Source organism: Enhydra lutris, unplaced genomic scaffold (genome assembly GCF_002288905.1).
Source record: "Enhydra lutris kenyoni isolate GAN:26980312 unplaced genomic scaffold, ASM228890v2 scaffoldscaffold23, whole genome shotgun sequence".
Classification (NCBI taxonomy): Eukaryota; Metazoa; Chordata; class Mammalia; order Carnivora; family Mustelidae; genus Enhydra; species Enhydra lutris.
In genome coordinates this window covers 1012675-1134570 of record NW_019154107.1, presented here as the reverse complement: position 1 = coordinate 1134570, position 121896 = coordinate 1012675, and the positions used below count along the sequence as shown (strand labels likewise).

Genomic DNA, 121896 nt, shown 5'->3' with positions numbered 1-121896 from the left:
CGGCCAGATAAGATAATTATGATCCAGCCCAGGTGGCCGCGGTGGGCGGGCCTACTTCTCCGGCCTTCTGTGAGGTTGGCTGCCCATTCCCCGGGCCTCTCGGCAACTCGGGGAGGAACCCTGGAACCCGTCTTTCATCTCCCTGATTGCGCGGGCTCCGCTCCGCTGCGGGGGCCGGACTGGAAGGCGGGGTCGCAGATGCGGCTGCGAGCTCATCCCAGGACGGGGCGGGACCACAAGCGACCGTATTAGGGGCGTTCTGCGCCTCCGGCGAAGCGTCCCCCTTACCCTGTTCCTCAGGCCCGGCTCCGCACGTTCCGCTTCGCGGCGGGGCGGAGCCGGAGGCGGGCCCAGAGGTGGGGCCTGGGGCGGGCCCAGGGCGTCCAGGTGGTCACCGCGGAAGGGCCTGTTTCCCCAGCCTCCCCTGGGGTAGACGGCCGGCGGGGAGGTAAGGGGCTCAGGGAGGCAATTTGGTTCCCGCCCGGAACATAGTAGTCCGGTACTCCTGTGGGCTACCCCCTTTCCTTTCCCCCCTTGAACCGCGACTCGGAGGGTTGGGTTCCGCGGCGGGGGCGGGGCGGAAAGTGGGCTGCGGCCGGCGGGTAGGCTAGCGCTGGCTGCCCGCCCCGGGGCCCCTCCAGACCGCTCGAAGACGTAAAAGGCCCGTCGGGGTCTTCGTTGTTTCACGTCCAGAACCCAGTTCCTCGCGTCTTCCGCGGGGCTGTCCGGGACCAGCGGGTGTGGAGAGTAAGGCCGGCCTGGTCCGGGGAGGGTCCGCCTTAGCGCCAGCCTTCATTACCGCCCCCGCGCTTTGCAGAGGAGTGAAACTCTGGTTGGCTAGCTTTCCAATCATACTTTGGCTCTTTCATTTTAAAAAGTCTCGACCGCCCACTGCCGGGCACTGTCCCGAGAACTAACCTAGGCTGTAGTGTTTGGGAACCAGGCCCGCTCGGCGGCCACAGTTTCGGGCGTCCCACCTCTGCACGGCCCGTCGGGCGCTGCGGCCCCGGCAGCACGCGGAGATGAGGAGCAGGAGCAATTCCGGGGTCCGCTTGGATGGCTACGCGCGGCTGGTCCAGCAAACCATCCTGTGCTACCAGGTAAGGAAGGACCACCCGAGCAGCCCTCTCGTGGCACTCGTTCCCCTACCCAATCCCCTCCCGCTCCTGAGACTTCGCATTTAGGAGGTTTTCTTTCTTAAATCCGTTGCTTGCCGGCCAGTGATTACTCCCACCCCCCTTCCACCCCATTCTCTTTCGGGGGACCGAAGGGCTGTGCGGCCGCTCTTCACACAATTCTCTGACCTTTGTTGGGGTTCTAAGAGGCCCCCCCCGCCCGGTGTCCTGGATACAAAAATGCGTCTTTTTGCGTTGACTGTTTTTTGGGGCGGGTTGAGAGAGGTGTGTGTATAGGATGGACAGAAGGACGGGGATGGTGAACTTAGGACTGCCAGGGTGGTAGACAGGAGTGAAGAACCTCCTGAGGTTTGCATCCTGCTCCTCCAGAGTGTGTGGGGCAACTGTTCTTGCCCCTCCCGTGAGTTACCTGTTAGAGACCCACATGCGAGGGCCGTTAGGGATTACTCTGGTTGATACTTTACAGATGAGGAAACTACAGGCCAAAAAGGTTAGGACATGTAGCAGGGTCAGAACCAAATGCAGGTCTTCTGCCCCCAAGTTCAAGGGGGACCTGTGAGACTGCCCATGTGGTCTGAGGTACGGATATGCCTGCTGTTCTGTATTACTGGGCTAAAGTTCTATGTGGGCCCATCATGTAAGACAACTGGACTATTTTTATTCCTAATGAAGACAGCAGCTCTGTCCCTTTCCTCAGTCAGCAGCAACTATTAATAGGACCTCCCTGTCTGAGAAAGAGTGGCATTCCATAGTTAGAGGCTCAGCCTACACGTCGAGAACCATTGTCATTCCCAGGCCACTGACCATTTTCCCTTCTTAGCCAATTTCTCAGTCTTATTTCCTCATTCATGAAATATTTATTGTGTACCTATTATATGCAAGACACTCTGTCAGGAGCTGGGCTTACAAAGAAGAATAAATGCTTGTAATGCAGTGAGATTTATGCGTAGGGTATAGTTCCGGAGTCTTTTGTCTGAGCTCTTTGGGGCCAGGTGTTGTTTGCAAGGCAGAAATGTTTGAATTTTAGAAAGGTGTAATAAACATGTATTCTGTAATAACTGCAGTAGGCAGCATCCCTTAATCAAACACATTTTTTTTCACATCCGAATGTGAATATTCACACCGACTAGGAAAAGTAAAGACTTACAATAGCCTCACGTCAGTTCAGGTCACCCTTTTGTCACCAAGCTTGCTGCAAACTTACGAAAACACTTTAGATTTTCAGAACTTGCTGGCTTTTAAAATTGCACATGAAGGACTGTGGTCCTTACTAGGGGAGCTTAACCCAGTTTGGGGAGCAGGGATGGAGTCCTGGAAGAGATGACATTAAGTTGAGAATTAAAGAGTTAGGCGGGCAAATGGTGGTTAATTTTTGCCTTCCTGATTGGAGTATGTATTATAATCACATCTACAGACTGTTTTAAAATTGAAGTTGGAAGGTTTTTCCCTGCCTTACTGTGAGGGAAGTATCTGTGAGGAGAGCTGATGAAGCTTGGTTCTTGTGTCACACCTGTGTTTGTGTACCCAGCTCTGCCTTGAATGACCTATTAGCATTTACTCAACCTCTCTTAAGTTCATGGCCTCATCTGTAAAATGGGGACAGTAACACCTACCTCCACGGAGGTACTGTGAAGAAAAAATTAGTGCCTAGTACGTTGCCTGGCATCCAGTAGGCAATCAGTAAACAGCGCTATTGGTGGTGCTATGACTTTAATATAGGCCACAAATACCTAGGCCACGTGTCCTCACCTCACCACCGTGGGCCATGTTACTCCCTTTCCTGAAGGCTTTGGTACAACTACTAATTGCTTTCCGGTCTATAAGCGTAATTCTGTCTCCGCATCGATGCAGTGAGATCCTTAAGCACAGAGGCCTCATCACTTTTGTTCCTTTTGTGTTAAGCGGTGTTCCTGGCACATGAAAGGTACCGTGAAGTCCTTGTTGATGAAATACCTCCAGCAGGCTCTGAGCCATCCGAATGACCCAGCCATTGATCCAGGCTTGCCTTCTCTCAGGAGCAAAAGAACAGTCTTATTAAAGCAAATTTGCAGTGTTGGACTTTCCTCTCCAACATTTTAATGATTAAAAAAGAAAAAAAAGGTGTTTCAGCCTTTAGTGGTATTTATTTTGGGGGTAGTTGGTGAGAAGCTCTGGTATTTGTCCTCTTTATGCTTGTGGCTAACCAGAGTCCTCCAGGTAGAATTCTGCTGGGAAATCCCGTGAGTCTGCTTTCACAGGCGGGCGCTCCTAGCCCCCACCCCCCCATCCTGCCCCAAGAGCTAGTCTTCACAGTTGTAGATCATTAATCTATTTAGCATCTCGTCTTTCTGAGGTCACCTAACCACTCTAAAAACAAGCCACTTAATGCATATTTTACCATAAAAAATGAACGAGCTGGACTAGTGGTTTCTAAAATTGATGCTCTATCTCCCCATTTCCCGTAGATATATGCGGATGTTTAAGAGGCATTTTTCAGTGTCAGCTGGTACAAGCTCTGAACTGTTTCTGATTTGCTTTTTATTTTTATTTTTTAAAGATTATTTATTTGAGAGAGATGGGGAGCATGAGCATGACTGGGGAGAAGGGTAGAGGGAGAGGGACAAACAGACTCCCCGCTGCTGAGCAGGGAGCCAGCAGAGCACAAGGGGCTCCATCCCAGGACCCTGAGATCATGACCTGAGCGCAAGTCAGACGCTTAACTGACTGAGCCGCCCAGGTGCCCCTGATTTGCTTTTTAAATTGATTTCACTTGTTAGAAATCATTCAGTGTTAAATATGTCAAACTCCTAATTATTCTTCAGTTTGAGGCAATAGGGTGTCAAACTAATTCCTTTTCCTGTATCTGTGCAAGGGAACAATTTTTTCATTAGTCATTTGTCAAATATATTTGCTACTAAATATTAATTAAATCTTAAAGGCAAAGAAGAAAAGAGCTATTTTTATGAAAGGGTCCTTTTGCAGGTATGATTTTGTATATACAGAGAATATAATTGTACATTCCAGGGATTATCTTCAAATAATTATTTACTGAAAAAAAAATTCCTAGATATACTTTGGTCCAGATAATACTAATTTTATACATTTTTTGAATGTCAGTTCTGTTTGAAAGCTCATAACCAAAAGTGTTAGGTACAAAGTAGTGATAAGAGAATATGGATCAGAAATGGTGATCAAGGCAGTAATTATAACTGCAGATTATTTGGTATAAAAAGCAGATAATTAAGGGAGCAGAAAAGTAAATATTGCTTATTCAGTACCAATGGAATTTAAAATGAAAAGAATGGGATAATTAAAAGATGGAGTAGGCAACAAATAGTATTAATAATAAAGACTAATTTGGGACAAGTTTAAAAAAGATTAAATTAAATACTGTGAAATAACACAGCAGAAGAATGGAAACCGGGTTAAAGCAATCTTAGGCCTTTATCACGTTAAGAAAGAGAGAGGTATTACATATTTAAATCAAGAATTTCTTTGTAATGCTTGAACGTGAAGGGAATATATAACCTTAAAAAATTTTTTTGCAAGTGTAACTTTTTTTTTTTTTTAAACAGTATTAGTTTCGGTGTATAATACAGTGGTACAACACTTCCGTACATCACCTGGTGCTCACCATGACAGGTGCCCTCCCTAATCCCCATCACCTACATCACCCTCCCCCTACCCAGGAATATATAATTTTTCAAACACTGGAGGAATAAAGAAAATTTGATCACTGCAAGAGAAGGAAGGAAAAGAGTGCTTAGGGAGAGAGGGAAGTTTAAAAAAAAAAAAAAAGACGATACAAATAAGTACAATTATATTAGTGATCACAATAAATGTAAATGCTTAAATTAGCCAGGTAATAGAAATTATTTTTTTTAAGATTTTATTTATTTATTTGACAGATCACAAGTAGGCAGAGAGGCGGGTGGCAGGTGGGGGGGGGTCAGGGAGGGGGACAGGCTACCCGCCAAGCAGAGAGCCTGATGCAATGCGGGGCTGGATCACAGAACCCTGGGATCATGACCTGAGCCGAAGGTACAGGCTTTAACCCACTGAGCCACCCAGGCGCCCCGGTAATAGAAATTATTAAAAAAAATCTTAAAGATCTATGTGGTTTTTATAAATGTGATTTTATTTGAGAGAGAGAAAGCTTGTATACAAGCGGGGCAGATGGGGAGGGAGAAGCCAACTCTCCACTGAGCAGGGAGCCAGACCTGGGACTCCTTCCCAGGACCCTGGCATCATGACCTGAGCAGAAGGCAGACACTTAACCAACTGAGCCACCCAGGTGCCCCAAGATATATGTGGTTTATAAGAGATAAAACAGTTAAGCAGTTGGTTCTTGGTTTCGGCTCAGGTCATGATCTCTGGGTCATGAGATTGAGCCCTGTGTTAGACTCAACCTTTTTATTTATTTATTTATTTTTTTTTAAGGCGAGAGATACAACCTTAAACAGGATACTCAAAGGTTGAAAGTAGTTTCGGGTTTTTTTTTTTTTAAGATTTAAATAGTTTATTTATTTAGAGGAAGAAAGAAAGTGAGCAAGAGGGGTTTAGGAAGAGGGAGAGAATCCCAGGCAGACTCCCCACTGAGTGTGGACACTTTGGTGAGGCTCAATCTCACCACCCTGAGATCATTACCTAAACCAAAATCAAGAGTCGGACGCTTAACTGAGCCACTCATGTGCCCTCAAAGGTTGATTGTAGTTTAGTTAGACAAGATATATAGGCAGATGTTAAAGAAGAAATTGGTGTGATCATACTAATGTCAAACAGTAGATCTTGAAATTTTAAAAAATTTCATTATTAGGGATAAAAAAATATTATTAAGTGATAAAAGGATAATTCACCAAGAAAATAAAGCAATTTTAAATCAGCAGAGTATAACTGCTTCAAAATGATTGAAGCAAAACTTGACCCAACTGTAGAAGTTAATAAATCCATAATCATATTAAGAACTTTTATACTCCCCTAAGACACTAATAGATCAAGCAGAGAAATAATTAGGACATAGAAAATTGGAGCATCATGAGAAACTCAGTCAAGTATACATACATAGAACTCTGCACCCCACCAATAGAAAATACATATTTGTTTCAAACTTGCAAAGGTTTTTAAAAATTCATGACAAATTAGGGTATGAGAAAGTCTCAAAAATATTTGAAGAATCAACTTCACAAACACCACAGTTTTTGCCAAAATGCAAGAAAGTTAGCAATAGCAAGCAGCTGCTTAATCTCCAAGTATGTTTGGAATCTTACTAAGCCCACTTCTAAATATATCTCTATGGATCATGGATAGATATGTCATGGGGGGGTGTGTATCTCTAAGAAGAAATTATAATGGAAATTATGAAACACCTAGAACTGAGTGACAGCAGAAGCATTCCCAATACAAATGAGTTACAGCTAACATGGGATTTTAAATTTATGTTTTGAAATAAATATCAGAAAAGAAGAAAGACTTGAAAGTTAAGGAACTCATTGAGAATAGGATAACAGTACAGCCAAGAAAACAGAAGAAAGGAAATAATACAGGAGCAAAAGTTAGTGTAAGATAACATAATAAGGGGGCACCTGGATGGCTCCATGGGTTAAAGCTTCTGCCTTCAGCTCAGGTCATGATCCCAGGGTCCTGGGATCGAGCCCCGCATCGGGCTCTCTGCTTGGCAGGGAGCCTGCTTCCCCGCCTCCCTCTCTGCCTACTTGTGATCTCTGTCTGTCAAATAAATAAATAAAATCTTAAAAAACACACACACAATAAGGATTGGGCAAACCAAAAGCTGTTTTTTAGTTTTTATTTTTTAAAAGATTTTATTTATTTATTAGAGAGCAAGAGAGCATGAGCAGGGGGAGGGGCAGAGGGAGAAGCAGACTCCCAGCTGAGCAGGGAGCCAGATGTGGGCCTTGATCCTGGGACTCTGGGGTCATGACCAGAGCCAAAGGCAGACACCCAACCAACTGAGCCACCTGGGTGCCCCAAAATTTCTTTTTTAGAAAAGACTAATAAATACATAAACTTCTGGCAGGACTGATGGGAGCCAGGGAGGAGGGACAAATGAACAATATTAGGAGAAAATGGAAAAATGCTATAAATACTTTTTGACAGCATATTTGGAGATGTTAAATGGACAGTTTTCTAGATCCATGTTAACAATGTTAAGAAAAAATGAAATCCTAATTCAACCTGTAACTATTAAAGAAATGTGTTGAGTCAGGAAAAAATCCTAGTCCAGGGTGGGTTTACAAGACAAGGAATGAGGAACATCCAGAAGCTTATTTATTCATTCATCTTCGAAGGTGAAGGAATTTGGCTTTTATTCTAAGTGGGAAGGGAAGCCTTGAGAGGGTTTTGAGCAAATGAGTGACCTCTGAATAACGCTGGAAAAGAATCACTCCATCACCTGCATAGAATATGGTCTGTAAGGGGTCACGAGGCAAAGCAGGGTGGCCAGTGAGGAAGCTTCTGCAGCTGGAGCATGATCGCTCAGACAAGGGTGGTAGCAGTAGAGCCCGCTGGGAGTGGTGGAATCCGGGGGAAATTTTGCAGAGACAGAATTGCATGGATTGCATCTAAGGTGTGTGGAAAAAAGAGAAGTCAAGAATGACTCCAGGGTTTTGGGTTAAGCAACTGGTGGGATGGAATTGACGTTTGCTGAGATGGGGAAGGTTGCGGAAGAGGAAATTTGGGGAGAACGATAAGGAGTTTTTATCAAGTTTGAGGTGCCCATGAGGCATCCAGGTAGAAACAGTACGTGGGCAATTGAATATTTGAATCTTGAAGTAAGGGAGAGGACTGAGCTGGAGAGAAAAATCCGGGAGTTATATTGGTATCTATGTGGTGTTTAAAAGGTCATGAGGCTGCATGAGATCACAGGAGTGAGCGTAGACAGAGAAAAGATGATGTTCAAAGAGGAGCTTTACACAAATGGAAAGATCCCAAAGGTCCAGAGCAGCTGCTAAGGAAGACTGAGCAGAGGCAGAGTGAGAACCACTGGAGCAAAGTCCTAGAGTGAGCGAGAGGGCTGGAGTGTAGCATGCACGTGTGCGGTGGGCGACCTTAAAGAGGAACACAGAAAGCTCATCCATCAAAACAAGAAGGAAGGTGGGGTACATGGGCACCATATTCTCTTTTGATTGTTTCCACTTTTTCAGTGAAACACAGGCACAGTCATCAGCTGAGAGTACAGATAGGAGTTATTGGAGGTTTGAAGAGTGAGGAGCGAGTATAAAATAGTCCTCCCTTCTGAAGGAAACCAAAGATTTTTAATAGGATTATTGGACAGCACTGCGGGCCATTCATTTCCAGTGAGTTCCATTGGCATGGTTGTGTTTTCCTCCAGCCCCAGTTAGCTGCACAGGTGCACCCCCAGAGTAAGGCAAAGAGTCGGATTTAACCAGAGCTGGGGCTTTGCCCGTGACTGCAGTGGGGTGAGAAGGAGAGAAGGATTAACAGATAACCCTGATCTTCAACTGTTTCAGATAAAAGTTAAAGAGGGATAACTCTTAACTCCAAGATATAATGAGAAATAATATTTGTGGAGGAAATTCATCTATGAATATTGATGTGAAATACAAAGTAAAATACTAATAAAATAAATCCAGCAAGGTATTAAAAAAATGCATCATAATCAAGTGGAGTTTACCCAGGAATACAAGGAAATTTACTATAAGAAAATCTAATGCAATTTACCACATTAATAAATTAAAGGAAAATATAGTGTGATCATCTCAATAGGTATAGAAAAGCATTTGATAAGATTCAGCATCTAGGATGATTTTTTAAAAACACCTCTTGGCAAACTAGGCATTCTAGGAAGTTGTATTATCTTGATAAAGCATAATGTTTAAAAAAATCTACAAACGGGTGCCTGGGTGGTGCATTTGGTTAAGCGTCCAGCTCTTGGTTTCAGCTCTAGTCATGATCTCAGAGTTGGGAGATTGAGTCCCTTGTCCGTTCTGTGCTCAGCTCGGGGTCTACCTGGGACTCTCTCTCCCTCCCTTTGTCCCTACCTATTTCCCTCTCCCATATAAATCAATAAATCTTTTTTTAAATATCTACAAACATAACTAATGTATTGGCAAAAGATCAGAAACCATATCTTTAAAGTCAGGGATCTCAAGGGCCGCCACTCTCACTCCTTCTATTCTGCATTGTAATTATGACCCACATAACAGACCTTTAAAAAAAAATGAGCAGGATAGAGATGAGATTTGCAGATATAAATACCATAGAGAACCCGAAAGTACTGAAACTTGGTTCTCAATTTTTAGAGAAGGTTTTGGGGTGATTAATAAATAACAAATACAGAGGCTTAATCCTAAGAGTCTTTGGAGAACCAGCCACTTAGAGTTGATTGGATTTAAGTTTCAATTTGACTTGAGAGCTTGTTTCTATTTGATTAGATAGCAGGTGACATCACTCTTTAGCTTCTGGGTTTGTAAATAATCTCTTTTCATTACTTCTCTTAATAGCAAAGAGAAGTGCCAGGATAACCAAAAGATTATTTTCAGTCCAAGTGTCCTACTTTATTATTTCCCTTTAATCAAGTTGACTCCCTTTCTCATTTATAGTAACTTTATATATTATATTTCTATGATTGTATTCTACAATATAGAGGAAATTAACAAACATGTGAAATGATGGCTTAACCTCACTATAGTAACCTGAGAAAGTAAAGCAGATCAAAACAATAAATTCAGACTGACAATTGGGGAGCAGTTTCAAAGCAGAATTCTCTAAGTGTTGATAAGGTTGTGGAAAAGGATCAAATCTCATAAACTATTCATGGGAAGAGGTATTAGTTAGCATAGGCTAACTGCTCGAAGTCCAAAATCTCACTGAATAAACACAGAAGTTTATTTCTGATTCCTACAACAGCCGGGTGTGTGTCCAGGTCAATAAGGGTGTCATCTAGAGATCTGGGCTACCAGTGGCTCTGCCATCTTCAACATGCAGCTCTGAAGGAAGGTCACCCTGGATGTAGACATCTAGCTGGGGGATCAGGAAAGAGTATAGGAGATTGTTTATGGGAGAGTTTTATGGCCAAGGCACGGAAATTGGGTACTTCACTTTCATTCACATTCTTTTGGCTAGAACTCAAACACATGGTCACATCTAACTGCAAGCGGGGATGGGAAATGTAGTATAGCTGAAGGCCTAAGAAGAAAAGGAAATTCAGTTAGTGATTAGCTAATAGTCTATGCCATAGAATGTAAGTTACCGACTGTTAACTGGTACAGTCACCTTGGAAAACAATTGGGAGATATTGGTGAAATTGAAGCTATGTGTACCATATGACCTAGGAGGTCCCTGTGTAGTTATATATACTAATGATGTGCTCTGGAGACATGTACATTACCCAAGGAGACACATACAAGGACATTTGTTGAAGCGTTGTTCATAAAAGAGAAAAATTCAAAACACTCTAAATGTTCATCACTTTCGGAATGGACAAACAGAGATCTAACACGATGAAATACTATATAGCAGTTAAAATGAGTGACCTAGACTTACATGCATCAAATTGGATAGCACTCAGAGATTTAAAGTTGAGTGAAAAAAGCAAGTTCTAGAAGACTAAGTACAGTATGCTAAGTGTGTAGAACTTTAAAAACACCCCAGATAATATTCTTCCTTGCTTAGGGACATATACTTGTAAGAATTTCTAACACGTGGACAGGAAAAATACACTCCAGCTTTTTTTTTTTTTTTTTTAATTTGACAGAGAGAGATCACAAGCAGGCAGAGGGGCAGGCAGAGAGAGAGGGGGAAGCAGAGAGAGAGGGGGAAGCAGGCTCCCTGCCGAGCAGAGAGCCCCATGCGGGGCTTGATCCCAGGACCCTGAGATCATGACCTGAGCCAAAGGCAGAGGCTTAACCCACTAAGCCACCCAGGTGCCCCACACTCCAGCTTTTGAAGTAGTATAGCAGTTCTCAGGAGTGTGGTCCCCAGATCCCTTAGGATCCTGAAGGCCTTTCAGGGCTAAGAGATGGTTGCCTGCTCTGTGCGTTGATTGGAGAAAACAACCACTGAATGGGTAACATTTTTTCCTTCCTGATAAAATTCAGTGCCCTGCCTTTTGCTACCACCTACTTCAACTCTTTTGGTTGCCAGGACAACCTTTTCAGGACAGCTTTTAAAAATTTGAGTGCCAGATAGAAACATTAGAGTAATTGAATGAAAAAGTCCTTGAATCTTCTATTTACAAATAGAGGACTGTAATAATGCATACAAGGGAGAGATTTAGAATTCAGGTTTGGCAGGGATCCAAAAGATCATCTGATTCGATCACCTCGTTTCCTTTTACAGCTGAAGACTTCAGCCAAGAGAGTTGAGGGGACCTTTTTCAAGGTCATCCTTCTGGTGCGCTGACAGCCCTGTGATAAGCATGGTGTCTTGTTGGAAACAGGCCAGAGGAATGGAGAGAAATACATAAGATACATCAGATTGCTGTGAAACACTAAATAAAGTTGTATTCTCCTGATTTTTGCTGTTCAGTGAGATTTTAAATAGGCCCTTTCTTTAAATACTGTGATGCAGACGTGCTATTTATTTCACTCTATTAGTAAAAGTCACAGAGTGAAGTAAAGATCACGTCTGCCTCACAGTAGGTGGGGAGAACGTAATTTATGTTTATAACATAACATGTGAAGTAGTGGCTCCTAATCAAATGAGTTACAGACCCATTTGAGAATTTGATGAAAGCTAAGTGTTTTATTGTCTCCTGAGAAAAATGCTCTCACAGAAATTCCAGGAGTCTCATGGATCTCCTCCTCCCTCCTCCCCACCCCCACCCTCACCAAAGCCCATCGGTGGCCTCCTAGTAGATCCTCTAGTGAAAGTCCGGATTCAGAGTGACATGTGTGGTCCTTTGGTGTTCTGAACCCAACAGAGTAAAAGTCAGTCTTAGAGTTGAAAATAGTGAGGCCCACAGCTCTCCTGTTTGGGGGAGACATTACTAGCATGGCAGCCAGTTACCCCTTGACACCTCAGACTTGAGGTGTTGGCCAGGAGGATCCTAGCAACCCCACCGAGTTTGTGTTCTGTCGGTTTTCACCACACCAGGCTAAGGACTAACATCTCAGTAATCCTCCACCTCACAACTGGGATTGGCAAGTGAGGCAAAGAAATAAAATGTCTTCCAACAGTGGTCAAGGGGTTTGTATAGTTGATGGTACCTAAGGGGCCCACACGGTTTCTGTTAAGTTTCAGAAGTTTTAAGGTGAGTGCTGGGATCTGGGATGAAACTGGAAACAACTGCATTGAAGCAGATGCCCGCAGTACTTGGTTTCCCTGTAAGCCATCCTTCAGTCCTATGAGATGGTGCAAAGGCCCAGGCCCAGGGCACCTTGTAATTTGTGCATTATTTGTAAATGCAGAGGGGGGAAATCAGATAAGCAGGAGTTTAGCAAAAGACATCATTTGGAAGTTGCACACCTGTGGTCTCCTTAGGTTAAAAGCATATGGCCGTTGCATGTCAGAGCTTAAGTCTTAGCACTACTCTGAATGCCCAAGGTTTACATAACAAACTATACAAAACCTATCTTTTAATCTAATGGAAAAAGAAAGTGAGACACAGCCCATTGTCTCAACTGCAGATATAATCATTTGATTTTATTTTTTTAACTTTTAAAAAATACTTTTTTTTATTAACATATAATGTATAATTAGCCCCAGGGGTACAGGTCTGTGAATTGCCAGGTTTACACTCTTCACAGTATTTTTTTTTTTAACATTTAAAACAAAATTTAATTTTAACTAGGTTCCATGCCTGATGTGGGACTTGAACTCATGACCAGGAGATTAAGAGTCACATGCTCTGCTGACTGAGCCAGCCAGCCACCCCAGGTATAATCATTTTAAAACAAAGGTTATTGGAATTCCCACTGTACAAAAACCTCTCAAGTCCAAGGCATTGCCCTTCCCTATCCTCTTTAATATTTTAAGTGGTAGTAGCCAGAATAAAATTTCAGCACAAAAAATGAATTTAACTGGTTTTTGGAGTTTTTATAACAGAATTTTCCACTTTCTGTTTTTTGCTTTACCAACATGGGGGTGGAAGAGGGGTGATGGCGAGTAATCCTCTATTTTCAGCATTTGTCCTAGTCTCTTCTAGGTATTTCATTTGAATGATTGAGTTGTACTTTCCTCTCTTGGAGCTGAGCAAGGCAGTGACATGTACTTAGCCATTCTTAATCTAAAGGAAAAAGGACTGAGGGTATGGGTCAGCTGGACGCCTCTGACCTCTGTCTCCTGAAGTATAGGAGTATAGGGGAAGCCTCACAGAGGAGCAAACAGGTGGAGAGGTATTTGTCATGAGGGCACTATGGGCACCCAGGCCAAAAGTGTGAGAGCAGAGCCTGTGCAGGAAACTTGAATTCAGGTTTTGGGGCAGGGGCTAAGGAGGGCGTGTGTGTGAGGTGGTGAGGCTGGTTGTGAGAGGAAGAGCCCGCACCTGCTGAGCCTTGTAGGGCAATCTAAGAGACTCAGATTCTGTTTTATAGGATTGGAGCATTCTGAGCAGGGCAGTGAAGTCTTGAGATTCTAGTTCTTTCTGTGACCTTCCTTTGTGGAGGATGGATTGGAAGGAACCAGTATTTTTTTTTAAGATCTTATTTATTTATTTGACAGAGAGCATGGGTGGGGGGAAGCAGAAGGAGAGGGAGAAGCCCACTCCCTACTGATCAGAAAGCCCCACGCGGGGCCCGTTCCCAGGACCCTGAATCTCACAACCATAACACTGAGCAAAAGCCAGACGTGAAAGAATATAGTTGTGATGTGATTTATATTAAGAAATATATATATATTTGGGGCACCTGGGTGGCTAGGTCAGTTAAGCATCCGCCTTCAGCTCAGGTCATGATCCCAGCGTCCTGGGATCAAGCCCGGCATCCGGCTCCTGGCTCAGCGGGAAGCCTGCTTCTCCCACTCCCCCTGCTTGTGTTCCCTCTCTCACTGTCTCTCTCTGTCAAATAAATAAAATTTTTGTGGGCGGGGGAAGCTAACAGTAATGAAGAAGGTGCTGGCCTAAGGTTATAGACATACAGTTCAATGAAACAAAAGGGGACCGAATTGGGGATTCCGAAATAAACCACCACATTTATGGTCAGGTGATTCTCTACAAGGGTGTCAAGTCAGTTACATGGAGAAGGAATACTCTTCAGTAAACAGTACTGGGGCAATTAGATATCCACATGCAAAGCAATGAAGGGACCTCTTCCTTGTACCATATACAAAAATTAATTCAAAATGGATCATAGACCTAAATGTAAGAGCTAAAACTATAAAACCCTTAGAAGAAAACACAGGAATAGTCTTCCTGACTTTAGGGAAAGCAAAGACTCCTTAATACAATAACAAGAGCACAAGTGACAAAAGGAAAAAAATAGATAAATTGGACTTTATTAAAAAATGACTTGAGCCGCAAACCATACCATTAAAGTGAAAAGACAACCTACAGAATGGGAGAAAATTGTAAAGTGCGTGTATGTTAAGAGACTTGATTCAAGAATACATAAATTTAGAGCTCTTAAAAATTCAATATTAAAAGATGAATAACAATTTAGAAATTGGAAAAGTGTCTGAATAGACATTTCTCCAAAAGTGATATATGAATGACCAATAAGCACATGAAAAGATGCTCTTATCACAAACTGTGCTAAGGAAATGCAAATCAGGACCACAATTGAGATACCATTTCACACTACTAGGATCGATGCAATGAGAAAGATAAATTTTTTATTATTCTTAACCAATAATATATTTGTTTCAGGGGTACAGGTCTATGATTCATCAGTTTTTTTTTTTTAAAGATTTTATTTATTTATTTAATAGACAGAGATTACAAGTAGGCAGAGAGGCAGGCAGAGAGAGAGAGAGGAGGAAGCAGGCTCCCTGCCGAGCAGAGAGCCCGATGTGGGGCTCGATTCCAGGACCCTGAGATCATGACCTGAGCCAAAGGCAGAGGCCTTAACCCACTGAGCCACCCAGGCGCCTCTGATTCATCAGTCTTAAACAGTACACGGCGCTCACCACAACACATATCCTCCCCAATGTCCATCACCCAGCGCCCCCTATCCCTCCCACCCTCCTCTCCCCTCCAGCAGCCCTCAGTTTGTTTCCTGAGATTGAGTCTCTTACGGTTTGTCTCCCGGTCCGGTCTTGTCTTGTTTCATTTAACAGATAAATTTTTTTTTTTAAGATTTTATTTATTTATTTGACAGAGAGAAATCACAAGCAGGCAGAGAGACAGGCAGAGAGAGAGGAGGAAGCAGGCTCCCTGCTGAGCAGAAAGCCCGATGCGGGGCTTGAACCCAGGACCTGGGATCATGACCTGAGCCAAAGGCAGCGGCTTAACCAACTGAGCCACCCAGGCGCCCCATTTAACAGATAAATTTTGACAAGATATAGAGATATTGGAACCCTCATACATTGCCAGTGGAAATTTAAAATGGTGTAGCCTCTTTGGAAAACAGTTTTGCAGTTCCTCAAAATGTTACACTTAGAGTTGCCATATAGCCCAGAAATTCCACTCCTAGGTATATATCCAAGAGAACTGAAAACACATGTCCACACAAAAACTTATAAATGAATATTCATAGCAGCATTATTTATAATATCCCCAAAGTGGAAACAGCCAAAATGTTCATCAACTAATGAGTGAGAACACAAAATGTACTATGTTTATACAATGGAGTATTATTTGCAATAAGAAGGGATGTAGTACTACTACATCTACAACACTGACAGATCTTGAACACATTATGCTAATTGAAAGACCCTGAGCATATAAAATATCACATATGGTATGAGTCCATTTATACAAAATGTCCAGAACAGGCAAAACTATAGGACCGAAAGTAGATTAAGGGTTGCCTAGGCCTGGGGGATTGAGGGTTGGAGACAGATGGAAAATGACTTTTAACGGGTAGGTAGGGGCTTTCTTTTGGGAGTGATGAAAATATCCTAAAATTAACCCTGATGTTTCTGTTAGTATGTGACTATAGCAAAAACCATTGAATTGTATCCTTTAAATGGGTAAAGTGTATGTTGTATGAATTATATCTCAGTAAAACTTTTTAAAAAAAGAATGTGCTAGAAATCACAATACATTTCCTTTTATTATATATTTAGTGTACAGTTCTGTGAATTTTAAAACATGTAGGGTCATGTAACCATAACCATAATCAAGATACAAAGCAGTCCCTTCAAGCCCCCCAAATCTGCCTCCTGCTACCCCTTTGTCACACCCTCTCCCCACCCCTAAGCCCTGGAGACTGCTGATCAGTTCTCCATCACTGTAGTTTTGTCTCTTGGAGAATGCCATATGAGTGGAATCATGTCATATGTAACCTCTAAGAGTGGCTTCTTTTATTTAGCATAAGGCCTGTGAGATTCATCCAAGTTGCTGTCTGTGTCAATAGTTTGTTCTTTTTCATTGCCGAATAGTGTTCATTATAAGGACATGTCACTGTGTTTACCCATTTGCCTATTGAAGGACATTTGAGTTTGCAGTTTTTGGAAGGTAAGAATTGAGCTGCCTTACACATGCATGTAGAGTTTTTTATTTCTCTAGAGTAAATATTCAGGGACAGAATTGCTGGGTTGTAGGATAAGTGTTAAAGTTTATTAGAAATCGTCAAAGTGTTTTCTAGAGTGGCAGCACTGTTTTTGCATTCCCACCAGCAATGTATGGGGATTCTAGTGATTCTGCATCTCTGTCAACACTTGCTATTGGCAGTATTTTTAATTTTAGCCATCTTAATAGGTATGTAGTGGTATCTCCTAGAGGTCTTAAATTTGTATTTACATAATAGCTAATGATGTTGAGCTTTTGATTTACTTATTTGTCAATCATATATCCTCTTTGGTGAAGTGTCCAAGTCTTTTTGTTTGTTTTTTACCAATTTTTAAATTAGGTTGTTTTCTTGCTGTTGTGTTTTGAGAGTTCTCCATATATTCTGGATTTCTCTTGCTGAGTATGCAACTCACAAGTAGTTTCTCCTAGTCTGTAGCTTGTCTTTTTATCTCTTAACAGTGTCCTACACAGAGCAAAAGTTTTTACTTTTGCTAAAGTCCAATTTTTAATTTTTCTTCTGTGGATCGTATTTTTAGTATCATAGCTAATTCTGCCTGACTGTAAGTCATGAAGGTTTTTCTTCTATGTTTACTTACCGAAGTTTTATAAGTTTCCATTTAACATTTAGATCTGAGATTCCTTTTAATTTAACTTTTGTATAAGGTGTGAGATTTGGATTGAGATTCATATTTTTGCGTATGGATGTCCAGTTGTTCTAACACCATTTCTTAATTTTTTTCCATTATGTAGCTTTTATTTTGCTCATTACTTTTGGTATTTGCCTTGTTTTATAACCATGTCAACAACTATTTTGACATCTAAGTTTTACTGTTTTGTTTTCTCACCTAATATTTTAAAAGATACATCTTTTTATTATTTTTGTTCTTTCCTCCAGTGGCTGTAATATTTGAGTATTTATTGATATTTCGTGTATAGTATAATGGTTCAACAATGATGTACATTACTAAATGCTCACCACAATAAGTGTAGTTACCATCTGATGCCATATGAGGTTTTTATAGTATTGCTGACTATATTTCCTATGCTGTACTTTTCATCCCTGTGACTTATTTTGTAACTGGAAGTTTGTACCTCTTAATCCCTGCCACCTGTTTCATCCTCCCATGCCCGTGCCCCTCTGGCAACCACCATTTTGTTTTCTGTATTTATGAATCTATTTTCTACTTTTTTTTTTATATTCCACGCATAAGTGAAATCATATGGTATTTGTCTTTCTGTCTCTGACTTCACTTAGCACAATACCCTCTAGGTCCATCGATATTGTCACAAATGGCACAATATCTTTTTTTATGGATGAGTAGTATTCCATTGTATATATATACACACATATACCATGTCTTCTTTAACCATTCACTTATCAGTGAATGAATGAATCACCTGGATTGCTTCCATGTCTTGGCTGTTGTAGATAATGCTGCAGTAAACATGAGAGTGCAGATACCTTTTTTAATAAATGTATTCATTTTCTTTGGATAAATACCTAGTAGTGGAATTACTGGATCATAGGGTATTTCCATTTTTAATATTTTGAGAACCCTCAATACTGTTTTCCACAGTGGCTGCACCAATTTGCATTCCCACCAACAGTGCACAGATGTTCCCTTTTCTCCACAACACTTGTTATTTCTTGTCTTTTTCATTTTAGCCATTCTAACAGGTGTAAGGTGATCTCATTGTGGTTTTGATTTGCATTTCCCTGATTAGTGGTATTGAGCATTTTTCATGTGTCTATTGGTCTGTTTCTCTGGATAGAAAGATGTCTATTTAGATCTTCTTCCCATTTTTAAATCAGATTATTTTTTTATTGAGTTATATAAGTTCTTTATATATTTTGGATATAAACCCCTTATTGGATATATTATTTGCAAATATCTTCTCCCATTCAGTAGATTGTCTTTTTATTTTGTTGGTGATTTCCTTCACTGTGCAAAAGCTTTTTATTTTGGTGTAGTCCCAATGGTTTATTTTTGCTTTTGTTTCCCTTGCCTGAGGAGACCTATCCATAAATATGATGCTAAGGTCAGCGTCCACGTGATTACAGCCTATGTTTTATTTTAGGAGTTTTATGGTTTCAGGTCTTGTGTGTAAGTCTTTAATCTGTTTCAAGCTAGTTTTTGTGTATGGTGTAAAAAAGTGGCCCACCTTCATTCTTTTGCATGTAGCTGTCCAGTTTTCCCAGCACCATTTATTGAATAGACTGTCTTTTCCGCATTGTATATTCTTGCCTCCTTTGTTGTAGATTAACTGACTATATAATCATGGGTTTATTTCTGGATTCTCTATTCTGTTATAGTGTGTCTGTTTTTGTGCCAATACCGTATTGTTTTTGTTACTGTAGCTTTGTAGTATATCTTAACTGGGGTTGTGATACCTCCGGCTTTGTTCTTCTTCCTCAAGATTGCTTTGGCTCTTTGGGGTCTTTTGTGGTTCTATAGAAATTTTAGGATTTTTTGTTCTAGATTTGTGAAAAATGCTATTGGTATTTTTTTTTAAAGATTTATTTATTTGAGGGTGAGAGAGAGGGCAAGCGAGCACAAGGGGGGGGGAAAGGGGTAGAGGGAGAATCTTCAAGCAGACTCCCTGCTGACTGGGAATGCCAACGTGAGGCTCAATCTCATGACCCATGACATTGTGACCTAGGCCCGAAACCAAGAGTAGGATGCTTAATTGACTGAGCCACCCTGGTACCCCAAATGCTATTGGTGTTTTGGTAGAGATTGCATTGAATCTGTAGATTGCTTTGGTTAGTATGGGCATTTTAACAATTAATTTAATTCAATTAACTAAATAATTCTTCCAATCCGTGAGTATTGTGCATCTTTCCATTTGTGTGATTCAGTTCTGGAAAGTTGTGTGCTTCTAGGAATTTATTCATTTCTTCTTGGTTATCCAATTTTTTGGCATATAACTTTTCATAATATTCTCTTATAACCCTTTATATTTTTGTATTCCAACACCATTTATAAAAAAGGCTATTCTTCAGGGCACCTGGCTCGCTCAGTCAGTACAGCATGCAAGTCTTGATCTCAGGGTTGTAAGTTTGAGCCCTATGTTGGGTGTATAGATTATGTAAAAATAAAATCATAAAAAAAACAAAGGCTGTCCTTTCCCTGTTTGTCTTTAGACTTTTATCAAAAACCACTTGGTGGTATTTGTGTGGATCTATTTCTGGACTCTCTATTCTAGCCACTGTGTATGTATACCTTAGCTTCTTCTTTTTTTTTTTTTTTTTTTTAGTTTATTTATTTATTTATTTGACAGAGATTACAAGTAGGTGGAGAGGCAGGCAGAGAGGAGGAGAAAGCAGGCTCCCTGCTGAGCAGAGAGCCTGATGCGGGGCTCAATCCCAGAACCCTGAGATCGTGACCTGAACCGAAGGCAGAGGCTTTAACCTACTGAGCCACCCAGGCGCCCCTGTATCCCTTAGCTTCTTATTAGGTACAAACACATTTAGGATTGTTATGTCTTCATGGTGAGTTGACCCTATCATTTTTATAACATTTCTTCATTTCCCTGGTAATATTCTTTTCTGTGAAGTCTGTTTTGTCTGATTAATATCTCAATTCCTTTTTCCTCTTCCCCCGTCCTAAAGAGTAGGAATTTCATTTTATATAATTTCTAAGCCAAAAAGCAAAATGCAAGTTGTTCATTACATATTAAACTCTGATCACTTCAGATTCACTTATGGGTGGGCTGTGAGGATGGGGGTCGCAGCCCACCATGGCTAGCAGGTGAGGTCATCATGGCAACATAATTGTTCACAAATAGTTGTTCACAGTTATTTTCTTCTCATCCTTAGCGGAGGATTTCACAGGTTTCATGTTGACGTCAGAAACAGCCGTGAGACGTGCTTTCACGGATGAGATAGGAGAAGTAATGTGTCCGTTCTGGCTGGCAGCCTGAAGAGGCAGCTCACAATTTGCTGTGTGTTTCTTCTCCTTTGCCACGAGCTGGGCAGTGCTGTGGGCACCAGCTGCTGCAGTTGCCTGGTTCCTAGAGGAAGCACAGCCGGCCAGGCACGGACGCGAGGTGTGGAGGAGGAATGTTCGTTGTTATAAGCCACCAAGATTTTAGTGGTGTTTGTTACCACAGCACAGAAGCCAAGCCCTGGGCCCAATGTATTCTAGGCCTTTCTCTCATGAACAGGAGCCAAAAAGGGCACTTTCTCTAAATTAGAAGTGAAGAAGTGGTGGAGAATGTAGGCGGGGCTGACACATGACTGAACCTTAATGACAGAATGCCCAGCTCTTGGCCCCTTGCCCTCAGTGAGACACAATTTATGTTGGGCTTCTCTGTCTCAGGCCTCTTCTCCTCGAGCTTAAGGATGTCATTGCCAGTTCCCTTGCAGCCTGGGTGCTGAGTCCCCTGGCTCAGGCCTGTGCCATCTCCTCTAAGCCCACACTGGGCCACTTCCGTTGACTCCTCACGGCTCTCCCAGTAGCTCGGTTGTCTGCAATCTGCCCCGTCCTCTTCCGTCATGGCCCCACACCTGTCCCCTCAGGAGATGGTTGTCGAGTGTTCTTGACGCTTATTACAGAATTTGTCACCAAGATTTATTTTTTCAGGTGACGCACATAGAGAGTTTAGTAAAATAAACAGAAAGGGAAGATTTATTTGAATGAGCGAAAATCAGGGCTGAAGAAGAGGAAAGGCAAAGACCTGGAGAAGATATAGAGTCCCCAGGGTTTTTGAGTCAAACATAACAATGGGATAAATCTATTCACTAGCAGTATTTACTATAAAAATAAAAGAAGGCACCAGGCTTTTTTATTCCCCCTAAAAAAACTAATGATGGTTACATTAAGCTAACTTATAGATTTTCCCCCTAACTACCGTCTCTATCTGATTTCCTAAAATAATTATATGAAAAAGTAACATAAATGAAATCTGTTCAAATAGGTTGATAATATAGTGAGCAGTTATCGAGCACTAATTTGTGCTAGACATAGTCCAAAATGCTTGATTTGAATTTACTCCTGTAATTCTCACAAACACCCCTGTGAGGTCTAGGTACTGTTCTAATCCCCGATGGGTAGACAGAGACACGGAAGTAATTTGTTCCAGGTCAGCTGGATGGTGGTAGAGCTTTTTACACAGCTATCTGTTTCTAGAACCTGTGCTCTTAAACACAATACACTGATGGTTATGTGTGGGCATCCACAGAATTAGATTATATTTTTAAAAGACTGGAAGCAGCAGAAGGCTAAAATGATCCTGTCTGAGGCCATAGGCTTAGCCTGAGCAGATCTACCCACTTTCCTCCTGTTGTCCACAGTTTGCTTGTTTCTGTTTAGCTTGTAAAATTTGCATCTGCTGCGGAGGCCTTTTGTCCCCCCTCCATTTAGATCACTAAGGCAAGTAAAAGACCCAGAGCTTGAAGGAGATGGACCTGTGGGGTGGGTCACAGAAGCTGGTGAGCGAGAGGGCAGGTGGCACCGTGTAAGCCGCCTCCAGGTGGGGGAGGCGCCCCCAGGCGAAACCACTGGCTTGGCCTGAGAGGGAGGGACAGCAGACCCCCCCCCCTTCACTCCAGACTGTCTCCCAGTCTGTGCTCTTTTCAGGTGTCCTGAATTACATCAAAATGGAACCTCCCACATCTTCCGGCACCACACATTATTTTTCATAGACTTTAAGAGAGAAGCAAGTGTTAGCTACGGCTGCCATAACAAATACCACAGACCAGGGGCTTAAGCAACAGAGGTTTATTTCCCACAGTTCTGGAGGCTGGGAGGTCTGAGATCAGGGGGCCAGCGTGGTCAGGTTCTGGTGAGGGCCCTCTTCCGGTTGTAGACAGGCGGCTTCTTGTTGCATGAGTGCAGAGAGAGAGAGCAAGCTAGCATTCTGGCTTCCTCCTGTAAGGACACTAGGTCCCCTTTGTGAGGGCTCTATCCTCATGACCTAATCACCTCCCAAAGGCCCCACCTTCAAACAGCATCACATTGGGAATTCGATTTCAATGTACGGATATGGAGGAGACAGGGGCGCCCTGGTGGCTCAATCAGTTAACTGTCCGACTCTTGATTTCAGCTCAGGTCTTGATCTCAGGGCTGTGAGTTCAAGCCGCGCATTGGGCTCCACGCTAAGCATGGAGCCTACTTAAAAAATAATAATAATCAAATAAAATGAATATGGGGAGACACAAATATTCATTCCATAACAGTAAGGATTCTTTCACTGAGTGCAGCAGCACCCCAAGTTAACACGGTTTGAGTATGGAGTTTTGAATGTGGGGATCTCCAAAACACCTAGACTGTGTCTCTGTAGTGGAACGAGGGGTTTAGACATTCTAGCTCTGGGTAGGGATAAACTAATCCACTTCAACAGTTAAGCCCAAACTGAGGAATCAAAGAAGTAACTTTCAGTTAAGAGGACAGTGACATTTCATAATCCAAACCACACTTGGCACTGTGTGTAAGCGGTCACTGCTGTGTCATTGGAAGGCTGTTTGTCTTTGTGGACTCACGGTTGATGGGTACGCCAGGAAAGGGCTGATTTCTTTCCCTGGATCTCCTGACTGGCTGCTGTCCTAGGATTAGCCAGCTGGCCTCAGAACAGTTCCAGTGGCTTATGTTGGAATAAGACTTGTACCTTCACTCAGCCATTTCTAGACTTAAGTTCTAGACTTTAAAATGATTGATTTGTAATTGTTGGCTGTGAAACAGTGTTAAAATACAGAATGCTGTTGCCCCTGAGGGCAGTATCAGTTAAGCTTTAGATGTTTTTGAAGAGGGCATAGGTTAGTTAAAAGAGAAAGTTAAATATTTACTTCCTTATGTGGGACCATTTGAAACTATGCCAATTTTTTTTTTTTACCTAATATCCATGGTAATATCACTTTGAAAGGACCCAAATCTTTTCATGAGACTTCTTGTAGATAATTAAGTACCCTTTTGATTAATTTTGTTTAAGCTGGCAAAGCTCTGTATTTTATTAGATGTATTTTATTAGGTACATATTTCTTTGCGTATTTTCAGGAAAGGTCAACAAGACTTTATCTTTATGTGACTCTTTTTCTACCTTACCGTTTTATTTCTAGGCACAGAGTTTATTAGCACTGGCTTTTAAGAAAAATAGCTTTATTGTGATATAATTTACTTATCATATAACTCATCTGTTTAAAATAAACAATGTAATGATTGGTAGTATATTCACAGAGTTGTGTACCATCACCACAATTTTGGAACAATTTGATCACCCCCAGAAAGGAAGAAACCTGTTATCAGTCACTCACTCCCCACTTTTCCCATCCTTCCCCCAACCCCAGCCCTAGACAACCACTAATCTACTTTCTATCTCTACAGATTTGCCTATTCTGGACATTTCTTATAAATGGAACCATGCATTATGCAGTCCTCTGTAACCAGATTTTTCACTTCTCATCATGTTTGCAAGGCTCACACATGCTGTAGCATATCTTAGCACTTCTCTCCTTTTTGTTGCTGAATAATATTTTGTTGTTTTATAGACCACATTCTGTTCATTCATCAGTTGATAGGCATTTGGGTTGTTTCCACTTTTGGGTTATTATGAACAATGCTGTCGGGAATATAGTGTATACTTTTTTGGTGTGAAGATCTGGCTTTTTAGTGACTCAGCTGTCCTTTTAAATATCGTAGCTAAGTAGGACCCCCGATGTCCTCTTGCCTAGTGCTTCCTTTTCAGTGTCTAGATCACAGACAAGGCGGTGGAGGCCCAGTTAAGGTAGATGGCTTCCCCTGGTGCACAGAGCTAGACTGGTGGAGTGGGACCCTGCATCCGGGTCTCTTGCTCCCAGGGTCAGTGCTTCACCAACTGGTGTAGAAACACGAAGGCAGAAGAAGACTTAAGCCTTCAGTGCACAGATCTGTGAAAGTCTGTAGGCTTTTTCTGTTTGCTCTTTCTTCTATTTGTCACAACAGCAGATCCGGTTGGAAAGGAAAAGAATAAGAACATAAGAGTTAGAACATTCCTTAGAGACTTTCTTGTCTAATATTTCCATTATACAGATGAGGAAACCAAAGCCCAGAAAAGTGATGTCCCTTCTCACCTGAGATCATGCTGTTGGTGGCAGAGCAGGGACTAGAACTCCGTTTTCTACTCTTCACCCCAGCCCTCATTGTGCCCCCAAAGGGTGAGCATTCGTTTGCCAAGAGCTGGGCGAGGGTGGTGCCGAGTCATTTTGTGTCTCTTCTCTAATAGAATCCCGTCACAGGGCTGCTGTCGGCCAGTCATGAGCAGAAGGATGCCTGGGTGCGGGATAACATCTACAGCATTCTGGCCGTGTGGGGCCTGGGAATGGCCTACCGCAAGAATGCCGACCGTGATGAGGACAAGGCCAAAGCCTACGAGTTGGAGCAGGTAATACTGACCGGCAGCCATGTCTTGGCTGCTCAGTGCCTTTTCCTTAAATAAAAAAGCCCGGAAGTAGCTGTGCAGAACAGTTCGGTGTAGGCATCACCTCCATTTCTGCTGTAGAGTATTTTAGGGAGGCACTTAGGTAGTCTCCTTGGTCGTTCTTGTTGAGATTTTTTTTCCCCTGCTTAAAAAAAATAGCCAAACCACACGATTCTGAAAAGGAAAGGAAAGCATCCAAATTTCTAATTAGCTACATTTCTCTCATACACCCTCTGTCAATTTTATATTTACTTATATACAAAATGTCCTTATAAACTAATACAATTGTATTTAAAGAGTCAGCCACTAGAAATATCCATTCCAAAGTGCGGTAGTCTAGAGTAGTCATGTTGAAAGGGTATTTCTCCAAATGGTATTGCTACTGCTTAAAACAATTTGGAATTTCCCTTAGAAATTCCTTTCTCGATGGAACCATTCCAAAGCAGTCTTAGGAATTTATAGTCAGTCACCCTTTCATTTTGAACCACATCGGTGTTGTCCAGTATTCAGGCCTATGTGACCGTATGGCGTGACGCAGTCCTTTTATTGGTTTCCCAAATGAGAAAGCGACATACTCACAAAGATCTGCCATCACTGAGTATGTAAGAAGAGTCTGCCCTTGAGCAGAGGAGGTATTTTCAGAATATTTTGAGTGAGAGCATTGAGGTGGGGAGCATTGACGAAGAACACTGTAGCTCTCTTAGCATGAGAGCCTTTGGGATTGATGTTTGATTCACATGTTCCTCATTGGCCCTCACAGCCAGTGGGTTATCAGGTCCGGGAAGAGTTCTTAGGGCTTCATCAGTGCTTGCTACAGCAGCCAAAATGAGCAGCAGTGGCAGGAGCCTTGACGGCAGTAGAAACTTAACAGAGGAAGCCGGTCTGTGGGAGCAAGGGAAGGACTGTTTGGATTTGAATCATTCAAAAAAAAAAAAAATCATTTGGAAGTGAATCATTCTTTAGCAGTATAATAATTTAATGTGGATGTTCATCAAACTTCCCATCCTCCTTTGAGACAAAATCACAGTAAAGCTTGCCTGCCTATACACACGAGCACTCGTGCACACCGGGTACCTGGGTACCTCTCCTCTGTCACATTTCCTGATGCAGGCTAGAGCTGACTAGATTTGCTGCGCTGTGACTGACAGCAGTGAGACAAGAACAGGCCACATTGTTGTGCTGAGTGTGGTTAATAACTAAAGAGGGACCTTTCCCTTGATTATAGAGGATAACACAGGATCTTCCCATGATCCTCAGCAGGGCTGCTGTTGCCTTTGGGGTGTAGGAAGTATTCATTGTGTGAGACTGTCCCGCTCATTGAGAGATACTTGGGCTCCCTGGGCCCTACTCACTAGATGCCAGTAATCCCCACCTTCATCATGGTGACAACAAAAATGCCTCTAGCCCCACATATCAAGATGTTCCTCCACCCCTGGGGGATGGGAATATCACCCCCCAGTTGGGAACTGCTGTGCTTCTTCGTAATGGAAAGAAACTTTATTTGAGGGGAAGTCAGTTGACAAATATTTGTGCTATACACATAGAAAATTTTAATTATAACATTGGTATTTCTACCTTATGAGGTAACATTTTCTGCCTCAGAAGCGTTTATATCCTCTTTTCTTTTTTTTTCTTTTTTTTTTTTTAAGATTTTATTTATTTATTTGACAGACAGAGACTACAAGTAGGCAGAGAGGCAGTCAGAGAGAGGAGGAAGCAGGCTCCCTGCTGAGCAGAGAGCCCGATGTGGGGCTCGATCCCAGGACCCTGGATCGTGACCTGAGCCGAAGGCAGAGGCTTTAACCTACTGAGCCACCCAGGCGCCCTAGAATCCTCGGATTTTAAAGGCAGAAGGATCTGAAGTATAATTCATTCCAGATTTTTCTCTGGTAATGAACTTTCATTGCCTTTCACTATATTCCTCCCCTGCAGACCATGTACATTCTGCAAGAGAATAGATGCTCATGGTCCTGGGGGAGGAACTTCTTTCAGCCAGGCTACTTCGACCTACAGAATATCCCATTCTGTAGCCACTTGTGAATTAGTTTTATATTATTTTTAACAGGATGGATTAAGACCAGCCTTTTGATGGGTCTGAATTGTGGAGGAAGTAAGAGGCAATATAGCGTATTGACTAAGAGCTCAAACTCTGGAGTCAGACCCCTGGCTGTGGGCTCTGTCCTTGCTCCACCCCTTGCCCACTGGCAGACGTTAGCACCGTTGCCTCATCTCTCTCAGCCTCAGCTTCCTCATCTATAAAGTGGGGTAATAACAACACCCACCTCATAAGGTTGTTGCAAGAATTAGACCGAAGCCAATCCCGGTCAAGGCTTTTGTACAGTGCCTGGACAGAATGTCTGATTATCCTAGTACTAAGGCTGTTGTTCATAATGATAGTGACAATAGTTGGTTGCATTACATATTATTAAGAAACTGTGGTAGCTACTTGCATTTTGTAAGAACTTTACTCAACAGTCCTGTGATGGCATCGCAGATGGCTCTTCTGGCGAAGCATCATTACTTCAGGGCAAGCGTGGTAGACTTAATTCATCTTTGGCATAACAAAAAAAAAAAAAAGAATTACATCAGAATTTAGCATCAGGGTACCAGGCTTATAAAATTTGTCTTGCTAAAATACCAGCGAGGAGTCACTGGATTTCAGAACTGGAGGTACCATCCGGTCCAACCCCTTTATTTGAGGTAAGTCACTGCATCAAGATTTTCGTTCTCTGTGAGGAAGCGGAGATCGCCTCAACAGGCCAAACGCTTGTATGTGCTCAGGACGCGCCTTCTCAGGGAGGTCTGGGGCAGCCCTGGCTGACGGGCCGTGTGGTGAGGTGGTGGTTTTCATGGAGCAGGGAGGCCGACCCTGTCACTGATCCCACTTTTATTTCCACAGAACGTGGTGAAACTGATGCGGGGTCTTCTCCAGTGCATGATGAGACAGGTAGGCAGAAAATGACAAGTGTGTTTTCAGGTCGTCTGAGTGGGTATTCTGTCACTTTCGTGGTGACAGCTAACATTCCTAAAGTGTTTTGAGCTTTTCTTCTCAAGTGGAAGAGAAATTGAGAAGATTTTGCTTACTTTGTCCTTTAAAATTATCTTCACTAATCTTATCCTCCTATAGAACCGCAGACTCCAAGGACCCTGTTTTTCGATCTCTTTTGAAGAGTTACTTGTATAGAAGGAGAACATGCCTTTTTTTTTTTTTTAGAAGATTCTATTTATTCACTTAACAGAGGTCACAAGCAGGCAGAGAGACAGGCAGAGAGGGGGAAGCAGGCTCCCAACGGGGAGAGAGCCCAACGTGGAGCTCGATCCCAGGACCCTGGGACCATGACCTGAGCCGAAGGCAGAGGCCTAAACCACTGAGCCACCCAGGTGCCCTGAACTTGCCTTTTTTTAAAAATTGAGACGAAATCATTGTTTTCAAAAGCCACTCTCGGACAGCCATGTAGTAATGTTTATTCTGTTGAGTTTATAAAAGGGTTTCTTTTCATTTGAGTTGAAAATGCTTGAGTGTTTAAAACGTGGCATTTCAGGGAGGGGTAAATAAAATAATTCACTGAGCTCATACTATGCACAGAGCATCATACCAGGATCCGTAAGGATTCCAAAATGAATGATGCTGGCCCCGCCCTTCAGCAGCATGTGCCTGGTTACTCATCAAAGCCCTAGTAGGTCTTTTCCTTTGGACCCTGAAGTTTAAATAAGTCCTCTTTCTCCCCTCTCTCTCACTGAGCACCTACCGGGTGTCACAGCTCCTGCTGGGCTTATGCAGACAAGGAAACCCTTTGGCTTGACCCCTTGTCCTGCAGAGCTTGTTAAAATCCCCCTGGGCTGGGCCATCTCTGGGGTGGGCAGGGAGAATCCCCCACACAGCGCCCCGCGTGGTGCTCACTACTGGACATGTGCTGCCCTCCATCTCTCTGGCTCCCGGAGGTAGCAGCTAAGAGGTCTAGGACCAAGAAATGGACCCCGGGTGAGGCCTGTGCCAGCCATGAGCCCCTTAACCATGTGGAGCCGGCCTGCTCTCTCCCTCAGGTGGATAAAGTGGAGAAGTTCAAGCACACTCAGAGCACCAAAGATAGCTTGCACGCCAAGTACAACACTGCCACCTGCAGCACCGTGGTGGGCGACGACCAGTGGGGCCACCTCCAGGTGGATGCCACCTCCCTCTTCCTCCTGTTCCTGGCCCAGATGACTGCTTCTGGTGAGCCCGGGCCCTTGGAGCCCATTGCACAGGGAGTGGCAATCTGGAAGGGGGTGGGGAGTGGCAGGCAGTGATCCAAATTCAAAATAAGTTATTTCTGTAAAGAAAAAGCGTGCATCTTTAGAATGTCATGTACGCGGACTCCGACCTGTCAGGCCAGCTCTGGTAGCATCTCTGGTTGATCTCAAAGCTGGCCTGGCCCCTTCACCTTTTCCTCTTACCCCCTCTCCTAGACACGCTCTCATTTACCGGAATTATATTCAAACAACATAATTTCTAGAACCCGGCTGTCCACCCAGATTGGTCAGTCAGTCCATAGCCTTCATCCTGGGAGTGAGCCAGAAACTCCCTGACTGTGAACATTGTTCCTCAGCCCAAGCTGTTGGCTTCCATGGCAGCTTGGACACCAGGCCCTCTGAGCTCCAGACCGCAGCGTGTTTCTGCTAACCAAATGGTCTCTCCCACGATACAGTCTGCTGTAACCGTCTCCAGGGATTAGGTCATTTAGCTGCTGCGTCTCAGAGTTCTTATCCCCAGTCCAGTACACTGGCCTTCTGAGTTAGGGGCTTCCCATGAATTTCAGTCTGCAATTGTGAAACACTAAAGGTGGCAGAAATCAGTAAATAATACTGTTATAGCTTTGTGAATAAACCAGGCATTTATTTAAAAAAATACTTTTTGGTTATGAAAATTAAGATGAGCTTGCTGTAAATAGTTTGGAAAATAGAAAAGAATTCCACTGCCAATTTTCATTTAAATGTGTCTCCTCTAAGTCTTCCCCCCCCCCCCCAATTTAGGGTCATATTGTTTACATAAATAGTAGCTGTTGTTATATAACATTATAACTTAAGCATTTTCCTCATGATCTTACAAGCTCCTCATAAATATAATTTTAGTGACTTTATCAATGAATGTGCCATAATCAAACTATTCCTTTATTCCTTTTTTCCCCCTAGTGTAACTGATATTGTAATACCAACTTTTTTTTTTTTTGAAGATTTATTTACTTGAGAGAGAGAGGTTGGGAGAGACGGGCAGACGAGACAGGGAGAGAATCTTCAAGCAGACTCCCTGCTGAGCATGGAGCCTGACGTGGGGCTCGATCCCGGGACCCCAAGGTCATGACCCAAGCTGAAATCAAGAGTCAGCTGCTTAACTGACTGAGCCACCCAGGTGCCCCAAAATACCAACTTTGACCCCATCTCTACTTGCTTCCTTCTGTCGGATAGCCTTCAAAGGCTACTTATATATATTACCAAATCATTTGCAGAACAGTTTACTAGTTAAACTCCCCCTATTGATATAAGAGTTCCCATCTTACCATATCCCTACCAGCCTCAAAAATCCGTACTTTCAAAATACGTACATTAGCTGTAGTCACCTAAACATTCAAGGGCCCCAGCAAAAATCCAGCTCTTTCGATCACCACCTACTTCAGAGAGTCAGTGTAGCCCCCCTGGGGAGGTCTGGGGAGCTCACCTTTCCACAAGGTCAAGGGCTTTCTCTTGAAGTTGGGAGCTCTACTTTACCTGTCTGCTACAGGGGAAAGATACCCACCCTTGGGCTCACTCAATGATAAGAACCGTATCTGGTTGCTCTGGGCTAAAACTTGTGCTTTGTTGTAAACTTCTTTGTGCAAATCCAACACTAGCAGAAGGCCCCACACCCCTTTCAGCCTTTTCTACCCATAGGCACACCTGCCTGCCTTCCCTCCTTTCTCTTTCTGAGATTAGACATTAACTGTTTCAGTTTACTTCAGATTTAATTTTTGATGTCTAGTAAGATAAATGAAAAGAGAAGAAAAATGAAAATAGGGGTACAAGAATTTCTTTCCTAGTGGGATATTTGTAATCTGGGATTGGCAGCACACATCTCTCCTTCCACAACTTAACTCCGTAACTTCATTGTTTGTTTCTCTTTACTAGGTTTACGTATTATTTTTACCCTTGACGAAGTGGCCTTCATACAGAATCTTGTTTTTTACATAGAAGCTGCATATAAAGTTGCTGTAAGTATCCAACCTCGTCGTTTTTCAGGTGTCCCAGTTCAAAACAATAAAAATCATACAGGTCTCGGATGGCCAGGCTGTCTGGGCCTGATCAGAAGGTTAGCAAGATTTGAGCTCTAAGATTGTCACCTCTGCACACAAAGTATGCATTTTTGTCCTGGGATCCAATGGAGGAGTTGATATGTTTGGAAGGCACCACGTGCTCTGTTTGAATCCTTTATGCTTTTTAAAAAATTTTTTTAAAAAGATTTTTGTCTATGTATTTGCCCGAGAGAGAGAGAGAGAACTCAAGCTGGGGGAGCAGCGGGCAGAGGGGGAAGGAGAAGCAGGCCCCCAGCTGAGCAACAAGCCTGATGCAGGGCTCCATCCAAGGACCCTGAGATCAGGACCTGAACTGAAGGCAGACCTTAACTGACAGAGCCACTCAGGCGTCCCTGTGCTTGTTTTAGATAAGATCCTAACGTGTCTGATAGGAGGTGCACAGGCCAGCTGGAATCAGTGTGAAGGGCAGGAGGGTCAGCTTGTCAGTGGGAGCTGCAGTGCAGAGGGGACCCCTCCAGGCAGCCCACAGGCAGAGGGGCCTGGGCCAGATGTGTGCCCCAGGCCAGGTGTGGGTGGCTGTAAATGTGTACAAAGCCCAGTGCCTCCAGGCTGCTCTCTGTTGCAGCTGGTGAAGCCTCATGCACTTCTGGTTGTTCTAGAACAACTCATCTGTGCAAAGCTGACTATAAGGGCAGTAAAGAAAGGGTAGAGTTTGGTTTAAAAAAAAAAAAAAAGCCACTATGGTCAAAAGCCAGGGTCAGCAAACATTTTCTGTAAAGGGCCCAACAGTAAATAGTTTTTTGGCCTCTGTGGTCCCTGTTGCTTCTCACCTCTGCCCTTGTCGCTAAAAGGCAACGGTAGACAACAGATGAGCGTGAGCATGGCTGAGTCCCAGATAGCCCTTCTTTACAGAAATAGGTGGCAGAAGACCAGGTTGGTTCCAAGGGCTACCTAGGTCTAAAGAGGCGATTCTCAGTACAGGACAGTCATCCCCTCCCTGGGGACATTTGGCAATGTCTGGAGATGGTTTTTGCTTGTCACACTGGGGAGGGAACTACTGGCATCTAGCAAGCGTTAGTGGGGGATTCCGCTGGACAGCCCCACAACAAAGAATGGTCTGGCTCAAGATGCCAGTAGGGCGGAAATCTAAAGAAACCAAAGGGGACTGGAAAGGGTGGGACTTTAGTTGGACCTTGGAGGATGGGCCAGGTTTGGATGAGCGGAAGGGTGTGGAAAGAGCAAGAGCAGGAATGGGCAGGAATGTGCTCTGAGTGTGGGAGGGGTCCTTGGGGAGAGGGAGTGCGGAGGGAAGTTGGAGACTTAGCAGAGACCAAAGTCTGCTTGTGGGCCTGTGGTGGGTGGAGGCCACATAACGGAGGTGTGGCCAGCGGCAGGGAGGTGCCCGGAGTCCTGGGGGTTAAGGAGTTTGTCTTTGGAGATTCCTGTCTAGGGGAGTGAGCTGATCAGAGCAGTGTTTGAGGATGAGTCACTGGTCTGGGCTTGGAAAGAGAATGGGTTGGAATGTGGAAAGGCCCGGATGTGAAGAACACTGATTTGAGTCCTGTGGCTCAGCTACCAGGCATGCCAGCAGAAAAGAGTCTAACGTCATTCTGGTGTGCCTATGTCTAAATTTGCACATTTTAGAAATGTTCATCTTTGCAGATCAAATAATAAATACTGAAATTTTGGCACTGATTCTGTTCTTGTCGGCTTGTAATTTTTCAGTAGTGTGTGTAACACTATTTCAAAACAGTACCCAGCGCTTGCCTTTCTTCAGTGAAAATAGGAATTATAAGTTAGGCATGCATGTATCACAGCCTTTGTATGGCGTGTTCTGAGCCAATTCACAATAATTGGTTTTAAAAGACCAAAAACGTTCAGTATTCTGTGCCTTAATTTTGATTTTGGCCTCTGTTATTTGCTCAGCATTTTCCCTCAAGAAGTAATATTAGAAATAGGTATTAAATTATATTAAATGATTTGGTTGGCTTCAAGCAGTTAGAATACATTTGTTAAAGTTTCTTTTTTCTATCTTACAATTTGATACAAGTTCAAAGGGATCAGTTCAATAGAGGGGCAGCATTTCATTTGATTTGAAGATAAAACATTTCGTTCTCTACAAATCGTGAGTTTCTTACAAATTGATAACTTTTAAGAATAAGAAAATTGAGAGTGTCTTTGCATGCATTTTTGTTCCACTTGAGTATTTACTTGCAAAATTCTGCACAGAGGTCAAATGGAGTGAAATTGAGGGCGAGCATGCCTGAGTATAGAAAGCCATGAATTCAGGAACCTTTGAGAAGAGATATTCATGTTTCTTTGTGCCTGTGGTAACATAAAGGAATTATTTTTCCATAGCACTGCTCCTGTACCTCTTTTTCCTGCTCTGATGACTACCTTTTTTTATTCCCTCTGCAGGATTATGGAATGTGGGAACGGGGAGATAAGACTAATCAGGGCATTCCAGAATTGAATGCAAGCTCTGTCGGAATGGCCAAGGTGACGCTCTTGACCTGTTTGTTCTTCCTTCTGTGCATTTCTACTGCTTTGATTTGGTTCTTATCTTTAGGAGTTTGGATTTAATCTGATTAGCATATTTTTCCCAAAAGTTGGCAGCGGGTATGAAATTCAAGTGGCGTGTATACCGCAGCCGGACTGAGATTATAGGTAAAGAATGTAGGTTTCCTACTCTGAAAAGTGCATGAGCCAGAAATTAAGTGCCCTCCTTCCTTATTATCCATCATTATCACTCACAGGTCTAAGGTCTTGCTGTTGTCTGAGCACCTGGGTGTGTGATGTCCACTCTTCTTTTCCGGGTCATAAAGAAGGCTGAAGAATATGACTGCTTTGTAGGGCAAGGCTTACAAGTTCAAAAGTCTGTGAGGGTCAGGTCAGGCAAGTAACATAAACAAGTGAAGCTAGCCAGATAGAAAAATACTGAAGGGTACTGGGGACACTGGGAACTTTCTCGAAAGGTATTCCAATTCAAAATCAATTTTAAAAATTTCTTTAGGCCAAACAGAACACAGCTGTGGGCCAGAGTCAGTCCCCAGCCACTAATTTACATCTCTTGTCCTAGACATTTCACATGCCTCCCTTCCTGCCTCCCATTCAAGACTGAAGTTTATCCTCAGATAGAATAAAGACTCCAGAGCTAGAATTTTCAGAGCGACAGGAAATATGTTCTGTGAAGGCCAGCTGACCGAAAACATACTTAATACTGAAAGAATTAACCTTCTTTAAGTGGCAGGCATGCTAACGTTAGAATTAACACAAATAGGTGAATGAAAGAAAAGCTGTCCATGAGTTTAGTGCCCTCCCCCCACAACCCTGCCAATGTTGTGAACTTGTTAATATTTTATGTTTCGGTCGAATACTGATTTCATTTGGGGAAATGTTTGTCTATTTTCTCTTTCTTGTTTCTGCAAAGAGCACCAATGTGTAGGAAAGGCCTGATTCCACTGAAAATAAGGCTAGAACATGTCTATAGGACACTTTACCTGAATTTTAAGGATGTGTGTTTCATCACCTTTGGGACAACATGTATGCTAGACTGCTTAGTGGCAGAGGAGGAGCACTGGATACGGGAGTGTTTGTTTACTAGAAAGAAAAAGTGATTCATTCCTGTGCTGGTAGGCAGCCCTTGAGGCAATTGATGAACTGGACCTTTTTGGAGCGCACGGAGGACGCAAGTCTGTCATCCACGTCCTGCCTGATGACGTCGAACACTGCCAGGTAACAGCTCCAGCCTCTCACGGTCTGGACAGGAGGGAAGGACGCTGACAGAGCAGAAGACCTGGGCTCCAGGTCACATCCTTATCTATCTATCTATCTATCTATCTTCCTTCTTTCCTTTCTTTTTTTTTAGATTTATTTTTAAGTAATCTATACCCCCAACATGGGGCTTGAACTCATGATCCTGAGATCAAGAGTTGTGTGCTCCACCAACCACCCCATACTCCTCACCTTTCTTGCTTCGTGACACTTGGCTTCTCTGAGCTTTAGTTCCCTCATCCATAAAATGGGCCTACTGGCACCTTCCCCTCCTGTCACACAGGGCAGTTACAAGGATCAGAGTAAATCAGCTTAGCTTGTCAGAGCGCTCTGTAAGCTGAGAAGTACTACGTAAACCTGAGACACAATGACGGCGAGGTATATCTATGACGTCAACCATCACAGCAACCTTGTTTGGCTGGAGACAAAATCTGGTCTGCTTTTTGAGCATATAGGTGGTTTTCTCTCAAGTTTCTTTCATGAATCATCAAAGGACCAGCAAGCAGTAGTTCACTTGGGGAGGGGTGGAGATGGGCGGAAAGGATAGTGGAGGAGAGCTGAGATGGAAGAAATGGCAAATTAGTGGACCCTGCCTGAAATAAAGGTCAGAGGAAGCAGGGATTTGTTGCAGGCTAGGGGACTCCATCAAGCAGACAGTAGGTCCCCTGTTGCCGGTCAGTCAGCAAACTCTTACTTACCGAGGGCCCACTGTGTGCCACAGCCCGTGCTGGCGTTGTGGGGGTGAGAGCCGTGCGGACTTGTTAGCAGGGAGCTTCTAGGGGGAGTGTGAGTTTCCAGGTAGAGAGCCTAAGGGAGGGCAGCTAAAGAACTGGGCTTGGGGGTCAGTTCGCTTGAGAAAATGAAAGCTTTATTCTGAAGCTGAAGCGTTCCCCATCTTTACCCCCCTTGCAGCTCACTCCATTTTCCCGCATTAAGTTGTCCTTAATGGGAAATCTGCTGTTTCTTGGGGCATAGTTTAATAGAGTTGAGCTGGTATGCCCCTTAATAATGCGTGGTCCCTAGTGGAAGCTGTGTGAGCTCTGTAGCCAGTGGAGCCTGGCTTCGAATGCTTGTTCCGTCACATGAGTCTCTGTGTCTGCATTTCAGCCCTCGTGTGTGAACTGAACATAGTGTCCAAATTCCTTCTTTATAAAATGGAAAAAAGATTTTTTTAACATGACCAGATGGGATTTATTCTAGGAATGCAATTGGTTTAACATCTAAAAATCAGTTAATGTAGTATACCACGTTTATATGAAATTTAATACGCTTAGATTTGCAGGGCTCTAGCCCCGTGTCTGTAACACTAGATCCCAATGTCCGCTGCCTTCCCTTCCCACACTTACCACTCGCCTTCCTTTAGTTTACAGTGCCTGATCCAACCACCTTATAATTGAGGCTATATTATAGTGCCACTGAGTAACCCAAGTTCTAGGACTACAGTAATTCTGTTATCTACCATTTTGCCCGAGTGCTCGTGTGGTCTCTTGGTGTTGACCCCTTCACGTGGGTTCTGGATCACCCAGGCATGTTCCACGGAAGTCAGACATTTCTCCGTGCTGGCCCTGTATGTGTGTGCTCCTCTGTCTTTGTCTTCACAGCCAGGACACCCTGGCCTGCTGACGGAGTAGTCCGTAATTCTTCCCCTGCACGTCGGAGAGACAGCAAAGTCAACAAAAGGCCCCCAAGGGAGGGAGAACAGCAGTTCTCAGCATGGGGTCCAGGTAGCACTGTGCCCTCCCTGACCCTGTCCTCTCCCATAAGGAACAGGAATCATTGGCTGGGCAGGTGAGGTCCCCCAGCTGGGGTTGTACTGGTAGGAAAAAGCTCTACTGAAAATCAGCAGACTCATTCAAATGTTCCTTAGGGCTAAGGTCATGGTCTCTAGGTACTGTATGCACCGGTTCATGCTTCCCAGGTTCAGGCCACCTCTTTGTTTCTCGTTCAGTCTATTCTGTTCTCCATGCTGCCAAGAGCATCAACATCTAAGGAGATTGACGCTGGACTTCTTTCCATTATCTCTTTCCCGGCCTTTGCAGTGGAAGACGTGAACCTCGTGAATGTGACCAAAAATGAAATTCTTTCCAAGCTCCAGGTAAGCATTACTCATGCTGGCGCCCTTCTGCTCTGTGTTACGTGCCCCTTTCGTGATGACATGGAACAGCTCACCCTGGCCTTGGTTCTCCATGAGGTCAGTGGCTTGGTTTGTCTAAGTGGACTCGGAGTGTGGGATCCAAGGCCAAGTGTATGGGGGAGAAAACAGTCTCAGAGTGATCCAGTACCCTAGTTCTTTTCCTGACAGCAGAGCTTAAACTCAGGCTGGCACCTTTGAACTCCAGTTCGTACCCTTTCTGTGCTTCTTAACCCTTTAGAGATCCATAGACTTCTTTGAGAATCTCTTGAAAGCTAGAAGGTCCCTGTCAGAAAAAAACACACACGTCCCAGTATCCTCCAAGTTTATACACAATGTCTGGGGACTTGGTGATCCCAAAGGTCAATTGAGCTTACAAAAATCCCTGCTCTGAGGTGAAATGCAGGAACTATGACGGTATACCAAACTGATAATTTTATTAAATAGCCAAGGCAACTGAACTTCTCAGTAAAATGATCAAGATGTAAGTTTTCTTTAAAAAAAAAAGGAAAAGAAAAGAAAAGTAAGTTTCTTGAGCTGAAATCTTCATGTTGATGATACTACTTAGATTCCGTAAAAAATGCTTTTAGCCCTTGGATACAGAGGGATTGAAGGGTCTCCAGTCACATCCCCAAAGAAGCTGTCTCACAGTTTAGTGGAGAAAAAAGAAGCTCTTTTAGCTTGTCCCAGTAGGCAGGGAGTCCGTGCAGGGAATGAAGTGTTTAAAGGGGAGCAGGTTCTTGGCTGGGCTTCCCCAGGACTCTGAGAACTCTCTGGGGCTGGCCGCTGGGCGTGTCTGGCCTCTGCAGCCTGTGCTAAAGGAGCCCCCAGACACTTAAGAAACTGGGGAATGGACACCCGACACTGTGTGCCAGGGACTAGGGAAGCAGATGGAGAGCTCCGTGCCACTGTCCCTCTTTCTCAACACCCAGGGAAACCAGCAATGAGAGCCCTAGGCCGAAGGAAGCCCCACTCACCCCATCCCACACCTGCCCTGCCTCCACCTCGCTGCCCTACTTCTTTGCATCTAGAGCCTACTTGTGAGGAGTCTGGAATGTCCTTTTGGCTTTCCAGTCTTTCAGGCAGAAGCAGTCCAATTCAAGTATCTGTCTTGGTGGGTTCTGGGAGCAGTAAGGGTCCCTCTGCATCTTTACGTGATACAGCCGATCAGAATGAAGGGCTGGTCCCTCTGGGAACTCTCAGTGATTACTGTCCCAGCCCTGATACTCTCACCGGAAGTTTCGGCGTTCCTTCTCGGCCCTGATCAACCCTGAATTCACTTGGCTTATTACTTAAAAATAACCTTTTGTATTGATAACAAAGAGTACTTGGTACATGTTTCGTGACTAAAAGATTCATGGGAATGGGGGTGAATGGCCGACACGAACCAACATAAAAAGACAAAGACAAAGAAATTGTTCTCTTTCCTCAAATGCACTTTTTTTTTCTTTATCTTCCTAGGGGCGTTATGGATGCTGTCGCTTCCTTCGAGATGGTTATAAAACCCCAAGAGAGGTTGTATTTAAATATTGTTTCTTATGATTCCTTAACTGCTTCAAATTTAAATCACCACTGTGGTGTTCTCCCTCTCTTGATTATAAAATTACACGTTAGAATATTGGACGGGGAAATCTTAATTTAGGAGACAGCAAGGCTGGAGTTAGGCGGTAGAATAATATCATCAGGAGGACAGCAAGCTGGTGGTTTAAAACGAGCCTGTAGACAAGGACAAACAGTTCTGTGGCTCACAATGTGTTCAAGAGCAACTGTGGCCTCCTTCTCGAGTTTCTTTGCCACAGTGACTGATAGAGTGATTTCCGCAAAGCAGATGGTCTGCTGAGCACTGCGATAGGCAAATTGCTATTTATTTGTTAGCAATCTAGGAAGCTTAATATAATAAACCACCAAGGAGTCTTGTGTACATTTCCGATAGACTTTTTGGAAATTTTATCGTGGAAAGCTGCCAGTCATAGCATCTCTCCATTAGAGCGAACTCCTAATCCTAGCCGCCGCAGAGCTGTAGTGATTCAGAAAGCAAGGGGAACCCGGTGGGGTTCAGTGGTGTTATATATGTAATCTGACAGCACCTTTCAGAAGGTTCCCTGTGTGGTTCCAGGACCCAAACCGATTGCATTATGACCCTGCGGAACTCAAGCTCTTTGAAAACATTGAATGTGAGTGGCCCGTGTTCTGGACGTATTTCATAATAGACGGGGTCTTCACCGGTGATGCCGTTCAGGTGAGAACATGCTGGGTGTGGTGTTCATAATCAGCATTTTCATTCCCTCAGTGTCCTCAGTGTTATTAGAGCGTAAGCTTACACAAGCCTTAGGACCCCGTTTCAGTTTTCTGTTGTCGCTCCACAAGTTTTCTCAAAATGTAGTGAATTAAGGTAATGGCTGTTTTGTTTATTTGCTCATGATTCTACAGTGTGGGCAGGACTCAGCAGGGACAGTTTGTCCCTGCTTCACTTGGTGTCAGCTGGTTCACTGGGGCTTGGCTTCCGACATGGCATCCCTCGTGGCTGGCCCTGCATGCTGGCTCTCTGCTGGGAGCTTGCCCGGGCTCTTGGCTCTTGGCCCAGGCCTTGCTTCGCCTCCGTGTGGCTAGCTTGAGCTTCCACAGAACTGTGGTGTCTGATCAGTTAGGTCTTTCCCAGGATGGTCGTCGTGGCCCCGGAATGCAATAGCAAGAGCTGCCAGACATTCTTAAGCTTTAGGCCCTGAGCTGGCAGTGTCCCTTCTGTTGCATTCTGTTGCTTAAAGGGTCTTGCCACGTTCAAGGGGAGGGGACTGCACAGAGGCCTGAGGACTGAGAGGTGGGGTTCATGGGGGACCACAGTGGAGCACAGACAGGTTTAGTCGTTCTGGTTTGTTGTTTTTTTGTTTTGTTTTGTTTGTTTGTTTTTTTCCAGAACAGCCTCGGCTTTTGCTGTCTTCAGTTCTGGTAGAAGGGTACGCTCAGCTAACATCTTATTTAATGTCACAGCATTCTAGTGGGTTCCCAACCTCCAGCCTCAATCCCTGCTGTTTCTCTATGCAGGTTGCCAGGGGCATTTTATTAAAAGGCAAATTAGATTATGCTACTGCCTTGCTTAAAAGCTTTGAAAGGCTCCTGCTTGCCTTGGGACGAAGTACGAGCTCTTCTCCTGTTTTGTAGGACCTCATAAAATCTGGCCCAGTTTCTTTCTGTTCACTTACTTCCTTGAGTTCTGTGTTGCGAACGCCCTGAAACCCTTTCAGCCCTCCGGACAGGCCACGCTGTCTCTCTTCTTCTCAAGTGCCCAGGCCCTGCTTTTCTCCCTCAGCTGTCTCTCCTTCACTTATTCACTGGTAATGTCTCTTCTTTCAGAAGGTCTTCTCTGACTCTAAACGCTGGATTGATGCCCCTTTATTATGTCCCACAGCACTTAGCACAGTATAGCCCCTGTAGCTGTATTTAGTCTCCCACCTCCCTGCCAGAGCACCCTGCTAGACGTGGTCTCTGTCCAATTCACTAATACATTCCCTGTCCCTAGTGTATAGTAAGTGCTGAGTAAAGATGTGTTCCTGCAACATTCATTTGTTCAAAACAGATTTCTTTAGCCTTTGCTGCTGTGCATACGTTCATTGGTAAGTAGAACAGACCCGTCCTCGTGAAGCTTATGTGTTTTCTTAACCTGTTCAGGCTGCTTGTACTGGGGTGGGATGAGCAACCCAAGGTTTATTTTGGTTTTGAAAACTGCCTCTGCTCAGAGGTTCTGAGAGTGGTTTCAAAAGTGGCTATAGGGGTCAAGGGCAGGCCGCCCCAAGATGGGCCACTTTGGCATGAACACTGTTTTGAGTTAAAAGTAATCAAAACCCCAGTACATTTGGGAAACGCCTTTTACCTCCCCATTCAGCTGCTTGCCTAGACCAGTAAGAGAGTTACCAACACCAGACACTGATTCCTCTTAAGAAACCTATGTGCACGGCAGGGCCACCTTTGTTTTCCAAACATCTCCTCTCACCTTCCTGCAAATGCTCTTCCTTCACTTTGTGTCCTGCGCCCCCCACCCCTCTCCTGAGCTCAGGTCCACCTCATGGTGCATCATTGTCTTTGGAGTAGCCCATCTGTGGATTCCCTGTACATACGGAACTAAATTTGATTTTCTCCTGTTCATCTGTCTCATATCAATTTGATTCTTAGTCTAGCTAGAAGAACCTTGAGGGGCAGAGAAAATTCTTCCTCCCCAACATGGTAGTAAGCTTGAAATGTTGATGTTCCCCCATTGTTGATTCTTACTGTTATGCTTTAGCAATTATCTTGGGTCTTGGGTTTTCTGTCTCTTTATCCCAGAACTGAAAGGTCTCAAAAGGATTGAGTTAGAATTTCAATTGTGAGGGAACTTGACAGTTATTAGAAACAAAAAAGCTGAGAAAACAAAAAAGAATGTGCTTAGGTCCTTATTTTCTAGGTCCCACAGAATTTATTGCTGTCAGGCCTATTCTATCTTTTCCACTTACTGCCCAATGACCTTTAAAAAGTGATGCACCCCTGGTGAAATTTTGCTGTCCACAAATTTCAAAAGAAAAGGAAATGAGATCTAGAAGGTGTTTGACTAGGCTCTCCAAGATGAAATGTATTAAACAGCTGGGGGGTGGGTTAAGGGTTTTCCCTCTTTTGTCTGTTTCCTTTTTTGTTTTGTTTTGTTTTTTAATCACTGCCTTTTTAATTGAATGGAAATGTTTACATCAGCAGCTTTTAGTATATGGAGTGGTGTGTCCTGAGAATTGGGGTACAGGGATCATAGTACACACACTTCCTTTTCCTCACATCAGGTGCATTTTGCAAACATTTCCTGAGCAATAGGTGCTCGAATGAGGGCCTTTTAGGTGGAAAACTCGTGACAGGTAGAAACACGATGCCCCGCTTAAGGTCTAGCCTCCACTCCAAGAAGCTTATATCGTCTAGCTAGGGAGACAACATTTACGGATGTGAGAAGTTAAGGTGAAAGACTGATGTTGTGAGTTAAAGACAACACAGAAAAGTCCAGTGCCTTCAGCGCTTTCAAACCTTCGCTGTCAGCGGGGGCCCTAGTTCCTCCTGCACTCCTTAAGTGGAAGGTGTTCGTGCATTTCTCGACCCCGTGGCCTACTAATAATCCGTTGGTTGCCCAGAGAGGTGTTTTTCTATGATGCAGTCCCGTGGCGGTATTGACGGCGCCTCTCTCCTGCTGTGGGGGTGGGGCTGTTTTCCAGGTGCAGGAGTACCGGGAGGCCCTGGAGGGAATATTAATCAGAGGCAAGAACGGGATCCACCTGGTGCCAGAACTGTACGCCATCCCGCCTAACAAGGTAACCGCCCGCTGTGTATCTAGAGCAAAGTGGGTTCACACTTGGCCTTTTGGGATTTTTTTAATCCCTCTTTCAGAGCTAACACTTTTTGTTCAGAAGTAGTTTCTAAAGCAGCAAGCTAGGTACGGGGCACCAAGGGGTTATAGTAGTGCCCACTGTGCCTCTGTGAGGTTGCGGGCTAGTGGGGGGTGGAGGAGCGGGTCTGGGGCGTGGAGGGCAGGCACGGGAGCGCTGCTGCAGAGGCCTAGTGTGTTAGGGGACCTGCCAGGGCATAAGGAGTACGGGGTGGGGGTGGGGGGAGACCCCAGCACCTCCACAGGGAGGCAGGAGCTGGCCCATGGGTCAGGGGAAGCCAGAATCAAGCTTTTTTTTTTTTCTTTAAAGATTTTATTTATTTATTTGACAGACAGAGATCACAAGTAGGCAGAGCGGCAGGCGGGGGGGCGGGGGGGAGAGAAGCAGGCTCCCCGCTGAGCGGAGAGCCCGATGCGGGGCTTGATTCCAGAACCCTGGGATCATGACCTGAGCCGAAGGCAGAGGCTTAACCCACTGAGCCACCCAGGCGCCCCAAGCTGTCTTTCAATCCAGACACTTTGCCTTCTGTGCTACTTACCTTTCACCTAGCCTGAACACGCCGTCGGACTGTGAAAGCAGTCCTGTGCACTGCAAAACATCCAGCATTCTGTGGAAAACAGAACCTATTTCTCTCTACTCTTACTACCCAAAGATAGCCAAACTTATGCCCCAAGATAACTCTAACATTTTAGAGACCCTCCTGCCACACTGTTGTCCTATTGGATTGTTTGATTACTGACATGTTTTAATTCTGTTCAGTTTATGAGTTTAAGTTCTTCTTAGCGTTTAACCACGGTAGCAAATTTCAACAATCTGTTATTAACATCGCTGGTTAATCCACAGGCAGAGTACAACTCCCCTTGTGTTGTGATTTTTCCCTCTTGGAGAAGGATTTCTTCAATTGCTTTGTTTTTCGGAGGGAAAAAGTAGCCACTAACATTACCCCCAACCAACATTGTAATAATGGCAAAAACCCAAAGGTCGGGGTCACCTGGCTGATTCAGTCAGTAGAGCAAGTGACTCTTGATCTCGGGCTTGTGAGTTTGAGCCCCACAATGGGGGTAGGGTTTATTTTTCAAAATAAATAAATAAATACAAAGGTCAGCATGGAGTTTGCAACAGAGAAAGTTGCAGACTGACTATTACAATGTGTAACCAGCACCATTCATCCAAAAAACAATTGTAGCTTATCTTGATGAGTCAGAAGCCCCCAATGGATCCCGCTTATTGAGTCCCTAATGGAAAATTAGGGATCCGAGCATACAGTAGTGTTTTCCTCAATAAATAGTGCCACCTTCTGGTAATTTTCTTGCGTAGGCACACACAGTTTTTTATGAGCCCCTGGGGACAAGACGGGAGAAGGCTGACTTAACTTCTAGCGATGCCCTGCCGTGGCTGTAGGGTGATGTTTTAGATCACTGTACCCATAATACAGACAAGTGTAAGCATGAACTATGAAATTTCTTGTTGCCCAGAGCTATGCTCAAAGGAGGCAGGCTTCACGTGCCTGCCTCTGCCTTCTGCCATCTGTGTGCTTGTGGGCAGGGCACTGGCCTGGAGTCAGGCCTGGATTTGAGTTCCACTTCTGCTGTGTTGAGCCATGTGGCCTCCACACGAAGGCCTTAGTGCTGTGGCCTCCCTGTCACAGCTCTTGCACAGAACTGGCCTGGAGGCTCGGGTGGGTGGCCTTTTGTAAATCCTCAGCACGCTCCCCAATAGACAGTGACATTTTTATTCTCTGACATCCTGACTTTGGGTTTCTCTCTCTTTGCCAGGTTGATGAAGAGTATAAGAATCCCCACACAGTGGACAGAGTCCCTCTGGGGAAGCTGCCCCATCTGTGGGGTCAGTCCCTATACATCCTCAGCTCGCTGTTGGCAGAGGTAAGGGACTTGGGGACTTCACAGACTGGAAACCATCTGATATGAGGTAGAGCGGACCCTGGAAGAGCACAGGGGCTCTCGGACCCGGGTGGCTGTGAATGTCGTTCGCATCTCATAGCTTTACGGTCAGCTGGAGTGGGTCGGCTCTGAGGCCTGCCGCCTGGGCTTGGGTGTCCATGTTTACACTAAACCACTTCAGAGTCAGCTGTGTGCCAAGCGCTCCCGTCACCTCCCACCCCCACCCCTGTATTCCTGGTCTGTGGCTGGAACCAGGTTGAGCTGACGGTCAGCAGGAGACTAGAACCTTCCCAGTTAGGCTCAGCACATGTGTGAAAGATCCAGGTTTGTGGAAGCTGCTAAGTCTGCTTCCGGCCACTGCTGGTGCAGTCCTGGCCACGGGCAGCCAACTGACTCTATGGTGCTGTCTCTGTGAAGGGGCAGTGGCTGGTTTGGCTGTGTTGAACTTTGGGTCAGATGTTCCCTCAGCCCACAATACCCTCACATGGAAGGTCTATGACCTCTGACTCATTTCTTCTTGTTAAACATGTTCTTGCCCCCTGGCTTAAGTTTTTAAAATGCAAATGGTTTTATGCCAACTGAAAATGAATCCACCTCCCCAGTGGGGGCTGGGGCAGGTGTGGGGGTGTGGAGGATGTGTCAGTGATTTATCAGATGGGTTCATCTGTCCTCAGAGGCTCTGCCCAGCTTACTCCTCTGGGCCCCTGGGGAGAGGTGTGGACGAAAGAGTCCAGGAGAATTGCTGGGAGCTTCAGCCTGTGAGGCTGGTCCAGTCCTGTGTGTTCTGCCAGACTTTAGAAGTGGGGAGGGTGGGGGAGGGTGAGTCGTGAGTCCCATACCATTGGGGTTCCCAATGTAAAGTAAAGTAAAGCTGTCACAGTGGAAGTGGCCCTCGGGAGCTACGGGTGCTGAGGTGGGCCACTTGTTTCATGGCTGTGATTGCCATGGGGGTAGGGACTGTCTTCTACTTGCCTACCATGGGGGTAGGGACTGTCTTCTACTTCTATCTTTATTAGTAGGGAAAACCGTGTCTATCTCTTGGAAAGCCAGCTCTGCCTCTGACTAGCTCCCTGACCTCAGGAGCCTCAGTTTCCTCATCTGTAAAGAGGCTGGGCTTAGTCATTTCTGCTGTTCTTTCCAGCTCTGATTTCTGGGTCAGTGAGATGAGGAACAAACAACTCTGCTCCTGTTGCCTCTTCATTGGAAAGGCCTTCCTACACTCCCAGCATTAGGTCCCAGTCCTCCTCAGAACTCTCAGAGCACCTTGATGGCGCTCGCTGAGGACTCCGGTCATTCATAGGATCTGTGAGGGGACCCATGTTCAAATAGCCTCCGTGCAAGCAGGGAGGGGAGCTTTGTGTTTTGGGACAGTCAGCCCTTTCTGCCACCTACCTCAGTTTCCTCACCCGTAAAATGCTAATGGTAGTGCCTCCCTATCAGGAGGCCTGAATGTGACCTTGTACGTGTAGGAGCTCAGCACAGGACCCGGCACAGAGTAAGGGCTCAGGAGGTAGGAGTCATCGCTGTTCTTTTCAATCACACGAGGTGGCGTGTGTGACTGGCCCCGGAGAGCTGGGTGCCAAAGGCACAATACGTTTATCAGTGGCTATCTAAATGGTGTACTGCGTTTTAGAGAAGATAAGCAACTGACCTGAAAAACATAAAGGAATAAAATACTGAATACTTTGAGCCCCCAAATGTTTCATTTTCCAAGTTGGGTTTAAGGTGAAATTTCACTAAGTGTTTTTCAGTGCTAATGCTCCTCTTTTCCTAGGGGTTCCTTGCCACTGGGGAAATCGATCCCTTAAACAGAAGATTTTCCACTTCCGTCAAACCTGATGTTGTAGTACAAGGTTTGTGAGCACGTTTCCTGTTCACATTTAACTGTGTAAAGCCAATGTTATTTTTTAAGATTTTTGTTTATTTATTTGTCAGAGACCGTGAGAAAGAGAACACAAGCAGGGGTAGTGGGAGAGGGAGAAGCAGACACCCCGCTGAGCAGGGAGCCCGATGCGGGGCTCGATCCCAGGACCCTGGGATCGTGACCCAAGCCGAAGGCAGACGCTTAATGACTGAGCCACCCAGGCGTGCTGCCAATGTTATTTTTAATGCGAAAGATTTCCTAGTTTCCTGTTCTGTTTAAGAAGCACAGATGTGTGCTTTAGCGTCTGTTGCTTCTGTGACATCCCTTCCATAACCCACTAGCTCCCAAAGGCAACAGTATTCGTCCCAACCACAATGTTACTTTCTACAAAGCATCTGTTTTCTCGAATCTAAATCTCGATGGCAATTGGGGCACCAGTGATTTCACTGAGCACCATTTTTCGCTGCAGTTCTTTAAAAAGTACAACGTGACCGTGGCCGAAACTCAAAACCCAAGTGGAGCTGCACTCGTTCCTTCCTTTGAGGTCTGACTTCTCTCCAGAGTTGCAGGCCCGTTTTCAGCTGCCTCCCCTCCTGTCCCGCCGGCCGCCCCTCCAGAGAGGAGGGAGGCCAGCCTGGACGCTGCTGCAGAGCCAGCTCTGCCCAGCCTGGCTGTTTCACGTCTCTGTACCTCGGGCTCTTCATCATCTGCCCCCGACACCGCCCCCCCACGCTGGGTGGCCTTGAGATGCACCGCGATGGGCCTAAGGAAAGCCCTCAGTGCCGGTCCTCGCTCACCACTTCCCCTCTCCCTTCCCTCCTGCTCACGTGCCTCATAGAGCAACTGAGGCACCAGAGCACATTGCGTATGTGCCTTTATTGCCTCTCAGTTACACCGCATATTTCTTTTTTAGAGGGGGGGAGGGGAGAGGCAGAGAGAGAGAATCCTAAGCAGGCTCCATGCCCAGCACGGAGCCTGACATGGGGCTCGATCTCACTACCCCGAGATGGTGACCTGAGCTGGATGCTTAAGCGACGGAGCCACCCAAGCGCCCCCACTCCATACATTTAAGGACAAGGCCTGTAGCATTCTCCCAGCTGCTGTGTTGATTGACACACACCCACTCAGTAGGTTAATAACAATGATTGAACAAATGCAAGGCAGTTCTCTGTGTGACTATGGACCCGTTCCCCGACACCTGCCTGGGCTGCGGTCAGAGGTCGTGCGGGGATTATCCAGTCAGTATTGCGCTCCAGGCCCTCAGAGGCATGCCCAGTGGGCAAAACAGCTTGAGCAGATAGAAAGCGTGACCATTACGATGATCATCCCCATCTTACACGTGAGGCTTCGAAGTCAGCTCATGCAGGGACCCCGAGCCAACAGCGGGAGGTGCACACTCCATGCTGATGTCCAGGCGGGGTGACCCAGCCCGACTCCGTCCGCAGTGGGCGCTCACCTGCCACCCGCACTGCCCAGCGACCCCGTAAATCCCAAGGCCGCTTTTCCAAGCACCGGCTGGGCCCCGTTGGTGGGCCTTCCGCAGCAAGTGTCTTCTCAGCGTGATAGATTAGAACAGAAGCAGAAGAGGAAATATAAGAAGGTCTGGCCCGGGGGAAGGAGAAGTGCAGTTTCAGGAACTTGCCCACATACGGCTGTATCAGATCAGAGGCTCACAGGTCTCGGGCAGACCACTTCTCTAGAAGAGTCACTTGTACGGAGAGTGACCACTAATCTCTACGTGGTGTTGGAAGCTTCAGAAGACACCGACGTGAAGGGAAGCCACCCACCCAGCCGTACGTGGCTGATGCTCCCATTTGCTGGGATGGGCTTCCCCACAGGACCTTGTTGTGAAGCTCAGATGAGATCATGGCTGTGAAAATACTTTGAAAAAGTATCACGTGCTATGTAAATGAGATGACCTGCAGGTCTCCATGGCATTTATGTGTATTGTATATTCAAGGTACAATGGTGGGGCTCAGTGGGCTACTAACAGTAACCGAGCTGTCGTCTAGCCTGACCCCACCACACTTCCCTGTGGCACGTCTGCAGCCAAACACACCACCACCCGCTCTCTGTGGCCGGAACTCCCCTCCACCAGTCCCCTCCCAGGACTCCTGCCCTTTGCCAGAGCACCGTTTTTCTCTTAAAAGCCACGTTCAAGGGGTGCCTGGGTGGCTCAGTGGGTTAAAGCCTCTGCCTTCAGCTCAGGTCATGATCTCAGGGTCCTGGGATCGAGCCCCGCATCGGGCTCTCTGCTCAGCGGGGAGCCTGCTTCCCCCCCTCCCTCTGCCTGACTCTCTGCCTACTTGTGATCTCTCTTTCTCTGTTGAATACATAAATAAAATCTTAAAAAAAAAAAAAGCCACATTCAAAGTGGAACTGGTACAGGAGGTACAGGGCTCGGAGTCCCCGCCCAGGCCCCCACATTCCAGGCATATGAGTTCCCTGCCTGCTGGAGAGCTAGCTGGCCAGCCGCACTCACTGGAGATGGGGTCCACGGCAGCCCATTTGGGGTGCGGGGCCCTGCTCCCAGGCAGCTCTTACCCACCAGCAAGAGCCTGTGCCGGGCTTCGGGCCCCGGCAAGGCTGCACCAGCACCCTCTAGCAGCCCTGCTTTCCCTTCTGTCTGGAGGGAGCGACCTCCCCCGCCCTCGGTCAGAGCACCCCCTTCGGCCCCACACCACAGTATTGCTCTTTTTGGTTGAGAGCAGGAGCTCCGACGTCTCCCCAGCCAGAGCTATCTCTGCTTCTCATCCCAAGGGACAAGAACACAAAACAGTTTAGAATAAATGCACACCTACGGGGAGGCAAGAAATCATTCGAGATGGGGTAATTTGGCTCAGGACCTGTCAAAGACCGTTTCCAGAAGTCTCTTATCAGACCGTCTAGCGCATTGAGGGCACTTAATAAAAACACATCTTGGGGGCTGGTGCGGAGAGAACCGGGAAGAACGGCAAGACAATTGCTGTCATTTTCAAAGCCCCCCAGTGTGTGGAGAGCATCCTGATGTGTATGGCACAGGCCAGAGGAAAGCTCGGTCGGTCACATGTTCTCCATGTGAGGAGGCGAAGGCCACGGTCTAATGCAGATGCTACGCTCTTGTTCGCAGTTACCGTTCTGGCCGAAAACAGCCACATTCAGGACTTGCTGAGGAAACACGGGGTAAACGTCCAGAGTATTGCTGACATTCATCCAATCCGGGTCCAGCCGGGCCGGATTCTTAGTCACATATATGCCAAGCTTGGTAGGTCTGGGGAGACAGTTGGGTGGTTTTGGTGAGGGGGGCATCTTGATTCTAGGTTTGGGGTCTGAGGGAGACCGAGTGATATAAATTGTGAAGAGCTGGACAAGACACCAAAGCACGGGGTTCGGCCTCTTGGAGGTCAAGAGGAGCCACACAATAGCACGTTCTCACGCTTGCTCACTAGATATCGCCCCAGTGGGGCTGCGCCCTTCGCCCGATCTATTGTAAAAATAAGGCACCCTCTTTGAAAATTCACAATTGGAACAGCCTTTTGTGTCTTGATAACATTTCTGATTTTTATCTGTGGTTTCAGAAAATGCTCCTTGACCCATTAAAATGGGAGGGGCGTTCTCTTTTTCTAAAACCTAACATAGTAGGCTCAATATGAAATTAGAAGTGAACATTAATAAAGTTCTATCAGTAGTTTTATTCCATAGAGATGTTGAACTGGGTGCTGGCTACACATTCATGAAGAGAAGGTGGTGGAATTTGTTTTTAATTCCTCCTTGTCCCATTTTAAAGAAGGGTCGACGGTATTAGGAAAACCAAACCCTAGAGTGGGTTAATGAAAATAATCCCGGTCTTAGCCAAAGATGCTTGGATTACGTTACCGTATTGGTTCTATCTCTAATTTCTCTTTTATTTTTCAAATAGGACGGAATAAGAATATGAAATTGAGTGGGCGACCGTATCGGCACATTGGCGTCCTTGGAACATCTAAGCTATATGTGATTAGGAACCAAATCTTCACTTTCACACCCCAGGTGAGCAGAGCAGGCCGGAAGCAAAGCCACACACGTCCTCTGATTAAGTTCCCTTTCAGTGAGCTGCTGTGAATGTGGCAGAAGGAGGGTGTGTGTGTGTTCAAATAGCTGTGGGTAGGGTGATTCCCAGTACCTGATACAATTCTTTACTCACAGTAGATGCTCAGTAGGCGTGGCTTGAAGCAGACTTCATGTGCCATCACTTCCAGTCGCGAGGAGTAGAGAAGTTCACACTGCTTTCCAAATTTGCTAGTGACCTGGCCCTTGACTTGCCGCCCTCATGCCCCGGGTAGCCGTAGTCCCTCACCCTTGCTTAGTCTGTCTGAACACGGTGGCACACAGCCTGTCTGATATTCAGGCTCATATATACCAATTATGGAATTTTTTTCAGAATTTTTGTTTACAAAGGGAAGTAGCCCCATGGAACCCAAGAAAAATGTTTTCCATCCATTTGGCCAGCTGGAAAGATCAGCTTTGGGCTCACTTTGTCACCGTGGGCACAGCCCCCCACCACCCAGGCACACTGTCATCCATGGGGTCCCGGGTCAGTAGCCCATGTTGCTCGCTTTAATCTTGTGTTACTTCCCATTGTAACAAATTTCAGAGCAGAGTGGAGTGTGGCCTAGTCCAGAGGCCAGGAGAACGATTTGATTTTCATCGACACCGGGCAGTAGTGCCTTTAGTTCACATTAACCAGGCCATCAGTCGGGTAGACGCAGTCTCCACGTCTCACCTGCTCCCAGCGCCCTCCCTTCCCTCACTTGGAAATCCTCTGAGCCCAGCAGCCTTAGAATGAGGAGGATTTAAGGAGTTATTGATTTCCTTTCAGGGACAGCGGTGTTGGGCCAGGTGCTTAAATCCTCATCGGAGGAGCTGTAACTAGATCTGGCCGTACACCTTTCCCTTGCACGCGAATGTAGCTGTGGCTCCTGGGCAGGCGACAGATTGATTTTTTGCCTGATGGCAAGGAGAGCCCCTTGATGGGGGAGGATGACAGCCAGGATTGAGCCTCTTCTCTGGGAACAAAATGCAAGGATTAGCATTGCCGTGAATGACAGCTGGGGTTGTGTCGAGGGAATGGAGGACAGCCTTTCACTGGGCCTGATCTGACTTGCAGTTCACCGACCAGCATCACTTCTACCTGGCCCTGGACAACGAGATGATCGTGGAGATGCTGAGGATCGAGCTAGCCTACCTCTGCACCTGCTGGCGAATGACAGGCAGACCCACGCTCACCTTCCCCATCACCCACACCATGCTCAGTAAGTCTCTGAACTTGATCTGCTTGATTCATGTCCCACTGTTGATTTGGGCCCCTTCCAAAATGTTTAAAATGAGTCAAAGCCAAGTACTGAAGGGGTTTCTTAGCAGATTGGTTTCTGAGCTCAGGAATCTTCCATAATTATTCTAATTAGATTGTACTGAGGAAGACATTTCCACGCATGCCCCCCAAACCAAAAAGTATTCCCAGATTAAGTAAACTCACTTGTCTTTTTTTATTTTCCTTTTTCCCTTAGCAAATGATGGCTCAGACATTCATTCTGCAGTTCTTTCTACAATTAGAAAACTAGAGGATGGATATTTTGGGGGAGCCAGGTAATTTGTGATTTTTTTTTTTTTTTTAATAAAGTATCAGTGACCTTTCTTAAAAGTCCTGTGCTGCCCTTCTCCCACTTTTCATATCAGTTGCTGAATGTAGAAGCATGGAGCTTTAGACTAAAAAAGAAGTTAAATCTTACGCATTCACCCATGTGGAGCTGGAATCGTATCGAAAGCAGCTTTCGGGGGGTGTCTGTGCAGCTTTTATGGCTGCCAGGAGGCCTGGGGCATAGAGAGGTGAATGTATGAGTCTGTCTGCAGGGGCATTCTGGGATCGCTTGTATGGGATGATGCTGGGTCTGTTTCTGGTTAAAAGGCCTGGCAGAAAACACCCAGTGCCTAGGTCTGGTAGGTGCTCCGGAGACACTCCTTGAATTGACTTGAGTGTGCTGTCACCTGAAGAATAAATCACAGAACTTTATAAATTCCTTAGGTGGCCCTCAGAGCAGGGTGCCTGAATGGGCCTGCCTAGACCATTGCCTCTCATCCTCAGTGGAGCGATACGTACCCTGGTTTGCAGGCCCATGGTACCAGATGCTCCCCAGTAATATGGGTAAGCACCTCGAGTGACAGGGGGCTCACCTCCTGGAAAAACTGATTCCGTTCTTGTACGCTCTATCACAAGGCAGAGATTTTCTCGATAGCATCTGTGCCCCGATCTCTCCAAATCCCCTAGAATATGTGAGAAGGGTTCTAAGAGAACCTCACTGTAAAGCTGGCCATGTGTGAGGTATGACCCTTCCTGGGCCCTGTAGTCTTCCACTGGGTCCCTGCTAGAATGCCAGTTGCTAAGTGTTTGGGCATTGAAGTCAGCCCTTCTCAAGTCTTCCCGCCCTAGGGACCCTGCTGCCACTGTAATGTTTTTTAAAGCGGCGGTAAGATGCTCATAACATAAGATTTACCCTCTTGGCCGTTTTAAAATGTACAGTCCAGTAATGTTAAGTACACTCACACGGTTGTGCAACCAATCTTCAGGACTCTTTTCATCTTGCAAAACTGAAACTCTCTCCCCATTATACAACAGCTCCCCCGTTCTTGCCCCAGCCTCTGGCAGGTGCCCTTGTGTTTTCTGTCTCTAGGTGTCTCAACTGAGTGGACCCATGCAGTATGGTTTTTTGTCCCTGGCCATTTTGTCCCTTCAGAGTTGAGTTCCTGTACTTCTAAATGCTGGGATTGGCACCTCCGCTCCCAAAGCTTACTGGGGGGTTTTGCAGCAGACGTGAATGGCCCTCATTCGGAGCTTCTCCTGGGAGGGTCTGCGAGACTGTCCCCAGCATCCACACCTGCCATCCACATTTCTAGGGCTATAGCACCGTGACTGCACTTGGCCTGCACTTTTGTACGTTTCACGTCCAGTTTGGATAAGCTGCCACCTGGTGTGTGGCATCACGGCCCAGAGAAAATACCATATGCCCGTAATTAACTGCGTTTCAGAATAAACTCTTGAACTGAAATCTAATCATTGTCCAAAAGAATACTGTCTGTAGGGGCGCCTGGGTGGCTCAGTGGGTTAAAGCCTCTGCCTTCTGCTCGGGTCATGATCCCAGGGTCCTGGGATCGAGCCCCGCATGGGGTTCTCTGCTCAGCGGGGAGCCTGCTTCCCCCTTCTCTCTCTGCCTACATGTGATAGCTCTCTCTCAAATAAATAAATAAAATTAAAAAAAAAAAAATACTGTGTAGTTAATGGCTCACTTGTGGTGTGCCCTGTGTTGGTTTGCACCGTCTGATTGAGTCTTCACTTTGTCGTGTGGGCTGTATTCCTTCTTCTTTTTTTTTTTTTTTTTTTTTTTTTTTTAAGATTTATTTATTTATTTATTTATTTGACAGACAGAGACCACAAGTAGGCAGAGAGGCAGCAGAGAGAGAGGAGGAAACAGGCTCCCTGACAAGCAGAGAGCCCAATGCGGGGCTTGATCCCAGGACCCTGGGATCATGACCTGAGCTGAAGGCAGAGGCTTTAACCCACTGAGCCACCCAGGTGCCCCTATGCCTGTGTTTTTAATCTTAGCAATCTTACTGGGAAAATACAGTCTCTCTGTTGTAATATTTTGCATTTATTTATAGTTTTGTTCACGTTTGACAGTTAAACATTTTTTGTGTGTAAACTTTGTCGGTGTCTTGTTCCATTTTTCCATTTGTTCTTACTGGTTGTAAGAGCTGTTTGATATTATGAAAATTAGTCCTCTGTTTCCATATTATTACCACAAATGTTTTTTTCCAGTGTATCACTTGTCTTTTGACTTCATTTCATGCCGTATAGGTTTCTGATTTTTACGTTATTAGACTGATATTTATCCTCATTGCTTCTAGGTTTTGTGCCATGTTTGCAAAGGCCTTTCCTTAGAAATTATTCTTAAAAGATATAGAATGGAGAAAAGGATAATATTTTATTGTTTTTTAATTTTTTTTTTAGGGTTTTATTTATTTATTTGACAGACAGAGATCACAAGTAGGCAGAGAGGCGGGGGGACGGTGGGCCGGCTCCCCACTGAGCAGAGAGCCTAACGCAGGGCTCGATCCCAGGACTCCGGGATCATGACCTGGCTGAAGGCAGAGGCTTTACCCACTGAGCCACCCACGCACCCCTGTGTTCCTGTTGTACAGACAAGGGGCTGTAGGCTCAGAGAGCAAGGGCCACACAGTAAAGAGGTACAGGAGCTCTGTATGAACACGGAAACCAGGCTCTCATCTCCATGACGAGCTGGACGAGGGCTTAACAAAAATCAGGAGGGCCTCCTATTCACAGAGTATGGCAGATGACCCGAAGAGTAGTGGACAAGAGCAGGAATGCCTAGGCTCCGTGGGCTGCCTTTCCTATGAAGTTCTTGATAATTAAAACTGAGTCTCATTATGACTTCTCCTTAGGTTTGAGGGTCTTTAAAAAGCTGAATTCACGGGGCGCCTGGGTGGCTCAGTGGGTTAAGACTCTGCCTTCAGCTCAGGTCATGATCTCAGGGTCCTGGGATTGAGCCCCACATGGGGCTCTCTGCTCAGTGGGGAGACTGCTTCCTCCTCTCTCTCTGCCTGCCTCTCTGCCTACTTGTGATCTCTCTCTCTCTGTCAAATAAATAAATAAAATCTTAAAAAAAAAAAAAAAGCTGAATTCACCCCTGTTGCCAGACTTTCCCTCCGGGCCCACCTGGGGTAGCTCGCTATCAGAAGCCTTTGTGCATTGCTGGAATCCCACATTTGACCTGTCCTTTCCACTTCCTTCAGAGAGAAACTTTCCATTGTCTTTTTTTGCATACTCCTCCGCCCCTCACCTCCTCCTGTCCCCAGTCTCAAGACAACAGAATCATTAGAACCTAGAAGGAAAAGATTTTACTCATTAACCGAAAGGCTTTTCTTTCCTTCCCTCGGGCCGTGTTTCTTGCTGTAGTCTGTTTGCCCACTGAAGCTCAGGCACCCACGAATTCATTTGCGTCACAGGCTTCACTGTGCTCCTTAAACTGTTTTCCTCAGCCTTTTCAACTAAGCCCTCATCTGATGCTGACAGCTCCGAGGAGCCTCTTGTCTTCTGCCTCCAGAGCTACCTTTTTTTTTTTTTTTTTAAGATTTTATTTATTTGAGAGAGAGAGAGTGAATGCGAGGAGGAGCAGAGGGAGAAGGACAAGCAAACTCTGCACTGAGCTCTGAGCCTGCCCCGGGGCTCGATCCCAGGACCCTGAGATCACAACCTGAGCTGAAATCAAAAGTCGGAGGCTTAACCTACGGAGCCACCCAGGCGCCCCCAGAGCTAACATTTTAAGAAGCGCACAGTGGCGGCTTTCTGTAGGCTGGCCCTCCCTCGTGCTTCCTGAACCCAGGACCCCACATTGCCAAACCCAGCTTGCGGTTTTCGGTGGAACTTTTCCCAGCCCGAAAATGTAGTAAGGCCACTCTGTGAACCTGCTCCAGTCTGGGGATGGCCCCATCGCATTCCTTCTAGAAAGAACTTTGCCTTTGAGACTGCCTCTCCTCTCAGAGACCTCTCATATACCTGTGCCTGGGTGACCATATTGCGTGCTAGGTTTTGTTCTGGTCCAGTTTTAGGGCAGGAACCCCCCCCCCCCCCCCACCGCCAACAGCCAAGGCTTGATTTGGTTCTAGTTAAAAGTGGTTTAGTCCATTTGTTTTGTAAAACTTTGGTTGGTTCAGTAAAATGGATTTCTGTTTGTGTTGGGTTTGGGAGGAAGAAATCAGCATGATTCATTTTAGCTTTTAATATGCTCCGTGCTCCCACTTTATACTTGGTATTGAATTTTCGTTTTAATTTCTTGGCCGACTCCTTATGTGGGGCGCTCTGCAAAGTGACGTATTTATCAATTCTGGCAGAAGCACCATCTGGTTGTTGAAAAGTCTCTCTCTGATTGATGGTGGAAGTTTGTCCACGTGCATCTGTATCTCTAACCTAGTGTCTCCTTGGCAGAGTAAAATTAGGGAGCCTTTCGGAATTTCTTACCACGTCTTTCTACACATATCTGACCTTCCTGGATCCAGACTGTGATGAGAAGTTGTTTGATGATGACAGCGAAGGGAGCTTCAGTCCCGATTCGGATCTGGGAGGGTACTTGGAAGACACCTATAATCAAGGTATGGCTTGGAATGCCTTTGCAGGTGGTTCACTGAATTTATTTAAACCTTGGCATTGTGATAAAATTGCCGGGAGACTCACGTACAGAAAATGATTGGTAATTAACATAACAAAAAGAGGCTTTGGAAACTCGCATCTATTAAAATGAATAAAATGCCAGTTTATAAATCTACACTGCAGAAGTGGGGCTTTTTTTTTAAACCTAGAGGGACGAAGGGTTTCAGGAATGAGGATTCTTCACAAAATATACTCTGAAGACAAAACACATTGCTTGAATTTTCAAAGGAATGGTAGAGTCATCTAGGTTTGGTTGGATAATGAGGATAAAATCCTGTGTATATATTGTATTTCTCAAACTGAGCAAGGTTTTGGGTTGAAGTGACCGGTTTTTACTTTTGCATAGTACATGGAATGGGGGCTGGGCATTCCACAGTGCTTAGCTCCCTCATCGATTAAAACAAAAGATCAGATGTTTGCTGCTGGCCCTCAGGGTTTCATATGCTTTCAAGTTCATCTTGGTAGGATGTGTATCTATCTTGACCTGTATTTTCTTTTCCTAGGGTGAAGGGCTTCCAAACAATAACTTTATAAGCATGTACGTTATCTTTGTAAATGTCTTTAGCCTCCAGCAGTGGGGGCACAGGGATTTGTACCAGAATGTTGCCCCCCCCCATTGAAGCTCCTTAGCGCCGCCTACAGGATCAGCGCTACACGCAGTCATGGTGACAAGTTGACAGTATGTCTGCAGCTCATTTTCACTGGCTCTTTCTCTTGCTTCTCCAGTTACAGAAAGCGAAGATGAACTGGACCAGTATATCAACCACCTCCTACAAAGCACATCCCTGAAGTGCTATCTGCCCCCTCTTTGTAAGAAGACAGAAGACAGCCATGTTTTCAGTGCCATCCACTCCACTCGGGATATACTTTCCGTGATGGCAAAAGCCAAGGGTTTGGAAATTCCATGTGCGTTATGAACTCTTCTCTGCCTGTTAAAGTAACTTCTCAGAGTAATGCATGAGCATAATCTAAAAGTCAGGATTCTAGAAGACAACAAAATGTAGACGTTTCCTGCCTCATCCCTCCCCTCCCCACTGACCCAGTCCTTCTACAGAGAGGCAACCGCTTTCAACTCTTCGTTGTTTCCCCTGGTGTTTACATATCTCTGTTTTTCTAAAACAATCTGTGTATCTTGCCGACTTTGGATGCGTCGACCTTATTCCGTGTCTGGTGGCCTTCTCTTATTGTGGATGAGGATTCAGCTGTCCTCAGTCACCGCTCCTCTACGTTGCTTCCCATAACCTAGTGATGTCATTGTATTAAAGCATCGTTAAATCCGTATTTGCTCTTTATATTATTACGTGCACACAAGTATTATTCTCAGCTGAGCATTATAGTATCCTGTGATCGTACTACTGTTTTTATTTTTTGGTTTTTCTGAAGTTAACACTAAAGTTAAAGTCAACTTTAAAAGTCATTAATACTATTAACTTTATTAAAGTTGCTCTATCTTTTCATTTTGGTTTTCCCCCTTTCTCTACTTCCCAGTGGCCCATAATACAAATTTCCACAGAGTTAGTCATATCCACGAGTCTGTCAGCTGTATACTTAGCGCCCACGAGTTTCCTTCTGTCTAGTTGATGGTCCTCTAGGCCTGTTACACACCTGACATTCTGGGACTTCTCTTTAATCTTTGCAGTAGTGGAACACATTCTAGAACTGTTTCAAAAGGTTAAAAAAAAAAAACTGGTACAGTAGCAGAAGGGCAGGCACAGCACTGCCAAGCCCTCAACCAGCTTGTTTCTGAAGTTCACGGCCCCTTTTGCCTGTTTGCCTCCGTGTCCGGGTTGTCAGCTTTATCCTGGGATCTTCCCACACCAGCATCCTGGAGAGTTTCTGGAGACTTCTTGTCTCCTGGGTTGGCTCTCCTGTTTTCTGTGTCTCTGTTTTCCTGTTTCTTAGCTTACTCTCTTTTTCTGGTCAAGACATCCAGCACTTTCCTGAGAAACAGTACATGGTGAGAAGAATTGTCAAGACCTTTTGAGTCTGAAAACATCTACAAATATTCTATATATCCATTTGAGAGTTTGGGTAGAGAATTCTAGATTGAAAATGAATTTTTCATCAGGATTTTGAAAGCCGTGCTTTACTGTCCTTTTGCTACCAGTGTTGCTGTTGAGAAATCTAAACCCATTCTGATGTTTGTTCCTTCAATATAAACTGTTTTTCTCTTTGAAATTTTTTTGGATCTTCTCTGCTCCCAGGTTGTGAAATTTCAGTGATGTGCCTGGACCAGGGTCTATTTTCATCCACTGTGTGGAGGCTCAGTGCACCCATTCAATCTGGAAATTTGTTTTTTAGTCCTGTAAAGTTTTTCTGAAAAATTTTTTAAAAAGATTATATTTATTTATTTGACAGAGAGAGAGTGCACAAGTAGGCGGAGAGGCAGGCAGAGGGAGAGGGGGAAGCAGGCTCCCCGCTGAGCAGAGAGCCCGATGCAGGGCTCCATCCCAGGACCCTGAGATCATGACCTGAGCTGAAGGCAGAGGCTTTACCCACTGAGACACCCAGGCACCCCTGAAAAATTTCTTGACTCGTGTCCTTCCCTACATTTACTCTGTTCTCTCTTGCTGGTACGCATGGATTCCAATGTTGACCTCCCGGAGAAGGCTTTATCGTTTCTCTTCGGTCTTCCATTTCTCTGTCTTTTGCTCTGTTCTGAGGAACATTGCTTCAACTTTCAGTTCCATCCCCTCAGTTGAGTTTCTGTACTTTGGCTATTATGTTTTCAATCTTTGTTCTCTGAGTTGCGTCCATTCTTGTTCCATTCACACAATTCAATTAACTACTCTAAGAATCTTAACAGCAGGGGTTTGGGGTTTGGTTTTTACATTTTTCTTCTCTATAAATGGTTTCCAGGTCCCCCAAGTCAACTTTTCCTGTTTTGGTTTCGGTCTTCCACGTTAGTCTTTCCTGGAATGCGGAGTGTTCTGTGCTTATCCTCTCGCGCCTGTCAGTGTCTCAGGGCGGAGGAGCGGCACCTGGGGCATTAACCGGTGTAGGCCATATAGACTTCCCACAGATACTCTACCGTCTCTTCTGCCTTCTCCTTTCTGACAGGTCAGGCTCTGGTCTCTTGGAGCTGTATAGTCTCTTATCCCACCACAGTCCTTCAGACCTGCCACGCGCCCCATCTTTGCTTTTACCGCTTCAAAGAGCCTTCTAGTCTTCTGTCCAGGGGAGCAAGGCAGTGGCTGAGCTGTGTGGGTTAGAGGAAGGTGTCTGGGGAGCTCACTGCTTCTTCCACAGCTTCTGTCCAGTCTTCCTTATTTCTGGATACCCCTTCCAGACCCCTCAATTCCAGAGGTGTATAGTGCAGCAAGCTCCTGAGACTTCTAAGGATTCTCGGATCTAAATCTGGCTGGCTGTTGGTTGCTCCCATTGCAGACTTGGGGTTTGGTTGCCATGTGTCTGCTAAGTCCATTATCTTTCATTCATCAGCTTTCCCCCACTTCCAAAATGTCATTACTACTGTCTTCTCTCCCGCTTTTCCCTATTCTTGAGGATTTGTCTTAAAAAAAAAAAAATTAGGGGCTGCTGGGTGGCTCAGTCGGTTGAGTGTCTGCCTTGGGTCATGATCCTGGGGTCCTGGGATCGAGCTTGTGGCAGGCTCCCTGCTCAGCCGGGAGCCTGCTCCTCCCTCCCGCTCATGCTCTCTCTCGCTACCTCTCTCTCTCAAATAAATAAATGAATAAAATCTTTAAAAGATGTTTAAAAATTTTTAAAAATTATTTTCTGCCATGTTAGTGGGGGTTTGAGAGAAAGTAAAATTAGAATGTGTGTGTCCTTAACTAGTATAACCCGGAGGTCTATAAATGCCTTTTAAATATGCCCCATCTCTATCTTGAAAGCCCCCTATTTTCCCAAGATGTTATGATCTAGCCTGGAAGTCACAGATGGCTTGATGAATAAGTACTGATAATGATAGCATCTGAAGGTGCTGAAACACCAGAAGCTCCAGCACAGGGCCCTGGCAAAGTGAAATGCACACCAGACTCCCGGGAGCTGGACGCCTTCCTTACAAGAAGGCCAGTGACCTTGCTCACAAGCTCTTCCTTCCCTGGTTCCCGGTCTCCTCATCTGAAAGACAAAGGTCGGCCTCAGTCATTTCCAAGGCTCCTTTCAGCCCTTAGATGCTATGTCATTTCCCCTGAATTCCAGGAGAGAGAAACAAAATTCAGCCCCTTAAATTAAGCAAGACCCATGTCCTGCTCAGTTCTTGTTCCCAGATTTAACACATGATGTGGCTACATGGTAAATTCTTGCTGAAATTAATTAAACTAAGTAAGTACTCATTCCTTCAATTGGTTTGTATTGGATAAGGAGTAGCCCCCATGCCTCTCGAAGTATCTTATCCTTCCTCCTCCTCAGAAGGGCTTCCTTTACGCTTTTGTTTTCTAGTTGTTCCCATGACTTTGCCAACTAAAGTTCTGAGTGCTCACCGGAAATCACTAAATCTTGTTGATTCTCCTCAGCCACTCCTAAAAAAGGTGAAGTATTTAGAATCACTTTTTTTTTTTTTTATGTGAAATTTTTTTAAATGCGGGTATAGTCCTAAAAACTCTTTTACAAGGTTGAACTTGAAAGATCATATTTTTTGATATCTAGGACTTTGAGGATTGGAAGTTCTGGGTTTCAGTGGGAACCCCCTTAGTTGGTGGCAATCTGCTTTGGGTCTGTATCCACAATGCATTTGATGCAAACCTTTATATTTTGCATGGGGGAAAAGGCCTTTCTGCCCAGTCATTAGAGTCTGTCACACTGGAGGAAATAAGCCAGCTCACTACCTAACCCTGTCCTATCCATGCCAGCGAGCCAAGGCCAGGCCCCAGTTTGCAGAGCAGGGAACAAAACTAGAAAGAGATCCCCAAGGAGAAGAAAATCTCAGGGTGTTCTCCACTAGTTCCCATAATTTCTTTTATCTAGAAGTCTCCCTTAATTTTATCCCACATGAATAGAAAGATTCAGTGTCTACTGGAGAATCTTTTAACCTAACCTCAGTTTTAGGTCATTTAAAGCTTACATGCTTTTTGTGTTTGTTTTGCTTTCAAAAAGATATTTTATTGTAGCACCAACTCTATAAAGGCAGACCTGGCAGAAGCAGGAGACCGGGGTTGGGGGCTGCCCTTTGTGTTCTCCCAGCGGCCTCCTCCCCTCCACTCTGGTGGGAACCGCTAGCCTGAGTTCTAATACCAGGGGTTGGTTTTCACCTGTTTTTCAACTTTGCATAAAGAAAACTTACACATATTTTAACCCATTCGGCCTGATCTCTTGCAAACATCGAGTAACACAGTAATTCATGATCAGAAACAGTAAAACCTATAAATGAGAAGCTATAGGAGAGTCCACGAGAGCCTGGAGCCCAACAGTGACAGAGTTCTAAGACCCCGCTGGTATTACTTCCCGGTCTTCTGTGAGTTCACATGCTCAGCCCCTCTCCCCTGCTTTTTGTCTTTTGTGTGGCCAGGCCTCTGAAGAGGACTTCCAGTGGCCCAGAGATGACCAGGGTGACGTGGACTGTGAGAAGCTCGTGGAGCAGCTGAAAGATTGTGCGAACCTCCAGGAACAAGCGGACATTCTGTACATTCTGTATGTAATAAAGTAAGTTCACGGTCTTCGCCAGCCCCAGCTCGCTCCATCCTCCTTGACTCTTTGTTCTAGTTTTCTTGGCCTTCCAGCACACCAGGTCACGATTCACCCGGATTATCCAGGATCACCACGAACAGACTTCTATCCCCTTCTCTGCCTACTAGCCCTGGCCTCCTGGGATGAGAAGGCTGAGCGAGGCCAGGATCTCACTGCTTCCTGATGTTAGGCTTCTGTTTCAAATAGAAGGGATGCTTTGGTAAGATGGAACCCTCTTGGTGAGACTCAGAGGCACCAGCAGGGCCCCCAGAGCTTGGCAGAATGTGTGGTGATTCATTTCCTTCCCTGCCAAGTGAGCTCTGCTGCAAGAGAATCCGGCCCGTAAGCATTGCAGGCCACACTTACGGGGTTTTCTCTCTCTCGACAGGGGCCCCAGCTGGGACACAAATCTTTCCGGACAACACGGGGTCACGGTTCACAACCTCCTCAGCGAGCTCTACAGGAAAGCTGGCTTGAACCAGGAGTGGGGTTTGATCCGCTATATCTCTGGCCTGCTCAGGAAGAAAGTGGAGGTCCTGGCAGAGGTCAGAGCAGGCGCACTCGGGCCTTCCGTGTGTTCTTTCCAGCCCCGTGCCCTCTTTCTGTTGTAAAGCTGGAAGCGAGCACCTCCTATTTGTAGAGAAAAGCAGTTATCAAAAACACGGATGGAACAGGCCCTCCTCTCCTGGCCTCCCACTGCTCTTGGAGGGCAAACAAAGGAAATGAAATTCAAGTTGATTAGTTTGGTTCCTTTTTAGCTGCAGAAGAAGGTTTACCAAGAAATAAAATGAAAATGCTCTGGGGCCTGGCAACCCTTCCACGCAGCGTTCTTAATTCTGCCCATCTGCAGTGCAATCGTGATTAATGTTTTAACCCCGAGGTCCTGCAAAACCCAGATCTGCTTTCTAAGACATTAGAGTGCAGTGTTACCGTTAAGGCGACAGGTGTTTATTGTACGTGAATAATGGGGAGACTGACAACTGAAGACTTTAACCCTTAACATTGGTATCTTTGGACTCACGGCAGCCCATCTCCCTTGTGGAATAGCTGAGTATGCAGTGTGTTGCTCTGCTGGGTGGGTGCCAAGTACCCTAGAGGGTCCTGCAGGGCCAGGCCCAGGCCACAGAGCTCACAGGGCCCCAGCCTTGCCTGGGTTGCTCAGTCTAGGGTCTATACGTGAATTTTCAAATGAACGGCAATGTGGGTCATAAAGTTTGTCAAGGTAAATTTATGGTCTTATGGGTGGTGACACTTCCCTGTTGGCTTTGCTAACTACCCCCCCTCTCCCCCCACTGTCACCGTGGCCCTCACCCTTTTCCCTATGTGATTAGGCCTGCACGGACCTGCTGTCACACCAGAAGCAGCTCACGGTGGGCCTGCCGCCAGAGCCACGGGAGAAGACTATCTCTGCGTAAGCCTTCAGCCTGGTGACCTGACATTTGTGGGGCCCTGTGGGACTGTGTTGAGAGCATCTGTGCCATCCACCACTCAGGAAGAGGGTCTTTTTTTGTTTGTTTTAAAGATTTACTTAGTTGAGAGAGAGCAAGAGCACGAGCCGGGGGTGCAGGGAGCAGAAGGAGAGGGACAAGCAGACTCTGCGCTGAGCAGGGAGCCCTACGCGGGGCTTAGTCCCACCACCCCGAGACCATGACCTAAGCCGAAATCAAGAGTTGGATACTCACCCGACTGAGCCACGCAGGCGCCCCAGGAAGAGGGTCTTTTTAAAAACCCTGTCACTTGGGAGCCTCCCACGGGAAAATAAGGCTCTTCTGTGGAGGGCAGGGCGGCCCCCCTCCTAGGCATCTCTCACGGTGCTTGTGTCTTAATGCTTCTTTCTAGTCCCCTGCCCCCCGAGGAGCTCACAAAACTCATCTACGAAGCCAGTGGGCAGGACATCAGCATCGCTGTCCTCACACAGGTCTGGGGGCTGGAGAGGTGTGGGGCGGCTGCCTTCCTCCAGGCGCAGGGGCCTCTCCCCCGGCAGCCGGTCTCTGCAACGCCGCCCGCGTGTGTGTCTGCCTCAGGAGATTGTGGTCTACCTGGCCATGTACGTCAGGGCGCAACCCAGCCTCTTCGTGGAGATGCTCAGACTCCGGATCGGACTGATCATTCAGGTGATGGCCACGGAGCTGGCACGGAGCCTGAACTGCTCAGGTACGATGTGTGCAACTGGACTGTCGGTAGGGGTTCCCGCCCCTCTCACCCTGCCCCACGGGGAGCCTGCCCAAGGGTTTTGGAAGCAGGGCTTCTGGGCCTTTGCTTGTGCTCATGCTTTCCCAGGTTCTGTCACGTAGACGCGGACTTTCACGCGTCAGGGAGAGTGAGGCACGAGGGTCTTGGGCCCTGCGTCTGTAGCTAAGTTCCTACTGTATGTCCTTACAGCGAGAGGCCATCCCTCACTTCCTAGCACCTCTCCCCGGGAGTCACCCTGCCAATTTAGAGATGTAAGTGAACGGTGAGATGCGCTCCAACACTGGGAATCATCACAGTGTGAAAAATGACGTGTCCGAGTATTGAAACCGCAGGTTAGAATCATCGAGGAGCAGCCCCGTTCAGCCCTGAACTGGTAGTGAGGGCATCCTGAGCAGGGAGACCCGCCACAGTGGCCTTTGTCACCACCTCCCCCAGGCCCACCTGCCTGTACGTGCCACCAGCCCTGTGTCAGAGACACTTAAAAGGTGTGTATTTGTAGGAGAAGAAGCTTCTGAAAGTTTGATGAACCTCAGCCCTTTCGACATGAAAAGCCTCCTGCACCATATTCTCAGTGGAAAAGAGTTTGGCGTCGAGAGAAGCAGTGAGTAAATGCTCAGTTCACCATTTGGGGGGACCGGAGGGGGCCGGGCTGGCGGGCCCAGGGGCTCCTGAAACTGTGGTTATGGACAGAACTTACAAGGGTCAGATTCCTACTTTACGGGGAGGTACAGTCCTAGGTTCCAGATTTCAGCTTGTCGGCCTCTACGTACGACCTCTCACCGACCTGCTGCTAGTGCTGTTGTCTCATGTGGGTGTGGCATGTGCCCTGGCCTGCCCCCTCCCTCCCTCCGCTGTCACTTGTGCACACGTGTGAGGAGGGGGTGAGGTGACCCTGCCCTTGGTTTGGCTCGAAGCACTCTCAAGCAGACCCCCACTACCGTTCAGGCGAGCAGAGCCCTCCACTTCTAGCACCTTCTTGCTGAGGTTGCTTCTCTCCATTTTGCTCACTCCATTCTGATCTGTACCAGAACCTTGTTTGCTGTGCTAGGAAGTATAATCGCCCGAGTCCTGGTGGAATTCTGTTCTCAAATGCTCCCTAATTATAATTGAAGTAATTATCATTTCTCCCCCTCATAATAAAGCAAAATGATTTGCAGACACATTGGCAAATTTATTTCATCAAGCCAAAGAAATGCCATGTGGGCTGTCATTCTTTTTATTTAATAAGAAGGACATCGGGTACTTCATATTTTTTCCCCAGAGTGCACACCAGCCAGCAAACAAAGACGGCATCGTGCAATCAGATGTGTTTTGGTCGCTTTTCTCCTTTCCTGAAGGAGGAGTGCTTGAGATCCTTTTCCAAAAGTAATTTTCAGTTCTATTCAAATGCACAGTCCTTGAAATGTAAATATGCAAGATAAATATTTTATGTGTTCCTGCTCATGAAAATAATATACGGGGTTTGACACAGATAATTACGAAAATTTTGGTATTAGATCTAAAGCTATAGATGCTTACAAAATTGAGAACAGAGTAATATCACTTGAAAGCTATAAATACGTCTAATTGCAAGCAAGGCTAATTGCCGTCTTTTTACACATAACATCATTTGTTAATTGTCTTCTGTCTTTGTTCAATTTTTGTAAGTTAGGAAACTCAAACAGTCTCAGAATTTTGGTTAAAGCCTGAGATGTTGGAGATATCTCCAGCTCTGCCCACCCTATACAGGCCCTGCTGTAGCTTCTGGCTTCTGTTCTCTACCTTCCTGGTGTCCTTCCTCCCTGCTGTCCTTTAAATGTTGGTATCTGCTGGCTTCTTAGTCATCTCCACTGTCCTAGACGACACCCTTCACTCTGTGGCTTCAGTGGGGGTCGGGTGGGAAGGCTGGGCACTCAGGGGAAGCCGCTCTGAGGACGTGACCGTTGAGCTGGGTTTGTAGAGGAGCAGGTGGGATGGGAGGGGGCAGCACGTGCAAACGTGCAGCACTTTGTGGCTGGCCAGGAGTGCGGAGCTGGGGGGTGGGGGGCAGGTGGGACCAGCCCCGTGTAGCTGCCCAGGAGTGCAGGGCTCGGGGCACTGGGGCGGGGGTGGCAGGTGGGACTCGGCAGGAGGGCTTCATCCTGAAGGCAGAGGTAGGCCTGGAAGGACTCCGAGCGTGTAGGACATGATCACACCTGCCTTCAGAATGATTGCTGCGGCCCAAGCACTGGGAAGTGGTACACGGGGAGGGGCGGGGCACACATAGCCCCGAGTCCGGAGGCTGCCATAGCAGGTTGAAAGTGAGGTGACTGACGGGAGCCACCCCGCCCCTCATGTGCCGGCAAGAGCGTGCCGGGCCTAAGGCAGCCAGGTCTCCTCCGCCTGCAGCCCTCCGTTGGCTTCTTCTCCGAGGACTTCCTCTCCAGCCCCCAAGGTCCCATAGTGGGGGGGGGGGGGTCTTACTTTTTCTACAAGGAAGGTGTGCTTTTGGAGAGGAAATTTAAAAAAAAAAAAAAACCTAATTCATTAAAGGATTTTATGGCCACTCTGTTGTTTTTTTTTGTGCTGCTTAAGTGATGTTCACCTTTTCAGCCCTTGACTCCGGCACCTTTGGGGCCGGGGTCGTGTAGCAGGTGCCATGCCAGAGAGCACTGGCTGGGGCGGAGGAGGCCGTCTTCTTCTGGAGTTTTTCATCAAGTGGGAGAGCTAGAGGTGGATAAAAATAAGCACAGGGCATGTATTCCTCCCTTAGGGTGGACGCTAGTAGTTTCTAAGAGCCGTGTGTGTATCTCCCCTCCAGTGCGACCTATCCATTCCTCCACATCCAGCCCTGCCATCTCCATCCATGAAGTGGGACACACTGGGGTCACCAAAACCGAGAGGAGTGGCATTAACAGGCTGAGGAGCGAGATGAAACAGGTAAGACAGGACTCTTGGTGGCAGTGCTGGGAAAGAAGTGGTTGTCATACCTGGGCTCACCTCAGAAAGTGCTAGAAACCCAGGGCCTGCACGGTGCTCTTTGTAGAGGATGTGCAATCCCTGCTGTCCTGAAATCTGAACACACTCTACCCAGATATCTAAAAATTCTGTGAACATTCCAGAAAACACCCTTACCCGTGTTGGTCTCTGTTGCCGAGAACCACACTTTCTTGGTGGAGGGCCACAGCTATTCCAAAAGTAGAGTCGTGCAAAATGTAACTGAATCATCTTGCCGTGAAATGTGTCCTTCAGATGACATAGCACGAAGAAGGTAGAAATAGAACAGGATGCTCATGCTCATGATACCTGGGTTTGCCACCATCCACTGGTGTCTCTCTTCTCGGTTCACTTTTTACCTCACCAGAAATTCCTTCTTTTATTTTTTTTTTATTTTTTTTTAAGATTTTATTTATTTGACAGAGATCACAAGTAGGCAGAGAGAGAGAGGGAGGGGGAATCAGGCTCCCTGCTGAGCAGAGAGTCCGATGTGGGGCTCGATCCCAGAACCCTGAGATCATGACCTGATCCAAAGGCAGAGGCTCAACCCACTGAGCCACCTAGGTACCCCCCAGAACTTCCTTCTGAAGTGACCCCCCAGGATCTCAAGGCCATAGCTCTTCAGTCCTCGTTTGCCAGGGACGGGGCTAGAACTTACCTGGTCTGTAAGAGGAAGCAGAGTGTCCTTCTGACCACGACCCGAGTGAGAAATGTACTCAGATTCTCTTCTCCGTGTCAGATGATGACTCAGTAGATTGAGTCCCTGAGGCACTCGTGGGTCACACCCAGCAGCTGGGCCGGTACACTCCTGGATTTCCAAGAGGTTGATAGAAGTAGGGCATCCTTGATTTGAAACTGGCTTTTGTTTATGTCCTGACGTATTTTTACTTTCAGATGACTAGGCGATTTAGTGCTGACGACCAGGTGAAACATTGTCTTGTCCTGTCCTTCACATGTGTGCTTTGAGTGTGTTCAGATTTGTGTTCTTTCTGGCTTGAATGTGGAAAGCAAGGCCGCGAATATGGAGAGTGATTTTGCCCATCAAATCTGCTTGGGTGGAGGTGACTTCTCGGGCTGTGGCGGGCAGGCAGAGCAGGAGAGGTGGCCTTACCATAAATCCATTTACCGAGCTCTTGGGTTTAATAAGAGGCTTTGTGAGACGTGGTTCTGGGCTCTGCCTTGCCAGGAGTTTCTATGCAAAAAAAGGGAAGTAGAGAAAAGTAAAACATGGTCACTGATTATATGACTAGAAAGAATACCGCCATCCCTGTCCCCACACTGCCTGGGGGAATTTAACCCTGGAAGGAAAACAGTGTATGGATACCGTTCTTTCCAGGCACCTTTGGGACCCATTTCCTCCACTTTCCTCCAGAAAGTCTGAAGCACATTCCCCAGGATTCAGTGCCGTGTGAGTGAGCGAGCGAGCATCGAGGACTTGGGAGAGTGACATGCACATTCTCCATGTTGTCTCTGCTGCTACCTTAGGTTCTTTCCAAGTCAGGAACCAACTTTGCAAACATCTTCCTTTGCTAGCCACTCGGTGGCACCAGACCCCGACTGTGGCTCGCTCTGGGTGAATATGGCTGGCTCCCGCCTCCATTTAGTACTGTCCTTGTATCTTCTGGGACAAAATGATCAACGTTGCTAGGTTTAGATTCCGCAACAAGTTTTCTATTTGGCCCCTTACATCAAGGAAATACATTATTCTCTCTCCAAAATTTTATAGATGCCTTAACATTTTAAATTTTGACTCACTTTTGCAAGAAGCCCACGGATGCACGGTTTGTGCCCAGGCACTATCCCCATGCGAGTTAAGGATATGTTATAGATTTTTAGATGAGGAAATATTTGTTTGGGCAAAGGTCATCAGCCTGCTCTTACGTGTTCATTTAATAAATATCTATTTAATGCCAGTAGGGCCAGATGCTAAGTGCTGGTTATGGGCAGATATTTTATTGATTTCTACAGATTTTCACAACTTTTTTTTTTTTTTTTTTAGATTTTTTTTATTGTCAGAGGTCACAAGCAGGCAGAGAGGCAGGCAGAGAGCAGGGGAAGCAGGCTTGCCGCTGAGAGCCCGATGCGGGGCTTGATCCCAGAACCCTGGAGTCATGACCTGAGCTGAAGGCAGAGGCTTAACCCACTGAGCCACCTGGGCACCCTGATTTTCACAACTCTTAAAGATTAATGCTTTGTGGCTGGGACTTTGGAAAATAAATTGTGTCCTAACTTGATAAGGCATCTCCTGCTAGGACTAGAATGGGTAACATTTCATCCTCCCGAGAAAGATAATTTCCAAAGTCCCCCGTGGCATGGAGCCCTGAGCTCTGCATGGGCTGGCATCTGGGGCTCTGGGCCTGGACGGTGAGTGGAAACTTCTGCCTGCCCGCCTGCCTCCTCTGCGCCTTCTTTCCGCGGGGGTTCTTGGTGTTGTTCTGTGTTCCTCCTGTCTGCTTGTGTCCTTCGGTGTCACTGCACATGACTGAGCGGACTCTGTTTTATAGCTGTTTTCTGTGAGCCAGGCCATGTCCAGCAGTGTGCATTCCTCCAAGTCCGCGGTAAACCACGCATCCCGACTGTCCTCCTCACCGCCTCTGCGTTCGTGGTGACTGAATGCTCTTGTTGTCCTTCTCGTGCACCTACCTCATCCCTAACTCCCACAGCTTTGAACAGGTTTAAGAGTTTTCATTTGAATGTCATTATGAAGAGGGTCTAGAAGGAAAGCCGAGAAGTTCTTGATTTGAGCTTTGTCCAGGAGCTTCTGGAAGCTTCGGGGTACTAGTTCTATGCCTTTCTTCTGAGCTGTGGTGGTGAGCCAGGGCCTACACGTGTTGATGAGCACCTTGTACTCACAACACCCTGGCTTAGCCTGAGGGGTAGGAAATATTCTAATTGCAGAAGCGAGTCTTAATCTTCCTCTTGAAACTAGAAGGAGAAAACCAGCTGAGTCATTGATGAGTGCGGCTGTAATTACTTTTATTTGTATCTAATTGTTGCCGTATTTAAATGGCAGTAATGAGCCCCATGGAATAACCCAGCCTAACAGCCTTTTCAAAATAAGCTCCGATGAAGTCAGAATGAGTACATAGGGAAAACTGCCCCCTGGCCTGCTAGCATGCTCGCCATTTGGATTTCATTTTTAAACCTTTAAGTTCGAGGTTGTGCATTGAGAAATGAAGGTACCAGCTAGGTCGGAGCAAGATAGCACAAGAGGATGACAGTTAATCTCTGCTGCCCTGTAGATGGGCAAGTAAGACCCTATCCTCTGGCAGAAAGCAGGTTGTGAGCCTTGCCATACCCCCCCCCCCCTCCCCCCCTCCCCCCCCCCCCCCCCCTTCCCCCCCCCAAAGCCAGCACGGAAAGCCCGAGCTCCAGGCCTCCACTGGGTGCCTCTGGGCGCTGCATCTGCAGTCGTGGGCGGGCCTGCTGGCTCCTGAGGCCAGAAGCGGAAGTGCTGGCCCTGCCCCAGCGCTTGGCTCCGGAAGGCCAGAATAAGGCCAGCCTCCGGCCAGGAGGAGGGAATGGGATGACATGCGCCCTCTGCTTCAGCAAAGCCTGTGTTCCAGCTCGGCGGCTGTCATGCTCCCCGGTTAGGGTGGAGCCCCGGGCCAAGAACAGGCAAACAAAGGGATTCAAAGGGATGGGGTTGGGGGGAGAATATACCGTCATCTCAGAGGCCTCGCTACTAAATAAGGATTCCCAGCCTTTACTCTTTCTCTTTGCCTCCAAAGCCACCCCTCTCCCCCTTCCCCCGTATGCTGTGTTGCCTTGTCTGCAGCACCTGCCGGACAGGGAGATGACCACTGCCTCTGTGGGGCACTGTGCAAGTAAAGTGGCCACTTTGGCCTTTACTGGCCTGGGCTTGCTCTTGCCTCCCTCGTGCGGTGATGCCAGAGGGCCTTGGCAGGGACAGCTGAGTCCCGTGTGCCCTTACCTCAAGGCAGGTGCGCTTTCAGGGTTTTCTGTGTCTTCCTGCAGTGAGTGCTCACGGCTCCCCGCAGCAGGTGTGACTGTGACCCATTGGACAGGGGAGGCCAAGGCCCAGAGCGACTGGGTGGATGCAGCGGCATTGACTTGGGAGTCACAGTCTGACCCCAGGGGCTGCGCTCTGGCCTGCTTGGCCTCCCCGTGGTCAGGTCAGGGTCCTTTGGTGTTGTACCACCTCTCAGGGGCTGGGAGGAGTACACGAAAGGAGATCAGTAGCCAGCCTGTATAGGAAAGAATGAATCCAGCTGCAGGAAATAGCCAGAGTCCAAACAAGGAACTATGTTCCTTCTGGGCCTATGGTCTCTGTTTTGAAGAATCAGCAGAGTCCTCCCTCATGAGGGCTAGTAGTCCTGTGGGGTTCCGGCTCTGCGGATTCTGAAGGCCACGCTCCCTGTGTCTTGCAGAGGTCCAGCACCCCATCCTCACCCACTGGCACATCATCATCAGACTCGGGCGGGCACCACATTGGCTGGGGGGAGCGCCAGGGCCAGTGGCTCCGCAGGAGAAGGCTGGACGGAGCCATCAACAGGGTCCCTGTGGGATTCTACCAGAAGGTGTGGAAGATCCTTCAGAAGGTAAGCTTGGCCACTGGACTGCATTCCACCAGCCTTGTCGCTGGGGACACACCCTCCCAGGGAAACGAGGCACCCCCCCCCCGACTTCCTTTGTGAAGTATGGTGGTCCCTGCAGAGTGAGCAGACTTGGCCCCTGAGCTTGGGGAGCCCCCAGCCTAGAGCAGGGTTCCTTCCCCTCTGACGTTGGGCTCTGTTGACATTCGGGGCCGAGTAATTCTTTTTTTGTGGGAGCTCTTTGCATCGTGGGACATTAGGCAACATCCCTGGCCTCCATGCACTGGATGCCCCCCCACACCCACCCTCCAGTTGTGACAACCAAAACTATCTCTGGACATTGCCAAGTGTCCCCTGGGCAGCAGATCGTCCCGCCTGAGAATGGCTGGCTGAAGCCACAGCATGTCAGATCAGGGGCAGCGCAAGCTCTGTGGGACCACCTTTGACCTATTTCAGGAACATAGAAAAGCCAAGATAGACAAAAGTGGGATAAGGCGGGGAAGGCTTTTGATGACAACACTGTGACACAGGTGACCTGCAGTGGCACCCCCAGGCCTTAGCCTCCCACGTGTGCCTGGTGGTGGCATCTGTACCATTCAGCAACGTGATACACACATCTCCTGGGGCTGCAGGGCCCCATGTCAGGCTCCGGGTGTCCTGAAGCACAAACCCACCTCCGTAGGGCTGCCTCTGCTCCTAGAGGATGGGGACCCCAGCCCCACCCCATTGCACCAGCTGCCCCCATGCCTGCGGCCAGCTGACAAGGCTGCAGTTCTCGGGCTGCCCGAGGCCATGAAAATATCAGCGGAGGTCATCAGAAGCCACAGCCTGCCCTGCACACACCAGAACGCAGCGGAGGCTGCACGCGTGCGTGACCAAGGAGGGGGCAGTGGTGGAAGCCACACCCCTTTGCTCTGCACACCCCCCCCCCCCAGGGCATTTGTGTGTCCCCCAGGGTCCTGCGACAGCTCGTCTTTCCTTGCACCCAGGCACATTAAAAGTTAAAAGCGCAGTTAAAAGCTTCGGTGCAAATTAAGAACCATGGGGAGGACTGGTGTTTTGTTGTTTTTTTTTTTTTTTTTTTAAACTATTTTTGTTAGCTCATCACACCACAGGCGAGGAGAGGAAAGTCATCCCAAAAGAGCACGTGCGACAACCGCCTTCCCAAAGGCACAGCACGTTTCAGCTGCTCTGTTGCTGGGGCAGCGGCCCCCGGGCCAGTAGCGAGCTTTAGCGACTCTGCTTCGTAGGGACAGAGGCCTTCACGGCGCTGAGCACGGGGAGGTCCGAGTGGGCCCTGTCCTCAGGCGGCTGGTCCGCACACAGCAGCAACGCCCTCAGAGCCCACAAGGGCCTCGGTTTCTCCTTCCTCCACCTCTGCTCCGGAGGCGTGGGCATTTGCTGTACCCCCTGTCCTGGGCCTGCCGACCCCTGGCATTGAGAAGGCAGCCAATTCGAATTAGACTAGAACGAACTTCCTAGAAAAGCTCCGCACTCTTCCTGGGGCATCCTACGCTTCCACCCAGACCTCTCCTGGTTCAATACCAAGACACTTTTATTATGAAAAAGCATTTTGTGTTGAGCCGGCGCTGGCTATTTCTATACGAGGGTGTGCGTGTCTGTGCACGTGCTCGAGTCTTTTGTGATTGGTGCTTATTATAGTAATCTCAAAAATAGATGCCTGCAAAGGCACAGAAGTATCACTGCGCCAGCAGGAGCCATGAAAATCTCCCTTTATATGGCCCTGAAGGGGGCCTCGCCGCCACCAGGGCCCAGTTGCCAAGTGAAACTCGGAGCTTCCAGAGGACCCAGCAGCTCCCTGGGGCATTGTTCGTGTGCGATCTGAATGCCGCCTGCTGCTTCCCTAGAATTGCTCCATCGAAAACACAGCCTGTAGGCAGTGAGAACAAGCGCTCTAAAAATAACGCGAGCAGTCTGGCGTGTGCAGCCCGCGTGTGGGTTTCCAGAGCAGAGTGACTGGAGTGTGTGTGAACGCGTGTGCACACTTACCCGGCGCCGGAGTCTGACCGAACCGTGCTGTGTTCTGCCTCCAGTGCCACGGTCTGTCCATCGATGGGTACGTGCTGCCGTCGTCAACGACGAGAGAGGTAGGATGGGGAAAGCCCGGTGCCCACCTACGGCGGGTCTCCCCGCAGTGCGCAAGGGCGTGCTTCCCATGCCACAGATTTGTCGAGAGCTTTACCTTTGCCCTTGAAAGCACCGTTAAGAGCAAAGCTGTGCAGCCTTCTCCAGCCCCTTCTGCCGAGAACAGTCACCTTCCTGCTTTCCTTTCCCCTACTCATTCTTTCACAAACTGAGTTTTTACCGCGCCCGAGACCCGGTGCTATATGCCGGGATAGAAAGGAATGAGCAGAGGGCCCTGTCCCCTGGATGTCCCAGTCTATTGGGGTAGGTAAATCAAGTGAGGACAAGGCCAACTCCACCCCCCACCGTGAAGTTGTCGGCCTCCCGCTCCAGAGGGTTCCGGCTGCCGGCATCAAGAATGTGGCCAGAAAGGAAGCAGCATTCGGGCCGAGCCCTGGAGGCTGCGGGTGCTGCGGCCCATGCAGGGAGCAGGGCTGGCTGTCCTCCGCTCCCTCCTGACCCCTCCGCTGGTCCCTTTGGCAGATGACCCCCCAGGAGATCAAGTTTGCCGTGCACGTGGAGTCGGTGCTGAACCGCGTGCCGCAGCCCGAGTACCGGCAACTGCTGGTGGAGGCCATCATGGTGCTGACGCTGCTCTCGGACACCGATGTGAACAGCATCGGGGGCGTCATCCACGTGGACCAGATCGTGCGGACGGCCAACCAGCTGTTCCTGCACGACCAGGTGGGTATGCCCAGGCCTGCCCTGTCACCCCCCCCCTCAGCCGAGGTGGGGACAGAGGCAAGGTAGCAGCCGGGCTGGTATCTGTCTCTGTCAAGGCTGAGGCTTCTGTGTCCAGTAGGAAAGAATATTCTCAAAGAAAACGTCATCACAGATGGTGAAAAAAAAACCGTCAACTTGTTGGTTAGAAAATGGCACAGTGGCCACTCGGGAAGTCTAAAGATCTTTGGAAATGGAGAGACTCGTTTGGGCCTAGGTTTTGGCAAAAACATGACTTGCTATGGGTGGGACCCTGGGTAAACCAACTACTTACCCTGCAGCCGGAGCTGAGGTGGGAGGAGCCGTCCTGGAGTCAGAGACGCGCTGCAGACAAGGGCACACGGGAGCAGTGTAGTACCCAGAGGAGAGACTGGATGTCCCTTTCCGGGCACTCGTGGCTCCTGCCCTTGGGCTTAGAGCCCTTCTCTGGGGGCTGCTGGCTTCCAGCACATACGGTCCTCCCAGGGCCAGAGAGGGAAGGAAGTCTGTTCATTCTTTGCCTCGGTCTTCCCGCTGCAGATGTCGATTGGAGCCATGGACACCCTGGACAAAGACCAAGCCACGGGCATTTGCCACTTCTTTTATGACAGTGCTCCAAGTGGGGCCTATGGGACAATGACCTACCTAACGAAGGCAGTGGCTTCTCATTTGCAGGAACTGCTGCCCAATTCAGGCTGCCAGATGCAGTAGGGTCTTGGTGCCCTGAGACTGTCGCTTGCCCCCTAGCGTCGTTGGGAACCTTCTGTTCCCCAGGGTCCCCTGTATTGGTGCAGAAGCATGTCCCATCAGAAACCCTGGCCGGGAGGAGGTGGCAGCAGTGGACCTGAAACCAGTGTCTGTCCGAGCAGGAGTCCTGTGCTCCCCTCAGGAGCGCCACAGGATCCCCGTCTAGGTTCGCTTCGCTGTAACATTTGCTGCAACATCTGGTCTCGGAGTCTGAGAGGAATTGGAAACTGGTCCCCTTTTGAGTGCAGTGTGAACGGAGAAGCCAGCTTCCACCGGCTCTCGCTGAGAGTTCCTGCAATCAGTCGGCGGTGCTAGTGACACATGTAAAGACGGGGAGAGCCTTCCTGCAGCAGGAACGGACCTTGACAAGGGGAGCGTCTTACCGGGATGTAGTCTGTCCACTAGTCTGTAGTGGACCAAACCATTTACCAAATAGAACAACTCTGTCGTTCTGTGGAAGTTCGGTTTCCTTGCGCCTTGTTGCTTTCTAGGGCTCTTGTTGTTTTGTTGGCAGAGCTACCTTTGTGTGACAGTATCCGCTCTTGCCGAGATTGAGAAAACTGCTTGCAGTTAACTCTGGCTTGTGGTTTCAAGGCTTTTATCCTGGCTCCTTATGAATTAGAGATTTCTTCTGCCTTATATAGAAAAAAAAAAACCCCACATTTTCTAGATGTAGCGCGCGCGCGCACACACACACACACACACACACACACACACAGGCAGGGGAGGTGCCAACTCTCCTTATAGCTGGGCCAACTGTTGTTTGGGGACCGGAGCAGGAAGTCCCTCCGGAAGGCCTGGGCCCCCTACCCCCACATGCGGTGACCACCCTGCGGGGGGGGCGGTATCTCCTCCTGCACCTGGGGTGGGGGGCGGTTTCCATGAGGAGCGCTCGGTGCCAGATGCCCGGGAGCCGAGTGGCGCACCCTCGCACAGACAACGCTTCCGTCTTAGCGCAGAGCCGGGTGGCCACTTGAGCCCGTCCGCTAGAAGGCAGGCGTGCCCGGGGGCCTGGAACGTCAAGCAAGGGCAGGTGCTCGTAGGAGAGGGCCTCGCCGTCCTTGGCTGGTATTTGGTGACCAGAATTTTCTCTCTAGGCACTGTCTTAGCTTTTGGGGGCTGGGGGGGCAACAACAAGGACCAGTCTCTGTGGGTGGCAGACTTTGGGGGACAGGCCACCCCCGGTGGTTAAATGGTGAGCTCCAGCTGCTGGAGGGTGACGGGTTAAGATTTGTGACGACTGCCTCTGAGGTGGGGAACATGGCCCCGGGATCGCTGGCTCAGAGGTTTATGTGAAGGGGGAGAAAGCTGATACTATCACTGCTTTGAGGGGACACAGAGGTGCCCAGAGCCCCTCAGAGTCCAAACGCAGTACTGATCCCTATTCTCGACGTGGGAGAGCCGCTCTTCAGCTGGGCCCCAGGGAGAGAGAGTCGAGAAACACACGGCCTAGCGCTCCTAACCCAGGCTTGGTGGTGTCCACGCCCCATGCACGTGCGACTTGGGGACCTCATTTGTAATTCTTGGAAGCGCAGTTCTTTCTTTGCTGAGGCCCGGGCTGGTTACATACAGAGCCACACCGGAATCTGTCCGTTCCGCTCCCACGGACTTCTCTCTGCTCCTCTCCCCCTTCCCCATTAATGTCAGCACATGCTGCACACTTTCCACGCCAGGGGCGGGAACACAAAGCTACAGGAGGTGTGACTCGGCGCTCAAGGGCCTCAGCGGGGCGGGAAGGCTGGTGAGAAAAGCTGTGCGCTCTCCGTGGCACAGACCCAGCAGAGATCCAGCCGCTGCGGGGACCGGAAGGCGGGGCCCGCCCGGAGCGCAGGCGGTGGCGCGGAGCTCAGCGACCCAGCGGCCTGGCCGGCGGCTCCTGCCCACGTGGCACATGGCCTGGCCTGGCGCCACACTCCCCCGCGCTCTTGCGGTGCTCCCTGTCCGTGCCCTGTCTTTCCGGGGAGGCATGTTTGGGCCCGTGTGCCTCTGAGGGTCTGGGGCAGGGAGGTGGGCACAGCCAGCCTGGCTTCAGAGTAGCATTTTCATAACCTTTGTTTTGGGGTCTTGAAAGACATGCCTAACGGGCATGAGGCTCACGCACTTTACCTGCTAGACTTCCCGGAGGGTCGTCTCCAAGGCAGGCAACGTAACAAAGGCACAAGCTGTGAATGTCCCCGTGGCTTCTTGGGAGAGAAAGCTCCAGAAGAGTTACAGCCCTCCCCATTGAGCCAGATGCTAATTTAGAACATCACCTGCCCGTGGATGGTACGCAAACCACAGACGCCGTGGCGGGGCTCGCCCGCCGAGGTGCGGGCGGGGGGGGTGGCAGAGCCATAATAAGCAATTCAGCAGCGCCTTCGGTTCCCTCTTTTGAAGCCTCTTTCAAATGAAATCCTGAAATAGTTTCGCATTTCCACAGGCATCAAGCTGTCAGCTTCAAAGAAGGAGAACGGGCTTTGGAGTCTTGCTGCCTTTCATGAGCAGCTGAGGCCCATGCCGCGGAGAGGAACAGATGCTTGGGGATGGCAGAGGCCCTGTGCGGCCACTATCCCAGCCACGGCCCACTGGGCTTCCACGCCTGGGGATGGCAGAGGCCCTGTGCGGCCACTATCCCAGCCACGGCCCACTGGGCTTCCACGCCAGGTGAGCGTGGCCCGCGGCCCCTGCTGCTCGTCCTTCTGTCCTTCGCAGAGCAGAAAGGACAGTTTTGACCTTTACTGGGCCTGGGAGGTAGCATGTTCTTTTTCGGAGCCAGGAACAAACATTTAACATCCATTGAAAATCTGTCGGCCGCCCCACCTGCTGCTCACCCTGGCTTTGACCCAGGTGAAGCCAGCAGCAAGGACGAAGGTTCTGTCTCGAAGTCAGACTGGCCTTCCAGCCCAGCTCTGTGACCTGGGGATGAGTGATGTAGCCTCTGTCCACCCCAGTTTGCCCATCATCAAAGGTACACCAAGGCCCGCAGACCGGCACGGGGCTACGTGTGAGGGAATCACAGGGATCCCCTTCTGCTCCCCGCCTCTGGCAGTCGGAGCCTGGAATTCCCGGTTCACATGAATCCAGATTTGTCCGATGGCAGCCCCCAGCCAGGCCAAGGGCCAGAGGCAGACAGGTCTCCAGGTCTTGCCCGTGTCTCATGGGGTGGGCATCTGTCAAAAGGTCCATTAGAGCTTCTGACATTTTTCTGGGGCCTAGTGAATGGAAGGAGACTGTTAGACATTAGCTGCCTAAATAGAACTTAAATGCTCCCTGTGTTTTTAAAAAACAAAAAAGGAAAAGAAAAAAGACCAGAAGATCAGGAGGCCAGAGAAACAGTTTGTCAGCTGATTGATGCCATTTATTTCTGGACAGGACGACAGGAGGCTCAGCCTCCCTTGATGTAAATTATAGCAGAACCATCGTTCAGTTCGGTACATACACGCGCAAGTCTGGCAAATAACTTTTGTCTTCCCTGCTTCCTTGTTGTCAGAGGGTACAAAAGCCTCCCACCCCTTCCCTCGGCGCCATTATCTTTCAAGGTGACTCTTATGCTTTTGAAGTCCCTGCCATCTGTTGTGTGTGTCTCTGCGCTTTGCATAGTCCCAGAATGCCTTCTGTTCACCCGGACTTGGCCACTGATTCCACCACTTGCAAGGGGACGGTAAAGCCACGTTGTCGCCTCTTAGAGCCCAGTACCCCCTTGCCTTCCTCAAAGCCATTTAGGAAAAGCCGCTTCTTTGAGTTACCAAGAGAGCTCTCGGAGGCATGAGAAGAACCGAAGCCGCAAGAGACTATTCTGGAGTCTAACACTCCAAGTGTTTGACGGTTTGGGAGAGGGAACAATTCCACCAGAAAACAACTGTGTGTTTTTAAGGAACATATGTGCAATTTTGGCAAAAACGCCTTCTCAGACAGTGGGATCATCGGAACCAATGAACTCTGAAGTCACGTGACGCCTCCCTCTGCCTTATCGCAATATGTCAGCTGTTCGGAGACATGAATTGCTCAGAAAGCAGTGTTTGTGGCCCGCTTCAGGCCCGGCGGTGCTCGGCCCACAGGAATATGGCCCAGCGGGGTGGGATGAAGAAATGCCTCTTAGTCGTGAAGGCCTCTGCGGAAGGACCCGGCCCAGCTCCTGGGAGGCAATCCCGGCGCAGACCTACCCGTTCTGCCCCCACCGCCCCCCAGTTGTCAGTGCCTGCCAGAGAGGTTCGCTGGAGAGGGAAGCAGGGCCACGGGCCGTAGCTCAGGGCAGAGGAGGGAAGCCTTTCACCGACAGCAGCTCTGGGGGGGACTGTGTCTGGAAAGCAGAGGGAAGGAAGCAAGTGCCTAAGGTGCCAGACCTTCGTCAGCTGCTCCTGAGACGCCAGCGGGCTCCCCTGCTCTGCGGCGGTTCAGGGGCAAGAATCGGGTAGTGGCAAAGCAGGGGCCATCAGATGACTGAGCGGGGCCATTCCTGTCCCCCCCCCCGGACCGCTGCCCCATCTTGGGCCCCAGGCCGTCTTCCAGCAAACACACACCAGGCGCGCACACAACTGTCGGCCGGCCTCAGCCTGGCCGCCCCCTGCCCCTGGAACGCCAGGCCCGCGACCACAGGGTGATGGGGGCGGGGAGGCTGCAAACCGTCCAATTGCCCCGGGGCTCGCCTTCAAGCAAGTCTTCGCCTACCCTTGTCTGCCCCTGCAGAGACGCTGCTCCCCTCCCGCTTCTCCCGTCCCCAGCCCAGAGGGGACCGCAAGCACGCCCCGCCGTTCAAGTCGGGGACCTTCGAAAGCTCGGGAAGACTGGGGCCGAGGCCTTCGGGTTCTGCACTCGCTCGAAGGCTTCTTCCTCTGCACTTTAAATAGATGTGCTGTGCGGAGTTTTAAATTTGACACATTTCTCTTTTTGAACTTAAAAAAAGCACAATGGAAAGCAAGCAAGCAACGTAGTGACTCATCCCGGGGAGGAAGGGAAGAGCTCCCTGATGAGAAGCAGTGGTCAGGGGAACATTCCAGGAGGCTGCCCGGGGGTGTGCACCGCAAAGGGGAGAGTGTGGAAATACACTGGGAACAGGTGAGGCCCACAGGACGGGCTCTGAGGGGTCCCTGGAGTGAGGGTCTTCTGAGGGTCTTACTTCTGGGCCAGCCTCAGGTGTCTTAGAAAGACTGAGGGAGGCGGCCGAGATTTCCAACCCTACAGCCCTCAGATGTTGGTCGAGAACAACCCGATCTTCAGCATACATTTGCTTAGTCACCTGAGCATTAGTAGCACCAGGATTTTACAAATGGTGAAACTAAGGCTCACCGGGCATGTGGCTTGCATAAATTCTCCCACTGTAGATCCAGACTGAAGCCTGGGTCTCAAGACTCCATGTTCACCCAAATCTGGGCAAAGAACCCTGCGCTGCCTTTACAAATTTACCTCAGAAGAGAGACTCGTTTCCTTGGTTTACACAAGGTTTGGATGGTACATATGGAGAGAGTATTGCAGGGGAGAGGAAGTCTCAGTTTAGCATACAGGGACTTAAAAAAAACCAGCTCAGCCTAAGCCGATCCAAATCCTCTTTGCAAATGCGCAGCCTGGTGTGGTGTGAAACGCTCTACCCAGCTCAGGAACGATGCACACCCAGCCGGGAGGCGCTCGAGTGCCCGGAGTGCGCCTCAGGGTCAGGGCTGGACTAACAGCGCTGTGGGCTTCGTCCGTGCCAGCCCCCCACCCCCCATCGCCCTTGGCTCCGGAGCTAAAGTAGGGAGGCCAGGTCCAGCTCCATTTTCTCTGAGGGTTCCCAATTGGAAGAAACATGGTCCGTGCGGTGGGAACTACAAATCTTTTTTTTTTTTTAAAGATTTTATTTATTTATTTGACAGACCACAAGTAGGCAGAGAGGTAGGCAGAGAGAGAGAGAGGGGAGGAAGCAGGCTCCCCGCCGAGCAGAGAGCCCGATGCGGGGCTCGATCCCAGGACCCTGGGATCATGACCTGAGCCGAAGGCAGAGGCTTTAACCCACTGAGCCACCCAGGCGCCCCGGAACTACAAATCTCATAACAACTGGAATGACTATTCATGTAGTCACTGCTGCGCTAGAGACCTTGACCGGCGGTCAGCCTTCGGCAGACTGTAATGGAGTCAGCGTCTGGCTTGCGGTGTCACACCTGGCCCCGCCCACCCCCTGCACGCCCGGGCCTTTTCCCGGCCGCGGGCCCCAGGGTCCGCCCAGCCCGAAGTCAGGTCTCCAGGCTGCTGCTTAGGGCCAGGTGCTCACAGCTGGTACGCAGTCTCCTGGTGCTGCAGTTTGATCCTCTAGGAAATGGGGTGATGGTTATCTCAGCTGTTGTCACTGGGCGGTACCAAATACTGGACAGGGTAGGTAATAGGAATGTACACACAATCACATCTGATAATGCATATAAGCCACTGGCGACACCCCACTGAGGTCTGCACACTCCTGATCCCCATGGGAGGCAGCCCAGGTGCTTATGAATATGGGCTTTGGACTCAGGCTACTTTGAAGCTGCGTGGCCACGGCCATGGACATGAAGTCACTTTCTGAGCTGCGTTTCCTCGTATGTCACATGGGGATAATAGTGCTCATCGTGTAAGGTTGTGGAGGACCACAAACAATTAGATAATGGGAATTTAAAAAAAATTTTTAGAGCAGTGTCAGAACTGCAACCTGGCAACGCCTGCGTTGGCCCAATTCAGGCATCAATCACTACCGCTCTAGAGAGGTCAAGGTTACCATCCTCTGCTCTGCCCTGAGCAGGGCTCTCTGTTGTGGACCAAGGATGAAGCAGTGTGAACGGAGAAAGAGGGTGGCGCTTTGAGGCAGAGGAATGGAGAGCTTCAAAGCCCTATTTTCATCAACCTCTGAATTCCTTCTTCCTCCTAGAACCTGTCTCCAAGGGCCTGGTGTGAAAAGAGAGGTCTGAGCCTGCTCCCCTAGTTGGGAGAGGTACTGAGGCCTTGGGAGAAGAAAGAGCCTGGGATGGGCACAGTCATGGGACAAGGCCACGCAGGTGGTCCAGTCCACCCCACCAGGACTGCAGCCCCAGAGGGTTTGGGGCCCAGAAGCAGACAGTGTAGGCAGGGGGCTGTTTGCTTGAAACCAAAGAGAGCCGCCTTGCCTCCAGAACATCCAAGAGCACCGGCCCGAGCGGGGGCTGGCATGCCAGGCCCGAATGCTCTGTAAGCTGGGGTTGACTTGTCCCATTCCAATGCCGTTGGTTGTTGCAAGGATTAAAAATATTTTTTTTTTTTTTTTAATCTTTATTTATTTGACAGAGAGAGATCACAAGTAAGCAGAGAGCCAGGCAGAGAGAGAGAGGGGAAGCAGGCTCCCCGGTGAGCAGAGAGCCCGATGTGGGGCTTGATCCCAGGACCCTGAGATCATGACCCGAGCCGAAGGCAGAGGCTTAACCCACTGAGCCACCCAGGCACCCCAATATATTAATATTCTTAAAGTGCTTGGATACCACTTGGCCCCAGAGTAAGAGCTACATAAGTGTTTGCTTATTAAAAAAATTAGATAGTAAAGGTAACCATTCAGTGAGTTCCTGTTTAAACACGACCCCCAAATGCCTCTGCTCCCCTTCTGTCCTCACTCTGAGCGAGGCTCCTCTGTCCTCTGAGATGCTCCTTGCAGGCCCTTTTAGAGGCATTTGCATTTCCCATCCAGTTTTAGTCTTAGCGAAAGCTCTGACTTGTGGAATTCTCAGCCTCTGGCCTGGACAGTGTGACAGAGGACAGGGCCGAGGAGAGGGGAGGATAAAGGGCCCACAAGCTCTGCCCGGAGTGTTTTCTGCCTCAGTGTGGGCCGGCACCACCTGGGGGTGCACTCAGAAGGCCTGTCTGCTCCTGGAACTCGAAAAGGCCGGATCCTACAAGTGGACAAATTCTTCAGGATTCTCGATACTTGGAGCTGTGCAGCAGAGACTACGCAGCCATCAGTGGCTCAAACGATAAAGACATGGCTCTATTTTGGCAAGGAGTCTGGCACTGGGAAGTTGCAGGGTTGGGACCCGGGTTCAACAATATCATGAAGGATCCATGCCTTTCCCATCTGCAGAGTCGGCATCGTCTCCTGTGCTTGCAAAATGGCCGCCAACAGCTTAGGGCATCACACGCGGAAAACACAGTATCCTGACCAGGAAGGAGGGGCACAGCGTTCCCAAGCTCCTCTCTCTCGCTTCTCTCTCCCACTCACCCCTCCCCACCCACCTTCCTCCCCTTAGCAAACTTCCCCTTAATTCTCATTGGCCAGAACGGAGCCACATACCAATTTTAGACCGATCGCTGGCAAAGCCAGTAAGGATTAACAAGACAGCTTTAGGAACTATGGTAGTTGTAAATCTAGAACTATCGTGGACCTGAGGGGTAGAAGCCACATTCTGAGACCTCACCTGTCACAGATGACACAAAGTTGGGGTTCTGTTAATGAGGAAGAAGGGAGATGGCTGCTGGACCACCTGTCCAGTGCCTGTCATAAGCACTTAGCCCTCAGGTCATCGTCTTGGCCTCTGTCATGCTTCTTGAAATTTCTCATGCCTCATCCAGAGCCCTTTGCTGCTTGGGGAGAGCTGTTGTTTGCTAAATACTTTGGATTCTTCTACTTGTTTCCATCAACTCTAGCCCCCCCTCTTCCCACCACCTTCTCAACCTCCCTACACGATAGGATAAAGCATAGAAACAGACAAGGTGAGACAAGCCCCAGTCTAGGAGAAAAATTTAGAAACAAGCCACAGAGCATGAGGATTACACAATCCAGACTGCCAGTTAAAAGACATGCCCACTGGATTAATATAGAGAGATGTGTGCTGCTTATCAGCACGTGAACGTGAAGGAGGAACCATAAAAGGATGAAAAAGTCCTTGTCAGGCAGATGGTAACCAGAAGCAAGCTGTGGAGACATCGGCTAAAATAGACGAGGACAAAAAGTAGTATTAGGGATGAAAAGGCTGACTACAGGAGGATAAAAGATGAAATTCATCAAGAAGAGATTTCCGTTTTAAATACGGACGTACCCAGTAGGATCGCTTCAGCATATGGAAAGGAAGCATGATGAGAACCAGGAGGAGGACAGTCTTCGCTACAGGAGACGGGAGCACACGTCTTGACTACTGCTAAGTCGAGGGGCCCAACAGCAGCTCATCAAGGACAGAAGATCCAAATGACACAATCAACAACCTTTGCCTAATGGACACGTACACAGGCCTATGCAACACTTCGAGAACGCAAATTTGGCTTCTCTGAGTACACCTGGAGCATTAAAACGGTGATCATACACTAAGCCATAAAGAAGGAACTAGTGAAATATAATATGCAGACCACGATCTCTGACCTTTTAAAAGGTAAATGATGCAAGTACATTTGGAAATGTTTAAATTGCTAAATAACTCCCAAGCGAAAGACGTCAACAAAACCTTTAAAATATCCAGAAGTCAATGAAAATGGAACAAAGCTTATGAGATATGAAAAACCCAGGGCTTTGAAGGAATTTTATAACCTTAAATGCTTATGTTAGAAAAGATGAGAACCTCCACAGTAATGAGCAAAGTTTCCCTTTTCAGAAATTAGACAAAGAACAAAGACAATAAAAATAAGCTCAGATTATTAAAGATGAAAGAGAGATCCACGAAGCCAAAAGTTACCTTTTTAGTTCCAAGATGGAAAGGGGGACAGGAGTGCAGGAAATATGGATGTTTAAAAAAAAAAAAAAAGATAATAAAAGGAGAACAGCAAATTCATCAACATGCTGCGATCCTTCAATGGAGACGAGAAGAGGGGCTGGCGACGCTCGCTGGGCACTGTTCCCGGAGGCCGAGCTTATGAGGGCTCCCCCCGGTCTGGGCACAAGAGGGCGTCTTCTGAGGGATTCGGAATGAATGAACCCCTGAGGTGCAACCATGTGGGTAAATTTTAACATCTTAGCAATACAGCAGGATGTCCAAAAACCCTGCAGAAGGGAGGACGCCCTTCTTATAAAATGAGAAAAATCTATGTGTATACTTTCTAGAAACACACCCAAATGCAACAGAGAGAAAAGCAAGGGCGGGGGGAACAAAGTGTAGGCCGGGGAGACAGCGACAAGGATGCGTGGAGACCACCTGGCCCGGTGGAAGTTATTATCAGGGTCCCAGCTTTTTGTTCGGGGGAGTGGGTTTGCATGCACTTATTATTAAAAATAGCTACTAAATAGGTAAATCAAAGCAGGTCATGCTGACCCAATGAGGAATGAGGAACATAGGCTGAGGGCAGAGAAGAAAGAGGGAGAAAAGGTAGCATTAACTCCGTTTCCGCTGGCACCTGGGCCCCCCGCAGAGCCAGGGCAGCCGCATGGGGCTCTCGGGCTGGGCTGCTGCTGCGGGGTGGCTACCCGCCTCCCACCAGCCGGTGCCTCTGCCTCCCCGGCCCTGCGGAGGGGATGTGGCAGGTGAGCTGCTGGTGGAGCTCGGCCACCGCTCAGCCCAGCTTTCCCTTCTTAGTGGAACCAGTTGCTGTTCAGGATTCTATTCCAACCCTGCCGGATACAAAACTAACTGGCGGAGAGGAGGCTTCCGGAGACGGCTGGGCTGGCCTGAGGGGGAAAGGACCAGGGGATGGGCCTCAGAGAGCTGCGAGAAATCGTGGGGTGGGGGGGGTCTCTCGCAGGCAAGAGCCACGCTCATAGCTGTGGGACACCGGCCAGGCCAGGCCGAGGCTCAGAGGAGGGCACTCTGGAGGCCTGCCTCCTGCCCCTCCGAGGGGAGGTCGGGCACCGAGGGGACGGTTGGTAGGGACCAGAGGACTTCCTCAAAGGGGTGGAGAGGTGGGAGTGGAGCCCCAGGGAGAATCCAGACGAGGCTGCAGGACGCAGACCCAGCCTGCTGAGAGCAGGATGAGAGGGACAGAGGTCACTGCCGGGACGTGGCGCGGCACAGGGTGGGTGGGAGAGCGCAGGGGTGAAGAGGCTGGATCTCGGGGCTAGGGTCTGGGCTCAGATCTCTGCTCTAACCCCGGGGTTGCTGGGGGAGCCGGGCACAGTGCTCAACCACTCCAGGCCCTACGTTCCTAGGCCAGTCTCCTTGACACACATTGCACGGAGGCTGGGAGTCAGGCCGCAGTAGACAGCAGGGTGCCCAGGCCAGGGCTCGGGAGGGAAAGGCTTGAGCCGAGACGTGGAAGGGTTGCAGGAGTCTGCCAGGGGCCCTGGGGGAGACGACCCTGAAGGCAGGGGCACGTGTCCTGCAACCTGAGTGGCCCCCGGTGCTGTGTTGTGACCGAGCAGAGAGAGGGAGGGAGAAAGGAGGAGAGAGAAGGTAGCCGTGAGGCCAGAGGGCCCACGGGGGCAGGTCACGCAGGGCCGCAGCCACCCCTGGAAGGACCTGGCCTTTGTCTCGGAAACTGGGAGCCATTCTGGAGTCCTGCGCAGAGGCAGGACCGAATATAACTTATGTTTTAAAGAAGGTCAGCCCAGGTTGTGGGGACGGGGTGGTGAGAGATGCAGGGAAACCTGGTCAGGGGTGAATGCCGTCACAGATGGGCAGAGAGGGTGGTAGCTTGGCCTGGGGCGGTGGCACGGTGACAAGGGTCGGATTCTGGAGGCAGGTGGAAGAGAGAGCCAAGAGGGTTTGCTGACAGACAAGGTGGGCAGGGAGAGCAACGGGGGGTGCGGGGAGGCACGAGGGGTTTAGCGGGAGCAGCTGGAAGGACAGCGTGGGTCTGGCGGACGGCAGAGGTGTCTGGGGGGGGCATGCTGAATGTGACAGGATTCTGGGCCATCCAGTGCTAGCAGTTCTGGTCTTCGGAACGGTGGGGAGGGGCTGCTAAGAAGGTAAAGCGGGGTCATGGTCGTGGGGTACCGAGGCCTATGGCAGCCGTGTGGGTAGCCCAAGGTCCTCGGAGCCGCCGAGCGTGGCCACAGCATCCCGGGAGGGGGACCGTCCGCACGCTCGCGGGGAGGAATTCTGATCGGCGCCGGTCCCTCCCAAGAAGCACCCTCTCCACTCCCAAAGGCCAATGCGGCCCTGGCTGCTGACCAGGACTGGGACACACGTCAAGGCCACTCAGCATGCCAGCACCCCAGCTTGCTGGGGCCCTGCTAGCGGGGAGAGGAGCTGTGCGCCCGGGGCCTAACGCAGATCCCGGTACACTTCCCAGCAGAGTCGCGGCCCTGCCCCTCCGGGATCGGCCCGTGCACCGTGCACAGTCAGCGTCCGGAGCGATCGCGGAGGTTGTGAAACGGGGAGCCGGGGCCCGCGGGTTCCGGCTCACCCAGCGGCCGACAGAGCGCCGCCAGCGCAGCGCACCGCCCTGCTTTTCGGATGGCAGAAGGGCCCGGGCTGCTCGGAGAGGCCACCACAGCGCGGACTGACGGAGCACACGGCGGCCGGCGAGTCTGCACCGTGCGAGCCAAGGGAATGGGAGACGCTAAATGTAATCGCCAGGGTGGCCGGGCCAACAGTGTCAAACCCCAGGGGAGACACAGATGGCCCAAGGGCCGGCCCTGGGTCAGGAAGCCGGGGCCGTAGCGGTCCAGAGCCCTGCCAACCTGGGGCGCCCTTCCAGGACTGGGAGAGCCCCCTTAGCGTGCCCAGAGGCACTGTCCCTTTTCCAGGCGGGTCACTGATGACCCACGGGCTGTTTCCTCCCACACAGACCCTGGCAAAGCAAAGCAGCATATGTGCCAACTCCCTGGGAGCGACCGGGAGAGGGCTCAGCCACGGAGGCCGTTCTCTCGAGGACCGCCGCCTCCTCTCCCTCCCCAGGGACCTCCTGCACCTCCTGGGGGCTCGTCCTCTGTGCCCTGCGCCACTCGCCCCTCTCAGAGCATCCTTTTTCCTCAGAAAGTGACCCAAGGGTCACCAGCTCCCAAACTCTGGCCAGTTAAGGTCCGCCATCTGCCCTAACGCTTCCGAAATTAGACAACCACCTGCTCCCTTGGCCGTTAAAACTCGGCAACTGTTGCATGAGCTGCAAAGAGCTTTCAAAAGTCAAAATTAAAACTTTGTTTCCGGGGCACCTGGGTGGCTCAGTGGGTTAAGCCTCTGCCTTCAGCTCAGGTCACGGTCCCAGGGTCCTGGGATCGAGCCCCGCGTCGGGCTCTCTGCTCGGCGGGGAGCTGCTCCTCTCTCGCTCTGCCTGCCTCTCTGCCTGCTTGTGATCTCTGTCAAATAAATAAATAAAATCTTTAAAAACAAAACAAAACAGAACTTCGTTTCCAAGTGGTCCTCTCTGTATGTGCCCTGCGACGACGTTCTTAACTCGGGATGTTGAGAGAGTGACTTTCATGGCGAAGAACATAAGCAGCTCCTGGCGGCTCATTTGTTCTTCACCGCCAGCCCCCGAGGAGAGGCCTTTTCCTGCCTCCAGCTCGTAGGAAGGAAACTGAGGCGTGGCGGGGCGCCGAAGCTCCAGATTCCAGAGCCTGTCGAGAAGCGGCAGAACCGAGAGTCAAAGCCAGGCCTCACTCTTTAAAACACTCTACCTTCGGGACGCCTGGGTGGCTCAGTTGGTTAAGCAGCTGCCTTCGGCTCAGGTCATGATCCCAGCGTCCTGGGATCGAGTCCCGCATCGGGCTCCTTGCTCAGCAGGGAGCCTGCTTCTCCCTCTGCCTCTGCCTGCCACTCTGTCTGCCTGTGCTTGCTCTCTCTCTCTCTCTGACAAATAAATAAACAAAATCTTAAAAAAAAAAAAAAAAAAAAAAATAAAACACTCTACCTTCTCCTCAGCCTTCCCCCGGCTTCTTCTTACAGACGGTGCGGCCTGCGGAAGCCCACGGGCGAGATGGGGCGACAAGGAAAGGGTTCACACAGCACCCGGCGGAGCCCCTCAGCTCGGCTGGCTTTTCTGAATGTAATGGGGTCCTGACAATTTGCCCAGTCAGTGCCCCGCCGGGGCCAGGCCTCTGTGGGGCTCGTGGCCGCCTCGGCCTGGCTCCAGGAGAGAAGACAGCTGGACCCCAGCCGCCCACCCCCAGGAGTCCCGTCCCACTCCGCAGGGAGGACTCCGAGCCCGAGGCCTGCCTCTCCACTTCCCACTTCGCTGAGGAGACAAGCCCCTTCCCCGCTGCCCACCCCAAGGACCGCACGCCCCCACCGTGCCCCCAGGGCCAGGGCAGGAGCCATCCCTGGGCTCCGGTGCGGAGAAGTCACAGGCTTGCACGAATACCACCATCCAGGGAGCCAAATGGTAACTTGGGTGCCGTCGCTGGAGGGCTTTTGTGTAAATAATCTACTGAGGGCTTGTTCTTGGGAGAGACCGGGAAGCAAGTGTTAGAAGTGGAATAAGAGAACGGGGATTTGCTGAGAAAGGCTGTGCATCCAGGCGGAGATTAACTTTACTTGTCCCCCAGGGATCCCTGGTGTCAGTGGTGAGACACCACATGTCCTGAGGGGAAGGGAAGGGGCTGGAACCATGTGCTCAACCCTGGCCTGCCCGCCACCAGCTGTCACAGGTGGTGTGGGGGGCCAGGGTCGTGACCTCTGAGGCAGGTGCCTCCCCTCAGCCTTGGGCAACTTTGGGGAAAGTGTATGGCTGTGAGATGTCAGTGCCCAGCAGTTCCAGAAGCAATGGGCACGAAGGCGATGTGCGTGGCCACCAACAGTGGCTTCCTGTGGGAGGCCCACCGTGTGCAGGACCAGAAGCAGAGGCTCCAAATGCTCGAGTCATCCGTCCATGGAGTTTCACAGCCACCACGGCCCCTGGGTGGCAGAGGGGGAAAAGCTGTGGAACTCCAAAGGCCTCGCGGGGTTACCGGAGTTAGCAAATGAAGAAACGCAAGATGCCGGGTTACACTGGGGTTTTGGATAAACAACAAACACATTTTTAGTACCAGCATGTCCCAGTTCATATTTGGGACATGCTGGTACTAAACAATTATTCACCACCTGGAGTTCGAAGTTAACTGGGCGCGCTGGGTTGTATCTGGCAACCCCGGAGTCGGCGGTGTCAGGCCGCCTTCTGTCCTGTCCCCGCTCCACGAGCTGAGGCCGGTCGGTGTGCACGTTGCACGGTGCCAGGTACCCGGGCAAACACTCCTGTCCCTAGAAATGCACCGTAGGACTTCCCTGCTGGGGGTGGGGGACACCAGGACTGGAACTGCGGGCGCATGTCTTCATCTGCGAACCAAACCCCTCAAAGGCGGACCCCCCCCCCACCCCCGGCGCGGGCGTGCAGCCCAGTACGCGGGCGCGGGGTAAGGCAGGCGCCGTCCCTGCGCTTGGCAGCGGCCCTGGGCTTCCCGCCGTCCTCGCGCCACCCGGGAGCTTTGACGAAATCCTGTCCCCCACGCAGTCCCTCCCTCGCACCCACATGCCGCCGGCGGCGGCGGCAGCCTCTGCGCGGAGGGGAAACCCAGGAGGCAGACACCCCAGTGGGCTGGAGACCAAGCCCGAAGCTTCACGCGCCCACTCGAGGAAGGCGCCCTCTCGCCGGGGGTCCCCTCGGGAGCGGCCCAGCACGTGCGACGGACACCCGGCCCCGCCGCAGGCCGACTCCAGCGCCCCCCGCCCCGGGGTGGGGGTGGGGGCATCTCGGCTCGTGCGGCGTCGCCGAGGCAGCAAGGGACCGGGCGCGCTCGGAAGCTCAGCGAGGCAGCGGGGAGCCGAGGCTATAATTAAATCAGACTGTGAACATATTGTTCGCGGAAACCTTAGCAGAGCATGAGTCACGATGGCGGAGTGAATCACACAGCCTCAGAGTTTCCATTTATATCGCCTTCCGCTGGGGTCTTTCTGCTTCGGTTCCAGATCCTGGGCCCCCGCCGCCTGCCTCCTTCGCCCTCCCCGGGAGGAAGCGTCCAGCGGCGCGTGGCTCAGGGCCCGGGGTCCCGCGCGGCGGCTGCTGCTGCGGCGGGGGCAGGAGTGGGGCCTGGCCGGGACCCAGGCGGGCGCGTCACCAACACCAGGGCGGGATGGCCTCCTGGCCGCCGGGGAAGGAAATGTGGGGCAGCGGAACGCAGCCGTTTCAGCCACTGCTAGCATCTCCGGTGTTGGTTTGGGGATTTTTGATTTTTTTTTTTTTTTAAAGTAAAATTTGGTGAGAGCGTCGAGGTGGAAACCCCAGGTTAAAATGGAGTTTCCTGATCCTTGCGCTGTTTTTGGTTAACTTCGCTCCCAGGATGGTTCCCAGACAGCACAGCCCGAAGACCGCGGGCTGGCAGCAGGCTTGTCCCCCAACCCCAGGGACACAGCTGCGGGTACCTGGCCTGTGTCCCCAAAACAGGAGCGCCCGGAACAACACTTACCGCCTGGGGTGGCTGTGAGGGTTCACAAGTTAACAAGCAGGAGGCGGTCAGCGAGGCCGGCCTGGAGGGACTGCCAGCCGGGAGGGCGTTCAGCACCGCCAGGGCCACTGGCAGGCCTCTGGTGACAGCAGGAGGGAACACAGCCACACTGGCTTTGCAGCCTGCCTCAGACAGGATTCACAGGCCACGGGGACTGCCGAGTGCCTTCCTTGTCTTCTGTCCCAGCCCCCTTTTGTCGCAGGTGAGGACACCCAAGCCCCTGGTCCTTCCCATGAGCAACAGAGCCGGAGCAGAACTGACCTCTGACACCCCTTCCTGAGCTCTGTCCCATGCTGTCGTGCGGCGCCCTGCTGCGCTGCCATTTTTCAGAGACGGGAGTGGGTTCTCCCCGGTGGAAGACGGGCAGCGCGGGGCGGTGAGGAGGGACCGGCTGCCGCTGGGAACCACACCAAGGCTCTGTCCGCGGGGTCCCCACAAGCACGACACCACCACCCTCATCACACGTGTTCAGACCCTGGCAAGGGCCAACACCGTCATCTCATGCAGACCCTCACACGGGTCCCAGGAGGTCGGGGCAGGGGGCCGCTCCGCCTCTCCATCGGATCTCCGTGGAGCTGTTCCATCTACTCAGACCCAGCATGGACGCGGCCTCAGAAATCCCTAGCTCTCTTCCCACAGCAGTGTTTTCATGACCACGGCATGTTCCCCAGGCTTTGAAGGATTTTTATCTAGCAGGCAGCAAATGATAAGTAAATTAATTTGTTCTCCTGTAATTTATTAATTGGAGACCAACATAATGGCCAAATGAAATTTCTGTTCAGCGAGGATAAATGGTGTTCCCTAACTGAGGAGCCGGGATTCCTGCCAAAAGCTGAGAAATGTGACATTTTTCTTGGCCCGAGATATCTTACTGAAGCTCCATGAAGAGCCCCTGGAGAGCTTTATAAAGTGACATCTCATGGACCCGTGTTAAGATGACTGCCCTCTCAGGAGGCCCAGAGACCCCAGGAGGGGAGCCATGGGCTCTGATGCCACCATGGCAGGCCCCCTTAGGATAACGATTGGGCAAAGACCCAAGGAGGCAGCAGTGCAGGACAGGAAGGGACCTAATACTGGTGCTGGGAATGGGGCCTCCAACCTGTGCTCCAGGCAGTACTGCCCACTCTGATGACTGGGGGCCCTTGTCCTTTGGTGACAGCCCCAAAAGCCATAGGGGCCCTTGGAATGTCATCTTCCTCAACTTTTGGACATAGCCCAAACATCTTCGCCTGCTCTGAGGTGCTCAAAGTTCAAAGGTTTAACTCTCCGCTAGTAAAGACACATTCCTAAAAGGGCCAGAAATCCAGGACCCTCCCACACGGCCTCCTGAACAACGTAGCTAACAGGTCTGTGGTTCTGGCCACACCAGGCCCACCAAGCCACGTGACACTGAGGACCCACCCTTCCTACCTGACATGCTCAGTTCGGGCTCACCGAGACCGTCACCGATATGCCGCAGGAGAAAATGACAGACTCAGACCCTAAGCTGATCTGAGCATGAGGGTTTGTGTAGTTAGAAATGCTTGGCTTTGCTATGAATCCCTGGTATTGTGGAAAGGTCCCTGGGATTAGAGTCACAAGACCATTGGTTTGACTTTCAATTCCATGAATTTATCTCTCCCTCTTTGTCACTTACAACTTTAATATAAAAACTTACAAAACACACACATACATGCACAAAACTACACACCTAGAAGTTTCATTAAAACTACTATAGTCTCGGGGCGCCTGGGTGGCTCAGTGGGTTAAAGCCTCTGCCTTCGGCTCGGGTCATGATCCCAGGGTTCTGGGATCGAGCCCCGCGTCGGGCTCTCTGCTCGGCAGGGAGCCTGCTTCCCCCTCTCTCTCTGCCTGCCTCTCTGCCTACTTGGGATCTCTCTGTCAAATAAATAAATAAAATCTTAAAAAAAAAAAAAACTACTATAGTCTCTATTAGTGCCAGGGAAATGGAATGAATGGCAGCTCGAACTAGAAAAAATAGAGGGGGGGAAAAGCCCCCAAACAGCAGCTTAATAAACAGAGCAAGCTGAGTAAAGTAAAATCAAGCATGTTAGTTAATTCACCAAAATTAGCTAAAGTGAATTTACCCAGTAAAAAACAAAGACTGTCAGAGTTGAAAATAAAAATCTAGGTTTATTCTGCTTAGAAGGAGAACACATAAAATAAAGTGCCAAAGGAAGACTGAAAATAAAATACCAAAAAGATACAAGGAAAATGTTAACAAGAAGAAACTGGGAAAAACAGGTGAAGAGAAAAATCAATGCTCAAGACACCAAATAGGACAAAAAAGGACGCCGTATGGGGTAAAAAATACAATCGGTGCATGCGACATTCATGAACTTACGTGCATTCAATAACATAGATGCTAAGGTTATAAGGGGAAAAACCCTTTAGAAATGCAAATAGAATAGAATAAAAATACAGTGATGGAAGGATGTTTTAATTCACCTCTTTCAGGATTAGATATATCTTATTTCATTTTTATTTTATCTTTAGAGAGAGAGCAGGAGAGCTGGGGTGGAGGCAGAAGGAGAGGGAGAGAGAGAGAATCCGAACCAGACTCCATGCCTGGGGCAGAGCTGGATGCGGGGCTCAATCTCATGACCCCAAGGTCATGTCCTGAGCCGAAATCAAGAGTCAGATGCTTAACTGACTGAGCCACCCAGGCACCCCAGAGAATTGGACAGATCTAATAAGCAAAAACTCAGTAGGAGCACAGATGAAGTGACTGATACAACTAATAATTTGGGGTAACAAATACATAGAAAGCCTGACTTCAGATGGAAAATATACACTTTGCATGTCCATGAAATATTTATAGAAATAGATCAGGTATATGACCACAAAAAAATTTTTTTATTAAGTCTGTTAAAAAGAAAACCAAAGGCCCAAAGTAGTACCACTGGGGCCAAGCACACAAGTCAGGGCTTGAGATATAATCTAATCGCAGTTTCAACCTCCCCGAGCGCTGTAGTCCTACCTAACTGGTCAGTCAAGAACTGTTTGACGAGAGCCAATGAATCTGCCATGTGGGCCCTCTCCAACCCCCAAAGGAAAAAGAGGGTTAAGATCCCTCTGCTCTTCCCCCTAAGGGAGAGTACCTGGTCTGGAAAAATCCTTTGCTTTTACTTATGACTTTCTTATACCCCCCTCCTATAAAATCCTTCCACGATGTACCACTCCTCTGAGTTCCCCTCTACTTGCTAGACAGACGGGATGCTGCCCGATTCAGGAATCATTTAATAAAGCCGGGGCGCCTGGGTGGCTCAGTGGGTTAAGCCTCTGCCTTCGGCTCAGGTCATGATCTCAGGGTCCTGGGATCGAGCCCCGCATCCGGATCTCTGCTTGGCAGGGAGCCTGCTTCCTCCCTCTCTCTCTACCTGCCTCTCTGCCTATTTGTGATCTCTGTCTGTCAAATAAATAAGAAAAATCTTAAAAAAATAAAATAAAATATCGAATGTTTTCAATGTGTAAACAGAGACCCTCCTAGAAACCCCTTAAAGAGGAAATTCAAAAGGAAGTTGGTGCCAATAACCTAATGAAAAGGAGAAAAGTTTTACTGCCTAAAATTTCCAGACACAGGGAAAGCAGGTCTTACAGGAAAATTAACAGTTTAAATGTCTTCATTATTTTTAACAGTCTTGGACCTACACCAAATTTAAGCCATTTGAAAAAGAACAGCAAAATAATAACCGGAACATAGGAGAGAGAATGTTTACAGATAAAAGCTGAAAGAAACGAAATAGACAACAAATATCCCTCCCCCACCCCGAAGAGCTCAAGGGAAAAACAAACATAAAAGCTGGTACTTAGAAAAGACAAATAATAGAATCTTGCAAGCCCCTGGCAAGACAGATCAAGGGAAAAAGAAAACAAGCCCAAGTTCACAAGAGGAGGACTAGGAAAGGGGATCTACCCACAGATTTCTTAGAAATTAGATCATGTACAGTTATAAGGAAATTTGAACAACTTAAAGGAAATCATTTCCTTTAAGTTGTTCAAATTTCCTTGTAACTATAGCCACCAAAACAGACTAACAACTTCAATGAGACCAATTCCAGATTGGAAAGGAGAGTGGCGGTCTACCATGAAAAAGGCACAAGGCCCGCACAGGCCCACCCCTGGCTTTTATCCAACCTTCAGTGCACAAGTGAGTGCGGGGTTCTTTGTGTCTGCGTTTCTCGAACTGAATGTGGTCACAAATGGTGTGGGCTCTTGTCAACATGCAGAGTGCGATTTAGGAGATCTGGAGGGGGCCTGAGAGTCTGCCTTTTTTTTTTTTTAATAGATTTTATTTATTTATTTGACAGACAGAGATCACAAGTAGGCAGAGAGGCAGGCATAGAGAGAGAGGAGGAAGCAGGCTCCCCGCTGAGCAGAGAGCCCGATGCGGGGCTCGATCCCAGGACTGTGGGATCATGACCTGAGCCGAAGGCAGAGGCTTTAACCCACTGAGCCACCCAGGCGCCCCGAGAGTCTGCCTTTTTGACCAGTTCCTGGGTGAAGAGGATGCTGCTGGTTCATGGACTTCACGCCTCCAGGCAGTCGGGAAAACGGATCCACGTTGCCCCAGTTCGCTTGACGAAGCGAGCATAACTTCAGTACCAAGATCAGACAAAGCTCATCCTCACGACAGGAAGGTGCCCTCAACCTCAACGTCATTCACAAATACAGATGGAAATTCTAAGTCACATTAGCAAATAGACTCTGGCATGAAATAAAAGATGTAGAAAGTGCTTCAATATGAAGAAAATTAGCAATATGATTCTATCAATAAACCAAGACAGAAAACCATACAGGCAGCCTAATTAATGCCGAGAGGCTAAAAGCGACCATTCCTAATAAAAACTGCCAGTAAAATAGGAACAGAGGGAAACTAGGTAAACAAAACTAAGAACATTTATTAACAGCTAACAACAAGTATTTTAAATGTCAAAACACTAAAAATGTTTAATTAAAATCAGGGAAGAGACAGGAATGCACTCTAACAAGATGATCATTTAGTACTGTTTGGGGGCAGAAGTTCTCAACTCCAGATGCCTATCAGAATCCTCTGGGAAGCTTTTCAAAATATATATGGATTCAATCTCTGAGCCAAGGGGCCTGAACTAGAATTTTTAAAAAAGCTTCCTGGCTGGGGCGCCTGGGTGGCTCAGTGGGTTAAAGCCTCTGCCTTCGGCTCAGGTCATGATCCCAGGGTCCTGAAATCGAGCCCCGCGTCGGGCTCTCTGCTCAGCAGGGAGCCTGCTTCCTCCTCTCTCTCTGCCTGCCTCTCTGCCTACTTGTGATCTCTGTCTGTCAAATAAATAAATAAAATCTTTAAAAAAAAAAAAAAAAAAAGCTTCCTGGCTGATGGTTATACACAGCCTGGAGTGAGAACCAGTCTCCGAGGCTTCAGCAAACACAACATGTGAAGAAAATAAGATAGCACGTATGATCACTGGGAAAGAAGTGGAGTTGCTGGATAAAATGCAGAATTTCTAATGAACCATGAATAATTTGGGGGGATAAGTATGTCCCAAGTATTGCATGGGACATACTCAGTCTAAAAAATTATTTTCTGAAATTCATATTTAACTGGGAATTCTGCATATTTTTTTTTGCTATGTCTAGTAACCCTAAAAGAAAAGTTAAATTAGCTCTGTTTATTGGTGCTACAATAGTCTACCTCGAAAACCCAAGAGACCATGTTAAAAAAAAAAAAACAACCTTTTATTCTTACTAACAATATTTGATAAGGAGGTATATATGTAGATATATTACAACTTTTTTTTTTTTTTACTCTAACAGTAAGTACCTAGAAATGCAAATGGGGATAAGTTTTTCATTTATAATTGTGGCAAAAAACTATAAAATATTCAGGAATAAATTTAATATTAGAGACATAAGACCCATCAAAGAAAACCTATAATATGCTATTAAAAGACAGAAAACAATTTATGAACAAATGGAAGGTTATAATTGTTCTTAGATAGAAATACTTACTATAATTAAAAATGTTAAATTTCCCAAATGTAATATATAAATTTCATTCAATTTCAATTAGAACCTTAACAGGACTTTTCTTGGAATTGTATAAGGTTATCTTAAAGTTCATACAGAGAAACAAATGTCTGAAAATAGCTAAGAAAAGGACGAAAAGGACAGTGGAGGAGACTTACCACGTGTCGGGGGATTCTATAAAGCCACAAAAATCAAATTAACATCAGTATGAAAAGAAGCAAAAATTAATGAACCTATCTAGAAAATCTAGAATTAAATATCGGTATATTTGAGAAATTAGTTTATGACCAATGTGGTGGTCCAATTTCGTGTCAAAGCATGGACTGTTCAATAAAGGAGACCAGAGTGACACGGTATCCATATGGAAGAACGTACAAATAAACCATATAGTATATAAAATCAACTCCTGGACATAAAGACTTAATGGAAAAATCAAAATCTTGCAAGAAAATCCAAGAGAGTAGGGGCACCAGGGCGGCTCAGTTGGTTAAGCATCTGACTCTTGATTTTGTCTGAGGTCATGACCTCAGGGTCCTGGGATAGAGCCCCATGTCAGGTTCTGTGCTCAGCGGGGAGTCTGAGATGCTCTCTCTCCCTTTCCCTGTGCCCCTCCCTGCTTGTTCTAAAATAAAACGATCTTTGAAAAAAAGAAAAGAAAGAAAGAAAATCCAAGAGAGGAAGTACATCAACTAGAGGGAAAGAGAAGACTTTCTTCAAGTCCAGAAGTTGCAAACACAAATATGCAGGGTCCATAAGCCCACACCAGCCCCAGCTGCCCTGGGGTATAGAAAATAAGCCATGGGGTCTTTTTGCCTTGTTTTGGTTTTTCTCTGGTTTTCATCCTTTTCTCTCTTTTTTATATTATTATTATTTTATTTTTCTAAAAAGCCACAGTTTAAAAGAACAACTAGCATATGGAAGAGTCAGCTCTAGAACCTCACTCAACGGCAGGGGAGCTCTGCTGGGACATTCCAGGTGGGAGGGGCTGGCAGACATAGTTTGTGTCCCCTTCTACCTCGAAAGCACAGGCCAGTGCACAATCTGGGCACCTTGACCAGCCTGCCTATTCAGCAAACCCTGGGCCTCAGGCCCACACCAGCTGCAGCTCTCCCACCAAGGAGACCACAGGGCAGTACACACTAGGATACAGCTGGGGAGCACTCACTACAGGCCCGGCCGACACACTGAGGTGACACAGCTACAAAGCACCCCAGAATACGCTAGGCCCCCACCACTTCGGCTTTAGACGGCTTGCTAGGGTGTCGACTGCTCCAGAACATCTCAACTGACATCTGCTTCGGATCCAGCTGCCCTGCCAGGATGCCTCCTGCAGGGAGTGCCCTGGAAACCCCTGGCCTGTGCCTGCGTCCGTTTCAGCCACCTCACCAGGGCACGCCCTGTGTAGAATGCCCTGGAACCCTCCTGCCTGCACTGGCCTTGGCTCCAGCTGCCTAGCAAGGGCATCTCCTGCCCAAGCAGCTTGGGAGACCCTGGTTCGCACGCGGTCGAGCTTCAGCTGCCCTGCTGGGGCAGTTTACAAGGAGAGCCCAGGGACCACGTCAGTCCATGCCCATTTTAGCTTCAGCTGTCCTGCCAGGGTGCCCTCTATGCAAAGCACCCCGGGACCTCCTGGCCTGCACCTTACCTCAATTCCAGCCACCCCTTCATTCAGAGCTACCTCTGCGCAGAGTCCAGGAACACCGTGGTTTATATTCACTTCCGCTTCGGCTATCTAGCCAAGGTACCCCTCTATTTGGAGAGCCCCAGGTCCCCCCAGCCTGCGTGCACTTTCGTTTCAGCTACCCTACTAGGGCACCCTCTGCACAGAGAGCTCAGGGACCTCCCAGCCCCCACGCCACATCAGCTCTCCCCACCTCGCCAAGGTACCCCCTGCGCAGAGGACCGTGGAAGCCTCTGGCTAGCACCCACTTCAGCTGCAGGTATCCTGCTGGGCTCACCTCAGCACGCAGATCTCCGGGACACCCTGGCACGCATCCGCTTCAGTGGCAGCTGTCCTGACAGGGCACCCGCTCCACAGAAAGCCCCAGGACCCCTATTCCACGGCAGCCACAGTTCCAATCAGCCAGCAAAATTCACCAAGCACACACAGTCGATACAGGGAATGACCAAACACAAGACCATTCCATCAACTTTAGGAGAAGTAGCCATTCTGCCTAATCCACAGAAACAAACAGAGGAAGTCAAACAAAATAAGGAGACAGAGAAATATGCTCCAAAATAAAGAACAAGGGGGGCACCTGGGTGGCTCAGTCAGTTAAGCATCTGCCTTTGGTTCAGGTCATGATCCCGGGTTCCTGGGACCAAGACCCACATCAGGCTCCCTGCTCAGTGGGGAGCCTGCTTCTCCCTCTCCCTCTGCCTGTCACTCCTCCTGCTTGTGCTCTCTCACCCTCTCTCTGTCAAATAAATAAGTAAAATCTTAAAAAAAAAAAAAGAAAAAACCTCAGAAAAACAACTAAACAAAACACAGATAAGCAACATGTCTGATAAAGAATTTAAATGAACATAAAAATATTCACTGGGCCAGAGAGATGAGTAGAAGAATCCAGTGAGACTTCCAATAAAGAGATAGAAGATACATTTAAAAAAAAAAAAAAGAGTTGAAGAATACAATAACTGAAATAAAATAAAAAAACACTAGAGAGAATCAAGAGTACATTAGCAGATGCAGAAGAACATACCAGTGACCTGGAAGACAGGGTAATGGAAAGCACCCAAGCTGAGCAGCAAAAAGAAAAAAAAAATTTTAAATAAGGATTGGTTAAGGGATTTCTTGGACATCAAGCAAAACATTTGCATTATAGGGGTCCCAGAAGAAGAAGAGGGACAAAGGGGTAGGAAACTTATTTGAAAAGAAATAATATCCAGAAATTTCTCTAACCTGAAAAGGAAATAGACACCCAAGTCCAAGAAGCACCAGAGTTCCAAACAAGAAGAACACAACAAGGCCCACATCACTACACATAATTAAAATGTCAAAGTTTAAAGATAGAGAGTTTTGAAAGCAGCAAGAGAGAAACAAAAAGTTACCTTCAAGTGAAAACCCCATAAATCTATCAGCTGATTTATCAGCAGAAACTTGGCAAGCCAGAAGAAAGTGGCATGATATATTCAAAGTGCTAAAAAGGAAAACACCTGCAACTAAGAATACTTTACCTGGCAAAGTTATCATGCAGATTTGAAGAGATAGAATTCCCCCAGATAAACAAAAGATAAAGGAGTTAATCATTACTAAACCAGCCTTACAAAAAATGTCAAAGGGACTTTACGTGGAAAAGAAATGTGCATAATTAGACATAAGAATATTATGAATTAAAAGATGTAAAATATGACAACATATACACAAAACACAGAGTAGGGAGTAAACAAGAAAAGGGGAAAAGTTTTTTTCCTTTCTTTTTTTTAGAATGTATTTGAAATTAAATGACAGTAAATTAATATAGATCATTTACCTAGGACATTATATAGGAACCACACATGCACACACACACACACACACACACACACACACACACACAACCAGAAAGAAAGTCAAACACTATAGAAACTCATCAATCACAAAAAGAGAGCAAAAGAACAGAGAAGAAATACAAAAGCAACCAGAAAACAAATAACAAAAGGCAATAAGTACAGACCTACGAGTAATTACTTTAAATGTATGTGGCCTAAATGTTCCAATCAAAAGACATGGGGTGCTGGAATGGATTAAAAAAAACAAACCAAAGCAAAACAAAACCCATCTATATGCTGCCTACAAGAAACTCACCTCAGACCTAAAGACACATATGGACTGAAAATGAAGTCAGGGAAAAACAGTTACCATGCAAATGCAAGTGAAAATAAAAGCTGGGGTATAGCTTTATATCAGACAAAATAGACCTTAAAACAAACACTGTAACAAGAGACAAAGAAGGGCATTACAGGGGCACCTGGATGGCTCAGTCAGTTAAGTGTCTGGTTCTCGATTTTGGCTCAGGCCATGATCTCAGGGTGAGATTGAGTCCGCACTGGGCTCTGCACTGGGTATGGAGCCTGCTTAAGATTCTCTCCCTCCCTCTCTCTGCCCTGTCCCTCCCCACTGCCTGTTCTCTCTTAAAGAAATAATAATAATAAATAAAACCCTGTAAATAATCTAATCTTATTCCTACAGGAACTGGAAAAAGAATAACAAAGCCCAAGGTGAGTAGAAGAAAGGAAATAATACTGATCAGAGTGGAAATAAATGACAGATTTAAAAAAAAAAAAGAAAAAAAATCAATGAAGGCAAAAACTGGTTTTTCGAAAAGATAAACAAAATTGATAAAGCCTTACCCACATTCATCAAGAAAAGAAAGCAAGGACCCAAATAAATAAAATCAGAAATAAGAGAAAAGAAACAACGGACACTACAAAAATACAAAGAATTAGAATAATATGAAAACTAATGAATGAATGAATTAATTAATTAATCTAAAAGACACGGATAAATTCCTAGACACATACAATCTTCTAAAATTGCACCAGGAGGAAACAGAAAATCTAAATAGATTATAAGTAACAAAAATGAGTCAGTAATCAAAAAAACTACCAAAAATTAAAAATCCAGGACCAGATGGATTCACAAGTGAACTTGACCAAACATTTAAAGAAGAGTTAAGGGGCACCTGGGTGGCTCAGTGGGTTAAAGCCTCTGCCTTCAGCTCAGGTCATGATCACAGGGTCCTGGGATCGAGCCCCGCATCAGGCTCTCTGCTCCCTGGGGAGCCTGCGTCCTCCTCTCTCTCTCTTCCTGCCTCTCTGCCTACTTGTGATCTCTGTCAAATAAGTAAATAAAAATCTTAAAAAATAAAAAAATAAAAAAATAATAAATAAATAAAGAAGAGTTAATACTTATTCTCCTCAAATTATGGCAAAAAATAGAAGAGGAAGGAAAGCTTCCAAATACATCCTACAAGGACAGCATACCCTGATACCAAAACCAGACAAAGACCACAAGAAAGACAGACAGACAGATAGGGGGAGGGGAGGGGAAAGGAAAAGAAAACTACAGGCCAATATCTCTGATGAACACAGATGCAAAAATCCTCAACAGAATATCAGCAAACGACATAAAACAATACATTAAAAAGATAATTCACCACAACTGAAATTTATTCCAGGGATGCAAGGATGGTTCAGTATTTGCAAATCAATGTGATACACTACAGCAACAAAGTGAAGGATAAAAATCATATCATCTCAATAGATGCAGGAAAAGCATTTGACAAAATTCAACGTTCATTCATGATTTAAAAAAACCTCTCAACAAGGTAGTGTTAGAGGGAATATACCTCAACATTAATAAAGGCCATATTTGAAAAACCCACAGTTAACAGCATACTCAACTGTAAAACACTGGTAGTTTTTCCTCAAAGATCAGGAATGAGACAAGGATGTCTACTTTCACCACTTTTATCCAACATAGTACTAAAAGTCCTAGCCACAGCAGTCAGATAAGAAAAAAAAGAGGAATCCATATTGGTAAAGAAGTTAAAATGTCATTATTTGCAGATGACATGATACTATACATAGTCAATCCTATGTATCACCAAAAAACTACTAGAATAAATTAATTCAGTAAAGTTGCAGGATACAAATTAATACCCCCAAATTGGTAGCATTTCTATACACCAATAATGAAGTAGCAGAAAGAAATTGAGAAATTTACAACTGCACCAAAAGGAGTAAGATGCCTAGTAATAAATATAACCAAAGAGGTCAAAGACCTGTACTCCAAAAACTATAAAACACTAATGAATTAAATTCAAGATGAAACAAATGGAAAGATATTCCATGCTCGTGGATTGGAAGAATATTGTTAAAATATCCATATCACCGCATCTACAGGGTCAATGCAATCTGGATCAAAATGCCAACAGTATTTTTCACAAACTAGAACAAATAATACTAAAATTTGCATGGAAGTGGAAGACCCTAAGTAGCTAAAGCAATCTTGAGAAAGAAGAAAGCTGGAGGCATCACAATTCCAGGTTTCAAGATATACTACAAAGCTTAGTAAGCAAAAGGACATGATACCAGCACAAAACAAGACATGGAGATCAATGGAATAGAATAGAGAGCCCAGAAATAAACTCACAATTATATGTTCACTCCTTTGTCTAATCTATGACAAAGGAGACAGGAATATACAATAGGGGAAAGACCAGCTCTTCAACAAATGGTGTTGGGAAAACTGGACAGCTACATGTAGAAGAATCAAACTGGATTGCCTTTTTTTTTCTTAGATTTTTTATTTACTCATCTGAGACAGAGTGCAAGAGTGAAAATGGGAGCAGGGGAGAAGAGAGTCTGAGGGAGAGGAAGCAGCAGACTCCCCATGCTGAGCAGGAAGCCTGATACAGGGATCGACCCCAGAACCCTGGGATCATGACCTGGGTCAAATGCAGATGCTTAACCGACTGAGCCACCCAGGTGCCCCCAAACAGGACCACTTTTTAACACCAGACATAAAAATAGACTCAAAATGGATTAAAGACCTGAATGTAAGACCTGAAACCATAGGAGACCACAGACAGTAATTTCTTGGACATTGGCCACAGTAAGATTTTTCTGGATGAGCCTCCCGAGGCAAGGAAAACAAAATCAAGAATAAACTACCGGGACTACATCAAAATAAAAACCTTTACACAGTGAAGGAAACCGTCAACAAAACAAAAAGAGACTATATTTGCAAATGACATCTCTGATACAGAGTTAACATCCAAGAAATATAAGGACCTTGTACAACTCAATATAAAAAAAAGAAAATCCAATTTAAAAATGGGCAGAGGACCTGAATAGACTTTTTAAAGAAGACATACGAATGGCCAACAGACCCACGAAAAGATGCTCGACATCACTCATCGTCAGGGAATATATACATCAAAACCTCAAAGAGAGATCACCACACACCTTTCGGAATGGCTAGACTCAAAAACACAAGGAACGAGTGTTGGCGAGGATGTGGAGAAAAAGGAACTCTCATGCACGGTTGATGGGAATGCAGACTGGTGCAGCCACTGTGGAGGGCACTATGGGGTTTCCTTGAAAAATTAAAAATGGAACTACCATTATGGTCCCAGAATTCTACTACTGGGTATTTACCCAGAGAAAACAAAAACACTACTTCGAAAAGACACATGCCCCCCTGTGTTTACTGCAGCATGATGCAGAAGCAACCTAAGTGTCCACTGACAGATGGGTAAGGAAGGTGTGTGTGTGTGTGTGTGTGTACACATACCTCCAATGGCATATTATATAGCCATCAAAGAGGACAAGATTGTGCCATTCGAGACAACATGGATGGACTTTGTTAAGAAAAAGAAGTCAGACTAAGACAAATATCATATGACTTCACTTATAAGTGGAATCCTAACAAAAGGACAAATGAATAAACAAAAAACTGAATCAAACAGAGAACAAGCTAATTGTTGCCAGAGGGGAGGTGGGACCGTGTTGAGCAAAATGGGTGAAGGGGAGTGGGAGATACAGGCTTCCAGTTATGTAGTAAGTTTGGGGAATTAAAGACCCAGTGTAAGGCACACACTCAATGCTATTGTTATAAGAACGTATCAGGGCAAACGATGGCTACACTTTGTTGAATCACTACATTGTACAACCAAAAGTAACATAACATGGTGTCACCTATACTAAAAAAAATTAAAAATTAAAAATAAATACATATTACAAAAGTAAAAAAGCAAATAAGGTTATATTTACTACGTAAAATATAAGAACTTTTGTAAGAGAAGGGAGCATGACAAAGTCAACAGCAAGAGATGTGGACGAAAATTTCTAACACAAATGACAAAGGGTTAATTTCTATATTATATGAAAATACCTTACCATCTGATAAGATGAAGTGCTCAAAAGAAAAAAAATGAGCAAAAAACAAAAATCCCAAATATAGAAGCCACAGAACAGCATGTCCAGACAGATGAAAAGGTGAATATCAATTAAAGAACTCTGTGGTAAGCGCTGTGAACTGTGTAAGACGGATGAATCACAGACCTGTACCTCTGAAACAATACATTATATGCTAATTTAAAAAAAACTTATGAGATCATTTTATACCCATCAGAGTCACAAAACAGAACTGTAACCCCTAATGCTAGTAGAGATGAGGGAGAAGGGAATTTTCATACATTACATATGGAAATGGCATTGCCACAGAATTTTAGGAAGACAATACAACAGCTCAGCTTTTTTTTTTAAGATTTTATTTGTTTATTTGACAGAGAGAGAGAGAGATCACAAGTACACAGAGAGGCAGGCAGAGAGAGAGGGGGAAGCAGGATCCCCGCTGAGCAGAGAGCCCGATGCGGGGCTCGATCCCAGGACCCTGGGATCATGACCTGAGCCGAAGGCAGAGGCTTTAACCCACTGAACCACCCAGGTTCCTCAACAGTTCAGCTCTTAATTTTAAGACAGTTAATATACTAACCAGAGATTCAATTTCTGGCAGTCCGTTCCATTAGTAGGGATCGATTAGGCCCCCTCTGTAGGGACATACATTCAATATTTATTGCAGTCTTGCCTTAGGGGTGTTGAGCTAGAAACAAAAATCAATGCCTATTAAAAGCAGGCTGGCAGGGGTGCCTGGGTGGCTCAGTGGGTTAAAGCCTCTGCCTTCGGCTCGGGTCATGATCTCAGGGTCCTGGGATCGAGCCCCGCATCGGGTTCTCTGCTCAGCGTGGAGCCTGCTTCCCTTCCTCTCTCTCTGCCTGCCTCTCTGATTACTTGTGATCTTTCTCTGTCAAATAAATAAATAAATAAAATCTTAAAAAAAAAAATCAGGCTGGCTGAATCAAGGATGGTCCTCCATAGCACTGAATTATTATACGGCCATTAAAAAGAAAAATCAGTGAACAAAAAGGTTCATGGTAACAGGGTCCGTAACTACCCCAAAGTCTGTCAGTAGCAGAGTGGATAAATAAATTCTGGTATATTCACACAACAGGGGGTTGGAGAATAACAAGAATGAACAGACCACAACTACAAACCACCACCTTGTGAATGTCATAAATAAAGGTCGCACAAAAGAGGAAGTACTGAATGACTCCATGGACACAAAGCAGACCAAAAAATAACCGACGCGGCTACAAATCACAGTGATCGTTACACTTGGATGGGGGAGGGGGGAGAAACACGGAAGGAGGCGTGAGGGGGACTCTGGGACACTGGTCAGGTTCGGTCTTTTTTTTTTTTTTTTTTTAAGATTTTATTTATTTGACAGACAGAGATCACAAGAAGGCAGAGGCAGGCAGAGAGAGAAGTGGGGAAGCAGGCTCCCTGCTGAGTGGAGAGCCCGATGCGGGGCTTGATCCCAGGACCTTTATTTTTTTTTATTTTTATTTTTTTTTAAATTTATTTATTTGACAGACAGAGATCACAAGCAGGCAGAGAGGCAGGCAGAGAGAGAGGAGGAAGCAGGCTCCTTGCCGAGCAGAGAGCCCGATGCGGGGCTCGATCCCAGGACCCTGAGATCATGACCTGAGGCGAAGGCAGAGGCTTAACCTACTGAGCCACCCAGGCACCCCAGGTTCTGTCTCTTGATCTGGGTGCTTACATGGGTGTGTTCCTTGTGGAAATCCACCAAGCAGTACACTCATGATGTGTGCATTCGAAAAAGAATTAGAGGCATTATAACTTGTAAGGATTTCAACTAGGTCTTATTGGTTGAGAGAAGAGGAATGCAGAGAAATATATGTAGACTAGAATGTCATTTTTATACAGTATGCAATAATAAAACTGCCTTATGGATTACTGCATATGTAAATACATGCTTGTACGAGGACAGATAAAAGTCTGCATAGGTTCATGTGGGACAGATAAAAATATGGAAGGCTATATAGTGGGTTCGCATGGCTTCCCTAGGGGAGAGAGAAAGGGTGATGAAGGCCATGATTATGTTATAAAGGAAAAAAAGGGGGGCTCTTGTTTCTTTAAAAAATGTATAAAAAAGATAATATCCCATTTATGTAAAAAAATTTAAAAACATTAAAGAGGAAAATTATTGGGGCACCCGGGTGGCTCGTGGGTTAAGGCCGCTGCCTTCGGCTCGGGTCATGATCCCAGGGTCCTGGGATCGAGCCCCGCATCGGGCTCTCTGCTCAGCGGGGAGCCTGCTTCCCCCTCTCTCTCTGCCTGCCTCTCTGCCTGCTTGTGATCTCTGTCAAATAAATAAGTCTTTTTTTTTTAAATAAATAAATAAAGAGGAAAATTATTTAGAAAGAAGTTCTACTGAAGTTTAACAGAGACTCACTAAATGACAATACTGTGTGATTCCAGCATCGTGGCATATTGCGAACATCAATCATTGTCCGAGTAAAAATACGAAGGCTCAAAATTATTAACAAAGAGCAATAGATTTTAAAAAAATCTATTGGCTTTTAGCAATATGGTGGACTCAGACAACTTGAAAATCCTCTTCCCATAATCACCTAGAAGTACTGGGTAAAATGTAACATAATTATTTTAAGTGTGCAGTTAAGCTCACGAATAATAAAAGCAAACCCCGGGTGCCAGAAACAAAGAGGGAAGTGGGACAGCACAGGGGCGAATGCTTGCACTAATGGGTATTTGTCTCCAGAACCCAGGGGTTTGGTGTTAATTCCCACACAGGGGTAATAAATGAAGCTTTGGGAGGTAGGGAATTGGAACTGAGTACTTTGCATAAAGCCAAGACCCTCAAAGGGCTCTTTGATTTATGAAAAGATTTAAAAACAAGAGAGACCACAGGACACAGGGCTTTGGGTGGGAAAAAAAGAAAAGCTTTCTGAGAATTCAAAACCACAGGACCACAATTCACATTGCTTTTACTCTACCCACATAGTTCAGAAATGCCAGACTCAAAAGTAACAGAATTATTCCTCCAGCAGGGATACTATCATGGCCCAAGGCAGAAGCAAACAAAAAACTTCTCTCGAGAGTTGCGCCCACAATCAGATATTACGGGATTTTACCCAGGGAAAAAAAAAACCCAAAAGCCCTGCTAGGGAGGAATTCACAATAAAAAATGGCAGAGCCCATGAGGGACCCATCCAACCCGATCGAGAGTCTGCATATAGAATACCCCCAGGAATGCTCAATACAGACACAGCCAGAGATTATCAAATACATACATATAAAATGAAGAGTAGAAAAGAAGAAAACAAATCCTAAAAGAACTAAACCCTACGAACAAGAGAGCCAGAAGAATTGAACCAAATAAAATAGGAGAAAGCCCATCGGGTATGTTAGGATAAATCTTTTTGAACAGATTGTAATGATAATGAAAAATTATTAAGACATTAGAGAAGACTAAACTAATTGGGAAAAATACACCATGTTTTTGGATAGGGAGACTCGATACAGTGAAAATGTCAATTCTTTCCAGGTTAATCTATAAATTTAAGGCAGTTCCCAGCAAAATCCAATAGGAGATTTCACAGAAATCCTAAAATGTACAGTTTTGTGAATACCGCCGAAGTTCTGCTCCCGGGGAATACAGGGTTCGGTCCCTGAGAGCCTCTGGTCACAAGATTTTTGTCAAGTGACCCATGACAGACCTCCTCTATGTGTGTTTCTGTTCAAGGACACTTCACTTCATAGGTACAGTTGATTCATTAACTGGGGTCAGCAGCATTCACCCCCCACCCCCGGAACCTTATTTAATACACCTGTCTTCTCCCAACCATTTCCCTGCCCCCTGCCTCCATCCTAACCCTCCCACCCCACCCCACCCCACCCCACCCCACCCCACCCCAGGGCCTTCTTGCTCTTAGGAACAACACTAGAAAACCCTTCAGCACTATGTCTGGGGATCATCTTAAACACTGAAATCACCAACACAAAGCACAAAAATATAAAAAATGGGGCCCTAAATTAACACCAGGTGAAGGACGCTCATTCACAGTAGGAGAACCAAACCAGGAGGCAGAGCGTCGCCTTGTTTGCCCTCAACTGGTACACGTTTGACTCCAAATTTCACTACCTTGCAACCGGCCACCATAAATACGGATTTGGGGTCACACATTTCAGTGAGGAGGGGAATTTGCAAATACAGAGCCCGCAAACAATAAGCAACGACTGTATCTTTGTATTTCCAGGGTTGGAAAGAATATTTGTTTTTAGACAAGAGGCAAAAAGCACAAATTATAACAGAAAAGACTGACAAACTGGGTAAGCTGACATTTAAAACTTCTGCCTGGGGCTTGCAGACGCCGCCCTGGAGCCTCCCGCGCCACCAAGCCATCGGTCAACCCCTCCGTGTTCCTCCAGATCGCCGGGGACCACAAGCCCTCGGGCCGTGTCTCCTATGAGCTGTCGGCAGACCAAGTTCCAGTGACAGCAGGGAACGTCTGTGCTCTGAGCACTGGGGAGAAAGGATTTGCTTATATAGGTCCCTGCTTTCACAGGATTATTCCCTAATTTCTGTGCCAGGGTGGTGACGTCACATGTCACCGTGACACCAGTCCATCTATGAGGAGAAATTTGGTAAGAATTTCTTTCTGGGGCACACAGGTTCTGGCATCTTGTGCACAGCAAATGCTGGACCCAACACAAACGGTTCCCAGTTTTTCACCTGCACTGCCAAAGCCGCAGTGGTGGGAGGGCGGGCGCGCGGTCTCTGGCAAGGTGCGCGAGGGCAGGAACATCGTGGACACCATGAAACTCTCTGGGTCCAGGAACGGCAAGACGAGCAAGAAGCTCACCATGGCCGACTGTGGACAAATCTCCTAAATTTGACTTGTGTTTTAACTACCAGACCGTTCCTTCTGTAGCTCAGGAGGGCACCCCTTCACCCCCAGCTGCTCCAAATATCCTACAATCTCTGTGCTCTCGCTGCGACTCCACGGGTTCCATATTTTCCTCGTTCCCCTCCAAGTCTAGCTGGATTGCAATTGAGAATTATGAAATAAAAATGAACAAAAAAACCTTCTGCGTAAAAATCTGTCAGAAGGAAACCTGAAAAAAACCCGAATCACTATATTGTTCACCCCAAACTAATAACACTGTATGTTAACTGAAATTAAAATAAAACTGTAAGAATATACTTATATCAGAAAGAAAGTGAAAAATAAAGTCACAGCCTGGGAGAAGATAATCTGCTCCCCAGATAAGCAAAGGATTGGTATCAAGGAGAGTTTTAAAGTTCCTAGAAATCAGTAAGAAAAAGACGAGTAGCTGTTAGAAACATGAGGAAAAGGGAAAAAAATGAGGAAAAGAACAAGCATTTTCTTAAAACAGACTGCCAAACAAAAATATGTTCCATCTCATTTGTAATAAATATAAATTAAAAGTGAGATTTCACAACTCTCTATATATTGTACATAAATACTTTGTCAAATTGAAATGTGGCTGAACATAACTCATGTTTCAAGCGGGAGTTTTACAACATTCAGTAACAATCTTCAGTAAAACCTAACTACATTTTTAGGTAAAATTTCCAACAAAGGCATTTAATTTCAGAGATTAGAAGCCCAAGGAAGAAAATGAGAGTTCCAGAAAGAACCCCCAAAATAGATAACCAAATGATATTCAGGAAGCAACAAAAAGACTCATTCTCTGGGGCGCCTGGGTGGCTCAGTGGATTAAAGCCTCTGCCTTCGGCTCAGGTCATGATCCCAGGGTCCTGAGATCGAGCCCCGCATCGGGCTCTCTGCTCGGCAGGGAGCCTGCTTCCTCCTCTCTCTCTCTCTACCTGCCTCTCTGCCTACTTGGGATCTCTATCTGTCAAATAAAATAAAATAAAAAAATCTAAAAAAAAAAAAAGACTCATTCTCGACCACCAGGGATTGGACGTTTCTGAAAACCACTATCCTGGGATTTTCAGTGGATTTTCACTTGAGATAATGGGGCAGAAGCTCTGTATACACCAGGTAGTACACATTCAGAGCACTCATCAAGATTCTGTGCTTTGGGGGCCACCTGGGTGGCTCAGTCGGTTGAGTGACTGCCTTCAGCTCAGGTCATGATCCCGGGGTTCCGAGATCGAGCCCCACATCAGGCTCCCTGCTCAGTGGGGAGCCTGCTTCTCCCTCTGCCTGCCATTCCCCCTGCTTGTACTCTCGCTCCCTCTCTCCCAAAAAAAAAAAAAAAAAAAAAAAAAGATTGCTCTTTTGGAACCACTCTCAGTACAAAATTCTGTATTAGTCAGGGTTTTATAGATACACAAAACCAGCAGAAGGGGCTTAGGCAAAAGTGGGAGCTGGGTAAACAGGTTCTGGAAGACGCCTTACCTGGTGTTGGAGCTTGAAGTCGGCAGGGCAGGTAGTCAGGAGGGGAAGATGAAACGCAGGCTCGAACCCACACACACACAAGCCGGCACTGCACAAGGACCGACCGCAGACAGAGTCCCTTCTTACCGTTTCTGGCGTTGGTGATGAGGCCTTGCCACGGAAGCCACGGCCCTTCATCATGGAGCTCACACACACCTGGCCCGGGAATCAGAGAAGCTGACGGAGGATCCAGGGAACTTAGAGCAATTGTGGGCCCCTTCACACCAACAAAGTGACTCCGCAGCTCAGCAACAGTGTGTGCGAGCTACACTATGGCCGCTACTTCCCTTGGCCTTCCCAATCACTCAAGAGTCTCCCTGGCCACCCACTTTAGCCAGAAACATAGGAGAACAGGCATTCTGAAAAATGCGGTTCAGCCTAGCCAAACTGACACATTGCAAAGCCGTCACATTCTTTAATGGTTGTGTGTCTTCCGACCCTCCTTTTGTTCTAGAGTTAGCCTTAGTAAATTACATTTTTCTCTAAGAAACAGTCTATTCACCTATTTTTTAAAATGGTTACTCACCATATTCTTGTGAACTATTTTTAGCAATTTCTGGTAGAGCTACAGTTGTATTCCTTTTCACTCATTAATATGGCTATCTTATGTTGTTTCTAATTTAATTGCATTATGATCAGAGAATGTAGTATCTTTGTTTTTGGTTGCTTGGTATTTGAGATATGTGTTGAAGACTAATAGAGGGTCAATTTTTATAAATGTTCCATGGGTGCTTGAAAACAATGTGTATTCTCTAAAATTAATTCCAGAGTGTACACACACACACACACACACAATTCAGTGGATTAACTGGGTTGTCCAAAAATCTATACACTGTTCTGTTATATACATGGTCAATTCCTAACATAGGTGTATTAAAAATCTCCCTCTATCAATTTTTCCTAGTAGTTATGTCAATTTTTGCATTATAAATTTTAAAGCTGTTATTAGATGCATATGTGTTTATAATTCTTTTATCATCCTGGTGAATCATTCCTCTTAGCATTCAATAATGACCCCTTTTGTCCCTAAAAATCCCTTTTTGCCTCAAAGCCTATATCCTGTCCAACATTAGTTCTGCTACAGTTTTAATTATGCTCTTTTTTTCTTGCCCACTAGGGCTTTCTATTACTTTCTTACCAGCTCAGCTATGCATTTAAAAAAGATATTTGTTACATTTTATCCATTATTCCTGGTGTGTGTACCAGGTAGTTGTGGATATCTAACCTGGCATATTGATAGATCTTAAGGTTCTCAAAATTAGAAAAAAATGAAATGCATACTCGCCTTTAGAGAGAAATCTAGATGCTTGATATGCAATCGAGATAGTAGAATAAATTGCACAGTGTGTGCATAACCAAAGCCCCATCTCCCCAGTGAAGGCGGCAAACGATATTAACTGTAGAGCTCAATCTGAATTGTGTTCACTTTGTGTCTCCAACGGATAAGAAAAAAAAAATAGGCTTTTTCAAACAATATACTCCCACAGCTTCCCCCAAGAGTCCAATATGGGCCCCATCCCTCAAGGGTGGTTCCCCCAAGATTAAGAATCACTGGTTTATGGTCTCCAAAGAAGATTCAGTTTAAAGATGAACATATTTTATTCCATTAATAGTTTGGTATGCCTCCTCCCATCCCTCAGTCACTCACACATGTTGCACTTTTTTCTGGTGCTCTGTGGGTTCCTTTCAACATGTTTCCAAACTGCTCTGGTCTCCTGGTCCAAGAGGCCAACACTAGGCTCAAACCCAGTTTCTACCTGGCAATGTATGAGTCCTAACACTGGAGCCAAATCCTATCAGCTGATATTTAACCTAGTTTACCAATTACCACTTCGTGGGGACTTCAAACCCCATACTATACATCTGCTTGTGGCATGAATGGGGGGGGTCTACTTTTCTCTACCACTGATTATGAATTACAAAGGTTCTGCAAAGATGGCACCAGTAATTTGGGCCCAAGAGTTTACAAGGAGGGAAAGCTCTTGTTCTTGTTAAGGAGGGTGGCCATCTGATTTGTTCAACTTCTCCAATTTATGCACTACATAGAAAGCCTTTAGAAACTCATTAAAGTCAATGCTTCCATCTTTGTTTAAGTCCATTCTTTCAGCGAGCTCATCAACTTGAAAATCCTCAATGTGAATGCTGTAGTGACTATTGAAGAGTTTCCACATGGCACGAAATTCTTCCATGGAAATCAGGCCTAAAGGAATAAAGAAGAAGGTGTGAGGGTTGGTTTTAAGACCCACCTAATGGAGGGGTGGGGGACTTATACTGATTGAAGAGTCCTAATGAGAAGCTCACTCACATGCCCAACCATTGAGACACTGAAGGAAATAAAAAAGTCAGACTGTCAATTTAAGACACAATATGTCATTTTCTAGTACCTGAGATTATTCCAGGTCCAGATTATACTCAAGGTCCTGAGATTATTCCAAACCTGGAATTAGTATACACCGAAGGGATGGGGGTAGACCGTGGACTGTGGGGCTCTATATAAGGGAAAGGGACATCAAAGCAGAGGGAGAAGATACCCTGGCCCTCAATAAGATAATGGTAAACAATGGCTCTGCCATGTTTTATAGGCAATGATTTACTTTCATATTTTGATTATTGACCTTTGGTATTCAATGATCTCTGCAGTTGGGGAGTATCTGATGATTTTTTTATTGCCTGGAGTAACCACTATGTTTAAATGCCCAGGAAATTATCTTTTTATCTGTGCTGGTGACTTATAAAAGGAGCTATTCTTGTCTAATAGATACAGAGGCCTATAGGGACTGTAAGGTCTTAAATACAGTTTTTGGACAAACTAAATAATAATAATAATATTTAACATAAGTTTATTCACCCCCCCCAGCCCAAATTAATTCAAGTTTGGGCAAAGAATACAACAGATAAAAACAGAATTCTGCTTTCCAAGAAACAGATTAGCCTTTGCCTTCTACTGCTATCGAACTAATCGACGCTCATTTACCTGAGTGATCAGAGTCAATGACATTGAAGATGATTTGCAGGTCAGAGCGGTATCTGTACAGAGTTTCAATTAGAGTAGACTGAGCCTAAAATAAAGATGTTCTAAGTGTTAAAACACATAGAATTAATAACACAGGTCAATTGTAGTAAATGTAACAAACACAAAACATTATCACCAGTTCAAAGGATGTGATTCAGATAGAAATGAGACGACAGGCCTTCCTTGGAGGACCAGCCCTCATTAATCAAAGACAAGACCATACTCTTGTATGCGGAACCAAGTGCAGTCTGCGTGTGTCAGGGGACAGAGCCCATGCCATTCAGGAAGCAAGGAACAGCAGCCAACATTTACTGAGAACACCCGAGTGCAGGCTCTGTGCGGAGAGTTTTCCATGGGAAACCCTCCATGAGAGTTTTCATTTCATTCTGTCCTCAACAAGAGGCCCAGGGAACAGAATTATTATGCCCATTTTACAGATTAGAAAACAGAGAGGTAAAGTTCAGTTTCTCAAGGTTCACACAGTTGGTAAAGGGGATCTGATTCTCAGCTGCCTGAAGCCAAGGCCTATGGGTTTGGCCATCACAGTTTACTGCCTCTTAGATAAAGCCTAAAGCCTTCTTCGTGTGGGTGTTTCACTCTCCCACTTGCACTTTGCTTTTCTTCCCTCTGCTCTTACTTTCCTATCTCCCCTGCAAACAATCACCCCAATCTCAGTCCCCATCAGCTCCCTTTCAGCCCAGTGTTATAACCAATTGCCAAAGGGTTGTTAACTAGTAAGTATGGGGGGGGGTGTCTGGAAATTCTTCCTGCGGTATTCTCATTTTATTTTTTTTTAAGATTTTATTTATTTATTTGACAGACAGAGATCACAAGCAGGCAGAGAGGCAGGCAGAGAGGAGGAAGCAGGCTCCCCGCCGAGCAGAGAGCCCGATGCGGGGCTTGATACCAGGACTCTGGGATCATGACCTGAGCTGAAGGCAGCGGCTTAACCCACTGAGCCACCCAGGCACCCCGGTATTCTCATTTTAATAAGAGATTCTAAAGTTTATAAGTCTTTAAGGCATAAAATGTCATGTCAGCTAGTCTATACCCTTACAGTTTAACAGGGGCTCTGCTGAATATTTTAAGGGGGAGTTGAATGAAAGAATGGATGTCAGAGAAGAATCACATATTTGACATGGATTTGCTTGCAGAAGCTTTTTCCTTCTTTTTCCATCTTGCCTATCCTTAGAAGGCACAAATTTCACAAACAGATCACAATGTACCTAGGAGAGCGAACTTAGGCCTATTCCCAAGACTGCCACACCCATCCATTAGATGATTCTTACTCCCCAACTTTTCTTTTTCCTTTTTTTTAAAAAAGATTTTATTTATTCATTTGTCAGAGAGAGAGCACGAGAGCAGGTTGAGGGGCAGAGGGAGAAGCAGACTCCCCACTGAGCAGGGAGCCCGATGAGAGGCTTGAGCCCAGGACCCTGGGATTATGACCCGAGCCAAAGGTAGACGCTTAACCAACTGAGCCATGCGGGCGCCCCATCCCCAATGTTTCAGAGGACTGAGTTCCTCTTATAGGTCGTCTGAAGGGTGTTTTGCTCAAGCCAGGTTTTATTTGTCTGTTTTTTGCTTTTTTTTTTTTTTTTTAAGAGAGTGAGCACATGTGTGAGGCGTGGGGAGCGCAAAGGGAGAGAGAGAATCCCAAGCAGACTCCACTCTGAGCTCAGAGCCTGACTTGGGGCTCGATCCCACAATCCATGAGATCATGACCTGAGCCAAAAGCAAGAGTCTGATGCCTAACATGACTGAGCCACCCAGGCGCCCCATCACTCCAGACAGGCTTTAGCTGGGGCTACGTTTCACTTGCCTCTTTCACAGGTTTCTGAATGTGGATATCCTGGAAGGTGGACATGTAGTTAATATTTCCATTTTTGTCTGTGGTTACCAGATGTGGACTCAGGGATCTCCATGGTAAGTTCAGCCCCAAAGTGTTCTCCATGGAGAAGGCCCACTGGCCCATAGAAAGTTTTCCTAACAACAACAACAACAACAACAACAAAGCCCATATCATTGGTTGATAATTGGGTAAAGAAATGCAACCTACTTGGCGGAACCAGTGAACAGCCCGGGGTTTTGAAGCCTGGGTTCCTCCTGTTCCCCTCCGTGATCTGTCCCAACAGGCACCGCAGCTCTGGTGCGTAATATAGAAATTCCCCGCTTCCATTCATACCCTGTGCTCATCACGACCAGTGCCCCCCTTCATCCCCATCACCTGTCTCATCCATTCCCCCACCGCCTCCCCTCTGGTAGCCAGAAGTGTGTTCTCCAGAGTGAAGAGTCTGTTTCTTGATCTGCCTCTCTCTCTCTCTCTCTCATTTTATCCCTTTGCTTGTTTCATTTCTTAAATTCCACAGATGAGTGAAATCATATGGTATTTGTCTTTCTCTGACTTATTTCACTAAGCTTAATTCTCTCTAGCTCCATCCACGTCATTGCAAATGGCAGGATTTTCTTTTTATGGCTGAGGAATATTCCATTGTATGTCTATATACCACTACTCTCTATCCATTCATCCATCGATGGACACTTGCATTGCTTCTGTATCTTGGCTGTTGTAGATAATGCTGCTATAAACATAGGGACGTGTGTATCCCTTTGAATTAGTGCTCTTGTATTCTTTGGGTAAACACCCTGTAGTGTGATTGCCGGTTTAAAAGGTAGTTCTATTTTTAAATTTTTGAGGAACCTCCATACCGTTTTCCACAGTGGTTGCACCATTTTGCATTCCCTCCAATAGTGCACAGAGGTTCCCGTTTCTCCACATCCTCACCAACACCTGTTGTTTCTCATGTTGTTGGTTTTAGCCATTCTGAAAGTGTGAGGTAATAGCTCACTGTGGTTTTGATCTGCATTTCCCTGACGATGAGTGACGATGAGCATCTTTTCATGTGTCTGTTGGCCATATTCTTTTTTAAAAATTAAAGTTCAACACATACAGACAAGTTGACGAAACAAATTCAGAGCTCAGTGAATTGTCACAGAGGGAGTTCCTATGTAGCCACCACCAAGGACAAGAAATAGAACATTGCCAAATACCATATGATTTCACTCATGTGAAAGTTAAGAAACAAAACAAACGAGCACAGGGGAAAAAAAGAGAAAAGCAAACCAAGAAATAGACTTTTTTTATTTTTTTTAATTTCTTTCCAGCGTAACAGTATTCATTGTTTTTGCACCACACCCAGTGCTCCATGCAATCCGTGCCCTCTCTAATACCCACCACCTGGTTCCCCCAACCTCCCACCACCCCTGTCCCTTCAAAACCCTCAGATTGTTTAACTATAGAGAACACACTGATGGTTACCAGGGGGAGGTGGGTGGGAGGATGGGGTTAAACAGGTGAAGAGCCCCGGGTGACATGTGAAAGTACTGAATCACCATACTGTACACCTGAAACTAATATTATACTGTATGTTAACTAATTGGAACCTAAACAAAAACTCAAAGTTATTAAAAACAAAAAAAAACATTGTCAATATTCAAAAGGCCCCCTTGTGGCCTCTCACAATTACTACCACCACCCACTTTTCCTAAGGAGAGCTGCCATCTTGATTTCTATCACTATAATTAACCTCTTGTCTTTTTTGATCCATATGTAAATGGAATCACGAAGTATGTATTTCAGGGGGAGTCTGACTCCTTTTGCTCAACACTAAGTCCATGAGAGTCAGCCATGTTTTCTATTCAGTTTTAGCGTCTTTATTGTCATTGGTGTATGGCATTCCATGGTGTGAATACACACAATTTACATATCCATTCAACTGTTGGTGGGCCTTAGGGTTATCCCCAGTTTGAGGCTATCACAAACAGTGTTGCTAAGAACATTTCTGTACATGCCCTTTTGGTGCATTGAACCTATAGTTCAATTTGAAAAGAATTTATATCTTCACAACTTCAGCCCTTAAACACAATAATATCTACCCACTTATTCCAATCCTTTCTAATTTCTTTTAATAACATTTTAGAAATCTCATACATCAGTCATTAGGCTCGTTCCTCAGTCCTTGCTTATCTGCTGTGAATGGTATCTTTTAAGATTTTCATTATCTAAAAGTTAATTCTTAGCTCTGTTATCAGTTTATTCCTCCTCAGCTCCAAATCTACCCTTCTTTGCCCTGTTTTGTGATACTGGAACCGAACCCTGTAAATATTTCTCTTTTGGCACCTGGTATAATGTCAATAGAGGGCACAGGAAGGATGCTCTAAGACTTGGCAGAAGAAATACCTCTGGTATGCTTTCCTTCTTGCTTTTATAGCACAGCATGGTTGCCAGAGGTGTGTGGGAAATGCATTGGCACCCACTATCTAGTCAATTTTACCAACACCAGAGTGAATGGCTTCCTTGCCAGGACTGTGTGGGAGACTCAATGGTACACAGCCCAAAGAGGGTTTTGCTGGCACCCCGGTGGGTGGCTCCATCCTCTTCAGTCCTGGCCCACCAGCTATAGATCATCTTTGATATGAGACACCTGAGCGAACTTCCACCCCATCTAGTGAGCCACAGTCACTCTCTGTCCAATGAGATCTGAATCTTAGCCTTGGAGGGAGTAGGGGGCTCTTCTAAGTTTGTTCCTTCCTTGGGTACACTTTCTTAGCCTTAGAGATAATAGCCACTCCCTATAATTTCTATTCCTGTATCCTTTAGAGTTCTCTTTTAGCCATTTTAGTAATTAATCACCTTTAACTAGTTAATAATTCTTTATATTAAATTTCCCCGTTCAAATGATTGCTGTGGTTTCTGAGTCCTCCACAGATTCCAACCAATATACTAATATATGGAAATGCAATCAATTTCTGTGTATTGACATTCTGTTCTACAAGTTGTTAAATTCACTTATTAATTCTAAGAGTTTATCTTTATTTGGGTTTTCTGTATACTCAATTATGTTGTCTACACATAGTAACATTTTATTTCTTCCTTTCTAATTCTTATCATCTTATTTAACTTGCCTTATTGCAGTAGCTAGCATCCCTAATACAGTGTTGAACAATCTTGACAGTACACATCTGTATTAGTTTCCTACTGCTGCTGTAACAAATTACCACAGACTTAGTGGCTTAAAACAACACAGATTTATTCTCTTAAAGTTCTGGAGATTAGAAGCCCAAAATCTGTTTGCTGGGCCAAGTCCAAGTGTCAGCAGGGCCGGTTCCTTTGGGAAACTCTGATGGGAGGATCCATTTCCTTCCCCTTTTCGGCTTCTAAAGGCTGCCTATATTCCTTGACTTGAGGCACCTTCCTCCGTTTTCAGGGTGTATTGTTTCAATATTTGTTTCCATCAGCACATCACCTTCTCCTCTGACTCCGACTCCTCCTACATCCCTCTTGTAGGACCATCCTGATTATATCGATTCCACCTAGATAATGCAGGGTAGTCTCCCTAGGTCAAGATCATTGTTCTAATCACATCTGCAAATCCCTTTAGCCATATAAGTAAAGTAACATTTAGAGATTCTGGGGATTAGGATATGGACACATCGGAGGATGGGAATTATTCAGCATCTTTCTCTCATTCCCCATCTTAGAAGAAAAGGTTTCAATATTACTCCATCAAGTGTGCTTTTTTCTATAGGCTTTGTTAGACATCCTTTATGAGATTAAGGAAATTTTCTTCTGTTTTTAGTTTTCTAAGTGTTTTTTGAAGCCATGATATCAAGGTAAAACACATCCAACAAGTTTTTCTTATTTTGGGAGAATCATAACTTCTTTAATTTTGTTAAAGCAGTGAATTACACTGACTTCTGAATGTTAAAACAAGCTACAATTCCTAACATTTCTAGACTAAACCAAACTTGGTTGTAATTTAACCTTTTTTTTTTTTTAAAGATTTTATTTATTTATTTGACAGACAGAGATCACAAGTAGGCAGAGAGGCAGGCAGAGAGAGGAAGGGAAGCAGGCTCCCTGCTGAGCAGAGAGCCCGATGCGGGGCTCGATCCCAGGACCCCAGGATCATGACCTGAGCCGAAAGCAGAGGCTTTAACCCACTGAGCCACCCAGGTGCCCCGTAATTTAACCTTTTGTTAATATTCCATTTAGGATTTTTTTCATCTAAGTTTATGAGCAAGATTAGCTATTAACTTTACTTTTCCATAATGTTTTTGTTAGGTTTTGGTATCAAGGTTATGCTGACCTCCTAAAATAATCTTGGAAATATCCCTTGTATTTCCATTCTCTGGAAGAGTTTGTGTAATACTGGTTTTATTCTTAAATGTATATTGTAATGGTTAATGAGGCTATCTGAACTAAGCTGTCTTTGGGAAAGGTTGCAAAATTTCAGATCCATTTTCTTCAACAGTTATAGGATTGTTGAGATTTTCTATTTCTTCTTGTGTCTGTTTTGGTAAGACAGTGGGTATGTGTAACGTATTTTAGGAATTTGTCCATTTAATCTAAAGTGTTAATTATTAGCACAAGAGTTTCTCTTTTTTTCAAGATTTTATTTATTCATTTGACAGAGAGAGAAGCACATGCACAAGCAGGGGGAGGGGCAAATGGGAGAGGGAGGAGCAGGATCTCTGCTGAGCAGAGAGCTCAATATGGGGCTCGATCCCCGGACCACAGGATCATGACCTGAGCCAAAGGCAGATGTTTAATGACTAAGCCACCCAGGTGCCCGAGCATAAGAGTTTCTATAATACATCTCATGAGCTTTTTAATATCTGTAAAGTCTGTAGTAACATCTCTCCTCTCAATTCTGGCATTGATTATTTCTCTTTCTCTGTCTCCTTACCAGTGTTTTATCAGATTTACTAGTTTCTTCAAAG

At 47.0% G+C, this 121896-nt stretch overlaps 2 protein-coding genes and 1 pseudogene across 3 annotated transcripts in view; 2 read left to right on the top strand and 1 right to left on the bottom strand.

Moving 5' to 3' along the window:
- Positions 1–561: 561 nt before the first annotated feature.
- Positions 562–76016, top strand: LOC111150499 (phosphorylase kinase regulatory subunit alpha 2). 2 transcript variants are annotated; one of them, XM_022507979.1, is made up of 32 exons: positions 562–1100; positions 24901–25059; positions 27995–28042; positions 29140–29308; positions 31234–31316; positions 33777–33857; positions 34995–35093; positions 37081–37227; positions 38725–38778; positions 39380–39502; positions 42483–42578; positions 44429–44536; positions 46329–46407; positions 49528–49662; positions 50317–50426; positions 51544–51688; positions 51944–52022; positions 56434–56597; positions 57382–57561; positions 61057–61145; positions 62123–62256; positions 62669–62825; positions 63612–63691; positions 64120–64198; positions 64305–64434; positions 64973–65074; positions 67253–67371; positions 68323–68352; positions 71820–71990; positions 74039–74092; positions 74613–74813; positions 75369–76016. In XM_022507979.1, the coding sequence occupies exons 1-32, from the start codon at positions 1023–1025 to the stop codon at positions 75537–75539; spliced, it is 3654 nt and encodes a 1217-aa protein (XP_022363687.1). In that variant the 5' UTR covers positions 562–1022; the 3' UTR covers positions 75540–76016. The 2 variants fall into 2 exon arrangements, with proteins under 2 accessions (XP_022363687.1, XP_022363688.1); XM_022507980.1 differs by lacking the exon at positions 68323–68352.
- Positions 76017–94095: 18079 nt separating this feature from the next.
- Positions 94096–110562, top strand: LOC111150354 (annotated as a pseudogene).
- Positions 110563–113389: 2827 nt separating this feature from the next.
- The window catches only part of LOC111150527 (protein phosphatase with EF-hand domain 1), a 98066-nt gene continuing 89559 nt past the window's right edge, over positions 113390–121896 (bottom strand). Inside the window, exons 14-16 of the mRNA XM_022508019.1 lie at positions 116936–117099; positions 115075–115159; positions 113390–114300 (exon numbers count right to left, since the gene is read on the bottom strand). Coding sequence (XP_022363727.1) covers positions 114092–114300; positions 115075–115159; positions 116936–117099 — 458 coding nt within the window. The 3' untranslated portion in view covers positions 113390–114091. The remainder of the gene's footprint in view (positions 114301–115074; positions 115160–116935; positions 117100–121896) is intronic.

Coding starts and splice junctions, on each gene's coding strand:
- LOC111150499 (XM_022507979.1), top strand. CDS start 1,023: ATGAGGAGCAGGAGCAATTCCGGGGTCCGCTTGGATGGCTACGCGCGG. Junction 25,060..27,994: donor AAGCCTACGAGTTGGAGCAG/GTAATACTGACC, acceptor TTATTTCCACAG/AACGTGGTGAAACTGATGCG. Junction 50,427..51,543: donor TCTTCACTTTCACACCCCAG/GTGAGCAGAGCA, acceptor TCTGACTTGCAG/TTCACCGACCAGCATCACTT.